Source organism: Chelonoidis abingdonii, chromosome 8, assembly GCF_003597395.2.
Source record: "Chelonoidis abingdonii isolate Lonesome George chromosome 8, CheloAbing_2.0, whole genome shotgun sequence".
Taxonomy (NCBI): domain Eukaryota; kingdom Metazoa; phylum Chordata; order Testudines; family Testudinidae; genus Chelonoidis; species Chelonoidis abingdonii.
Genome location: NC_133776.1, coordinates 31539783 through 31683961, shown reverse-complemented (window position 1 = coordinate 31683961; position 144179 = coordinate 31539783).

The window sequence follows — 144179 nt, the reverse complement described above, 5'->3', positions numbered from 1 at the left end:
CCAGAAGTGGGGCCTTCTGGGCATCTACTGGGGTGGGGCAGCTTTGAAATCCAATTTGTCCTTTACAGAAGTCATGCCTTTAGGAAAATGAGTGGGAGAAGCACTGAGTCAGTGGGTCTTCAGGCCTGCTTGGTTCCATCTAGAGTTGTGGAAGAAAGAATTTTGCCAACTTGTGAAATTTTTTTATTAGATTTCACCGTTTTCGTGTTCTATATCTGGACACAACTAAGACCTTTCAACATTTTGATTTTGGCCACACACAAAAAAGAGACCCACCCCAGAATAGGTAGTTGGTTAGGGCACACACACAAGATATGGGAGATGGAATTGCAACTCCTTGCTCTTCCTGATTTGGAGCAATGACTTGAACCCAGATCTCCATATCCTAGATGAATCCTTTAACTACCAGGCTATTGTGAGGTGAGGCCCTTTCTGTTGAAGCTATTCTACTTTGCATCAGTAATTATTCATTGGGGTAGAGACTTGAACCTAGGTCTCCCATTCCGAGGTGAATCCCAGAACCACTGGACTATGGAGTCAGACTCTGCCTGCCCTAATGAATATTTAATTACTTATGCAAATTGGAACAGCTCCAGCTTGACAAAGAGAGTGAGACTGACTCTGACATTCCAGATGAATGCCCTAACCACTAGGCTGCCTGTCCATCTCTGTTTTTGACCAGAAATTCCATTATGGATCTGAGAAATAGTCCCAAAAGTTGACCTGTTCCCACAAAAGTTTGTTTCAGCAAATTGGCATTTTACAATGAAAAAACATGTGTCAGAAAATTACTGTCCAGCTCTGTCCTGTCTTGGATTGTTCCTGCCTACATTTGGAGTGCATAGGTTGCCTTCTGGCCCCTCGTAGAGGAGAGATTGCAAATGGCTTGTCTCATTTCATTGAGCTTCTGTTCCAGGAGGATATTCTGCTGTTGTACCAGTGGAGTGAATCTGTCTCAGATATTTCAATTACTTTCTAAGAGGCAGTTACTGAATCTCACTTGCTTGCTTTTTACAACACCACTGAGCCATCTAATAAATTCCTTATCTTATTTTACAGCCAGAATAAAGGCTCTGTTGTCCAAAATATCTTCTCTTGTCTTCAGCAAATTGATTGTGGAGTGGACTGTTTGTCTATATAATATATTCTTCATGTCCCAGATTCACAATATAAAAATTTTAAAAAGTTTAAAAAATGCTGTTTGCAAGCTCTAAGTAGCATGCTATGAGCTAAAAATAGAGCTGAGGGGGTATTGAAAGGCTTGCCTGCAGGTGCAGCTAATAGCTGAATTATTCAAGAGTAGCCTGAATACAAGAGGGATGGAGGGCCAAAGTCTGTGAACATTGCTGGAAGTACAGTTTCAGGGATCTGCATTTTGTAAATCATCGTGTGCATGTTTGTGACTGCACCATGAAATTGACATCTTTCTAACGGAGTGTTCTCAGATTGCCAAGTTAGTGATACCTAAATTAGATTGGTTTCAGAGTGGTAGCCATGTTAGTCTGTATCAGCAAAAACAAGGAGGAGTCCTTGTGGCACCTTAGGGTATGGCTACACTTGAAATTTCAAAGCGCTGCCGCGGCAGCGCTGTGAAGTGTGAGTGCGGTCGGAGTGCCAGCGCTGGGAGAGAACTCTCCCAGTGCTGCACGTAAACCACATCCTCTATTGGTGTAGCTTGCAGCACTGGGAGCCGTGCTCCCAGCGCTGCAGCACTGATTACACTGAGGCTTTACAGCGCTGTATCTTGCAGCGCTCAGGGAGGTGTTTTTTCACACCCCTGAGTGCGAAAGTTGCAGCGCTGTAAAATGCCAGTGTAGCCATATCCTTAGAGACTAACAAATGTATTTTGGCATAAGCTTTTATTGGCTAAAACCCACTTCATCAGATGCATGGAGTGAAAAATACAGAGGCAGGTATAAATACACAGCCCATGAAAAGATGGAAGTTGCCTTACCAAGTAGGGGGTCAGTGCTAATGAGCCAATTCAATTAAGGTGGAAGTGGGCTATTGTCAACAGTTGACAAGAAGGGAGGAAGCTTATGCCCAAATAAATTTGTTAGTCTCTAAGGTACCACAAGGACTCCTCATTGTTTTTGCAAAATTAGATTGGTAAAAGCAGTTGACGGGGCTTGCTAACTGTTGATCTTACACATGGAATTTAATGTTTTATTCGAGTTGGGTTTGAACCATCCAACCCCCCCTCCCCCCCCGAAAAACATAAATCCAGATCACAGATGGGCCATCTTGGTATTACAATGAAGCAAATCCCTGTGTCTCATTACCTCTGGGTTTTGGGGAAATACGTGTCTAAATCCTTTGAAGTCAGTGCTGTTACACCATGGATTTATATTGCCCTTTTATTATTTAGTGAGAGACTGCTGGAACAAAGTAGTGATATCCTAGGAATGCTTTTTTTTTGCAATAGTTACATAATGCTAGAAAACACTTCAAATGTCAATGTGCATCAACAGACCTCAATGGGGTTGTACATATATAACAGAGAGAAGAATTTGGCCAACAGTATTTCTGAACATCTTACTTGAACTTTATCTTGTGCCTGTTGTGATTGATGTTTAAAAAAATCTATGCAGTAAGAGATGGAGAAGTGAAACAAATGACTGAAGAAAGCCATTAACAGTTTATCTGGGAATATTCAAATGATCAAGTATTTAATTCAACTCTGCATTGATGGTAGTACTTTCAACTACTACATTCATTTTAGTGTTTATGGTCATGGATGGTAGCCAGTTTGAAAATAGATCTGACAACACAGATTGCACCTTCCTATAGTTAAAGGAATTTTTTGTTTCTTTAGTGGATAATATCAGAGTTTTAATAATGGGATCTTCAGATGTCATAAGGCACAATTCTATTCTCAGTTACTTTGGTGTAAATCTGGAGTAACTGTGAATACAGACCACCAATGTTAAGAGATACAGAACTGGTGACACAGTGATTAGCGTTAGGACTTGTTCATTACTGGCATTCTCCTCAGTATTCAGAAAAAAGTAAATAAAATCTTCAGTGCTTTAGTTACTCTGTTAAGGTTCAGCAAAGTCTCAAATGAGTTGTAGCAGGAAAACCATTTACTGAAACATCAGCTGCAGAAGGAAGCAGCTATCTTCATTGCCTCTCTCCTTACAAGCTGAAATGATTTATATAAGGAGAGATGCCTGTCAATATGGGACAAGTATGTTGTCAAGTAAGAGAAATGTGTATCTCATTTGGAAATAAGGAAAGGAGAGCAAGGTACTGTAAAAAGTTATTGGCAGAGGCACTGACCCCCGAGTTTTCTAAACTGACTCCAGAACTAATTAAATATTGGAAAGAGAGGAATATATATTGAGCAATGCCCATCTACATTTCTGGAGTGGCGATCAGGACACTAATGATAGTGATTAGTGCTAGTCTTCAATTTGCAGATTTTTTGGATCCGACTGGAGTCTGAGCTCTGGGACACTCCCACCTTGCAGGGCTGCGACGGCAAGAGTGCACAGAAGTGAAACAGCCCCTCAGCCTGAGCCCTGTGAACCTGAATCAGCTGGCACGGGCCAGCTGTGAGTTTGTCTTTACTGTGTAGAGGTTCCCTAAGAGTCTGCGTATAACCTTAGCAGGCTCCATGCACTGTCAAATGCAGTTTTCTGACTTACTTTTCAGCATCACCAACCCACATGTTTGAGGATCCACCTAGATGCAAAGAGCACTGGCCTCTTTGTTTCCTCAGTGATGGATAACATCAGGGTTCTCTCCCCTTCTTACAATCCAATAAATCTTTGCCATGTATTCTTTTGAATTGTATCCCCAGAAGTTCACTTCCCCTGCTACGTGTGTGCTGATGCCACGCGGTCCTCTTCATCCTTCTCCCAATTTACTTTTTCTGTTGACTCAGATGTAAATGTAACTTTCAGTGTCTCTGGCTTTGGGCAGATAGGTAAATGAACATTGCTTTGTGTAGGACAAACTTGATGATCAACTTAAAACATATTTTAGGAACATAGTTCTGGCACACATACGTTACTCTTTACACACCATCCTCTGTGTACCACACAATGATATTACTGACTTCTGTCTCACCAGCTTTCCTTTGATACTTCACATGACACTCTTTACAGATAAATACAATGTCGGTAATGTATTAGGTATAGTAAGCATGCCAGGCCTGATGAGAGTCTACAGAACTGTAGGTCCATTGGCTTTGAGGGGCACTTATGGTCACAGTCATGTATGACCTAAAGAGAAATTCTCATGGTTCTTGTAGCAACAGCCACTGGAATCAGTTGATACTGACTCATGGCAAGAGTATGAAGATCTGGTTTAAACAAAACTGAACACAATGAAACAAAACCAAAACCACTCCTGGAATTTTAAAAAAATTTACCTGTCTTCAAAATGTCATCAATTGTTTGCTGAAAATTTGACCATCTTTATAGTTGTCATCCTAAAATCGTCCTCTCTTTTTTTTTCCCTGTGAAATTTATTTTTTGGCAATTTTTGTCCAAGCTCATAATGTGGAAAACTTTGATCAGATCTGATATTAAGCTTTTATAAACTTGACCCATAAATTTGTGAGTGGGACCAATAATTAAATCTCAGTCACATACCTGCACTCCTGAGAGTCATACCTTTATCACACTATTATATTTGGCAAAACCAACTAAATATTTGGCAAAAACAAATCAAATGAAGCCCCTGAAATCCCTCAGTCCAAGAGGGGAGCTGACAGAAAAGTGGAGGAGCTGATTGCAATGCTCCCAGCTTTTCCTGCAAGCCAGGGGTATTGAAGAGAAAGCTGAAACGGTGAAGTGCTCTACAAGGCTACTTACGTTAGGCGCAGAGGCAGTGCAGACCTACAGGACATTCCAATGGGAACACCACAGGGATTCCTGAATGCTAGACAAAGTAATTTAACAATTACTTGATGTATGCCACTTGGGTACTTTGCAAGAAATCGGATGCCATGAATACCCTAAGGGCGAGTGAACGATCAGTGTTTAAAGGCAATGAAGAGGATGATAGCTGATGAATGGAACTAAATTGCCATCCCCAAGTTTTCAATGCATTCAGCACTAAGCAATCACTAATCAGAGCCCCTGAAAGCATGAGGTTTTCAAAATCAGTGTTGGGTTCTGCTTATTTGCCTTCACCTTTAGGAGTCACATTTTTAAGCTTCCCACCATAATTTAGGAGGGCTAGAAACCCCCCTTTATTTTTCCTGGAATGAAAGCTTATATTCTCACAGAATCACCTGACTCCAGGAGCTGGAGCTTTAAGAAGGACCAAATATTGCAAAACTGGCAATAAAATCACAAGAGCTGGCAACTCAAAGGAAGGAGAATTGATTTGGGAATAAGGAAGGGATTGGAAATGAAAAGAGGAAAAGAAGTAGTCCAGTATCAGCAATGTGGCTCTCTGGGCAAGGGTTATCTCTGAGGATGGGGACAGCAACAGAGGCTGTCAGCAGGGGAAAGCTGGGCCTCGGAGACTGAGGAAGTGTAGTGAGTGGGAGAAGAAAGGTCATGAACTGCAGTGAGGACAGAAGGGACAAGGCAAATAATGAGGATATGCTATGAGGCAGAAAAAGGAGAACACAGAGGTAGGTTGGAAGTGCCTGTGTATGTAGATGTGGTTTAATCTGGGGCATATGTTGCCAGAAGTGAGGAAGAAGAAAGGAATGGAGGTAAAATGAGAATTAGATTCAGGAAAGGAACTGCTGTTGAGCTGGTTAAGAGAGCAGAAGGGAACGTTCATAGGTGAAACATATCTGCAAAACATTAGTCAAATATGATGTATTTTAAAACAAGATCTTGACAGCTAGTTCTGGGAGCATATTTCAAAACTCCCATAAATACATCACAATGATATACAGAGCCATATAAAAGGAAATCTATTATTGGGCATTGCATTGAAAATATATCGTAAATATGTTTTTAGTTAGAATATATTTCCTTAGTTTCTTAGTGCACATAATTCTCACAATGCAATAGAATAAAACTTTTGTTTTACAGCATGTCAGGCACTAGATGGAAGGTACTTTTTTTTTGCATTCAGTCTGGCCTTGAAATAAAGAGAGGGTCATTTAATATTGGCTTACATTTTCAAACTGTCTTTAAAAATTATGGTTCCTCTTTCTCTTCTACACATACACTATTTTCACTTAACTTTCATTCTATTCAAGACCTCCTCTCTCCCAAATAAACATACTGCTCCTCAGGGCATGCATGTAGCCATTTGGTCTCCTGGAAGACTGGCTATTTCCTTATTTCTCTGGAACAAATATGTTGCAAGGGAAATAGAATGGAAGTGAGTACATGCTTTGTTTTGTTTTTAAATAATGCATATCCAAGTGAAACACATCGGAAGAAAAGATTAATCATTTTTGTCTGCCAGTGTCTCAGTTCACTGTACATGAAGAGAAGATCCATAATATTAAATAAACCTCTTTGTACAAAAAATATTTTATTCTTTGAGCTAGATCGTGCAAAGTGTTGGGCACTCTCATCTCCCCAGCAAGATACTTAAGCATAGGCTTAACTGTAAGCACGATTAATCCTATTGACTGGAATGCAGCTGCACAGGTGTTTAAAGTTAAATGTTTTGCTGGATAGGAACCAGATTGCTCAGCACCTTTCAGGATCAACCCCTAAATGTATAAACGTGTGGCACTATTAGGCCAGGATGGTTCTGGCGTGTGCCTGGGCTGCCTTAAGCGTAAGTCCAACCAGCTATGCTACGTGTTTGTGCCTGCATACGTTCAGTATGGCTGACTAGCTGTGTTTCCTAATAATTCCACACAATTGTAGCTAACAATTTTGGGGCAGAGTGGTTCACAGAGATGCAGTTTCAGATTATTTTTTACAGTTCCAGATAAGTCTTTTCTGTCTAGGTGAACTACTTTTTTCTAATGTAGCATCAGATATGTTAGAAACTGCAGAATGCTGGTGGAAATAGGGAAGGCACTGATCCTTTATGACTAAGTACCACAGTAGTGCTTATGTATTGTAAGTGTTGTTTAAATGCCAAGATACCGTTCTGTATATGTAGATATAATAAAAATATTATACACTTTAATACAGATGTGTTTTTTAATTTTCCTACAGTGCATACTGTAAACATGTAATTTTGATACACCTTAAAGACATCCAGTAAAAATGAGATTTTTCCATACTTCATTTCTTTGAAGTTGGTGATTCTCTGCCTGTCATTGAGCTGATGGCATAAACACACAATATACATAAGCCAAATAATCACTTCATTCAGAGGATCACTGCCAAGTGTAAATTCTCCCAGGTAAAGTTAGCAAATTTTAAACTGTGAAACAATTAGTGAGTGATAGTCACTGGGGAATTGGAGAGCTGTAAAGAGAAAATGTTTATAATCAATACATTTGTATTGACTTTAGCAAGCTTTGGATCAAGCCCCTAACATCTTCCTCTTTGCTTTTTAATCTTTTGTAATCTGAAATATCACTGCTTTGTTCTTTGAACTTCAGCAAAAGGATGCTTCTCCATAAATCTGAGCTTCAATAACTTTAGTGTCAAGCAATGTTATCCTCAAATTATTCCAAATATTGAAAAAAGTGACAGTCTTTTTAATCATCTTGTACCAGGCCTAAAGGCTAATTGTTTGCACATTAGACACACAAATGTCTGCTGATGTTATTTTACAGATCCTGTAATTAAGTTCTTTGTGAAAAAGCTAATTACAGTCTATGAAAGTAGTGAAGTACATGTGAACGTCATATCCGATTCTTTTGATGGAATACTTTTAGATGCTTTTATGAGTTTTCCATATGACTTAAAACATGGTTTATTTCTAGAGTTTGTAACTTAATAATTTGACTTTAGTTAATATGTCACATGGAAGTAGAAAAATATGTATTACAATACATGTAAATGTAAATCTTCTGCCCTGAATATAAGTAAAAGGTGTTTTCATAAAACCAGTTTTCACTGTGGCTCATCGGATTTAACGTGCCAAGGATGATGTATTATAGCATGCTGTGTCCTCGGCCAGCAATTTCCTCTTCCTACTAGTCCTGCTTACTGCACTGTGGATTCTGCGCTAAAAGAAAATAAAATCCACTTGGTGTAAGAGCTGAAAATGTTCAGGCTATAAGAGTTGTAATTTTATCTGAAAACTAAGGGTTTTCAACTGAACTTTATATTTCTGTCATTGAGATGTAGGCCATTTGCTGAACAATGCCGTTTCCTGTACCTGAATGTTAGAGAACGTAAATTGCTATTCATTCTGCCTTGATATTTAATATCATCTGAATGATCAAAACAATAATATTGTTTCAACAACTACATGCAGTTTCAGTGAGTCTGATTTACATCTGTTGTTTACTATATCATTTAGACTTACGCAAATGCTAAATAAGTCCCCATCCATATACTCTTGGTGGCCTTGTCATAACTCAAAAATACAATACAAGAATATCTTAAACATGTAGCAGTACAAGTCATATAACCAGCAAGTCGGGCAACTTGAAAAGCTAATATCGCTATGCAACATGATGGGTGCAGAGCAGAAATATCTGAGAACTTCTCCAGTGCAGGATTGATGAAAGGACCTAGATTCTGTGAGGCAGAGGACTAGGCAGAATGATCATGTTGGGACACCAGCATCCATTGTTAGCCAATCCTAGCCCTATGGGCTGCTTTCATTCTGACTCTTCTCATGATTGACCTTTGCGTTGGCTGGCTGTATGCTCCCTTAATTCCGACTGCAATTTTTGGAAAATATTTCTCTAAACTAGACTCTTCTGAATGAGAACTTTGGCCTGTAAAAGAGAGAAAAGAAGCAGAGTGGAAACTTATGACCTGAGGGTGAAGTTGCATGGAATGTCAACATGTGACACAAGAAATAATACTGGCATGCCTACTCTCCCACTCACTTGTTTTCAAGATTTTTTCCTCTTCAAGACAAGTGGGTATGGGAAATATTCAGATATGGTATGATGCTTCCTTGCCCACATCTTCAGTGCACATAATATATTCCAGTATCAAGAGATTTCAAATATGGTAGGGTTTAATTCATGGGTTTTTTTGGTGGGTTTTTTTTTTCACATTTGTAATTTTTAAAATGTTGACAGTCCATCAAAATATTTCAACTGAAAAAATGCAAAGAACCTGAAAAAATCACAATTTTAACTAAAAATGTCATCAAACTCAAAATTCAGGAATTTTTGACTAATTCTACATCTGAGTCTCCAACTACTATTTGTGGACACTAACAATATCAAGGCATGTTCCATTGTCAATGGTCAACCGATGCTGCCTGTGGTGTATCATTCCAATTTTGTTCTATTCTCCACCCAAGAAATGGTGACACTTCACTGTGGTTCTGTGTGTATATAGTGTAGTTGTTAGGTCCTTTGATGCTATTGTATAATCTCAAGCATCTTTCATGTGGATGTTGTAAACTGGATTGTAATTGGCAATTGAGAGTTCTGGTCGTAAGATAAATGACAACATAATTTAGTGCTATGTCTTAGTCATTATTACATAATACTGTAGTATACAATATTATACTAATATTGTACAGAGACCAAGGAATAGCCTTTGAGCACCCATGAAATGTGACATGCAGTGTCTTCAGTTAGAGAGATGCATGAATACAGTCTTTCAGCTGAATATCACTTTGATTTGTGCTGTACCTTGACCCACTCTTCCTATTAAATCAGCTTAAGCAGTCTGGTGGAAAAATTAAAGTTTAAATACTTAAAAGGGATTTGAACTTTCAGAAAGTGAGCACACTGACTAGTCAATCATATGTTTTCTACTGTTAGGGTTTGTTTGTTTGTTTCTCAACACTGCATTTAAAACAACACTGAACAATTAAACCCTTTTCCCAATGATGGATAACCTGTTCAAGGAAGTGATCCAATGTCTTCTCCAAAACTATTTCCTCATCGTTCTTATTCTTCTGTGCTTCTCATAAGAATGCACAATGCAGTGATATTAAAAAGCCTGGAGGTACAGAAACAGTTCTGAAACCATTTCAATAAATACTGTGACAGACTCTCTAAAAAAGGGAGAAGACATCTAACGGTCTTATTCTACCACCCATGGTCACTCTGACTACTAACTCTGGAAGAAGTCCTGTTGAGTTTAATGGGACTACTCATGTGAATATATGCCACCTAGCATAGGTAGACTCAGTACAAGCAGGAAGAAGTGTCACTGAGAGTCATGGGATAACAATCCTATGTCCATGAAAATGCCCAGATGGTATGATGAGTGCCTCGGAAATAATAATAAATATATCAAGTATTATATGTCCGCTGCAAATTCCATTTCTACTGCAAATATCCCTTCAGTCTGTACTTAATATCTCTAATGCATGTTCCATGTGTGTGACATTGCATCCCATAATGCTTTATGGGAATATGCTTATGAATGTATATATAACATAACTGGAATATGTTTTATGCCACATATGCCATGTAACATATCTCTGTATCTTATGATCTACTGAATATATTCATCCTATTTGTATGCATGCATGATTTTTGTATTCAAAGTTATGAATATTGGCTATGTACTTGTTTCATTTTAAGTAGCCTCAGTGAAGCAGTTGTTCAGCTTCCTGAGAAAAGACTTCCTCAGTAAGTGCCCAGTCAAGAAACACTTAAGCTAACAATGAACTTGGAGACACCCATACACATCTGAGCTTTCCCAGGAATGTGGCCTGGCTAGTAAGGAACTGAGTCATGCAAGGACATGTGACTTGTCCATGTGACTCCAAAACTCCATCTTGGAGCTGCATTCTGGATAGGAGAGAGGAGGGGGTCTCCACCCACAAGAAAGAGGCTATTTAAGCCCCTAGGAGACACCTCCACTTTGTCTTCAGGTGGCTCAAGAGAGAGCCTCTCCACTCCCAAAGGATACCTGAAAGAAACTGGAACAAAGGACAGTAACCGCAGGGGTGTGAGTGATTGCTGGACTCAGACTAGAAGGAGTCTAGTCTGTAAAAGAAGCTTACTGGAACATCACTGAAGATGAGATTGCATCTGTAATCACTTTCTTACTGTATTAGGTTTAGAATTGCATGTTTTGTTTTATGTTGCTTGGTAATTCACTTTTGTTTTGTCTGTTATTATCTGGAACCACTTAAATCCTACTTTTTGTATTTAATAAAATCACTTTTTACTTATTAATTATGTATGTATTAATACCTGGGGGTGCAAACAGCTGTGCATATCTCTCTATTAGTGTTATAGAGGGTGAACAATTTATGAGTTTACCCTGTATAAGAGTATACAGGGTAAAGTGGATTTATTTGGGGTTTGGACCCCACTGGGAGCTGGGCATCTGGGTGTTCGAAACAGGAACACTTCTTAAGCTGTTTTCAATTAAGCCTGCAGCTTTTAGGGGACGTAGTTCAGACCTGGGTCTGTGTTTGTGGCAGGCAAGCGTGTCTGGCTCAAACCAGCAGGGCACTGAAGTCCTAAGCTGGCAGGGAAAACAGACTCAGAGGTAGTGAAAGCACATCAGGTGTCAGTCCCAAAGGGGGTTTCTGTGATCCAACCCATCACAATGTGCATTCCACATTCAGAGCTCCAGCTGATAGTGATGCAAGTTATGCATGGGGCACCTGAACAGAATATGCAATGGATTTCAGTATTAGAGATTTGAATGAAAGGCTTTATCCTTTTTGAAGGCACCTTTCTTCTACAAGTAGCTTCTGAGATACTCAGAACCATAAAAAAGATGAAAGTTAATGTGGATAGTGAAGTGGCATGAGATGGGAGAAGACTGAGCATTTATCATTAGTAACGGAAGTGAGCATTGTAGGGGGTATTTAAATGGACTTGAGTGCCCTTTAAGAGGCTAGTAAGTCTCTCTAACACTAGGCTGGCTGATTTAATCTCTGAGCTACTTATAAAAAGTGTCCATGGTGGTATCAGCAAAAGTCTTACAAAAGGATTGCATAATGGATTCTTTGATTCTTTCTCAAGAAACCCAATACATTTAATTAGATTGTGTGGTTTTCATTAAAAGACCTAGTTCTTTGACATTTAATAAAGTGTAAGAGTTGTCATTTCTCAAGAGGGTCATGGGTTCTCTTTTTCTAAAAATGTGGTGCTTGGTTTTGTATTACAATCTTATGATAAAAAATGAGCAGATGAAACCTGAGTGGCATAATCCCAGCCCAAATGAATAAGTATTAATCATTTACCATAGCTCACATCTTTAGTCCTGTAATATTGCTGTCAGGGTTTCCCAGGTTAGTTCTTTTTCTATTGTACAGTTAATTATTTTTGTGGAGGGAAATGACTTCTCTTGTTGAATTTTAAAGAAAAGGCACTGTGGGAGAGTACAAATGCCACATCAGGAGGCAAGAGCTGCAGCTGTGGGCTCAGGCAGTCCTGTCTGCTGCATCTGCAAAGCATGCCGGTCTTGAAGGAGGAGCCTTTAAAAGGGAGAAGCTCAGTTTTAAAAGCCCCAGACAGGAGGTGGACAAACCTCTCCTCCTCAGCTCCCGGAGACGAGCATAGCAGAGAGCCTGTTATCTTGGGTTGCCTGTGAATACGGAGGAATCAGACAGGCAGCTGGAGGATCTCTGAGTAGGACCAAGAAGCTGGAGCTGCTCTTTATTTCTGTTAAATAAATTCATTTTCATGTTACCTTGAAGACTGAGACTAGGGCGTGTCCCCAGGGAAGATCCCTGATGAGAATGAGCCCTGTAAGGAGAAGATGGATGCATTGTAGGAAGTAGCAAGAGGTCTGACCAATCAGACTTTAAGCACTTACCACAAGGGTTCCTGGGCTGGAACACAGGATAGAGGGAGCAGCTGGGAGGAGTAGCCAGAAGACCCCAGACACAAGGCCAGAAGAGCTGTTGGGCCTGGGACTATTGGGAGAAGTAGTGGTCAAGAGTCAACATTTAAAAACATTCCATTGATCAGTTACTACAAATACCACATTATATTTCTATTCTTAGAGTAAGAAAACACAGCAGTATCTCATGTCCATGGTCTGGTAGCTATTGGTAAAAGCTGGTTTTTAATTATGCTTTCTAAGCTCCTGATTCAGTAAAGCATTGTTAGCCATGTGCTTAAGTCACATTGAATCCCATGGGTCTTACGCACAGCCTTTGCGGAATCAAGGTCTAAAAGAAAGATGCAAATATTAAGAAATCCTCTTTCACTGAGTTTTGCTATTGACTTCAATAGGACCAGGATTTCACCCCAAATTTCTCTATTGTGGAAACATAACTTTCTGGCAGAGCATATTTACCATACCATATACCTACCAAGATAAAGGAGTGCTTACTGCAGTGATTGACAGAGACAGAGGCAGCTCCAGGCACTAGCGCAGCAAGCGCGTGCCTGGGGCGGCAAGCTGGGTGGAGGGGTGTGTGCCACTTGTCATGAGGGTGGCAGTCAGGGAGCCTTCGGCGGCATTTCTGCAGGAGGTCCGCTGGTCCCACGACTTCAGCGCCAATTAGGCAGCAGGTACACCGAAGGTGTGGGACCAGCAGATCATCTGCAGAACTGCCGCTGAATCTGTGTGACTGGCGGACCTCCTGCAGAAACGCCGCCAAAGGCTCCCCGACTGCTGTGCTTGGGGTGGCAAAAAACATAGAGCTACCCCTGGAAAGAGAACATGACTGCAGTATGGAGGGGATGTTGACTGTTATGGTTATGGCACTGGCCTACTTAAAACCAGTTATTTAGCTAGTTAAAACCAGAATTATATCAAAATATCACTTAGATGAAACCACTGCTTGTTTTGCTCAGCTTAAAAATCTGAACTGAAGGCCCGAATCAGTAAGATTCTGTGCATCATCATCTCCAGTTCATTTTGGAGGACCTCACAGAATTGGACTCTAAAATGTTCAAAGTGTAACTTGCATTTCTTATCATAAAAACCCAGGGAGGTTTAGTCTAAAGTAAAGTTTGAAACTGGTCTTTTTAATTCTATGCTACTGGCAGCATATTGCTAAATTGTGACATCATTAGTGACAGTGTCTACTCTACGTGAACTTCCACATAATTTCCAAAGTGCGGTAATGCTGGTTTAACGACCAGAAGGAAAATGGTAATAGTGAATAATTAAAAAGTCTATTTAATTATTAACCATTTAATTTATTTTGATTGTTAAGGTAGTTAAAAGAAGGAAGCAGTCCTTCATTACAGTCATTGTCTCACATCACACTAAGCAAACTCACAGAAAAATGCTTGTACTGTTTGTTTACATTTTTAATGAATTTGCCTCAGTGAAGTTTGCACCTTTAGTATTCTTTCTGTGTTCCTTTGAGCAACTGAAGTCTACCAGTTAAATGTCTGCATTGATTGAATTTTAGCCTCATAATTTCACATACTCATGGAAAAAAAAAATAATATTAAGGCCCCATTCCTGTAAGCTAATCCATGTGGCTGAATTCTTAAGTCCAAGCAGAGGTCAATAGGCTCAATGTGGGCAGAAGAAGCCCTATGATAAGATTTGCTTTCAGAAGCAAGACCTTGATGTACTTTCAGGAAGCATGTACAGAGATGTGGATTACAGTTTTGTGGGACCCGGGACCAGAGCAAGTGGGGGGCTCCTCCCCACCCCTGCTTCCTGCAGACCCTCCCACCTGGGGCTCCTGCAAGGGAGTGGGGTTGGTGCACAGGGGGGCTTGTCCTGCCTGCAGTCCCTGTGGACTGGCATGAGCCCTGAACCTGCTCCCCAACAGGAGTGCTGGGGGGCCGGGCCAAGTGGGGGCACAGGGATGCCCATTTTTCTGAGACCCTTCAATTGGCCAGGGTCCCTGGGCATGGGTCCCAGTGGCTAATCCACCACTACATGTACACCAGAAACATCATAAGAGTTGTGCTCTTTCAGTCAAGCAATAGGACCAACATAATGTAACTGAGAATTTAGAACCAACATTCCAGTCTTAAATCTTAAATCCCTGAAAGTCTGGTGGATTTGCTAATCTGCAGAATCATAACATCCAAGGGAAATTGCACAGGTTGTCCCTTTGCTAATTCTCTTTATATGGATTTTGTGGAAGCCTGTTTTTCTGGTTTTGGTTGTATGGTTTATTCAAAGTTCTTTTAATGCCACATCACTTATATTTTAAAGTTTTAAAATATAAATGGATTGTCATGATGAGTCCATTCAAAAAGCAGCTAGTAGCACCATCAAGCATAAAGAACTTCCATAAATCTTTCAGTAATTCTACATTGCAATTCCTGTACTCTTCTGCTTTACACATTGTGTTCAGCTTCTGACCTATAGCTTTGAATTGCAGTATGATAGGATTATGGGATGTTATAAAGTATCTATGAAACCTTTTTGAGCTATTTTAGAAATAGGCCAATCAGGGGCAGCTCTAGACATTTTGTCCCCCCAAGCACGGCGTCATGCTGCGGGGGGCGCTCTGCCGCTTGCCGGTCCCGCGTCTCCGATGGACCTCCTGCAGGCGTGCCTGTGGAGGGTTCGCTGGTCCCGCGGCTCCACCGAAGGAGGTCCACTGGAGCTGTGGGACCAGCGGACCCTCCGCAGGCACGCCGCCGAAGGCACCCTGCCTGCCGCCCTCCTGAAGACTGCCGGATCGCCCCCTCGGCATGCCGCCCCAAGCACGCGCTTGGCGTGCTGGGGCCTGGAGCTGCTCCGAGGCCAATTACTGTAAATATGAAATTAAAAGAACCCAATCAGGTGCAATGTCTTTCAGACATTTAAAACAATATATCTGAAAAAAATGCACAAAGGAATTCTGTTACAGTCAAGTTTTGTTTCTCCAAGCTGTAAAAATAACACTCTCAGTCTCATTGTTTGTTCAACTAAAGGAGTATCACTAGAGAAATCTGGTTTATATAATTATGAAAACAGTTACCACAAGAAGCAGATGTTCTGAGAAACCTGAAGAAACTAAGAATAAGTTTTAATGAGAACTGTTGCAGGTGTTGAATAATAATACATACCTACAGCTAGATACATTTTTACATGTAGAAATTCTACAAGTCTCTCATTCCACGATAGATACTATTAAAAGGATCATTTAGTAACAGTGCTAGAAAAGTAAGATCTTCAAGTATCTTCCCTGAAGCAAGAAACTATTCACTATTGTTCTTTAAGAGCTACATTTTGAAAGAGTAGGGTTTTTTTAAAAAAAAAAAAAAAAAAAAAAAGTCCAACAACCTGAATTTGAGAAATTCCAAAAGTTAGAAGGAGAGGATGGATAGTCTCTGGTAAAGAAGGAAAACTCACAGATCTAAGCATTTCACAGTATTGCAAAACAAATTATATGTTACACACAAACTATGTTAAAAGAACATTAAGGTTACAAAGTCAAGCATTCAAAAGTTAGGAAAGCCTTGAGTTAAAGCTGCCTGTGCAACCTTAGTGCAGATTTTAATTACATGATCACTTACTTTTTTTTTTTCCACAGTATTCCTGCTTCTTTCCACACATAGGATGGATCTGCTCTGTGGATGAATCAGAGTTGTGCAGTGAAAAAGACTATTGTCTTCAGGATGCCTGCTCCATTAGTTGCAGAAATTGTGCAGTGAATGAGGCAGTGGACTCCAAGAAGACAAAGTAGGGTCTCACAGCTAAGGCAATTGAATGTTGCCCTGGGAAATGTCTGCCTCAGCCACAAAGTTCCTATGTGAGGCTAGTCGAGTTCCTTTCAAATCCAGTTTTTCACAAGAGATGCTTTAACTCAGACTGTCAGTGAGATTATGGCTCCTGACAGACTAAATTGTTTTTGAAAATGAGATTTAGGTTCTTAAATCAGTTAGATACAGCAGTGCCTAAATACCTTTAAAAATCTGGGCCAGAGAGATTAAGATGAAAAGTATCCATTAATTTTGAATGCCCAGTTTGAAAGGACCAGGACCTGATTATTTTCAGAGTTCTTAGCATTTTTCTGTAGCTCTTTTGAATCAAAGCACAGCACCTGCTGACTTTGGTTGTAGCTGTGAGTGATCAATATTCCAAAAATATTCGGTTTAAGGCAGACACCTAGAATTTCAGCCCAAATGGTTAAAATTCAGCAAAGTTACAATCAACTGAAAGCAGCATGGGAAGTGTCAGGCAACCTTAACAGGCTGTGCTACCAGCCGTGCCTAGAATAGGCAGTCCAGCCAATGACTTATATTTAATCAATTATCTCCTCACAGTGCTCTCTGATATGACTTGCATAAATATAAGCATTCAGGGCCGACCAGAGGAAAGAGGGAAAAGGGGCAGATTTTCCTTGACCTCCTGCATGTGAGGGTCCCCAAACAAAGTGTTGGTGTGATCGGCACACAGGACTGTGGTGTCACACAAATTTTGGCCTGGCTGCCCCTCCAAATGGCACTGTGATCTTGTGTGCCAGGTGGCAATGCCATGAGTAGGTAGCCATGCCCAGCTGCATGGGTCAGGAGCTGCTGCTGTGGGCTGCGTGCAGGGGAGGCTCATTTGCGAGACTTCCCTTAGTGTTTTTGCACTTGTGCTGGGGTCCTGAATTTCAGATTTTGCCCCAGACCCCTGAAACTTTTGGCCTTACAAGGGACACTGCCTGAGTTTACCATGTTTTTACTGAATGTAACCTGTTGAATGGGATTTGTGGCTGGAACCTGCTGCCAACTTGTAATTACGTAAAAGGAAGTAAAACGCACCATGAAATATTATTTCAACATCCTTCTTTGAATGTAGGAGACATGTCACTGCTCTCCAGTGTATCTTATTACCTATGTCTGTCTTTTGTCTGTCTGCATGCCATATACCTTTCAATCCTAGATAAGGCTATGATTTAGTCACCAATATTTTTAGTAAAAGTCATGAACAGGTTATGGACAATAAAAAAAATTCATGGCCTATGACTTGTACCATATACCCCTGACTAAATCTTAGTTGGGGTTGGGGGCAGTGTCAATAGGGAGGGCTGGGGGGCCAGCAGCACTAGCTGTGGGGGCCACCAAGCAACAGCTGCTCCCTCTGTCCCTGGGACCACTACTCAGGCAGTCCCCAGAGCCAACTGCACAGGTGGTGTCTTAGGCAGGATACCTAGGCTGGGCCAGGGGATGCTCCAGCAGTGGCATGTGTGGCTGGCTGCAGAGCCACTCTAGCAGCAGCCGGTGTGGCTGTGCTTGGGCCAGCTGCTTGGGTGGCCCTGGGGTCAGCCACACCGGCCACTGCAGAAGTTACAGAGGTCATGGAAAGTCACAGAATCCATGACTTCTGTGACAGACTCAGAGCCCTACTCATAGATTGAGAAAACTTAATGCAAATGAGTTGCCATTGTTTGTACCTGTCTAAGAAATGACAGTGATCATTTAGTAATAATTAATACCTAATGCTTTTCATCAGTAGATCTCAAAGTAGATCAGTTTTGTTTCCCCCATTTCACTGATGAGGAAAGTGAAGTACAGATATACAGCAGGCAAATGGAGAAAATACACCTTTATTTTCTGATAAAGCAAAGCAGTTCTTCAGAGACAGTGCTAGTTTCTCTAGCATTTCACAGATTTTCATTAATAATGAAAGTAATAGGATCAACACCCCTGAACTCTGAAGAAAGAAGGAAATAGCTAGGCATAAACAAGGCTAGTGCCGTATTCTTCTTAAGGGTTGGCAGAATATTTTCACTTAATGCTCATGAATTTTGATGTATAACTACCATAGGGCATGCATCATAACATGCTTATGGTAACACTTCCATGAAACGTTTTACTGGGTTGCTAAGCTGTTTATGTCTGGAACAGTGTGGTTGTGGACGCTGTCAGTTTTTTAGAGGCCTAAGTGAGTGTAGGCACCTGACTCCGATTCACCATCAGTGGCAGCTAGGTGTCCAATAATTTGCTTAAACCTTTTGAAAATCCCACCCTCCATATATGCCTCTACCCTGATATAATGCAGTCCTCGGGAGACAAAAAATCTCACCGTGTTATAGGTGAGACCGTGTTATCGAACTTGCTTTGCCCCCACCCTGTTCCTTGTTCCCTGACCACCCTCTCCAGAGACCCCCATCCCTAATCACCTCCAGGACCCCACCCTACCCAGCCCCCCTGTCCCCTGACTGAGCCGACCCCTATCCACCCCCTGACAGACACTCACTGGCAGCAGTGGGAAGTGGAGCAGCCCGGCACTCTTAACACGCTGCTCAGAGCAGCATGTCAGAGCTTTACGATGTTGTGTGCGAACCCGCGTTATATCAGGTCGCATTATATGGGGTAGAGGTGTATTTCCTGTGATCTGGTTACTGCAAAAACTTTCTGTTCCCAATGTGGGTGTGACAAAGTGGGAATGTTTTTAATGTTTTCTCTGAATACTGTGTGGGTGCCTCAGTTTCCCCTATGCATTTCTCAAGTATCTAGGTGGTGGGATTAGGGTGTGTGATTGTTGCAGAGTCTGAGAGGGCCAATGTGATGCTGTCTACACAGAGAATAGCCGACACCCTGTCTCCTGGCCTGGGCCTGTCCCCTGCAAAGTTGCCAACTGAAGATGTTGGAGAACAAAGAGATCAGGTGGCCTCCTGGCCCAGGAAAGAGACAAAGGCCTGGGGAGGGGCTGGAGAGTTTCAGTTTGGAGCTGACTGGGGACATAGAGGGAGCCCCAGGGCTGAGGTCTAAGCTCCCTGCCCCCCAAGATGGACCTGACTGAGGGAGTCCTGTTGTCTGTACCTGAAAGACCTGTTTTGGACTGTGTTCCTGTCATCTAAATAAACCTTCTGTTTTACTGGCTGGCTGAGAGTCACAGTGAATTGCAGGAAGCGAGGGGTGCAGGGCCTTGCCTCCCACACACTTTGCGACAGTGGGTACCTATTTGGGGATAATTACCCAGGTTGAAAGTGACTTAAGCTGGTCGGATGACAGTTTGCATCCAAGGCATTTAATAAAGACTAATGAGAGGTTGTTCAAGTTGTTTCCCTCTACTCTTCTAGACCTACTAGTTACTCCTAGAAGACACCAGGGTCAAGAAATCCAGCAGTAATTTATGGTCATGGAGTGACCTCAAGAGGGGCAGCCATCTGAGGGAAGGCAGTGGTTCAGGGTGTGCGAAGTAGGATGCTGCAGCTTCTGAGTTTTCTGGTGAAATAGGTGGAACCAAGGAGATGCAGGGGAAGCTGAAAGGGCTAAGGAGATGTAACCATGGCTTCAGGGCATACAGTCAAGATTGCTTCAGTCATATTAGTGATTGAAGTGGGATGTGACTGAACAGGCAGATCCCCTGAACAGCAGGAAAGGACCCTGTCTCCAGTGGAAGACCCAGTCCCATGGAGGGCAAGGAGTTATTTGTTGTCTAACAGCTATGCTCATGGAACCTGGAGTTACATAATCAATCATGAAAACTTTGCATTAATTACTAGTTTTCCAGGTGGGGTTTTTTGTTGTTTTTTTTTTAAGAGCACATCACAATTTGTGTGTTTTAAATTATTTGTAGCACTCTATGCCTTGGTCTTACTACTCTGACTGGCAATTACTACAGTGAAAATTGAGCCATCAGTCTAATCTTTTGACTTTAAAGGTTACAGGTGCAGTGAGAGCTGAAGGTCTGAGCTGCACCACAGTCCATAATTTCTGAGTACATATCAAAAATGAAGGATCCACAATATGACGGATGAAGCTCATCGAAAGGAAAATGAGAGAGGAAGAGATTTCTCAGTCATCAATACTTATGACAAAGCTTGGTAATGCAATTATTTTGTCTGGTGGTAATGTTAAAGATATTTGAGTGTGTGATTAAAAACTGAGGCGAAAAATCTAAGCACCCTTTTCGCTTGCATAATTTTGTTTTCAATATAAACAAATATTTGCATACCTAACTTTATTGTAATATTATTTTTTAACTTATCTTAAAACATTCCAAAAAATAATAAACCACATTCAAACTGAAATGAAAATCTCAACCTAAGCCTTTACCTCTCCTACTCTCTTTTAGATGCCAGATATTCATTTATTTAGGAGAAGTTACTCCCTCACAAACAGTGGGAAGTCCAAGTAAAATCCTACAATAAGACAGGCTTAGTACAAACATGCCCAACTACAAGTTGGTAATAAATTAGAAGCTTTTCAAAAGAGCAGCACCAGCTTTATACATCACGTCTCAATTTGGTCTATAATCTATAAAAAGCCCCCAAATGTTCTCATAAGAATTCTCATAAGAATTTCTCATAGAAAGCCATTTAGGACAGGAGTCCATATCATTTCTCCTTAGTCAGAGGATCATTGTGTTTCCAAAGTCTTAATGTGGATCTCAGTTGCACCTGAATAGAGCTGTGTACAAGTTTCAGTTCACAGGTTAGGGCACCAGACTAACCAATGTTAGTTTATGTGGAGAGGATATAGAACCTCTCAGCTCTCTCTCTGTTTTGCTCAGTACACCTCAAAACTGGGACCCCTTTTTACCATTAAATGTATTACAGGACTGGGCCTACCCTAATATTGGGAAAGGGTCCTGCAACCTTTCTCAAGGTATTCTAGTGAGACCTTGAAGAGGCAGTGGCTCTTCCAGTCCTTTAGAGGGCAGGGGCAGGAGATGCCAACCATCCATAGATCTTAGTAGTTCTCTAGAGAATGTGGGTTCTGTCTACCCCTTCTCAGTTCCTGTGTAACAGTTCTAGAGTTGAAGGAGTACAGAGGGGATGTCTTCTGCTCCTACTGCCTTCTTCATGTAAAGAACTATATGCCTGGAGCCATTTGAAGGACACATAGTAACTTTATTGCTCATTATTATTAGTATTGTATTATGGTTGCATCACGGGACCAAAGTCACAGACCAACACTCAGCTGTGCTAGGCACTGTCGAATACATAAAATGTTTGTTCCTGTCTTAAAACACTGACAATCCTGGTATATCCTAGAGCAGTGGTTCTCAAACTAGAGCTGCCGCTTGTTCAAGGAAAGCCCCTGGTGGGCCGGGATAGTTTGTTTACCTGCCGCGTCCGCAAGTTTGGCTAATCACAGCTCCCACTGGCCGCGGTTCACCGCTCCAGACCAATGGAGGCTGCAGGAAGGGCAGCCAGCACTTCCCTGAGCCCGCGCTGCTTCCTGCAGCCCCCATTGGCCTGGAGCGGCGAGCCACAGACAGCGGGAGCTGTAATCAGCAGAACCTGTGGATGCGACAGGTAAATAAACCGGCCTGGCCCGCCAGGGGCTTTCCCTGAACAAGCGGCAGCCTTAGTTTGACAACCATTGCCCTAGAGTACCTGCAGTGATAGAATGGCCTCCCAGAATTCTTCTGTAACTTCTTGCACTCCTGAGGCCCACAGGAGAGATATTGAACCTGATTTTTTTCTTGTAGGAATTTTATGGGTAAAGAGGGGAATTCAATGAAGCAGGAACTTGAACCTGGGTTTCCACATCTGAGGCAAGTGTCCTGATCACTGTGCTTTTGGCTATTCTGGGATAGGTCTTGGTGTCTCTCTTATCTTGACCAGAAATTTCCTCCTGTATTTGAGAAACTTTCCTGATGGAATTTTTGTTGAAAGCTGTATGCTTCCATGAAACTCTTCATCTAAGCAAAAGACATTTTTTATTAGGAAAAGTTTTGTCAGCTTTTTCAACTAGTTCTACATAAAATATCCCTAGCCCTCACAAAGTTATGTGCAAGAACAGTTAATGTATTTTTTTTTAAAGCTGCTTGTGGTTAACCTTAGTTATAAACAACATGACTGTTGGCACTCATACTAAGGGCAAAATAATGTTACACATTCAGTTAGCACATCCCAGGAGGAAGTACTAATGGGCTACACGCCAGTATATACATTCAGATAATAGATATAAATTTATTAATTAAATGTAGAAGTAAAGCTTGCTTGTTGAAGAAAGCGAATACTGGATGTACAACAGACATTAGTCTCCTCGAAACTCCCCTCCGCATCCCAGTTGAGAAGGGCATAAAGCAAGGAGATAACAATTTCACCAAAACTATTTACCGCCTGCCTTGAAATGGTTATGAACAAGATCAGTTGGAGTAGTGGTGTTAATATAAATGGAGAATGATTATCGCATCTCAGATTTGTGGATAGCATCGTACTAATTGCTGAAAGCACCAACCAACTGCAGAGCATGCTACGAAGACTCGACAAGAAAAGCAGTCAGTTTGATCTGAAAATGAACCGTTGCAAAACAAAACATGTGATCAGACGTCTTAAGAAAAGCCTGAATAATAGTTACAGGAGAAGAAATTGAAGAAGTGGAATAGTACGTATATTTGGACCAAGAAGTTAATACGCACCAAGACATGAACGGAGAACTCTTGCAAAGGATTCGGGCAGGATGGTGTGTATTTAATTCCATCAAGGACGTCCTCAAAGGAAAAATCGACAAGACCACACATACAAATATCTTCAATTCAACAGTGCTGCCAGCCATGCTGTATGGCAGTGAAACCTGAGCACTGATGAAGAGAGAAGAACAGCGACTGTCAGTAGCTGAAAGGGCAATGGAACGAGCTATGTTGGGAATTTCCCTTCTGGACTGTATCCCAAATGAACTGATTAGAGAATGCAGAGTTGTGAAACATATTGTCCTGGAAAGCAGATATAAGAAGATACAATGAGCGGGCCACATAGTACGGTTCACGGACAATAGGTGGACCGCAATCATTACTGAGTGGTACCCGCGAGACTAGAAAAGACTACCTCGTCGGCCTCCAAGAAGATGGGAAAGATGACATTGTTAAACGTTTCGGACAAATGTGGAGAAGAAAGGCAAGAATGCGAGAAGAATGGCGGACGTGGTGTGATCAGCACAGTCTTAATGACAGCTGAAGACCTATCGATCCAGATGACCCAGGTGAAAGCTTGCTAGTTAGTTTTATGGGTTACACATAAGAATGCCAAAGCCACTAAACAGTCCCCTCCACAGATCTCTCTAACTATTTATAGAACTGAGGTTTATTTGAATCATGATTTATCCTTCCCACATTAAATGTAGCTCTCTCTAGCATGCCTGTAGCACATCTGTTCATCCATGCTGTCTTGCAAGTAAACCAAAGAGGAGATGCTACTGATTTTTGGCACTTTTATTTTTATGGCTGCAATCTCTTCCTGCATTTGGCAATGTTTTAACTACTGTGTTATACAATACATGTGCAGGGTGGGAATAGGAGGACAGGACCCTAACAGTTTAAAATGTTTTAAAATCAGTAGAAAATTCTAAAGTTGGATTGTCAACATAACCTTTTCCATTTTAATGCCACTTTGTATATTGACATTAATATTTAATGGAGGCATTTTATTTTAATGGCGTGAAAGTCATTGGTGATGTCAGCTGGCTTTATTTTCAGTGATGTGGCAGGAGCTGCTGGCTGCACTGTACTCTGCAAAAGGCCATATGAATCTTGCTTTGCTGGAAATAAAAAGTGAAATTGCTCCTGAGGGGTAAAAGTAAATAAAAGCAATTCAAATATTTCTACTTAGTTCTTTGGCTGTAGTTTATTTGTATTCTGAAAAATTAAGGAAAAAAAGCTTTGTTTATTAATTTATACTGTTAAAGATTTGGAATTTTATTAGCCTGTGAGTATGTTTCATAAAGTAAATAATTTTACTGAAATATCACACAAATGTAGTTTTTGCTTACTCAAGGAAGTCTGTCATCAGCTCAGAGAATACGGTCTTGCTGCTATGCATCTTCAATTAAAGATAAATGAAGCTATTTTGAGTATGTGTAGCCTTGTGATGCAAGAAGAGCCTGTATCTATTAAGATATCAACTTAAATGTCCTTTAATCATAATTGTCATGTTCTTAGGGAAGCAAATTCCTAATTACTGTGTTACCATCATATCAGAGGTAAGAGGCTAATGAAAAGGATCTCACAGTTCTGCATAAAGAAGGGTTAAGATGTTTGCCAGTGGCAGTACTAATGCATTTTTGCATTAGTGTTTGGTATTGACAAATCCCTTTTAAAGGACCCATGAGATAATGAAATTGTTTCCCATATACATAATGCCTGGATGAAGCTAATAGCACTGCATAGTCTTCCCCTATTGCCCTTATATTTTTACATTCATATTTTGGGTTTTTTTCTTATCCCTAGGGACAGCTACATAGACCGACCATGGTCAGATGTGAGATAATTAGGAGACGCAAGTAGTCAAGGAAGGTTTTTATCATTTTGGCGTCTCAAGATATCGTGTTCTTGTGCTGAAGTCAAAATCCGAATAGTCTCCAGAATGGCCTGTGAATGCTTTCATCTATGCCAGACCATAGTGCACTGTATACTTTTGTTGGCCAAAAAACAGCCTGCAGCTAGTTTCCGTTGTGGCTGTGATTATGATGGAACTTGAGGAAGGACAGAATTGCCTGCCTGCTGCCTACACAAACTATCTGCCTGTTAGAATAAGATTTAATCTAAGACTTTTAGAGCCCATTAAAGTTGGTGGCAAAATTTCCATTGACTTAAATGAAGACAGAGGTAAGCCCTTTGTTTCAACATTCAGAGTTCTTAGCGGGCTAGAGTCTATGGGTTTAATTCTTCTGTCTACTGAAGTCAAACTTCAACGTAAAACTGGTTCACACAGGATGAGAATAAGGTCCTGTTTGTATCATTTTACCCTGTTATCTGGTGTGACCTTGCTTTTGGGCTTCCATGTTAGCATTCTTGGGTTTCAATAGCAATCCCATCTGTTTTAGGAGCTATTTCGCACTTCAAATGCAAATAAGTAGAGCTGGTTAGGAATTTTTCAACAAAACATTTTTAGCAGGGGAAAATGCCAACATGCTGAAACTGAAACTTTTTGCAGAAACCAGGTTTAATATAAACTTCTGTTGGGAAGACTTGTCATTCCCAGGATGGAATTTCTGGACAGAGAGATCTGCCCAACCCACAATAACCATATCTTGCAAAATGTAGTTTTTGTTCAGCCAGCCCTACAAATGAGGTTGATTCTCTTCTGTATGTGGTACAGTGAGATTTTAGCAAATGGAAAAATATAAATATAAACATTACTTCTTGCTGTATTACAATTTGGTCACATGTATAGATAGGGCTATTGATTTATCACAGTTAACTCACACAGTTAACTCAAAAAAATTAATCATACTTTTAATCACACTGTTAAACAATAGAATACCAATTGAAATTTATTATATTTTTGGATGTTTTTCTGCATTTTCAAATATTGATTTCAATTACAATACAAAATACAAAGTGTACAGTGCTCACTTTATATTTTTATCACAAATATTTCCACTGTAAAACGATAAACAAAGAAATCGTATTTTTTCAATTCACCTTAGACAAGTACTGTAGTGGATCTCTTTATCGTGAAAGTGTAACTTACAATTGTAAATTTTTTTTTGTTACATAACTGCACTCAAAAACAAAACAATGTAAAAACTTTAGCGCCTACAAGTCCACTCAGTCCTACTTCTTGTTCAGCCAATTGCTAAGACAAACAAGTTTGTTTATATTTATGGGACATAATGCTGCACGCTTCTTATTTACAATGTCACCTGAAAGTGAGAACAAGCATTTGCATAGCACTTTTGTAGCTGGCATTGCAAGATATTTATGTGCCAGATATGCTAAACATTCGTATGCCTCTTCATGCTTCAGCCACCATTCCAGAGGAAAGAACAACCATAACATTTTGTTCAAAAGTTACAAACAACCTCCGAGGTATTTGTAACTGAGTGAGGTTCTACTGTAGTTATGTACAGCAGTGGTTCTCAAAGCCAGTCTGCCACTTGTTCAGCGAAAGCCCCTGGCAGGCCGGGCTAGTTTGTTTACTGCCGTGTCCACAGGTTCGGCTGATAGCGGCTCCCACTGGCCGTGGTTCGCTGTTCCAGGCCAATGGAGGCTGCAGAAAGTGGCGCGGGCCTAGGGACATGCTGGCTTCCCTTCCCGCAGCTGCATTGGTCTGGAGTGGCAAACCATGGCCCGTGGGAGCTGTGATAGGCTGAACCTTCGAACGCAGCAGGTAAACAAACCAGCCTGGCCTACCAGGGGCTTTCCCTGAACAACCTGCGGACCAGCTTTGAGAACCACTGATGTATCGTACAGGATTGCTTAACTCATTATTTAAATTCTGCCTCCCTGGGAAGGAATGTGGTGAAAATCAAACCACATAGAGCACTAAAGAGCAAGTCAGGGCAGAATTTGATTTAATTGCAATTGTAGAGCATATTTCAGTAGGTGGAATATAATTACGAGATTGAAATATTGCCAAGAAATACAGATAAAACCTAGAGCTAGGCAGAATCTAACCCTGGTTTGCCAAAAGCTGTGGCAAAGTTTGTGAACCTGTGCTCATTTATGGACTTTTAAGATCATGACAGCAGTGTGAAACTAATGGCTTGTCTACACAGCACCAGCAAAGTGCCCTAGAGGGGTGTTTTGCATTCTAAAAGATATCTAATTTACATTAATGTAGTCCACAGGAAACGTTAGGTACATCTTAGAGTGCTCCAGCAAGGACTACATGGAGTAGTTAAAGCATAGCCCATTAGTGACTTCTGTAGATACAGTTCTGCTGCTATAGTTGTGGCAGCAAAGCCCCCTAATGGAGACACAGCATATGTCAGCAAAAAGAGTTCTGGCATTGCTACACAACTTCCCCCAGTGACTCTGTTATGGTGGGAAAAAAGCACTCTTCTGTTGGTATAGGCACATCTATCCAGAGTTTTTGCGAGCACAGCTGTGTCAGCTACGGGGTGTGGACCTTTTTCATACTGCTAGCCAATGTAACTCTGCCAGCAAGACTTTGTAGTGTAGGCCAAGCCTAAGTTAAACTTGATGGTTTTGTTTGAGTCTTACTTTGAAGTCTTTGATTTGTTCAAAGCGAGCAAAGGAAAGACACATACCCATGAATCAGAAAAAAGTAGATGTGCATGAACCCTTGCAAACCCAAATTGCTTTGTTTCTCACAGTTCTAGATAATGCCTCTCTTGCTAACAGCATTGTGGGATTTTTCAACAACACAAGTGGTCAGTTCTTCATCCAGAAGTTGCCATCTTTCACAGAATTGTGATCCCACACAACCTCCTGTGGCATTGGTTTAGTACTGACTCAGAGGAATGCACCTGCTAAATCAACAAGGCTAAATCCTGCAGCAGGCAGGTATTTCTAGGAGGTCTCTCTGCCACATACTAACAAGTCCTGGCACTGCTTTGTTTTATGAGATCTGATGAGATAACAGCATGAGCTGATATGGTTGCTGTGTGTAGATGACACTGTATATTAATCAAACTGAAGTTTACAATTCTTGATTTGTGCATTTAAAACAAAACAAAACAAAACAAAACCCTGTCTTACAAAAATGCGATCTGTCTCTAGAATTCAGTTATACTAAATCCGGTAAGTTTATACCTTTATAGAATGTGTCAATTAAGCCATGACATTCATCATTGCAGAAATGCTGCTACAGACATCACAGATGACATTTTCTTTAGAGCTCCACCACAGCTGAAAAAGCACCTATACCTATTCGGAGACTGATTTAGAGTTAACAGGGGGACAATTTTACTACACTACAGTACATAAACATTCTGTACTGTCAACATTTTATAACTGGTCACAACACTTGTAAATAGATTTTACTGAATCTGTGTGTAATGCTGTTAAATGCAGATAAACGCAGGAGAAGCTCAGCATTATTTTGGTTCTGTTTATTTTGTCATTTTAAAGTGATTTGGGATAAGCCTGTTAGGCTATTAAGAACCAAGAGTTATAATTAGCTTTCAGTTACAGTGATGTAAATTGCAGTTCAGTGTCTTTGGTAGAGTTTTATTGCACACTTGTTCTACGATTGCCAGCAGGCCTGATTCTGATCATGATTGCGCTCCAGAGTAAGTCCATCCTGCAGATCTGAATGAATTTGTTTAAAACAATGTGTTTTATTTAGTAGTTGGAACAAAGCACTGGAGGAAAAAAGGATTTTGAAAACTGCCTATGCACGTATTTCTTATTTTTGACTACAAGCTAAGCTATAATTTTGCCTTAAATTATAGGAACACAACTGCCCCAATTTACAGTCTCCTAGTACAGCCTAGATTCCTGCTGTGGCTACATGACTCTCAATCTGGTTCTCAGGTTATGTCTACGCATAAAATGCTATAGTGGTGCAGCTGCACTGCTGTAGTGCTTCAGTGGACATTGCTGATGGAGGAGTTCTCCCATTGGCATAGGTAATTCACTTCCCCAAGAGATGGTTGCTAAGCTGACAGAAGAATTCTTCCTAGCACAGTCTACACAGTGGGAATTAGGTTGGTATCTCTGTTTTTCAGGGGTGCTGAAGGACTTAGATATGCCATTGTACGTTTCCAGGGCAGAGCAGTCCTCAGTCTGATCTACCCTTTTAAACTGGTTTTGGTGATCCCCCAAAAAGCATGGGCTAGAGCCACTAAGGTTACTTCCCCTGGCATTGTCCCTTAACAATTCTTATTTTTAAACTATTAGACAACTAATAGGCCTACTCCCTCTCTGAAAGTTTTACTTTCCAGTGTAGCTGCAGGAACTCCTGGATCATTATTTCAGATCTGCCTGTTATGTGTCCCTGCATCAGCAATGCATCCTCTACTAAGGTATGTCTTTGTTGTCGTTAACTGGGATGATCGATACCTGGGTTCAGCTGAGCCTAAGTGTGAGCAAACACTCTGTAAAGCCAATTTTTCCCCTCTGGTGCTGCACTCATCTGTGTGCGTTGCTAGAACTTCTAGGGGCGCATCCCATGGATCAGGTTTGGAGCAGGGTAAAACTCAAAGCTGAGAGTAGCAGAGAAGTTCACAGTCAAGTTCCAGGCTGGGGTCGGTACCAAGGATCAGAGTCTGCCTCCTGACCCACTCCTGAAATTTGACTCCATGTCCAAATTAAGCCAAGAATGAAGCCTGGAGTATTAGCAGGAATGGTTATGGCAGCTACAGGAGATCCACATTCTTGCCTAGACACTTTTTTGCGTTTAAATATGGTGGGGATCCAATCAGGACCCTTGAGGCTGGACTTCCTGTAGTCTGTCCACAAAGAGTCATGGATAGTGGAGTGTGAGCTGCATACAGCTGCCACTGGGTGGAGTCATGGAGAGGTTTGATGCCTGGCAGCTCTGCAGGCCTGGGTTTGAAACCTGTTGGATCTTGCATAATGGTTCTTAGTGCTGTAGTAAGTTGAGTTGCTCTATGATTTTTCCCTAGTGATTTGTGAGAGAACTTGTCTGTCTGGGCTCACAGAGGGAATAGTGAGAAGGCATTGGAGATCTATAAGTACTTGAGTGATTTATTCTGACTGTAAAGTGGGTAGGGCACCAGTCTGAGTGAAAGCAGTACTCTATCTTTAGCCTAGTGCCCCAGCCAGGCTGGCTAGTTCAGGTTAAAAGCACCACCATGCTCAGGTCAGTTCTTTGTGAACAGAAGGAAGGTTACAGCCCAGATCAACTGTGCAGTGAAGACATGTCGTTAGACTTACAAACCAACAGGAACACAGGGGCCAGGGCCAAATCCAAATCATGTGGAAGATAGCTTCTGCCTATTTATGGAGTTCACTGATTGTTATTTCTACTTCTCCAGTGGATAATGTGTGTGTGCTCTTTCTGACACTAATGTATATTCCATGTCATAGTGGGAGAAAGGCATGGCTCATCAACTCCTACAGTATTACTCTTAGGAGGAGGGTTTCTTTGCACAGACTGTATCAAAATCAAGGGAGTGTAGTTAATGTCACTGTTGCTAATTTTGCCACTTACTGCGTCTACTGTTTATGTACTGGTACCTGTTGCCATTAGCCCTTCAGCCATCTTCTTTTACTGATACCGAAAAAGCCAGTGGTATCTGCTCTTGTTTTTTATTGCCTTCCATGCCTTTCTTAAAATTCTATAAACCTGTTCTAGCTTCTTCATTTTGTTTGAGTGCTTTTGTAGAATTCTTCATAAAGAACAAGTCCTCACATCCAGACTATATCTAAATCTTGCTGATTCTTTCAGCCTAGCAGCTCTAAGATATGTCCTTTTCTATCCATGCAAACAACTAAAACTCTCATCCAAGCTCTCATCATCCAGTGTCTTGATTTACTGCAACATCCTTCTCTCTGGCCTTGACAAATACAATCTTGCCTCCCTCACTCATTCAGAATGCTGCTGCGAAAATCCTTTACCTAGACATTGCTTTGACCCTGTCACCCTTTTTTCTTTGAATCCCTCCACTGACTACCCCTTCTCTATGACATCTGCCATAAGCTGCTTGTATTCACTTTCAAGGTCCTTCATAGCCTGTCTCCATTCTGCCAAGCTGTCTGCTTACCCGCAATCGGACCATGATACCAGCATCCAGTGCCCAATTGTTAAATCTTTACACAAAATTTGTGCTTTCTCAGAGTTGTCCCACACCTTAAACATCCACAAAGCTACCTCATCATCCCTCAGATCCCTCTTCAAAACTCCTTTGCCATGATGCCTACAAAAAATGACATTTACTGTTAGTGTGCTAAGACCCCTGCCTATCATGCCTATCACTGTCTCATTGTTTACTTTTACACCCCTGTTTGTCTCTTACGATCTGTTGCCTCTTGTCTTCTGCTTGGACTGTAAGCTCCCTGGGGCATGGCCCATCTTTGTTCTGTGTTTGTACAACATGTAGCACAATGTGTCCTGTTCCATGACTCTGGTTCTAGGCACAATGGTAATATAAATAGCAGCAGATGATAAAGCTCTGAGTGCCGGAGTCCTTTCTTTATCATTTGAACAGGTGCGTTGTCTTACAAATCTTTGCTTAACAAAATTCTTTTTCTCCCCTCCTTGTGTGGAATAAATATACTTTGCAATCTTCCTTTGATCAGTTATGTTTGAGGTGTGATACACCTATTCCTAAGTGTGGCATTTGAGCATCTGTGTGAAATTATTTATTATTTTAAGGTCCTTTCCAGACAGTAACTTAAGAAAATGTGCCCTACAAACCAGACACCATATCACCGAAACATTCCTTTAAACAGTGTCGATATTTCACTGCTGGACTTTCTAACACCAAAAAGACTGTTACACTGGATGGCTAATGATGCAATAAATTCAGCCAGGAGCTTGTTACAGTTAATAAGCTGTAAAGGGTAAAGGTATTTGGGCAATGTACATTAAATTATACCTGTATCAATTACTGACTGTGTAAGTTATTTCTTCTATTGTCCTTTGTAGAAATGTCATTTTCCTGAAGAAATAGAGGTAATTCTATTTACTACATGTTTAATTTTTACAGCCACTGGCTTCTTTGTGAATAAATAACAGGCCTAGTTCAGAAGACAAGCATCAACTCAGAACAATTATCAAAGACATTAGGAGACAATGCTAATGTATTTCATGCTTCAAAAGCTACAGCTGCCAGAAATTCACAGCAATCAATCAACACTCTTTTCTGCTGTTTTTTATATATTAACACACTGGGGGTAATAATTACGAGCCTGAATTTCTTCCCGACCTCCACTGAAGATAAAATTATTGGGTATATTAAGTGAATGTTCCTTGGAGACCATTTGACATATAAGTAACATTCCTAAAGACAAACAGTGTGTTATTCCTTTTTTTTTGTATAATGCTTGAAAAACAAAAAACAAAACAAACCCTATTTCAGACAATTAACACATTTAATTGCATTTGAATAGAATTCCCTTTTCCTGCCATTGTAATCTGCAACTCTTGGTTAGAAAACTGCACAGTCAAATTGAAATGGATAAAGCCTTTGCCTTTCACAGCCTGTCAGGTCTTCCCTGGATTCTTGCATAAAATAAGTTTGGTCGCAGTGCAGTCTCTTGTGGAAAATAGTCCATACTAGGAAACCATCTCAATTTACTGGAATAAATGGCTTTATGGTCTGGGTCAGAAAAGGCTTCAGTAAAGTCTAGCATATAGAGTGAATTATTTCTAAAGCCCCAAAGCCAGGTCAAGGTTTATACCACAGAGGGGGACATTTGTATTGTAACATTTTGCAATGTATGCTGTCTTCATTTAAAAGACTAGTCTCCAATCATATCTTTTCCTTGACCTTCACTGAGAATAGACTAATAAAAACTATTTTTATAAGCAACATAAAGCTTGTACAGGCATAGATGCTGCAACCATAACAACAAAAGATTACCTGTGAATTTATGAAGAGGGGATGCTGCTTCTTATAGTAATGAATCTCTGTTCTGTTAATAAGCGATATTAGCTGTGCCCTGGGAATGCAGAGGCAATGTTATTGTTATGCTCTCAGCAAGAGCTAATTATACACTTTGTCACTGAGTTCTGTTTTCTGTGGGGTTGTTCTTTTATCTGCTCCAAAAAGGAGCCTGTCTAAAACTACAAATGAAATTACAATGTATTTTTGTACTTTTTCTTGCCTTGTTCTTCCTCCCATAAAATATTGTACTTTCAGGTTCCTTGAGCTCACTTCAGAATGAGACACTCAGCTTCTGGTAGAAAGGAAAACCCTCATCTTGTGTCCTAGAAGAAAACAAAAGTGACCATGAGCAGTTAGCCTAAAACCATTACCCTCTAAGGTATTTGCTCCAATATAATTAGCTGTACAAGGCCCCCTCTTGCTTCTCCCCTTATTTTGGGCTGAGAGAAGTCCCATTCCCATCCATTTGCATGGAGATTAAGGCAGGAATAGAGGAAGATCAGGCAGGGCTAATCTGACACCTCTCTCATGCCGGCATGGGAAATGGCAGATACCTAACAATGAGCTGAAGTGGACCTGAGACATCAGTCATCCGGAGAGACTGATAGCTTAGAGCAGAACTTCACTATGAAAAGTGATATTGTAAATATGGCAGAGAGGAGTCCATGGTTATTGTCTCATTGATTTTTTCCAGGGGAAAAGATCCAGACTTTTATTTGGTAGTGTGTGACCTACCAACTTACTTGTGGCATATGGCAGAATTGCCCCTGAGAGATGCACATGCAGAAATAAAAAGGTGTTTTCTTCCCTGAGAAGGGAGGACTCTGTATAGTTATGGACAATACCAGTTCTATGTTAAAAGGTAAAGGAAGTAAGAGAGACGTTATAAGAGCTATACTAAAACAAAGCTAACTGCAGCAAAGACAGATCAGCCTGAAGATAAAGCTAATGAAGATGAAAGAGCTCCTGACTCCCGTTTCATAATCACTTTGAAGGTCACTCTGTTACAGGTATGTAAACAACTGCACCTATTAATCTTCATACAGCTGGGTGTCAGGGAGAAGGAGGGTGAAAGGAAAGAAAATGCCGGGAGGAGGGTTGTCATGACTAAAAGAAAAGGGAACAGAGCACTGTGTTAAGGAGATTGCCCAAGTGTAACTGGATTCAGATCTTGGCCCATTGTCTAGAGGAATGATAAAGAATTGGCTCTTTCCCCACGCATATTTGGATGAAACAGCAGTAAACTTAATTACTTAATCTTCGCTCTTGAGCAAGCAGGAATCTTTGGATTCCAGACAGAGTGGGTTATTTCCTTTTTTGGAGGGAGAAATGCATGGACTCTGGGGGCCAGATCCTCAGCTTGTGCAAATCAGCATGCTTCCACTGAAGTTAGTGAAGTGATAATGTCAATGTTCACCACCCTTGGGGATCTGGTGCATTCAGCTGCTGAAGCATCAGTGTATTTATACCATAGATCTGGTCAGAGTGGTAGTGTCACACTTTTTGTGTGTATAGCTTCTTATTGCAAATTTATGTCGGGTGAGCCTTCTTCTGCATCAAAACTAAAGTTGAGTAAATAGTTTTAAAAAATCCACCAACATCTATTCAGTTTCTCAAACATTCATGTCACCTGTATTCACACTTCTCTTGTATTTGCTCTTTGTAAATATTCATCCTCAAAGCATCAGACTGAGGTAGATACTCAGTAGGATGTATAATGGCTGAAAAGATAGTCAATGTTTGGAAAGTTTTTTTGATTCACTCATCCCTGCAAGGTATCATAAGATCTAGAGAAGAAGTTACCTGAAAGCAAATAATGATATTTGCTATTCTATATCAATTGCTATTTACATTCCGTGTGCCTAATTCTGGTTCCATGGAAGTCAATGTAAAGATTTCCACTGACTTCAGTGGGTGTAGGACTGATGCTTGTAAGTGTGAAATGATCTGATAACTTGGAGTAGCTGATCTAGATTTTGTCTCCTGAGTGTTTGCAGGAAGTGAACTGTGTTAGGAATTCCTTCTTTCCTAGTCTAAGTTTGAAATCTAGAGAATAGAGTCTGCCAGAGGAGCTTAAAAAACTGATGGCTAGTGATGCTTTATAGGAGTGAAGACTGAGTTACAGTAATGAGGACTACAAAAACAAAGGCATTTGGAATAGAAGATGTCACAATCCTAATAGTCTATTTTTTAAGATGGCATCTTAATTCTGGCAGACATTTTTCTTAACTAGTTTTTTCTTAACATTATTGAAACTGTTTAACCTCTGCATCAAAGCTTTTTTTTTTTATTCTTTGCTTCCTGTTCTCTTTGTCTGTCTTCTGCCTTTGATAGACTTTGTTTTTACTGGCTGGAATGTAGTTGAATGAAGTTAAAAGGGGACAGAAGAAGTGAGAATGGGAGGAAAGTGGAAGAGATAGTTCAGTCATGAAAGTGAATAAAAAATTGAGGGCCAGCTAATAAAAATAGACTCTCAAAAATGAGAGGCAATGCAAACTGGGGGTAAAGACCAAAAGGAACATGGAAATATAGTCAAATGCAGAAGGTGCTGTTTTGTAACTTGTTCATTTGTTTTTCCCCGTATGGAAACACTGAAGAAATCCATTCCCTTAAGTAAAAAGCACATTCTGGTTTCAGTTTAGGCATTCTGTGTTACTTGATGATAAATAAACTTTTAGCTAAAAAAGCACAAATGACTGGATTATAATCTCATAGTCTGCCAAGTGAGAAGGACTGCATAGCTGTACTGCCCCAGCAGCACAGCAGGAATTGAATTAAGAGCGCCATGCTACAGTCCCCTCTTCCCCCTTGCTCCATGGGAAAAGTAATCTATGCCAGTCCTTCTCCTGGCTCAGTTTTTCTTCCTCTGCATGGGCTCAGCTGTACTGGCCAACATGTGTGGAAAGGGGTAAGGAGCACAAACCTGTGCAGGAGGCAAAGTAGTTGCCTGGCAGCAGTGGCTGCCTCTCTGTTTCCCTCTCCTTCCCACCTGTAGCCCCAGCTACTACTTAGGCAATATGTCTCTGAAGTCATTGTCATTACTCACATGCTGAAATATCTGTATTGCCTGAAGCTCCTTGTTGAATGGGGGTCTGTGGGAAGCAAGCACAAGAGAGTGGCTCACATCTCTGCTTGAGTGCACACGCTGTAAGGGTTACAATCTAGCCCAAAATGATTTCAAAATATATCTCAAAATATGAGCTTAGTGAAGTCCAACTTGTCCAGTACTTCTGAGCTAATTTTTTGAACACTTGATCTGGGCAGCTCAATAGATGCTGTATATGGTGAACACCAGAGAGATGCATCTTCAGATGGAAAAAAAAGCTTGTAGTAAGTTAGAAATGAAAGGAAGCTTCCATACATAGTTCTCCACAAATCCCTCACCTAAATAAATAAATAGAAGTCCCTAAGAAGCACCGTGCCATTCATATATTCTACTGTTAGTGTTTCAGTTTGGGAGCATTCTTTTGAATGTGCTTCTGAGTACATTTTGACACAACTATAGGTCTAAACAAACTCAAAATAATTGAATAGCTGTCATACTTAAAAAGTATCACTTAAGTTCTTACTGCATTTTGAGTCCTGCATTGACACCTTACCAGTGCTAACATTGGGTTTTCATTAAAAACTGAAGAAAAGTTCGATTTGGAGAAGGTGTTTCATAAAATTTTCAGAGCATTAGCTGCTGAGCTACTTTTTCCCCCCAAACTATATCTATGAAGAGACACTGTTTTTTCCCTCAGTGACAGCCACCTGATTTTAACTTCATAATCTTTCATCCAGTGCAGATTTCCTCCTTTGCTCTGTTGCACCCATGGGTGCATGACACAAATATTTCATTTGTTGTAGAAAGTCTCTAATCTTCATAACGATTCTGAGTAGACTAAATTTAGATGATATGTTTCTCATTTTCGTCCCACTATACCCCATAATTTCCTTTCTATTGTGTCATAGCTAATATTTAGAGAGGAAGCTCTCTTCAGATAGACTGTGTCTTTCTGTTTTTTTTAATAAAGAACCTGGAATATTTTTGGATGCCATCAAATAATGTTCAAGACTAGAACACAAATGCGGAATATGACATTACCTTAGTTATATGTAAACAAGGATGGATGAACAACACATTCTCCTCCATAGCTGCTGAATTCTGCGAAGGTTGATTTGACTTTTCTCTGTTGTTGAACTACCCATACAACCAGTCATAGAATCATAGAATATCAGGGTTGGAAGGGACCTCAGGAGGTCATCGAGTCCAACCTCCTGCTCAAAGCAGGATCAATCCCCAACTAAATCATCCCAGCCAGGGCTTTGTCAAGTCTGACTTAAAAACCTCTAAGGAAGGAAATTCCACCACCTCCCTACCTAACCCATTCCAGTGCTCCTCCTAGTGAAAAAGTTTTTCCTAATATCCAACCTAAACCTCCCCCACTGCAACTTGAGACCATTACTTCTTGTTCTGTCATCGGGTACCACTGAGAACAGTCTAGATCCATCCTCTTTGGAACCCCCCTTTCAGGTAGTTGAAAGCAGCTATCAAATCTCCCCCCTCATTCTTCTCTTCTGCAGACTAAATAATCCCAGTTCCCTCAGCCTCTCTTCATAAGTCTTGTGCTCCAGTCCCCTATTCATTTTTGTTGCCCTCCGCTGGACTCTTTCCAATTTTTCCACATCCTTCTTGTAGTGTGGGGCCCAAAACTGGATACAGTACTCCAGATGAGGCCTCACCAGTGCCGAATAGAGTGGCATGATCGTCCCTCAATCTGCTGGCAATGCTCCTACTTATACAGCCCAAAATGCCATTATCCTTCTTGGCAGCAAGGGCACACTAACTCATATCCAGCTTCTAGTCCACTGTAACCCCTAGGTCCTTTTCTGCAGAACTGCTGCCTAGCTGAAGGCATCTTTGGTAGGCATCTTTGATAAAAATAGTGTTATGTATAACATTACTAGAAAAATGCAACCTTAGATCTAAGTAATTTCCTTTGCAAGGCATAACAAATTAGTATAAAATATATGTTTGAAATACATATGGTCATACACATTAATTGTGCTCTTGTGTCAAAACCATGAATCTCACAATGCAGACAGGAAAAGTGGGAAATCAATTTAATAAAATAGCAGTAATTAATTCAATATTGCTCCAACTTCAGTTTAAATTTAAAAATTGCACTAATCTGCAAAATATTAAAAACAAAAACTATCTATGCTGCATTTGTCATAACATATTTTCTAATTTCTAGCACAATTGCTTATTTTATATGCCCTCCAAGGGTCCCCTCTGTGTTTATATGCTTGTAATTCATACTAATCTATATGTTTGGGATTCATCAATATAAGAAGAACCCAACAAATGAATACCTATTAGATTTAAGATCTGTAGCCTGGGGACAATTGTAATCATAAATTTTAATACCCACTCTTTACTATAATAAAGTAATGAGCATACAGTGTTTTGTCACTCATTACAGAGAATTTCTTTAAAGCTGTAAAAAAAAAAAAGAAAAAAAGTGACTAAATTTGAATTGATCCACCTGTCTGAGATCCAATATTTTCCTTTCCTAATCAGACTCCTAGTACCAGTGGGTAGCATCCCTTTGCTCAGATCTGGCTATGAAAATAATCCTACTTTTTCCATTCATTTTAATGTCTTGATCCTTTGCCATAAGGTCTTGTGAACCAAAGGGGAACAAATGACTAAAGAATTTTATACTATTTTTATTTTCTCTCTTTTTTTTTTTTTTTACAAATTTTAACTATACCATTATAGTAAATACCAAATATTAACTTCATTATCAAATCACCAACTGAGAATCCCAGACAATTGTATACTTAAGATAATGGGTGACCATCAAATGTTTAGGCAACCAACTCTAGTTGGGATTCAGTGGGATTTTGTTGCCTAACTCCCCTCTTTGAAAATCTCAGCCACAGTTTTCTAGCCATCTTGTGAAAATGTAAGCGATGTCCAAATAGTACCCATTTCTTTTCTTTGAAATGATTTACTGTCCTGGCATAGAGGTTTCAGTGCAGACAGACAGAACCTTCAAGTGCTAACTTACGTGCCTGGTTCTGCATTCCTTACTCAGGCTGCAGAATTGGGCCCCAAGGATTGTATAAATATACATGCTGGCACAGCATTCATTAAATATACACATTATATAGACACATGGAGGTCAGTATTGTCAAACTTCGGTGCCTAATTGAGTCTTTGATGTTTTCAGAGGTGCTGAAGTGAGTTGGAGTTCTGGATGTTCAGTCCTCTGGAAATCTGCCCACTTACTGTGTACCTAACTTTAGACTCCCAAGTTTCACAATTTCTACCGTATCTTATTGTGTGTGTGACCGTGGAAATTTAAGATAAATAATTTTATATTCAAGTCTGTTGACTGTAACATCAAAACCATATATTTTTGTATGTATTTTATAATACAGATGATCAGTCCTTTATTTTAAATATGATGTGTCATAATAACCTTCAAGCAACAGCTATGAATATATTGACATATACAAGGAAAACTAAAATGGCTGGAATTGTATAGTGAGAGAGAGCACAAAAAGCACTAATAGGCCTGGTTCAAATTAAAAAAAAATTAATATTTTATTATAAAAATTAAATTACATGTATAATGTGTTGGGCCCTACCAAATGCATGGTCATGAAAAACACATCATGGAATTTGGTCTCCCCCCATGAAATCTGGTCTTTTGTGTGCTTTTATCCTATACTATATAGGTTACAGGGGGAGAGACCAGTGTTTCTCAAATTGGGGATCCTAAAAGGGAGTTGCAGGGAGGTCACAAGATAATTTTTCTGTGGGAGCACTCTTACTTCTGTACTGCCGTTAGAGCTGGATGGCCAGAGAGTGGTGGCTACTGACCAAGGGTCCAGCTCTGAAGGCAGCAGAACTGAAGTAAGGGTGGTAATACCACACCATACCATCATTATTTCTGCACTGGTGCTGGCAGCAGCTCTGTCGTCAGAGCTGAGCTCCCAGCCAGCAGCCACTGATCTCTGGCTGCCCAGCTCTGAAGGCAGCGCCTCTGCCAGCAGCAGTGCAGAAGTAAGGGTAGCAATACCGCAACCCCCCCTACAATAATCTTTGACCCCTCCCACAAGTCCTTTTTGGGTCAGGACCTCTACAATGACAGCATCTGAAATTTCACATTTAAATAGCTGAAATCATGACATTTACAATTTTTAGAATCCTATGACTGTGAAATTGACCCAAATGCATTGGGAATTTGGTCGGGCCCTAATAAAGTGTGATGTAACACAGGCTTGAAAATTTAAACTATTGGCTAAAATTATTTGCTCAGAGACATGAACACCACTTTTAATATATTTTACAAACATTCAGAATTTAGTTTCACCTCCTACTTTGTCTTTTGCCTCTTTGAAGGAATACAATAAACCTTATTAGATTTAGAGGAGGTCCAGTATCGCTTTTTGAACCCAAAAAGGGATAATTCCCTCTGTCATATAAATAAGCATCTGTCTGTGGAAGTGGGACTATCAAGGAAATACACTAATCATTGTAATCATATCACAGACCTCTGCATCCTTGAAAAGGTTGGCTTTGACTCTCATCAGATAATAGCATTTACTGTCTTCTTTCAGACAAATCTAGCTTTGACTGTTATTGGAATACTTCACAGTAAAAACTGTTTAGAGTGCTTTGAGGAACAAGTAAAGGCCAAAGGGAAAGAGTGCAGAAAAGAAAACTCTTTAACTGTATAGGTTTTTCAGCCAAAGTTAACTTTCCTTGATGTCCATTCATTAACTTTACATTAGCACCATCTACAGAAGAGGAAGACACAAAGCATGTTGTTCTGCTCGTGTTCTTAACCCTGCGGTCCTTCAGACAATTATTTCTCTTTGAAACAAGTACTTTGCGTGAATACAGATATGCATCATGTTACAGCTGAATTGTCCTTCTCATTCATAGAATGTAATTTTTTATTATTATTATTTTTATCTCTGTATTTGCTCTGACCTTGATCTTCCCATTTAATTCCTGAATACAAAATCAGGGACAAAGCTTTGTATCATCTTGGCATTGCCATCAGTCATTGTCACAGGTTTTCCTTAATGTGTTTCATCAATGATTGATCATATTTAACAATGAACAAACTGTCAGTCTCACACCAATGTGTAGACTGTTCAGGGTCCTAGCTGAAGAGAAGAGAGAACATTACACCACATGAGGCATATTGTGCTTATACTGCTCCTAAGCTTCCATTTACAGTTGTTTTAAACACGCTGTCTTGTCGCATCTCAGATTCTGACAAGCATGTATATTTGCTAACCCGTCTGTGCTGTACTTCTCTCAGTACCGATTGATACATTCCTTCCTGGTCACTTGCTGCTGTCTGTTTTTTGTCACAAGTTTTGCAAGCAGCAGCTTATATTCTTCTTGGCTTATAATTTTACTGTTGATCCCTTTCTGTAGAATCCATGCCTGTATCTGAACTACCAGCATTCCCTGATTGGGTCTTATTCCTTCCTTTAGTGGTTTAACTTTCTGCAGAAGCAAAATGGTAATCAAACTCCACATATAAAATATGTTGATCCTTGTTCATTGATTAACTTCCAGGAGTGAAACAAACTTTCATAACAATAACCTTTTTGTGAATGATAAGGTCCATTAGTTTAACATCCATAATTATTCAAGTTAATAACGGAGATGATTCATTACTATTACATAGGTCACATTGCTTTCTATATTTAAAATCTAGTTAGCAAAATATCAAATGACTGGCACAACATCCCCAAAGGATATCAAATGATCAGATATGTAAATATGAAGTTTTTTTATAAGATTTACCAAAACATGACAAGACACTGCACAACAGTTTGTTCTTTCCTCTTGCTCTCTCTGCCCAGTGAGGGCTACAGAAAGACATTACATCTAGGCTATGGATCGTCTGCTTCCTTTAATTTCCTGACAAGCTTTTACTTTATCAGCTTCAGTTTTAAGTCCTAATTCAACAACTTCATTGGGAGATATCCTCAGTCATTCATGCATATGCATACTTAGGTAGTACTTAGAAAAGTATATGGCATCATGATGTAATTCCCTTTGCATTTCATTTTTAGTTTTGTGTAGTATTGTAGATAGCTCTGTGGAGCTGGGCAGAAAACAGCTTTCCAGTCCCATGACAGGAAATAATAGCCTTCAGGCAACAGCTGTGAATTGTAGTTTAACGGACTGATCACAAGGCTGGAAGTTAAGACCTGGGTTCTATTCTCAACTTTGATGCTGACTGTGTAACCTTGTGTTAGCTATTCAGCCTCTATCTTACTATCTCCATCTGTAAAAATGGCAAACAATGGTACTTAGTTTTTGTAAAGCACTTTGACGGCTATTAATGAAAAGTGCCATGTAAATGCAAAATATTATAGTAATTTATTGTATTCAAATTTAAAGTGCTTTTACTGGTAAACATCTCACTTCAAGTATTTATCGACATGGGGTGGTTTAGTTTGTTCTAACTCAAGCTAGTGTGCACTGGAAGAGCCCACATGCAGATGAAGCAAACTCCTGAAGACCACTAAAACTCATTTGCTGTGAATTCTTTAATCCATTTTCAAAGTGGAGTAAGTTCACTGTGAATTGAGTTAGTGTGGACTATTGTTTGTGTGCACATAATGCTTTTATGCATTGCTTTGTCAGTCCTCCAACTGCTATCTCACACTGCTTTGCGGATGTCTGTGACCAACTTATCTCCATACCTGGAGTTTATCCACGCTGCTGTGGGGTTAAGTTGACCAGCTGTCCTCTCCCCCATTTAAAAACTGGCACAGGGCTATGATCAGCCCATTTGCTCCTGGGTTTGAATATACTGGCATTACAGTGATACTACTCCATTAGCCTTGCAACTTGCTGGAATAGGTTATCACTGGAGGGTGTTAAGAGCAGATTGGACGAACAGTTGTCAGGGACGAGCTAGGTTTACTTGGTCCTGCCTCAGCACAGGGGGATGGCATAGATGACGTTGCAAGGTCCTACATTTTTATGATTCTATGCCTTGTGCAGCCATCCGGAGCTGTGGTGAGATTCTTGATCTGCTCATCATCTGGTGAAAAGCAACAATGCAGAAAGTCCTTGCAACCAACCTCCGCAATAAGAAACTTTTTGAGACCATCGGTAAGCAGATGACGACTGAAAAAGGTCACAGTCAGGATGCTGACTAGAAGGGAGTCCAGAAACAAGTCTGGTGGTGCCCAGGTGGCCTCCTTGAGGAGGATCTGGACAGGATTTTTTAGTGACACGCCACTACAGATGCCACTCTCTTGCCACTGAGGTTGACCATGGATCTTTGGAGGAGGAGGAAGACAGTGGAGAGATCTCCCCGTACAGCCAGATCTCTTAAGAACTCAGGACCCTGAGGGTGGCCATGTAGGAAGCCAGCCTCATTCCCAGCTTTAAACTCAGCCCAGACAGGAAGAGGATCCTTTTGAGGGTACATTGGCATGTAAGTATGTTTCTGTCTTTATAATTTATTAGGCTATACAGCTGTGCTAACTTCAGTTCCAAGTGCCCAATGACCATTAGTGTTTTGAGAGGATGTGAGCTAGCAGCCTCTTCAACTCCCCATCTCCCTCCCTTTCTCTCCCAATTATGCTCCCCCAAGCACATTTTCAAAATGGTGTCTGGGCCAGGTAATTGGCTTCTATCTTGACTAACCATTGACTATCTACAAACCCATGCCACAGAATGCTCATACCCATGCTCTCCACCCCCTGGCAACCCCATTTGCCTGCTCAAAATGTTGGCCTCATGGTGCGGCTACAGCCTCTGCTTCTCCCTTCCCCTTGCACAGCAGATTAAAATAATGAAACTATGCAGCTATGTAAAATTCAGAAGTTTATTGAAACAGTCGTTACAGGGGGCAAAAGGAGGGTTGGTTATTTTTCACAGTTTATATGCATGGGCATTGCTTGCCTATACCGATGATAAGGCCAGTGGTCCCAGATGAAGTGAATCCGTAACAGCATTGCAAACAGGGATTCATACATGAAAAGACTAGGTTAGGAGTAGTATAGCCATACAGCTATTAAGACAATTGGCTGATGTTCATCATTGTTGCAATCAAGCGAACAAAGGTGGAGTATGATTCACAGCCTTCCATATTTCATAGAACCAGGCTGGGGTCCATTAAAGTTTCAGACAATCAGTGCAGAACCTCATCAGTTTTTCCCTACAATTTCTGCATGTCTGCACGGATGATGAAGCAGGAACTAAAAGTGAGAAATTACTCAATTTTAGTACGGACATGCAGTAGCATGGCAGCATAATCTTTGCCCAGGTATAGTCTGTGACTCCTTTCCACTCCTGCAGCACTTCTGGGGATAGGGGAGAGGACTATCTTAATATTTAGTATCACAGCATATCTCATTGGTCTGCCCTTTTGGCTTTTTGAAAAAGCCCCTTCTCTGCCTCCTAGCCGCCTGTCTTGCTGTAATCATTGAGAGTCAGGACCAGCCTAGAGGAGATTGCTCTTCAACCTTCCTCTCCCCCACCCCAAACTAAAAACATCCTTCATCCATATCGTCCAAAGTATAGTATAAACTGCAACCCCCAAACTGGGAACATAAATCCATGGCCCCTATGCACCCACCATTTACCATCTCTGAGGTCTCCCAATACCTGGGATGAATTTCAGTGAATAGTATTCAGAAATAGAGGATAACAAAAATTGCTGCAATTTGTTCTGTGGAATCAGTACTAATTTGAGCAGTAACTGCTTGGGTTTTTTTTTTCTATTTTCCTAGCCATGATACCTGCAGTGATAAGACTTTGAAGGACAGGACCTTTATCAATGGCAAAGCATCAACCTGAGGTCCAAAGAAGAATCAGAGGTCCAAAGAAGAGATATTTGGAGCCATCCTTACAGAATCAAGGAAAAACTACTGAGAACTGGAGAGTATTTTTGGATGTCTGAGGGAGAGAGGCTGCTATCTAGAGACAACACTGAGCTGGCCCAAGACAAGACAAGAGCTGCCATGACCAAAGGCACCTTAGAGAAAGACAGAGACATGTAGAAGCAGCTCCTGGAGGCAATGAATAGGCAGAAGATTTTGCTGGAGGGCATACTGCTAATAGGCCAGCAGACAATGCAGTATGTCCAGCCAAGACCCAGCTGTGCTCTGCAGCTAGTGGAGTATACAGGATACTGGGAACACTAGCAGATGTTCCTGTTATAGCTCCACAGCCTTGCTCCTGAAGTCCATTTCCTTCACCAGTTCCAGCAAAGGGCAGCAAGAACACTACCACATGGGAGCCCACCATTTTTGAGCTATCCAATTTACCTTGCAGTTCTGAGCCCTGACACTCAATCCCAGAAGGCAGAAGGAGCAATGGCAAAATGTAAGGCTGCTTATGAACATGAGTCTTCTCTCCTCTCCCTTAATTGTATGTATGCTGCCCTTTCCAATGCACTATATGTGAATGTCACACTTGTTCAGTCTTTAGCGGTGTCTCATGCTGTTTACAATCTTTACTCACAATGAGTAAATGTTTTTTCAAAGTTTTATTTTTGATAGTTATTTACTGGCATAATTTGTGCAATAAAAACCATGTAAGAAGTCAAAGCATCTACAATGAATGATACATGGAAACCCACCAATCTTCAATTTAGCAGTGTTGAAAGTTTTTTTTAGAAAAGCATACACGCAGCATAAAATAAAGAGTAACATAACATGCCATTTCTAGAGCCCATAAAATCAACTCCAGTGCTCAAAATCCTACCTCACTCCCCACTCTGGGATGACAGCTGCACATTTTCAGGTTACAGCCTCCAAGTAAGAACAAAAGGTGACCCTTACAGTATTGCACTGGTGGTTTATACTTTGTAGTTGATCCATTGCTGGCTGCTTATACCACTGGCCAAGTCTCTGCACCTCAGCCTCCCGCCCATCATTAAGGCTTTCTTCCTTATTCTTACAAATATTGTGCAAAATACAACATCAGCAGACCATGGGGTACCCTCCCAGAATGCTGCACACTTAGTGCAAACCAAGCCCCCACCATGTGTACACAGTGATTCAAACTGAAACAGGGCACAGCTGTCCCATGTGCCCATTACTACTGAAATTTAGTACCATACACCAACTAATGCATGTCAACCCAGTGTGCGGTAAACCTTCCTTCTGGAGAGCCCCTAATACCATGTTGAGTATATTGTGTTACACTTTCATAGACCTAGCCACTCACTGTAAAACCTCTACTTGAGTCTACTGTTTCCTGAAATCACTTTTGACATTGTAACTCCTAGTTTAATTTTTCAGATATGAACCTCCAAACCAGGCCCCGTAGAAGCTAGTGGTAACATCCAGTTGTCTCCATTAAACAGCAAGAGTATTCATAGCACAAAACTTTAGGTTGAACAGGAACATTCCTAGTAACTAACTTCTCTGCTTGGTTCCTATTTGCATATTTCAACCCTTTAATTTCTCCACACGGCAGCTGCCTCTCTAGGCAAAGCAGTGGAGGTCAAGTGTTGTATTACGACTGTCCCTGACCAAGTACTGGGAGAAGGCTCAAGGAGCTCCATCACTTCGGCCTCTACACCCACTCCTAAGGCAGACAAGTGAATAACTAGTGTTGCCAACAGAGCTGTACAACGCAAAGTAGCTCTATCTGCACGGATGGGGGCATGTCCAGGCCCTGCTTACCCTATATGCTCTATGGCACCAAAAAGTCAGCACACAAGGAGTGAGGGGAGGGGAACATCTAAGTTCTGAGCATGTCCTCTCTCTTTTGCTCTGCCCACTACTTTTCAGGTACTACCTGCTTCCTAGCACATTACTGGCTTTGAGAGGTGCATAGGAGCCTTCTATTAGGAATCATTTTGAGTCTTTTTCCAGTTTTGTTTTGTGTTGTGTTCTGTATGGGGAGGATTGTTGTGCAGGAAGAGACAGTGGGCTTGGCTACACTCGAAACTCCAAAGCGCTGCTGCGGGAGCACTCCCGCAGCAATGCTTTGAAGTGTGAGTGCGGTCGCAGCACCAGGGCTGGGAGAGAGCTCTCCCAGCGCTGCACGTACTCCACCTCCCCGTGGGGATTAGCTTGCTCCAGCACTGGGGCACTGTTTACACTGGTGCTTTGCAGCGCTGTAACTTGCTGTGCTCGGGGTGTTTTTTCACACCCCTGAGCGAAAAAGTTGCAGCGCTGTAAAGCGCCAGTGTAGCCAACTCCAGTGTGTGAGGATGGGGAAAAATTTAGACTTCAGTGGGATTACTCACAGGCTTGAAGTTAAGCACATGCTGAAGTACCTCACTGGTTTGAGGCCTGAGTTGCAAACCAGGCTATATCCTCTGTGCCAAACGGCCATTCCCTTTCCCAAGCAAAGTGCAACAGGGCAAATGCTTGGCAATATAGATGAATTTCATTTTAACAGCCTGTCATCTATTTCTAGAGATACCGCTCACTCAGTCTTTCCTTTAGCTATTGTTGTATGTCACTACAGTGATGATCATTGTGGTCTTCTGCAAGGTTTTTACACTGTTATATTTGGATTAGAATGTATAACCTTCAGTACAAAAACACAGTGAAAAGCACCATTTTTATATGCTGACTCTACATTATTTTATGCAGCCACGTATTTCCCTCTGATGGCAGCTTTAAATGGGCTTTTACTTGAATTCACCCTTTGTGACCACTTATAATACTAGTGAAAACCTTGCTACTAATACAGCTGCTTTGGAATGGAAATATTTCCAAATCAGGTTTAGCTAAATACAAATATCACCCACTTTGCATGGAAGAATTCACTTTTATAATTTACCCTTCTTTAAAAGAAAAATCTCCATGGCCACAGATTGCTCTCTACTGCTCTGTCAAGTCATGAAGCTTGCCTCCAACTTCCTAGCTAAATAGCATTCTTTCATCATTGTTTCAGAATCAGTGAACCGTAAGCTTTTCTGATATTTCTGGGGTATTATGTCGCAATCATCAAGTGGGCCAAGGAAATCAGTAGATATGACTAGGTTGCAGTCTTTTTCAATGCAAAGCAGAAAGATTTGATAGGTGAATATGAATTTGAGAATGAAGAGACTGTTACCCAACCGTGGATGTTCTGATGGTGATGTACTATATTTCATGTATGCCAGAGCCTCAACTAATGTAAATCAGCGTAGGTCCCAGTGAAGTTAGTGAAGCTATGTTAATTTATACCAGCTGAAGAATTGGCTCACAGGTTTTATCTAACTTCTTACTAGTTACAGTAAAACTGCCAAGAGAAACATATTAATAAAAATGGTCTCTTGTAAGAGGCAGTCTCTTTTCAAAGGTGGTGATCCGTGGCCTCTGCAAATAGTCGCTCATGATAGGTGGTCCCTCTTCAGAGGTGATCTCTAAGGCAGGCTTTACTGTACTATAGAAACCATTATTTTGTTCTCTCCCACTCCTAAAATACTGCAACAGGGATATTGCCTGATATGTTCCTCAAAGTTGGACTGAGTATAAAAAAGACAAGCAGGAACTTGTTTCAAATTTGAAATGATCATGAAGTACTTGAAAATTAGACTTCAAGATAGTTTATTTTGAATCAGACTTCGTCACTTACATTATAAAACTCTGTATATTGTGTAAATTAAAAGCTTTTGCTGCCTAGAATTGGGACCAAGCCTTAATGTTCTGATTGGATTCTGGATTCATATTTTCCCAAATTTTGATAATGATCAGATCAGGAGGTTTAGTTCAGAAAAAATATATATTAATCATGTAACACATAGGGAAGTGAAGGGGCAGGGAGTAGAGATTTAATCTGCAGAAGTTCAGTGTCTACAAAGCCTGATGGTGCCTTCATTATGTTGACAAACTTGATCACATGGTTTAACAAGCTAGCAGTTTTGGTAAAATTGTTGGTTTGTTTGAACCCTCAAATTCAGTGCAAGACCTGGAAAAACTGCAAATTTGTTCAGATTTGTTACAGTAATGTTTTAGCTTTTCTATTTTTTTGTGTGGTATTTTTGGGGATGTCTATTCCACTGATATTGTATGAAGTTACGTTTTTGATCAATATATAAAAAGTTGCATTATAATCATAACATTCTAATCAGGTAAAAACCACTGTAATTTGCAAGAGGATCAATACAAGCTCTTAATGATAATCTGCAACCATGTGTTTAACAGTAAAACTGTCACTTTTTTTAAAATTCATTCAATAGCAGTGTACCATAATTGGTTCATGCACCTGTCAACTAGCCTTGGTAGCCTTAATAACAGTCTGACTCAATCAAAAAAATTGGATAAAGGGATACTGGAAAAAAGATGACTCCAAATTAGCAGAGCAGTAAGTTGGCCAGTTTTCCTTGGCAAATTCAAACATTTGAAATGAAGAGTAAGCTCTGTGATGTTTCCATTTTTGCGATGTGTAAACACATCGCAAAATTAATCATTATCAAGCAGCTAAAAACAAAACAACCCAACATTTAAACTGTCTGGACATTTTGGTAACTGAACCTCTGGCCACTAGTGAGTGCAAAGACCTTTAACAAATAGTATAGTCCTTAAAGATAAGTTCATTGATGTAAATGCTTTTGTGGGATACAACCTGAGTCATATACCTGCTACAACTATTCAGTGGTATCCTGAAAATCTCAAGTACTTCATATGTTTTATGCCCCCACCTTTTTTCTCCCTATCATAACTTTCAGATATTATGTTTTATATAGTCTCTTCTCTCTAGTACTTTGGTATCATTTTCTTTAACCATAAGGACTTTTCATTGATTGCTGTGATTTTACGGAAAATAAACAGCACCTGACTTATCTATCTGCATCACGTTAATTGTATGCTATTTTGTATTCTGTCAGTGCTAGCAACCATCATCTGATTTTCTAATACTTTTGCTGGTACTTACCGAACAATCATGTACCATTCTTAAGTAGCTCCAGAGATAAGAGTTTTATCATACGCAGACAGGGATATGGTCCATAGACTTGCTGTACTCTGAGACTGTTCGCCTGTGTAGCCAGGTGTCCCATCTGTGCTTTAGCCAATATCTGATTTTTGGTAAAAAACATGTAAGCTATGCCTGCTTGTTGTGGCACTCTGTCCCCCTAGTGCTGGCTAAGCCAACTGGAGATTGATAAGCCTGCTACACTCTTGGCTAAAAGAGATGGGTGTCTGAACCTAGGGAATAGAGGCTCATAGTTTACATTCCCAACATCTCAGCTTCAGTCCCTGCTCCAGATGACCCACCTGGGGTATTAGCTTTACAATGGGAAAAATCTCTTCTTAACCTTGTGTGGAGTTTGGAATGTGATCACCCTTGTCATGATCCCAACTGGCATAGCTACTTGCTACTCATGATCATAACATTATCCAGTGCTTTTTGAAAATACATCTTCAGTATTTTTCTCAATGACCTCCAGTATCAAGTTACTCTAGCCAACAAACAGGCTTGATGGTAAGCAGGGCATAAAGATGCAGTCTTTGGGTTACTGGGTCTATTTTATCAACTGGACGAACTTCCTCAAAGATTCCTAATTGGTTACAGAGGCATTATTGTTTCTTATAGAAGCTGTTCTAATTTGAGCCAATTAGGATATAATCACACTATTTTATGCTTAATTGGACTCTTAAGTAGCTTCCCCAGGCTAAAGTTAGTCTTATGCCTCTCTAATTCCTAGGATTTTTCTTGGCGCCTTTGGAGAACATAAGTAAAAGAGGAGACTCTCTACATTTGGGAAGAATTGCTTTTTAAGGTTTCATTGCATAGCCTCTCAGAAACTCTGCTCTTGCATAGTTCATTTCTTTCAGAACATCTGAATGAAAACCATATGGTGGTGATTTACTGCACTTATATTTCTCAAGTTGCTCCATTATTTCCTTCATAGAGCGTTCAATCTCTGTTAAAGCCACACTGTGAATTCCCATGAAAAGTGTCCTTGGAATAGAAATTTGCTCATTATTTTCTATGGTAAAGACTGATATATGTGATTCAGAGAACATGCCACACTAGACTATAAACATTTCAGAATGGGTCACATTTGGAGGTTATAAGCATGGTGTTCCACATAATAGTTCAAAGCTAAGTGAATGCACATCTTTTATCAGAGCTTGACACTACAGATTATCTTGCTTGAGGGGAGCTGTATCTTGCAGAGGGAACACATGGAAGTTTTATTTAATCAATACAACCTACATTATTTCCTAGTTTCTCAGCTAGCATTTTGACCATACTGACCTACTTTCATTGGAAGAAATATTCACAGAACAAATCCCCCAGGACACCAGCGATGTTGAACATGCTCTGTGCCCATGTGAGTACCAGCCTGCTGGCCTGTAGGTTGGACTTAGCTGTGGCTGATCTCCAGTTGTTTGCAATTATTCATTGTTTCCATTATCCAATAGCCTCTGACCTCCAAAATTCAAGTTTGGGTCTCTTGTGATTACACTAAACCCTGAGACTGGGACAAAGTGTAGCCTCAGAGAGGCATGATTCTTTCCTGCTCCCGCCTTGCCCTCAGACTAGTAAAATTGGCTCATGCCAGTAACAGATCACTATTTTCCCTCATTGGCAGCAATGCCAGTGCTCTTCTCATTTCCCACACCTCCATGCCACCATCTATTAACCTGCTCAGGTGTAGAGAAAGTAATGGATGCACCACTGCTTCTCTCTGAACCTGCAATGGAGACACAAGGTGGTGTGCAGGGGCATGGTAGGGAATGATTCCATGTTATGGCTCTGCATAGCCCTGGCCGTGATCTGGCCCTTAGTGTTTGGAAGAGGGAAGGGATCTTCCACTTCATAATGACAAATGTGCAAGTCAGGTACTGCTATTGCCATACAGTATTTGTGCATCTGAAAAATTCACATCAGCTGAGAGGATCAGGCATGTCCTTTCTTACTGGCACTTTGTACTGGAGGGGAAATGCACCACAGTTTTAAACGTTATGTCCTGCATCATTAATTGAATTTCACATTTAGGTGTACAGAGATGTATTTAAAGGTGGGTCACATGCATTTGAAGGGCTGATGCATAAGCTCCCTAGAATTTGCAAGACCTCTGGATTGCAAGTGCTTTTGTTACATTTGTCACCCTAACCACAGTACAGCAAGTCTCAGATACCTGTCAGCATACCATTCTCTGATACACCTCTTCCCTGCCAAATAATGCAATGTGTGATTTCACCTGTTATGAATCCATTGTTTGTGAGCTTATATCCGCTGCAGGTGGTAGAAGGAAGCTGTACCACTGCACACTTTCAGAAATCCACACAGAGCTCTGTAAGCTTATCGTCTAGCAGCTGTTGTTAGAGGCTAATGGCACCCAGCTATTCAGATACCATCCTTTCACATTTTTTAATTCAGTGATGTTAGCTGCAGAGAATACTGATCTATCTGCCTTATGCTTTGAAACCTTGAAACTTACTCATCATAGTTGCAATCTTTGAACTAATCAGCAGCACTAGAAATTCATATGAAGCCTTTCAATAAAAAGGACTTAACCTTCTGTACTTGTTCCCTTATCTTGGAAGCTAGCATGCTGGAATCAGAGGAAAAGTTTTTGTAACAAATGGTAGAAGGAAGACTATAAGAACCCATTTCTGTAAAGTGTGAATATTATTAGGGCCAGAATCTGCCTCCACTACTCATATACCTTACTCAATGAACAATCTCCAAATTGAAAGTTACACCCCTACCCCGATATAATGCTGTCCTCAGGAATCAAAAAATTTTACCTCGTTATAGATGAAACAGCGTTATATTGAATTTGCTTTGATCTGCTGGAGTGCGCAGCCCCTCCTCCCTTCCCGGAGCACTGCTTTACCGCGTTATATCCAAATTCGTGTTATATCGGGTCATGTTATATTGGGGTAGAGGTGTATTTATACAGCACCCCAAAGTAGTTCTAATGCTTAGTCTGGGCAATGGGGAGGAATTTTGTTAACTTCTATTAGAGAGGCTTGTATCTTGCATAATCAGAACAAATAGCTTCACCCTCTACATCTACTCTGTCTCTTTTCTTTGATAATTCACATTAGAGATTCAGTTCGCCAAAGTACTCAGAGGTAGCTAATGTTCTTTCGTCACAATCATCTGACATGTCTGTGTAATGTCACCAATAAAGCCATAATTCTGCTTTTGACAAAAGCAGCTGTTTTTACCTGCAGCCTCTGAACTTCCGTTAAAGTATTACGTTGCTTTTATCCCATTTTAGTTGTCCCAAAGCAGGAAGATATAAGGGATTTCAAAGGAATTCTTAACAAGTGAATGAGCCAATTAGTCTATAGTGTTTGAATTAGGAAACAGCAGCTTTAGAGGAGCAAAAGCAAATATATCCGGGTATTGTTTTATTAAGTGCAGAGCAGTTAACAAAATGTTAATAAAAATTATTAAAAACTTATAACTAGATGCTAGTATCAGATGCTAGAAATGAGGAAAGCACATTGTTTTTCACATTATACAAGGGAGCTGAATATGAAAATAAAACACAGCAGAGGGGGGAAATTTGTCAGTATCTTCTAATTATTTTACAACAGCTAAGTGCCTCATTTGCCATGAGTTTTAAGGAATACGTAGTCTGTTTTATTTGCTGATCATTTTTTACTACAGTACAATAAAAACACAGAAACTTCAAAGAATACAATCTATAGTTCTGTATAAATCAGAACCTAATCAAACATGGATGTCTTTGGACTATGTGCTTTGTTTTATTTTGTTTTTATATGTATTCCAGGTGGTCTTGATAAATGTGAGAGAACAAAAGAGATCTTTCTTTGGCTTTACTGTGCCTCATCAGGTCTCTTAATTTCAGCCACACACCATGTGTAGATTTTGTGCCAGTTAACAATTCCATTTGTGTTCCTTTCAAATGAGAACAAAATGTATGTAATATTTAATTTTAGCCCTCTCTTTCTTATTGAAAGAGTCTCCATTTGATGTTTATTAGCAATGTGTTCATCTGAGATATTTCAGAAGGATCATGCATTTTAATTGTGGTGCTTACATAAGGATTTTTTAGTGTTAGATATATTTATATGTACTAATTAGTGATAGATTTGTGTTCAGAACTGAAGGTGGAGATTTATTGTAGTAACTATAATATGTTTTTTTAATGATTTGATTGATTGATATTCTTTAGTGAAACAGACAGGTAAATGGGTAGTATATAAGGAGAAGCAGCTATGGGAATTCAGGGAGAGTGGTTCAGAGGAATAAAGAATCAAAGGGATTATTTTTCTTGACAAAATGGCTGATTGCTGTCCATGGATGTGTCTTTCTGATTTTCTTTCTTTTGAATATTTCTATTTAAGGAAGTCTGTTGTTGAGGAATAGAATTCTTATTGGGTTTATTTCTCCAAATTAAAAAAGAGCATTTTGTGTCATACGGCTGCTTCAGTTTTCCTTCTTAAAAAAAGTAAAATGTTTCCAGAATGGAAGGTGGGGATCTGAGTACTAAGCATGGATTATAAAAATGTAAGTGCTACATGAGCTCTTGAGAGTTTTATATTAGGAAATCAAACAGTGATTTGGAAATGAACAGGGTTGACCCTTTAATAAAGGATGCCAGCCAACCAGCTCTGGACTGTGGGACAGAGACAAGCAGGTGAACCTGCTCGTAGGGTGGTACTTTAGCACCCACTGGCCAGTGCAGGGTCGCCCAGAGGGGAGGGTAAGTGGGGCAATTTGCCCTAGGCCCCGGGCTCTGCAGGTGCCCCCAAGAGAACGGCTGAGGCTGCCGGCCCAACCCTGCCCCTCTCCCGGAGCCTCAGCACATCCAGGAGCTTCCCTGAATAGCTGCAGCATGTTTCCAGCGGGGCCTGAGCTCTGCTCTGTTCAGAGCCCCATGGTAAGGGGGCAGGGCTGCGAGCTCAGGCCCTGCTGGAGGCAATCTGCGCCACTTTTCAGGGACACTCCTGGATGTGATGTGCTGAGGCTCCGGGTGAAGGGGGGAGCCGGGGGTAAGAGGCTGGGGCCGGGGCCAGGGGGGTTGATAGGCAGGAGTCCGGGAAGGGAGGGATAGGTTGGGGGAGTCAAGGGAGGAATGGGGTGGGTTGGATTGTGGGCTTACCGGGGTTGTCAGGTAATCAGTAGCGCGTGATGACTGGTCGGAACAGTCAGGAGCAGGATGAGTCCGGGTGGGGTGGGCTTAAGGGATGAGGGGAAGGCATGGGTGGCAGATTTAGGGGGTCAGTGCGGCAGGAAGTAAGTGGGTCAGATAGGAGCAGGCCAGGCTGTTTTGGAGGCACAGCCTTTACCCTAAAGCTTCATTCACATTTGAGGCTTGAGAAGAGCAAGCTATTAGCTTTTCCATTAGGCTCACACCTTTCACTTCATCAATGCCAATTATGTCTATATTTAATTCAGTGCCGATAGGGAGATCATGTACGGGGGGTAGTTCATTTAAAATAGCCACTGGGGGAGGAATCACATGAGAAGAGCATATCCTACACACCTACCTCTTCCCCAAACCGATCAAAGAGCTCCCCTTCCTGCATTCCCTGAGGCTCCAAGGGTTAATTCAGTGTTCTAAACTTTGCTGGTGACCCTTTCACATAGCAAACTTGAGTCTGACACGCCCCACCCCCTTATAATGAAAACACTTTTTTTATATTTAACACTGTTAAATGCTGGAGGAAAGCAGGGTGTGTGAGGGAGGCTGACGGCTCACGACCCCACTAATAATCTTGTGACCCCTTCAGGGTTCATCCCAGTTGAGAACCTGGCTTAATTTAATTTTAGACCTCGTGTCCATTCACATGCATGTGCTATTTTGAGATTTCAGTTTCACAACATAGGCTACCAAATTCTGGAAAAGTCAAATGCTCAGTTCGTGGAGTATGTACATAAGCTATACTAAAGACAAACCACAGTATCTCCATGTGAGGGGCCATGGACATCTCTAGGAAACAATAAATGCATGGAGATTAAGTCATGAATGGTATTAGCCAGGAATGGGGTAGGAATGGTGTCCCTAGCCTTTGTTGTCAGAGGATGAGATGGATGGAGGAGAGATCACTTGATCATTACCTGTTAGGTTACTTCCTCGGAGCACTTGGCATTGACCACTGTTAGGCAGGAATGGCTGCTGGACTTGGTTTGACCCAGTATGGCTGTTCTTTATGTTCTAAAGCTAAATGAACAAATTATGGAGACATTATGAGTCAAGGCAGAGCACGTATAGAACTTGGAGAAATTCGATTTTGCTGATGGGTCAGGCTGGTGCGTAAAAGCTGTAAGGTGTCAAGTTTTGCTTTTTTAAGCCGAATATTTTTGATTGTCTTTAACATTCAAATACAGCAAGCAGCAAATATTTGGCCACATGCTTCTGAAACCCCAAACTATATTCAGGTTTTGGCAAACTAATTTCAGTTTTCAATTAAAAAAAAACACAACAAATTTTGAAGGAAAGCAGACATTGTCCATGATTTTTTTCTGCTTTTAAAAAACCCCTAGTTTTCGATCCAAAAAAAGTTTTGATGGAAAATATTTGTCCAACCCTTTTAATGAGATTTAGTGCCTTTTTGCACTAGCTGATGCTGAGAACCAGTGATACCTTGTAAAGAAGTTTTCTTAAAACTGGGTTTGTGCCGAGATGCGGAAGGTTTATTTTTCCCAGGGCCACCCGTAGCGAGGGAGCAAGTGGGGCAATTTGCCTGGGCCCTGCAGGGGTTCTCACGAGAATATAGTATTGAATATAGTGACATCCCTTTGCATCCCTAAGGGGTTTCCATTGCTCCATCCCAGGGCCTTTTAAAAGGAGCTGGAATTGGCCTGTGAGTGACAGAGTGTAGCTAGGTTTCAGAGTAGCAGCTGTGTTAGTCTCTATCCACAAAAAGAACAGGAATACTTGTGGCACCTTAGAGACTAACAAGTTTATTTGAGCATAAGCTTTCATGAGCTACAGCCCACTTCATTGGATGCATGCAGTGGAAAATACAGTAGGAAGATATATATATATATATACACACAGTTAACATGAAACAATGGGTGTTACCATACACTCTAAGGAGAGTTATCAGTTAGGGTGAGCTATTACCAGCAGGAGAGAAAAAAACTTTTTGTAGTGGTAATCAAAATGGTCCATTTGCAGCAATTGACAAGAAGTTGTGAGGAACAGTGTGTGTGGGTGGGGGGAGGGGAAATAAGCATGAGGAAATAGTTTTACTTTGTGTAATGACCCATCCACTACCAGTCTTTATTCAAGCCTAATTTAATGGTGTCCATTTTGCAAATTAATTCCGATTCATCAGTCTCTCACTGGAGTCTGTTCTTGAAGTTTTTTTTTGTTGTAATATTGTGACTTTTAGGTCTGTAATTGAGTGACCAGGGAGATTGACGTGTTTTCCGACTAATTTTTTGAATGTTATAATTCTTGACATCTGATTTATGTCCATTTATTCTTTTACGTAGAGACTGTCCGGTTTGGCCAATGTACATGGCAGAGGGACATTGCTGGCACATCATGGCATATATCACATTGGTAGATGTGCAGGTGAATGAGCCTCTGTAGCTAGTACTGTCTAAAAGTGGAGTTTCTTCCTGCTCTGCTCACTGCCATAATTATCTCACTCTCAGTTCCGTATAGGCAAATTATTATATAGGTAGTATGAGGGGGTGGTATGTCACTGCATGTCAGGGAACCAGGGAATTTTGTGATTCATTGAGTTGACTGGATGCTTTTTGGACTTTGAAGCAACTATGTAGGTCTTGTTGCAGCGGCACAAGCTAACTGATGCAGTTGAACTAAATATGGCTGTTTCACTCTCGCTGTGAAAGAAAGTGAATGGTTTGTCCTGGAGAAGGAGTAAGGTTCCAATTGGTGGACTTAGAATTATTGATGGGTGACAACTGAGTCTGTCATTCACACACACAGACTGGGGAAGAAGTAATGCCCTGTCCTGTACATTAAATTCCATTCCCTATTATTTTTGCCAGTGTATTTGTTGTTCATAAGTATTTTCCAACAATATCTAAATTGACAAAGTCAAAATTGTTCACAAAATGTTCACTTTGTCCATTTGTCATTTGTTGTGTTTTCAGTGGCCAAGTCACAGGATGATGTTACATCTGCTCCCTGATTGGATGATGGAAAGTTTTTCACCAGACTGAGAAATAATAAACAATGGACTTTTGTAATGCAATTTTGGACAAATAATCAGCATGATAAATTAAATGAATAGTCAGTGATCCTCACAAAGAAATACTCTCAGATAAAAAAAATACTTTCACCCCATGAATTGTAACAAATCAAATGCAATGCTTTTATTTGCAAAAATATTTGAGCACCATTTTTGTTTCTACCTAGATCCAATTTAAACGATCGCATGCCATCAGTACTCGTTGAATCAATGTAGCCCGGCTATACCTTAATTAAATGCAACTAGGCCTCTATCCTTTGAAATGAAGAGCGTGCATGTTCCCAGAACACTTTTCCATTTTATGCTGTCCTCATTATATCAGATTCAAAATCTGAAGTCAGGCTCTGTCACTTTTCAGTGGATGAACATAACAAAGGATAGTGTGGTTTATAATAAGAAAGGATAATCAGCTGCACAAGTACTGAACTCTGCGTGATACCTGCTTCTGGCCTGGAACCCAATGTGCTAATTAGTTAAGTAAATTCAGGTGAAGGGTTCAGTATGCAAAGCAAGTGTACTGAAAGTACACTGGGGTGCTGGCAAAGGGGGATAAATGGAATGTTGATGAAACCAAACGATTGATTCTGACTAACGTTACTGCTGATCTACACTGATGTAGCTGAGATCAGAATTGGGCCCAAACTTCTGATTAGTGATATTAGTGTCTGGTTTGATTTTCATAATCTTCTTGGCATGCTTAAAATTATTGTTCACTGATCAGCAAGGAGGTTACGCAATTTCCATTCCCACCTTCCTGAGCACAATGTGCTGCCAGCAGACAATTATTTACAAACTGTTCAGTACATCTTGGCCAGAAAGGTATTGGATATTAAATGACATTAAGTTGCAACAGGATGCAAATTAGTTTTTTTTTCCTCTCTAGTGATTTTACAAGGCTTTCATTATATGTGACTTATGAAAATTAAGCTTCATTTGAGGTTGGGGAAACTACATGTTAATCCATTAACAGCAAGAAGAGTTTTCAAGGTCAACATGTGTTTGGAATTACTTTTTTAGATAGTGCTGTGATCGTGAATTCTCCCTTATTTCTAAGGGACTAGCAGCTTTGAACATTAGCTCCTTATCTCTGCCTTGCTGGGGGTCAGTTTATGTTGCTCTTAAATTTGTTTCTTTTTGTGTTAGTTCACCTAGAATATAGAAATGGCCTTCAATGTAAATACTTAACCTACAAGTCTGCTAGCAGCTGTATAGTAATCTCAATAGATTATTGTAACCTGTGGGTCCACTAAATACTAGTGAGATGCCATAGTTCACTGCTAGAACAGGAGGCTTTCAGGGTACTAAGCCTGAACAGTGCTTTGTGTTGTCAGTGAGATGAGATGGCACTCAGGATCTGGCATGAAGCTCTCAGGAAAACTGAGAATGTAATAAGGGAAATACAGATTATTTCTGCTTTACCTACTTATATTATTTCTATTGGAGTTGTGATGGGGTGTTTAACCCTCGCCCCACCCCTGAAATGGTTAGTGTAGGCTAATTAACCAGCCTGGGTGCACCTGGCAGGTTTGCTAGGCCTAAGTAGAACACACAGCTAGAGGCTTCCCCCTCCCCAAAGAGCTCGGTGAACCCAGATGGAGAGGGGATGGAGAGGAGGTGCAGTGTTCCTGCTGTCTGGGAAGCAGCCTGAAAAACAGAGCAGGCAAGATTCTCTGGGGTGAGCTGGAAGCTGGACTGGAGACAGGGGCCCTGATGAGCAGCCTAACACCGAGTGAGGAGAGGAAGGTGCCAGCCCCTGGATTGTGGGGTTAATCAAGGCACAGAAGCCTGTGGGTAGGCAGGACAGTCTAAAGCAGTACAGGCACACCTGTGACAGGGTGGCTGCCATATGAGCCTACCTGGGCTGAAGGCTTAGTTTTTGTTTTCATTTCTGTTGGACTTTTGTAAAGGACCCTGTGGCCCCAGAAGGGGCAGGACTCTGCAAAGTGGTCTAGCTAGAGGACGAGAATTCTCTTATAGCTGGAGTTGGCCAACACACAGTGGGGGAAACTGAGGCAAGAGTGGTGCAATGTGTTGGGATTCCCTCCAAGACCTTTTCCACTTTCTGGGAGAACTCTTGATTCTGGGATCCAAAACTCAGGTCAACTCTAGATTTCATCACTCAGGTTCCTTTATTTGGCACAGAGCAAATCAGACTAGTATACAGGGTGAGTATAAGCTGTACCACGGGTCCAAAGTTACACTGAAAAACTCTTCCTTTATATACATCTACACATTACTTTCTTAACTATACTTTGCATGAGATGCTTCATGACTGATGTGGCTACTTTTCAGGAACCAGTCTCTATACAGCATGCTCTGTCCATGTGCTGTTCATGTAGAATCTGATCTTTACATTGCACATTTTTCTTGTCCATTGTCCCTTGCATGAGGATGTTCCTGCTTATCTTAGGGTATGTCTACACTACGGGATTATTCTGATTTTACATAAACCGGTTTTGTAAAAAGATTGTATAAAGTCGAGTGCACATGGCCACACTAAGCACATTAATTCGGCGGTGTGCGTCCATGTACCGAGGCTAGCGTCGATTTCTGGAGCGTTGCACTGTGGGCAGCTATCCCGTAGCTATCCCATAGTTCCTGCAGTCTCCCCCGCACATTGGAATTCTGGGTTGAGCTCCCCAATGCCAAAAACAGGCTGTCCGGCACGGTGATTCGTGTGAATGTCCATCACTTCATGTCCTCTCCTCCATGACAGCCAATGGATGTAGACAATCTTTTGCAGCCCTTTCCTGGATTGCCCTGGCGAACCATAGCATGGCACCAGATTGGAACCGGTTTTTGGCCTGTGTCGATATCACTGTTCTGAGGTTTGAGGTGGTGGCTTGTACTGATGGCATGCTGACATGACAACGAGTACTGCAGTGGCTACCCACAGCGCATTCATTTTGCCTTGCAGGGTGCAGAGAGGGTTACCTTCCCTATTGTACCGTCTGCCAATGCCATCGCTTTAAAGAAATTGCGAATAAGGATGACGTATTCAGTCGTGGTTTCTTCCTCTTCTGCTGTCTGGAGTGCTCCTGGCTGGCCTCGCTCGAGGTCAGCCGATACGCGGCGGGCACTGGAAAATGGATATCCCTGGGTCATTCCCTTCTTTTTATGTGGCTTTGTCAAAAATAAGTCTCTGTCCAGATAGGGCATGTGTCTTGAAGACCTGAGGCACATGTCGCTCCTGTCAGCTTAGTGAGTGAATATTGATTTTAGTGTGCATTGCTCTATAGGGCCCTGCAACATCCCATCTGTTGCTTCCCTCCTCCCCTCTGGTCGTGGCTAATGCCCTGTGTGTTGAGTAATTAAGAAGCTTTGAGGTAGCATATTTTATGGATAATAAAATCTGTATAGCTGTGATGTGAAAGCCTCTCAGCTGTATCCTCTATGATATCTTGCAGGACATACCGTCCATGCGCGCATCGCGGGTCCCTTCTACCGTGCATGGCACTCCTTCCTATCCTCGGTTGAACTGAATGGGGTGTTGTTGATCTGAGCTCAGGGGCTTGGGGTTGGTCCCTCTTCAAGGTTTGCGTGATATGGAGGACTGAGGCGAGCTGCATCCTTTTCACTGTCCAGGCAAGTTTACGCACACTCCAGAGGGAACAATTTTCAGTGGGGCTTTTTCAGTTCCTTTGAGTCCACTTAAGATCTTACACACGACAATATGTCCGCAGCAGACTGCTCTCCCAAACAAAATAGACACCAGGTGCCATTAAGCGGCACTTGAGGTTTGGCACCAGAGAGGTGATCCTGGAGATTTTACTTTGGCCTGATTTTTGCGGTAGAACCCTTGTTACGAGGGAAGGTTTCTGTTCCTTAAAACAGTGAAGCTGATTAAATAAGGATTTTTTTGTGTTACTGCCCACAAGGCCTAACTCACACAACTACATTACCACACAGAAGCAAGTGGATTATTTATGAAGTCTCATCTCATTGCTTCAGCAATTAAAAAGGATTAAGATCGGCTGGGTCTATTCCCCCACTTTACATCCTTCGATGGAAAAGTTGTTTTATGTTCAAGGACAATTATAGCACAGGCACTGCCTCCCAATGGATCTGCTGGCAAAAGAAGAATCTGATCTATGTATCAGGAGTAATGTGCACCCAGAGCACAAATCTATGGACACATACCTTGAAGAATCAGTTTTACCATTTTAGATACTTTGAGTTAATTTTGCACAACTAAGGCTGATTATATAAGGTATACCTTTTGAGTTATCCGGTCCCCTTGGTTGACGAAGAACTTTAGGCGAGGAGCACTGGCATCATCTAAAAGTAATGCTCTTTAACGATTAATAAGTCTGATAGCAGGCGCGGAGTTAGCAGCAACAGCCTGTGCTAGAATGTCTAGCACCAGACCATTCCCTGGACATTGAACTAACATTTTTGGAAGAGCACATGATGTCACAGGGACTGTGATATTGTACCAACACCAAAAAGAAATTGGACTAAGAAGTTGTCTCTGTCTCCTGCGCAAAGTACATCATACCAGCGCTCAAGGTCCATATGATATCTACTGCAGCTCTGGATTCTCAGATGCAGCCGGGTCATCCCTCTACAGCTAAGCCGCCGGAAGCTACAATCTTCTTTGCTTCTCTCTACCAAATCTTCAACAGCACACAGTCAAGTCCATGTGATGTTTGTTCTCTTCACCTCCCAATTTAGCTTAATGCCAGTGCTCTGTGTATGTGTGGTATAAATTTCAACACCTCCCAGATCTTCCCTTCACAATGACTATAGTACCAGTTGCAGAGATGACCTCAAAAACTGACAGTAAAACTAAGTGCTAAAACTGCAATGCTCGTCTTGTCAGAGCTTTGGAACTAATAGTCTCTGTACTAGCATTGATATGCCCTATTCATCTCACAGAATGGGAAGTTAGTGCGATGCCGAGTTTTTGATATTTAATAGTATTCCCTCATTGAGAATTTAGCGGGGGCATGTAAATTTGACACAAAGCCCAGATCCCCTGAGCCAATGGCTCCTCAGGCTTGATGCAGATATTCAATCATGCTATAGGTTTCTTGATCTCTCTCAATGGCATCAGATAGCCATTACTGAAGCCAGAGTGAACTGGAAGGCAGGCTTTCCCAGTAGAGGTTAAGTGATGACAAAACCCATGACTTTCAGGACTACCAGGATTTGAGTTGAGCCCATAATCACTCAGCATGCAGAGTTGGAGAAAGCAGACCCCTCCGCCTAATATGGCTGCTGCTTAATGCCTTGAAATATGCTTGAACTACTTATGTCGCATCAGAAAGCCTGAATTGCCTGCTTCCTGAGTAGGGGGCAGGCCCATGACTGCATAATCTACATTGCATATTAATTGTTCTGGAAAGTTAATGAAAAACAATAGAGGTACTGGGGTCTTATATCTAAGACTGACTGGCCCCATTACCTCCTTCCACCGCATACACGTAATAGCTTGGAGGCTCATCTGCCTGTCTTGTTTAACATTTGCCATAATAGATGGCAGTGATCTGAGCTGGCAAGTTCTCTCTCTGCAGAAACAAAGGCTGGATTAGGCTCTACTCCAAATTGCAGAAGCTGCCCATGTTTTAGACGAGTGCACCATTGTGGCTTATTAGAGTTTGTGTGTGCTAGCTGCTACTGCTTTAAAGGTAAAACTGTTATTAAATCGGTCAGCCATTCAAAAAAAAATCATAAGCAATTTTATTTCAAGTACAAATCTCTAGCTGATTTGTTGCACTCTAGCTTGGGCATAGGAATATATTCTTCTCTCTCAGTTCTAATTGTCAGGTGCGTGTATGTTCTCCCTCTTTTCATTGTCTCTCTCTCTCGGCATAATAGTTTCAAAGCACCAAAAATAAAAGTTGGCTGCCGTGCGCCACCACTTTCTTGCAGTTAATGTCTCCAGTAAGGGATTAGTGGAAAAGGGGGGTTTACTAATTCAAGGTGCAGCTTCCTAAATACATCAGAGCTACAATGAAGTTTTATTGAATAATCAGTAACATGTAGTTCATAAGCTTTGACTCCAACCCTTGTGAATTTGCCACATTTCTGGGTAATGTTGTATGAATCTGTCCGTCTCAGGAGCATTAGAGACCAGTTGGCTTTACTTGGACCAGACTTCTGTTGATGTATCTATCTGTTGAGACTTTCAAAAAACAACAAAAACAAAAAAAAAACAAAAAAAAAAAAACCAAAACTTATGCAGGCTGTGGTCTCTTACCTGTTCTCCAATAAAAGATCTCCTTGTCTCCATGACTTCACTGAGGCGCCTGCTCGCGCCCCTTCTATTAATCTCTCGACTTGCTGCCAATTCCATCAGATATTGGCTCTACTCTCGGATGTTTACCTTGCTGAGTGTGCTTCCCATTGTAACTTACAATACTATTCCTTTCAATACAGCACGGTGACATGCATTTGGGCTCGATGATGCGTGTCCATCGAGATGTGGCATTAAGAACGGGGGTTTATACCAATGTTTGATAAAACGGGAGGCAGTCATAGTAGCCAGATCAATAATTGTGACTCAGTTTTGTGCACTTTACCTATGTACTTGCATTCACAGCGTGCGAAGGTGTCGATATTAAACAGGTCAGTCATCTTTCCCACCCAGGTAAGCTTACACATGCTGCTGTGCCCCTCAGCCGCCTCAATGCACGACGATGTGTAATTATATGTTCCTCCGCATTACAACGCAGTATTAATCTGCATTCCTCCAGATCAGACGACCATTAATTTCAGTGCTTTCCCTGTGTCCGCTGATTCAGGAATCACTGAGAACTCTACTTCATCTCCGCCTTGCGTCTACCACCATTCTGAAACTTCTTTCAATTTGAAAAGAGCTTTTTGCTGTCACCCCTTTAGTTTAATGAATCCAAACTGAAAACAGCAGATTGCCAATGTGTTGAACATCTCATGTATAAATAATATGCATTCAATACCGATTTCAGTGCTACTCCTCTGGTCGGGGAGGAGTACAGAAATCAATTTAAAGAGCCCTTTATATCTATATAAAGGGCCTCGTTGTGTGGATGGGTGCAGGGTTAAATCAGTTTAATGCTGCTAAATTTGGTTTAAATGCGTAGTGTAGACCAGGCCTTAGCTAGCACAGACATCCTGACTCCTGTGTACTGCTCATTCAGCCCCTTGTTTGCAACTTGAGCTTCCATTCACCTTTCCAGTCACGGCCATTAAGGAATGGGGCAAGTTACTTATGTGAATTCAGGTCTACACAATGGCAGATCCAGCTAGGAGGGGTGTGTTGGGGTGGCAACTTTGCCACAGGAGTCTTTTCCTCTAGTTGATATGTCAATATAATTCATTGATATTATTGAAAGGGAGATCCCTAGGTTAGGTTGAATCAGTTTTGTGAGTTGTTACTACCTTGCCACAGTAATTGGATCAATATCAGACTTCCAGACTCTGGTGCCTGGAATACAAAGCCATTTAAAAGAATTGTGTGGCACAATGAAAGTACACACTCTAGCTTATCATGTAAACAGCTCTTGTTTGTGACACTGGTTTTAGTGCATATTTCCATAATTAACTCTAAGTAGAGCAGATTAATTAAGCTAATGCACTTCTGCTGCCTATACAGAAGCAAATCAGGTCACTCAGATTAAAAAAAGTGTACTTAGTAACTCGTAAACTATACTGGCCCAGCCCTGAACATTTCCCCTCAGGTCTCCATATGGAGGGCCCCTCCATTCCATGATATCCCCCTCTGCATACTGAACAGTGGCATTGTGTGCCTCTGTGGTACCATTTCCCATCCGCAGACCTGATGGAGCCCTCCACATGTGGTCCAGGGTCTGCAGAGAGTCTGGAGTCAGGATGGGCCAGGGCATTAGAGGGGGTAGTTTGGTGGCAGAGCCAGGTATGGGGGATGCACACTGTCCCTCTTCTAACCTCATGGACCTCACAAGGAAGAGTTACTGTAGTCTGAGATTGGAAGCTCTTATGCGGATGCAGGGGAAGCCATGGCTAGAGAGGCTGACTCCAGGGTACAGTCATTGGAAGTACATTGTGGGACCTTTGGAGGAAGCCTCTGGACTGCAGAACAGCTATGAGGTCTCCACACAGATGGCCTTGGCTTCCCATGGATCATGGCAGGGAGGCTGATTTTCTGTAGGTGCGTAAATCACACTGTCCTAATGGAATGAGGGAATTTCCATGAGGAAAACTCCATGATTATTTCCAGACACTTGCTTGTAAAATGTCCCCTGTCTCAGCTTTCCATGTGAGAGGAGGCTGTTTGATCCCCTGAACTTGGTAATTATGTCATAGCCGAGATTTATAGGGTAAAATCTAGGCCCCATTGAAGTCCATGGGAGTTTTGCCATTCAGTGAGCCAGGATTTCACCCGTAATGATTTATTTTAACATTATGACAACTGAGCAGAAAAAAAATATTTCAATCATAAATGATCAATTGATGTTGTTCTGTGGGAAAACTGCAAGATTCCCACTCCTCCTTCTGAAGCTTCTGGTATAGGCTAGTGTTAGACAGGATACTGGACTAGATGGACATTGGATCTGATCCACTATGGCAGTTCCTATGTTCCAATAGCATGGCCCTGAACAAGAGGAATAATCTTGTGCAGAAAGGAATGCTGTTGCTTGAGGAACCTGCTTGTTCCCTGGGTGCAATCAGGCATATCTATGAAGACTTCACAGCATCCAACTATAAAAAAACTATTTAGACTATTTTATGTTAGGTAAATCTATTTGCACTGAAAATACCATATGATGTGTTTCCAATATATTATCTGTGTGTTCAGATTGGAGAATTGTTTCTAAGTACAAAAAATCCTTTAATTTTTTCTTTGACATGATTGTCTTCACTGCCAGATAAAATGCTGGGTCACATCACTCTGCAGCTTTGCTTTAAGTTAGAGCATGTGCCCCAGGTGTAAGTACAGACCCAACATCACTGGAATCATGTGGCACTGAAAGAGTTAGTGTTTGTCATGAATGACAATATTAAACAGCATATTGACTGAGCAATAAAATAAATCAATTTGCATAAGTCAGGACTGTTTAACGAATTGTGGCACAATAGGATCTTTAGAACTGTTTCCTCAACTGAGGGCTAAAATGATGTAAGATTATTACAGTGGTTTTGTTTCCATGACAATAAAGAATCTGCTACTGTAGATTAAAGAGAGTGTAAAAAGGCAAAATAGAGAGGACTCCCCGACCCTCACACCCAGGATGGGGTGAAGGGAGAAGACATCTGAGAGGTTTTCCACATGGAAATGTGCCCCACAGGTTCATTCAGGTGACAGGCTTGCATGTTTCTCCTTCATCCTCCATTCTGTGGCTGACCCACAACCCACTCAGATCGTTGTGGAACTTGGGAGGCCAGTGGAAGGACAATGACAGGTGTATAGAGGCCCTATGATTCTGGACCAACTCTAGTCCAACAGCATCCTCTCACAACAGCTCTCTGGCAGTGTGGCTTCAATACAGCTCTACTAACAAGCACACCCACTGAGCTTCAGCTGCCCCCATAATCCCCTTAAAGGGCAGTCCTCAGTCTGTGGATTGCAGGGGACTCAAAATTAATATCACCAGAGAGGAACTTCACCAGACACATTTGGGGACAATGTGTGGCTTAGAGAATAGAGTACTGGCCTGGGACTGAGTTCTCAGCTCTTTCACTGGCCTACTGGGTGACCATGGGCAAGTCACTTCACATCCTTGTGCCCATTTCCCCATCTGTAAACTGGGGATAACGACACTGATCTCTGAGTTCTGCTGAGGAAAAAAGTGCTATATAAGAGCTAGGTGGTGGTGGTGTTGCTATTTATTTATGTACCCTTTCATCTCCCTGCCCATCCCCAGGAAATGCCCACTGTGGGGATACTGACACAAAGACAGCTGAACATTTCTCACATAGGTCAGATCAGTTTTGTATGTGGAGGGGACCCACTGCATATGGCTGTTGTCTGGGCTTCCACAATTTCTGATCCTTTTTTTCCTAGTGCTATTTTTGTTTTTAATGTAACGCAGACAGAAGAGAAAGCACAGGAGTGACTAACCTTCCAATTAAACATTAGAACAAATTACCAACAGCACATGATGGATTCTCCGTCACTTGAATCTCTATATCCAGCCTAGATGTCTTTCTAAAAGATATGCTCTCACTCAACCGCAAGTTGTTAGGTTTGATGCAGGAGTCAGTGGGGAAATTCTATGGCCTGTGGTACACAACAAATCAGACTAGATCATAATGGTCCCCTCCTGCCTTTGAAATCTATACCTCTGACTCCATCAGTGCAGTTTTTACATATAACCATGTGAAACCGCTTGCAGAATATGTATTTTAATTTTTTTCTTGCCAGTTTAATCCTTATTACTTACTTTTCAGGAGGATCCTGACCCTGAGGACTGTAGTAATTGTATAGCATATACACTATGGATGAGATTAATGAGATGATGATATTTTTACTCATATTGAATAGGACCTTGCATCATGAGTAGTCCAAGTAAATCAATGGGAATACTTCTGTAGTAAGGTAGTCCTCATTACTAGCAAGAATATCATAATTTAGCCCTATGTAAATACATACATATGTCATGCATATGACAAAAATGCGCGTGTCTACACACAGCTTTAGGTTTGCAATAAATTGGTAGCAATAAATAGGTCCTTGTAAATCTCTGTACACTTATGTTTTTAAATAACACTGACTAGTGATATTTTAAGAAGAGCTGCTAATTTGTGTCAGCTAACAGGTGCTGAAACAAAATCTGCTATATTTTTCTCCTTTCTCTCAGTTTTATATAGAAAGGAGTCAGAAGACCATTACATATAGGAACAGTCAGGCTGATCATTCCAGGAAAAAAAGAGAAAATTTAAATTCTAATATAAGCCAGTGGAAATGGCTGTAAAAGAATGGCTCACTCAATTATTTTGATTATATATCTCCTAGGAGTAGGAATTATAATCACACTAAAGATTGCAAATCTTCTTATATAAAATATCCAGCTGGTAAAAATCACTGTTGCAGGTGTTGTATGAAATATTTTATCTTTTTTATCAATCCCAAGAAGGAGCAACCATTTGAGAACTTCTCTCCCATCATATGAACTTGAGCTGTGCTTGGATTGACAAAGAAAACTAAACATTTTTCCAAATTTGGAAAATATTGTAACTGACATTCGTAGACTAGGGTAATCTCTCATTCCTGAACAGTTGTTTTCCAATATTATGTTATGAATAGAAGAAATAATGCAAATATCTGGGAATTTGAAACATACTTTTGGTTAGAAAAGAATTCAAACCAAATAAGTCTGCTGGGCTGGCCTTAAGGAAAATAGTACCTAGGCAAACTTGTATTTGGCACCATGGCCCCTGCTTCTTTCCTGGGCTCCAAACCCCCTCATTGCCTCCGGGCCCCACTGCCACCTCTCCCTCCCTTGCCCTGAGCTCTCTTCCATGGCCTTGTATCTCCCGCTTGCCCCACCCCTTGCCTCTTGACTACAGTGACCGCCACCAACATGGCAACCCTGGCCATCCCCCATATCGCCCACCCATAAGACCAGCCCTGTAGGTCTGTATACTACTACTAATAATAAATTTTAATTCTATTAAGGTCTGTTTGAAGGACGGTTGATACCTCCTATAAGAGAAGAGGAACATTAGTAAAGTAAGATATGGATACAACAGTGTGGCAATTCCTTGGGAAGGTACTAACGAAGGAATGTGAACACAATATTAAACACCAAGCACGTTTTTAGTCTCCAGTCAAAGATGCTAAGGAAGCTGTTTATTCTGTGGTCTGCCAGGACCCACACTCTTAGCAGACAAGTCCAAAGGGGTACAGGAGGCTGCTCAGTCATAAGGAGTGGAATCCATGACTCTGCTCGACCAACTCCTAAGTAGAGAGACATCAGCTTGACATCTCAGCACAGAAATAGTGGGCCAGTTCCACATGGGGGAAGGAGCAAGTAAGTTCCCGCTGTTTGTTTTCTGGGGATATACTCAGTGGGGATACCTCACCCCACAGACAGAGTTCCTGAAAAATACCACAGCTCTGCCAGGATCATTTAATACCCACTCCCAGCAATTATGAGGTAAATGAGGAAGTCTCTGATCTTTGTCTCATCTCTACCCTTTGCAATAGCTACACAGGAGTTACTGTTGCGACCCCTAGTTAGAGGCAAGTGAGGAGGATCTGCATAGAACTTCTACATAAGTGGGGTAGCCATATGCCTGTTTTTCTCCCACATCAGCACTCACAGCAGTTGCCCAAGGAATTGGTCTGAGTACCCTCCTACCCTTCTAAACTAGATTGACCATCGTTAGGATCAGCCAACCTTGATGCACAGAAAATTTGACTATATGTGACCATCTGCGGTTGCTATGGCCTGTAATACTATGTAAACTAAGCCCAGCATCCACTTCTGTGAAAGCAGAGCTTGAGTGGTTTGTATATATTGACAGCACTGCAAGTTAAGAATTCAGCCATATAATATGTTCTTTATGGATGTATTCATAGTTTAATAAAGTAACAGTTCCCTCCGCGCATATCTAATTTCAGATTTAAAGGTGGGATTTTAGAAGTACCCTGTGCTACCTTAGCTCTGTTCCTATTGACTTTAATAGGGGCAGAGGGGCAGAAGAGCAGAGTTAGGCCAATAAGAAACTCTTTTCAAAATAGTACCCTAAATGCTTTAGGTCAACAATCCTTTTCTGTTTTCCCAAGGTGCTGTTAAAAATAAAGTTAGCCATTAGGAGTTTATCATTGTAATCGTTGTTGTTTGTTTAGCATCTTTGACACAGCCAAGGCTTGGATTTAACACATTACTACCAAATGTCTTAATAGGCAGTAGAGTAATTTAAGATATAAGAAAGAAATTGCTGGTTCCAGCACAATTTTATTTTATGTTGAAACCAAACCAGGAATGGAAGTGTAGTGTCATATTGAGGATGATAGAGCCATTCTTGGGGCAACAGTTCTAGTATCAGAATTTGATTTCAAGAAAACTGAGAGTAGTCAAGTCTTCAGAAAAAAAAAATCAAGTTATATCACACCAAGTGTCACTAAAGGTTTAACAAATGTTTCCATCAGGGTTGTTCCTTATTGCCATTTTCTTTTTCATGAATTTTAATGTTTATGAATGTAAAGGATGGAAAGCAAAATTCAACTGTTACACTAATACACTCCTACTGATGTGCTGGTATAAACGAGGCTAAAATTTGGCTTTGTTAAAATCGTCTAGAGACGTTCATAGTGCAAGATAAATTATATATGCTTTCAAACAATGCTGCCAGTGCTCTCCTTTATCTTACAAAACCTCTGCTGTTGCAACATGAAACAGAGCCTATTCTCTAATGATTTAATGCTGACAAACATTCACTAGAAATATTGGTTGGTAGCACCATATTCATTAAATTTTTTTTTTAAGTCAGGTTTGATGCTAAATGTCTAGTGGCTAAAGGATAACAGCTTCTGACAGAGCAAAACATCTGACATCTGGTACATTGTTAAAACTGTAGGAAACTTTCTATGGATCCAGCTTGGTAATGAATATAGTTTAATGAGCCATAACATACAGTATTTTATGTTATTAAAATTAATCTGTTTACCTTTTATTTTATTATATTGCATCTGTTTCAGCCTATCCTGCTGAAGCATAAAACTGTTTGTAAAACTGTTTTCAGAGAAGCAAACAAGTGGTCAAAGATAGAGAATAGTGAGGTTATTTTCTATAGTTCCTCAATGCAATAAATCCTTTATGCAATTTATGAGCCTCCAGATATTAACATCTACTACATCATCCAGGATACCAATTAGATTTATAATGAACCCTGTACCAATAGAACTTACAGTACTCAGTGGGCACATGCAGAGTGCCATGGAGTTAAAGAGATTTAGAATAAGAATGTATTAAATTCTGTAATAGTTGTTTGTTAAAGTTAGGGTGACCAGATGTCCCGATTTTATAGGGACAGTCCTGATTTTTGGGGCTTTTTCTTATATAGGCACCTATTACCTCCACCTCCTGTTCCGATTTTTCATACTTGCTCATCCTAGTTAAAGTTTATTTAAAAAAAAACTTGCTTTAGACTCAAAAAACTTTCATTAAAGTAACAATAGTGTGAATGTGAACCTACGAAAGCAAGGAAATACAGTAGAAATGTATCAGATGTCCCACCAATTCCTTATCAACTTAACCACCATGAAACATATAATGAGAGCTGACTATTTAAATTTCAACACTTTTGGCCTATATATTGGATGACATAGTACATTTCTTTCTCTGGCCAACATTTTCTTGTATTTGTCAGTATAAGTCAAAATCTTGATAATGTTTTAATCTGAGTTGGTTGAATAGTCGGAAAAAATCCTAAAATATTAACACATATATACATGTATATACTGTATAATGTATTTGACTAATATTGTTTCACCATCTGTATATCTGGCAAATGGTTGGGAAAAATGCGCAAATAATTGACAGGAACAGTCAAACTTCATGAATATTAATCAATAACATCTAATTTTAATGTTTATTTTATATATGAGTTTATTTTAAGTTTGTATTAGGGGATCACATGCCTTAGAATAAATAATGCAGGTGATTTTTGCTCAAATATTGTACCTCATTTAATTCAAGCTGATCTAATCACAAATGTAAGTAAACATACTTTTATCAGCATATTATTAATTTAGCTTTTCAACATGGCTAAAATATAAGAATTTTTAGAAAGAGATTCTCTACCTTCCTGTTGTCCTTTATTTCTTCTATATGCTGGCCCAGTATCTTCAAATCCAAACCCCAGTGAACCTAACGATGTTACTTTTCAGTTTGGCTGTACTTCCAATTTGGAATCATAAGCAAGTTTTGTGATTCTGCATTTACATTCTCATCTAAACCATTTTGGCTCTCTACAACCTCAGTATTAAATTGCATTGTGATCTGATCTGTTTATTCCACAGGTCCAGATGCTGTGGAATTCTGATGCATCTGGGATTCCCCACTGAGGTCTTATTCCTATCTACTACCCACTAAAGCATCTGGAAGATTAAGCAGTAAGTAAATGCATCCAATCCCCTCATTTTGTGAAACAAAGAATGGAATCATGTTGTTCCATCTCATTTTTTTCCCAAGGGATACGTGATATAGCTATTTATTTATTTATTTATTTATTTATTTGTATTAAAGAGCTAAATACTGCTCTTACCATAAAATCAGGAAGGGCTGCATTAACCTCTTATCACCTACAATCAGGCTCCACAGTAGCCCAGCTGTTTGGAATTGGTCACGTCTGGGGAAAAAGCAGGGAAGTAGCCTTGCTTAGCTGCTTCAGGACAGGGTGTCCCTATGTATCCCGGGGGACATCATTGTGGAACCATGTGACAAACTGCAGTTGTTATGCAACTCTGATGGTGAATCCATCTCTGCTGGGTTTAAGCAGATTTCAAGCACTGAACAGGTTTAATTTTGTGGGGTGGGTTGTTTTTGTTTTTTTAACAACCTGTAGAAATAGTTTCTCCTCTCTCCTTCCCCTGTCCCTGGTATGAGACACGTTACACTGGTCTGAGCTGCAAGATAGACAATGAAGAATGGTCCAGGAGTTAGGGCACTAGTGTAGGACTTGGAAGACCTGCGTTTGCTTTCCTTCTCCAGCACAGACTTTCTGTGTGACCTTGATCTAGTCACATAGTCTTTCCATGCCTCAACTTCCCATCTGGAAAAATAAAGAAACTTCCCTAACTCATGGGATTGTTATGAGGATAAACACATTAAAAATTGTGAAGAGCTTTGGATTTACTGATGAAAAATGTTATGTGAGAGGTAGATGGCACCATTATTCAGTCACAGGTGATAACATCATCAAAGGGCATGTCTGCACTACAGACTCCTTACAGCAGCATGTAGAGTATGTATGCTGCATGCCCCCCTTGTATGGATATAAATAGCAGTGTAAATGGTGAGGCACAGCTTGGGGGAATAGAGTAAAGACATGCCTGAAATATGGAGATACGCCTATCTCATACAGCTGGAAGGGACCTTGAAAGGTCATTGAGTCCAGCCCCCTGCCTTCAGTAGCAGGACCAAGTGCTTATTTTTCCCCACATGGCCCTCTCAAGGACTGTACTCACAACCCTGGGTTTAGCAGGCCAAGGCTCAAATCACAGAGCTATCCCTCCCCCCGACCCTGTAGTGTACATGGCTCTCTACACACCCAAGACAATACAACTATTTTTTGCAGTGTAGTACACCACTGCCTCCCCCATGCCTGAGCCTTTCACTGTTGCATGTAGCTACATACCACAGTGTGGATGCATACCCTGTACATTGCTGCCAGTATGTACTTATACCTTAACAGTGAACTTGGCCTTCAAGAGTGGCTAATTTCCTTCCAGATCAGGGGATTGTAGGCCTGAGACAAAGGCAACCTATTCTTTCCTTAACAGGGAAGAAGCTGGATCTGTGTCAGGGTGGCTGCAATAAGGAGGTATTTTAATGTTAGCTCCAGCAGCAACAGCTTGCCAGTGGAATCCTCCAGGGAGAAGCTGAAGTCTATAGGAAGTCTGGATAAAGGCCTAAAAGAGAGGCAGGCCAAGAAGTATGACCAGTTTCTCTAATGAAGTAACTCAGCACATGTGGAAGGTCAGAGCTTATGGTTGATTCATAACTAATAAAATTCAAAACTCTGTATGAAAGAGATTTCTGAAATAGTTTTTCTATAAAATATGTAGCATATATAAAATTCATGATGGTGTACTGCTATATTGACCCTTGTGAATAATGCTGCCATTCCAAACCCAGGCTAATAAAATGTTTATACCACACCATCATGTATTTCAAGTGTGCTACTCACACCTCCATACATAGATTCGTTAATAGTCCTGATCTGTTATCATTTATAACCTCCTAAGTACTTTTGTTTTTATGTTTGCTTTGTGGCACATGATTTTCTGGAGTGATTCCAGGTCACATGGTAAAACCACTATTTCTCTTGCTAGGCATTTTGCTTTTTCCTCCTTGCTGACATCTGATCTTTGCCTGCTTCACCTGTGGTCAGATTAGATGCAAGAGACTAAGACTAAGATTTTAATTTACAGTAACAGCATGACTGGCAGATGGGTCTGGTGGAGGGCTAACAGGTGTGTGGATGCCTCTTGTTTTTGAAAACTAACCATTGCAGTTTGTCAGTGGAACACTGTCACATCCCAGGGATATTATTTGGAGGAGTGGATTTTTCATAACACCAGAACCGTATGCTTACAGATAAGGAAGAAAAGCTGTGCTGATCAACACATTGATCAAGTAAACTAAAATGCAGTAATATGTAATAAGGGAACAAAGCACATAATGCTGTATAGAAAAGACTATTCAACTGATCCTTCCACCTCATTTAAATATCTAGTATGTGTAGCCAGGGCCATATATTCTCCTGCTAGGGTTGCCAGGTGTCTGGTTTTCGACTGGAATGTCCAGCTGAAAAGGGACCTTGGTGGCTCCAGTCAGCACTGGTGGCTCCAGGCCATTAAAAGTCCAGTCAGTAGCACAGCAGGCCTAAGGCAGGGTTCCTGCCTGCTGTGACCCCGTGTGGCTCCTGGAAGCAGTGGCATGTCCCCCCTCAGACTCCTATGCATAGGAGTACCCAGGGGGCTCTGCACACTGTGCCTGCCCCAAGCACTAGCTCTGCAGCTCCCATTGGCCAAGAACTATGGCCATTGGGAGCTGCGGGTGTGGTGCCTGCAGACGGGGCAGCGTGAAGAGCTGCCTGGCTGTGCCTCCGCATAGGAGCCAGAGGGAGGAACATGCCCCTGCTTCTGGGAGCTGCTTGAGGTAAGTGCCATACAGAGCCTACACCCCATCCCCCTCCCACACCTCACCCCCTGCCCCAGTCCTAATCCCCCTCCCGCCCTCCAAACCCTTTGATCCCTGCCCAGAACACCCTCCTGCACACCAAACCCCTCATCCTCAGCCCCACCCCCGAGTTTGCACCCCCAGCCGGAGCCCTTACCCCCCCATGCTCCAACCCCCTGCCCCAGCCCTGATCCCCCCTCCCACCATCTGAACCCATCGGTCTCAGCTTGGAGCAGCCTCCTGCACCTCAAATCTCTCATCCCTGGCTGTCAGACAGAGCCCTCACCCCTGCCCCAACCCATATCTGGTACAGAAGAACATGACATGGTGTCAGAGGTTAACTAAGAACAGGAATGCTTTTGGGATAGGGGGAATCTATACAGGAAGGATGGGCTCCGCCTAAACCAAAGTGGATCCAGACTGCTGGCACTTAACATTAAAAAGCTTGCAGAGCAGTTTTAAACTAAGAGTTGGGGGAAAGCCAATTGCTGCAGAGAAGACTTCTCTTCAAGGAGAGTCTATTGACAGAGAATCTTTAGGTTTTAGTCAGGAGGAGAGGATGGAAGAGGATAAAATATGGGCCAGATCAGAAAAGAAACATTCACATAAAAAGAATCTGACACATCAGAAAAGGGCAGACATATAAACAGTGACAAGTTTTTAAAGTGCTTGTACACAAATGCTAAGATATTAATATAAATGGTGAACGAGAGTGCCTCATGTTAAGGAGGAAACTTGATAAAGCAGCAAGAAATGTGGCAACATCATCCAGTAAAAAATATATCAAAAGCAGAAGGGTTGATGTGTTGTGCGGGGGAGGAGGTACCTCACTAATGTGAAAGAAACGTGGAGAATCAAATGAATAAAAATCTTAAAATATCAACGATTCAGAGAACTCTGGATGTAAGAGTAATTCATATAAGACTAACAGTAGATCTATTATTGAACCACCTGACCAGGACAGTGAAGTGACGATGAAATGCAAGGGAGATTTAAGAGAGGCTAATCAAAATAAGAACTCAATAAGACTAGTGGAGGATGTATCAATATCCGCCATATTGACATGTACAACACCTCAGGAGCAAAATGGCAGAAAAACAAAGTTTATCGCTCGATTAATGAACGCTTCTTGGAGAGGCTGGTACAGAAACCAAAGGGGAGAGGCAGTCTCGAGATTTAGTCTGAAGTGGGTAGGCAAGATCGTCTCAGGTAACTGTAACAGGAGCATGCTGAGAAATAGTGAGCACAATAAGGTAATAATAACATTAATATTCCTGTGAGTGGGAGGAACCTCAACATGCCAAAATGCCTGGGCATTATTTCAATAAAGGGGAACCTGCAAAAAGGAGAGTTAGTGTAAAACAAAAATTAAAAGGCAGTGATTAGGTAGAAATCCAACCTGCAAGCGATGGAACTTTTAAAAGACACCATAAATGAGGCCACAACAATAAATTATGATACCCAAATTAAATCAATAACACAGTAAAAGCACAAAACAGAAAGAGACGTAAAGGACCACCAAGGTAAACAACGCTGATAAAAGAACAATAGAGAGATAAAAAGAGATACCTTTTAAAAAGGAGGAGTCAAAATCCTAGGATGACAGTAAAATAGAAACGAACAATAAATCACCGCCAAATTAAGGTGAGCAATAGAAAGTACTAAAAAACTTGTAAAGCGGCATAAAATGTATAAGAAAAGCACAAAAAAGAGTATTGAGACAAGACTAGCCAAAACTCAAAAGTAATGAGAAAATGTTTTGTTTACTACAATCAGAAGCAGAGCCTGCTAAACAACCATGTGGGAGACCTGGATCCACTCAAATACAAAAGGAACACTTAAAGAATGATAAATTCATGGAGAAACTAAAATAATTATCTTTAGCTTACAGTCTTCATGCATGAGAGTGATTAGGAGTCGACCAAGCACTGAGCAGTCCTTTGTAAGGTGACAAATCTAAGGATATGTGCACAGATTAGAATGTCATTAGATAATTTGAATTAATGATAAACTTAAAGTAACAAGTCCACGGACAGAGCGAATTCAACAAAGAGTTCTGAAAGATGTCAAATGTGAAATGGGAGAACTATTACTAAGATATTGTAACACACCTTAAATAGCTCTAGTGAGACAGTGATGGAAGTTTAAGCTTAAGTAATGCCAAATATACAAGGGCTCTAAGGGTGATCCTGCAAATACATGAGATATTCAATATACAGTAGGGACAATTAGTGGAAACAATAGTAAAGAAATAAAAATGTCAGACACAATAGAAAAACATAAAATTGTTGGACAAGAAGTCAACATGGTTTCGAGTAAAGGAAATATTCTAACTAACACCATAGTGACAAGGGGATCCGATGGAACATAGTGTACTTAGTATCCAGAAAGCCTTTGAGACAAGTCTCATGCAGAGACTACTTACATAAATTAATTGTATGGAGATAAAGAAGGGAAAATCCTTCATGGATGCAGAATGGTATAAACGACAGGAGAACAGGGTAGGAAAAAATGGTAAATTATCAAATGGGGAGAGGTAACTGGTGTCCCAAGGTAGTCCGAGCAATCTATAACTTCTCATAATGCATCTGAAAGGGTAAATGGGAGGTGCAAAGTGGCAAATGATACTAAACTGCTCAAGATAGTTAAGACCAAAGCAGACTATGAAGAACTGCAAAAAGATCTCACAAAACTAAGTGATTGGGCAACAAAATGGCAAATGAAATATAATGCAGATAAATATAAAGTAATGCACATTGGAAAAAATAACCCCAACTATATATACAATATGATGAGGGCTAATTTAGCTACAGCTAATCAGGAACGAGACCTTGGAGTCATCATGGATAGTTCTCTGAAGACATCCATGCAGTGTGCAGCAGAAGTCAAAAACGCAAACAGGATGTTAGGAATAATTAAAAAAGGGATAAAGAATACGACGGAGAATATCTTATTGCCCTTATATAAATCTATGGTACACCCACATCTTAAATACTACATACAGATGTGGTCTCCTCGTCTCAAAAAAAAAGATATACTGGCATTAGAAAAGGTTCAGAGAAGGGCAACTAAAATGATCAGGAGGTTGGAATGGGTCCCATATGAGGAGCTCCTTGCCTCACCAAAGCAGTCAGAGAGTTGACTCATATTATATACAATTAAGAGCCGTTGTTCTGGCATTTATCCTTGTGATTACACAGAACCTGCCTGGAAAGTGAAACTAAATATTCGTGGTAAGATTTTTGACTTTAAACTTCACTCAGGAGCTGACGTCACAGTCATCTCAGAAGGGACTTAAAATCACCTTGAACCCCCCTCAGAATGGAAATCACCTGACACAGCTCTGACTAGCCCTGGAGGTATTCTGAACTGCACTGGCCAGTTCACCACAGAAACCACTTACAAAGACCAAAGCTATGTATTCAGAGAGCATGTGATCCAAGATCAACTGTGTTCCCAGCCGCAGTGTGGCAGCCATGATGGGCCCAGTGAGAAAGGTGGAAGACCTCCATGGAGGATTTGATAATATTGGACTTTCAAAAGGAGATCCATTACAAATCAACTTGAGACAATGCTGAATTATGGAGTGTGCAAACATCTCTAGCTAACAGACTTGCAAATTCAGAGGACGACTTTGCTTGGTAACAGTGGACTATTTACCAGGTATATAGAAATAAGGTACTTGAAAGACATAAGATGTTGTGGTGTTATTGAGAAACTGATGTGTAATTTTGCTAATTTTAGAATTCCAGAACAGCTGGTACAGAAGGGATGGCACATGCTTCTTCTTAAGCCAGACCAACACGAACCACTCCATCTGGACTGTGGAAAATGGTATGCTCCCTCATTAGGCCCTGAAATGTTAACTTTTCATCTGCCATTTGTCTCCTACTTTGTAGAGCCATGGACCAAGGACATTATGGCTAATTGAATAACGTTTGTCCAACTCTTTATTCAAAGAATTGTGACACTGATTGAATAAATGATAACATCTATTGACAAAATATTCAGCCATCTCTCAAGATGGCAAATTTCTTCTGAGTAACTTACACTCATTTGGCCGGTAAGGTTTACTTATTGGCTTTCCCCAGTATTTTGTACAATCCAGCAAAAGGGCTCAAGATTTTGAACCTAAAGAAACCCATGTCCTATGGTCTGATGTTGGGGAGGCGGGGACCATGTTTCAGCCCTGGCCAAACATATGGTGGATATGATTTGGGGATAGGGGGAAGAGGATAGCAGGAGGAAAGAGAAAAGAAAAAAAAAAGATGAGAGAGGGGAAAAGAATCTGCTTTTTCTCCTCTCAACATGGGATGGGAAATTAGCTGCATTTATGTAAAACATCTCGTAAAAGATTCTTTTTAGAAAGCCAAAGTCAGGACTGGGCTTAGAGATATGCCTTTCCAAAGGGCATAGAAGGTGATTAGTGTATTCCCGGGGAGACATTCTGGCTGCCATGTCACATTTTTGGGTTCTTTGGGTTCTCATCCTATTCCTGATCCGCACAGTTAGTTCACCTTATTTCCCAGGTCAGTGAAATGAAAATATAGACTTGCCAGCCCACATGAAAGGAGAGTTAATTACAAATTGTACCAGCCATATAACTTTTTTAAAAGGTGTGCATATATCAGTTATATAATTCAATATTTAAGCAAGTGGGGTAATTAGATTGATGCATATGCAAATGTAATTAAGAAGGACATATATGCAAATAAGACTCATCTTGATAAATATTGCACTAATTCCATAACAAGGATGACATTTATCAAGAAGCGATTGCTTAGAGGTGTTTTTAATTGAAAAAAAGTTGTTCTTGCCACAGATATTTGAAGAATATGCATGGTAGCATATAATTTCTGTTTCTAAAAAAACCCAAAATGGTCCAACTCTAAGATTCAGCTGTTTGAAACACTGAGGGACAGACTGTGGCTCTAAGAACCTCCACAGTGCATCACCTGGTACCCAGGTATTCACTATGCTAAGGGATAGATTGTGACCAAGACCAGCATGAGTGCAGTGGCTCTAGGGTAATCAAGAAGTCTCTCTAACCTCCCCAAGATGGGTGTGTAGAAGTTGCACACAACAGCAGTCCATCCAGGATCTGGAGAAGGAGGCAGCAGTTGAAACAAACAGCAAAAAGCAGTTGGTCATTGTTTCCATCGACCCCCGTACCACCTGTTGGAGTGAGGCCAGCATGCTGACAAGGAGAAACTGCTCCAACCTCAGAAAAGGAATAGATTGCACACTCTTCTTCAGCCTTCATGCACAAGGAGAATAAACCTTGAGAAATGTCCTTACAGTTGCATGATCTCGCTAGTGTTCCTCTTCATTCTACTCAGGGCTGTGGATTAAAAACCACAATCAAACCCCAAGGATTTGGCCTGCTATATCTTCCATATACTTCTAGCTAAAGTAGTTTTACTCTACAAAACAAAGAAATTAATTCTACATCCCTCTAGTTACTCTACTGGGACAGCTACATCAGCTAATAGTAAAGTAACTCCCATAACTGGACAATTTTTATTTATAGGTCTATATATTGTCTACTACCATGTTTAAAGTAGTGGACATGCTGGACAGAGCAAGCCTAAAGCCAGAAGCGAGCCTAATTATGACAGCATGGCATTATTATAATTATAAACCTAATTAGATTAAACATAAACAAGGCGAGGGTTCACTTGGTTAATTTTCTCAATATTGCCGTGTTCTACCAGGAGATAAAATTTCCAGACAGATGACATTTAGTAAATGTAAATTCTTGTTCTGCAAAGGCCTTGGATAGTTTAATCATAATAGACCTGTATTAAGAAAATCTCACGCACGCGCACACACACACAAAGGAATGTACTGTAATCAGTATATACAGTTTATATGGTCCAGTGAAAAATGTAAGCCAAATATATTTTGGCTGAAAACCGAAAAATTTTGTTTTGACAACACTGATTATAGCTCAGCTGCCTTATTCTCCCACTCCCTATAGGCCAGATTCCCTGGTCATATGACATTTCTCATTAAGTGCCATGGTCTCTCTCAATTGTAAAGGGAGACAGTTGCATCATGGGAGATGTAGTCTGTCTGGGAAGCCCAGTCTATTGAAGAGAATGGGGATGAGGTGACTGAACTACAACTCCCATAAGGAGCTATGATAGTACTTCAGAATCATATTTCAATTTTGGGGTAAGTCTCTTTTTTATGAAAAATCAAACTGGAGAAAGCAGACACTTGTAGAGAAAAAATATATATTTTACATTTTTGTCAAAAAACAATTTTGATGGAAAATGTATGACTAGCTTTAATACAAGTCTAAACTTCCAAAGCACAAATCCCACTAAGAAGACAGGCAAGACATTGATGCACTTCAAATAATAGGATGTGGTTTCAAGTAAGGTGGAAAAAATCAGGTCAGAACTAAAATACTAACATCCTTGCTTTCTGGATTTGTTTGATGTGCAAGGAGGAGAACTGAAATGTGTGATATTGTAGAAGGGCAGTAGCTGATTATGTGCCAAATTCCTGTGTAGGAAAGCACAATCTCTGGTATTAGTATGGTACAGAAATGAATTCTGAGAACAGAATGGTTCAGTGTGTATGAAATAAAAGTACTGCCATGGAAATACAAGAATGTTAGAATTAGTACTGACTTTCTAATCATTGCTTGCAGACTGTTTGTCAACCAAAGAGAAATGACTAGGGATTAGATTTGAGCAAGTGTCTTAAATCTCAGAGAATGATTGATTAATATTAGTAATTGTGTGGCCTTTCTAGTGTAGGAAACATAGGCCATATTTGAATTTAGGCCTGAGGTACTTTGGTTGGCCAAATATTTGTTAGCATTACAAAAAAATTCTTGAAGCAGCTTTCTGCAACAGAATATTTCAGTACCGTGAATGGGAATTTACAATTAATTTAATAACTCCAGTAAAAATTAACAATGTGATAGAAAAGGCTCCTGAGTTTAAGCCATGTCTTTTTATTAATTTGTATCAACAATTTTATTAATGTAAATGTCACGAAAATGATTTTTGATGTATGAAAATTACCATCCAGTGCTCTGTATACTCTACCATCATTATCAAATATTATGTGAAAGGGACCGCAACATCCACTGAAACCAACTGCTTCCCAAACCTTAGTCAATACACTCAGCCTGCCCAAAATTAACTTGGGAAAAAATGACTTTTGTAACTTGACTTGAAGGTCACCAAATCCAGGAACTGGTGGACCACATGATGAGAGAGAAGAGTGTTCCAGAGTTAGATCCAATCACCAAGAATATCCTGCCCCCAGAAGATGCACAACAGCCTGAATCTGAGGCCTTGGCTACACTGACGCTTTACAGCGCTGCAAATTTCTCACTCAGGGGTGTGAAAAAAACACCCCTCTGAGTGCAGCAAGTTACAGCACTGCAAAGCGCCAGTGTAAACAGTGCCCCAGCACTAGGAGCGAGGCTCCCAGAGCTGCAAGCTAATCCCCATGGGGTGGAGCACCTGCAGCACTGGGAGAGCTCTCTCCAGCACTGGCGCTGCGACCACACTCACACTTCAAAGCGCTGCTGCGGGAGCGCTGCCGCGGCAGCGCTCCTGCGGCAACGCTTTGGAGTTTTGAGTGTGTGGCCAAGCCCTGAATCTTTCCTGGGCTGTCAGACATTGCTTAGAACACAAACAAGGCTTGTCATTCCAGTCTATGGTGGGCTGCTCTTTGCAGGTCCTCTTTAAGTCCCATATGTTTCCCCCTCTTGGCAGGAATGGCGCCAGGTTTTCTGGTGTCCTAGGCAGAACTCGGGGGGGGGGGGGGGGTTGCATTTTGTGCGCTCCCCACAGGGCGCGCGGGAGCTTCTGGTTCCACTCCCATCATGCCACTAAAGACGGACCCGCTGTCGAAATGCCTTAGGCAACAGCGGCAGTCATTGAGCTGCTCAATTGCCTGCCGCTGTTTTCCGCGACATGTTGTCAGAAGGTCCTTCTTCGGTGGCACGATGGGAGCGGAACTGGAAGCTTCTGTGCGCCCCGTGGAGAACGCATAAAATGCCGCCTCCCCGAATCCTGGCACCCTAGGCAATCGCCTAGGGTCACCTAATGGAAGCACCGGCCCTGCCTCTGTGTGCCTTTCATCAGAGGGATTCTTTCGGTCATACCCTTTCATATGTTCCTCCAGCTACCCAATGGCACGCCTGCTATGGCAGACATATCAGCTTTGTTCTTAACACATTTCCCTGTTATTTCCATCGTCTTTTCTGATTAACCCTGAGGCTAAGATGTTGTTTAACTGACATTATATACTTCTGGGTAGCCCCATTGGCTATTCCATCATTTTTGTGATACTACAGGCTACAGAGGCAATCAGTCATGTTCTGATCTCAGACCAGTGTAAATTAAATTTGGTGTAATTCTGATCAAAATGTAATTGACTGTATGAAAAATAAAAAGGAAGAAATTAATCAAACTATCAAACATAAGGGCTGTATAATTCAAACAAATCTTGTCCTCTAATTTGTATTAAGATATGCTCCTTTATTCTAATTAAGTTTTAGGCAGCTTTTCAAGTATTCCATTTTAAGAAGGATTTTTCCATTGTGATTTAACAGCATTTAAAACCACCCTCCTTCAAATCATGATATTTTGACAGCCTGTATAATGTTCAGTCTTTCACAGAAGGTAACATAACGCAGTGAATTGGCTGTCTTTGTGTACTGCCTGCTACTGAATGGAATCAGAACTTGCACCTCTGTGTGTTTCATAGGCCTGGATACTGGAAGAGTTTGTAACTGCAAAGTTAACTTGGGCTTTTACCTGGGTTTTATCCTTAACTCCTCTGTCATCCACACAGAAATCTAAATGGCTCAGATTTCTAACATGACTTTGCACTGTGATCAGGGATGGGAGTCATTTTTGCCTCTACATAGGTGGCATCTTTTCTCCAAGCTACAAAGGGATCATCAGTGCTGGCAGGCATGGGGTTTATTGTTATTTTTCAGAATAATTAATTCCTCAAAGTATCCAGTGTTTTCAGCCAAAAGAATCAGATTTAATCATAATAATTTGAGTCTGAAAGCACTCATTAAATTAGAGTTCAGATTAAATTATAGTCTTCCAAGGCTGTCTCATTTCTTTAAAGAAAAACAGTTTTTTTTTCTCAACAGTACATCAGAGATAACAGAAATCTTTTGCTACTTTGCAGTGTTATATAGCAAATCAACGTAATTTCCATTACAATACATTCTACAGCAATAGGGAGATTGCGAACATCTGTAAGGCCTCTTCCTGCCAAGCAGGATCCATGTGAGTTTAAACCACAAGTCTGTTAATAACAATCTGCAAATACATTTGAAACATATGGATGCTGAAGTATGAGACCGTGAGCCATCTGGTCATCATATGTTTTGCTCTGCATGCTTGAATTGGTTTGTCAAGGGTTTCAAACTCTTTCTGAAGGATTATTAAACGAGATGGAAACAGAAGAGTGCAGCAAGCTAATAAAAAGTCTGAGCCCTCTTTTGGATTGGTCTCCTTAGGCATTAGCTGCAGTGCTATGAACTGGCTGTATATATGTATTGCCTTCTACTGAATGGAAGGAATCAGAATGACACTTCTTTATAGTCCCTCTTATAGTAGGGTATGTCTACACTCCATAGTTAAACCAGGCTGTTACCCCTAGGTTAGCTTTAACCCCCCTACCACGTGCACAGAAATAACCTCTGAAATTAAGCCCAGGCTAGTTTACTCGGGAGTGTGTAGAGGAAAATATTAGAAATCTGGTTGCAACCTACCCATTCTTTAGTGAGGATGGACACAGGCAAAATCACTTGAGTTCTGTAAGTGGACAATGCCTTCCTGCAATTCCCAGTGAAGGACAGATAACTTCTCCCACAATTGACACAAGTGACTAGGAAAGAATCCTAGAGACAAAGAATCATGGGACATACCTTTGGAAACACACAGACGAGTGCAGTAAAAATGAGGACAGAGTAACACAGATAGTGAGCTGCAGTTTAGATGCTCACACCCAGGCTAGTATAACCTCAGTGCTGTGATCTGGGTTAACTGTTCAATGCAGGCATAGCACTAGAACTAAGGAGATTTTCTTCAAGTTTGAGCAGTAGGGTCATTGCTTTTGGAGCACGAGGGTTTATCCCCACTTTCACCATGAAATTATGAGTGCCGATTGGGTGAAATATAATGACAATGGCAAAATTCCTAAATAGCTATAACTGTGCTACAGAAAAAAAAGGATCATGGTAGAAGAAAAGGGAATAAGTAATAAGACATCATAGACTACTGCACCAAGATTCTAAACAGTTGGTCTAATTTCTCAAATGAACTCTAGACTGTCCAACAACTTGGGTAAGGGAAGAGAGAGGAATTGACATGATCGAAGTGTGACATCACATCATGTTCAAATATTTTGTTTCTGGTGTGAATCACTCTTCTATTTTTCCAGACAGTACAGGACATGACTAAGTATCTATATAGCTATCCCAGAGCTGGTCGTAAAATTTCCATAACTTTTGACAGAAAAAATGGAGGGAATGAAAATTTGTGCTAAAAATCTCTCCCTTTTCCCGTCTCCCCTTCACCATTCCCCCATGTTTTTGACCATCTCGGCTTTCTAGGTTCTTCTACAACTCCCATCATACTGACACCTCAGCACCTCTCGGAATTAAAGTGTACACACAAGGATTTCTCTTTCTCTTTCACCTCCTCTCAAGTCTTCTGGGATAAAACTTATCTGTTTATTTTAAAGAAAGAGAGAGAGATCTGAACTCCTGAGTTGATAGCATTTGGGTGTGGAGCATTAATAGACCTAGCATGAGGGCCTCATTTGTTGATGAAAGGCTTTGTCAAGGAGGAGGCCAAAGAAAGACAAGTATCAGGGGGCAGGGCTAAGATGCACATCTCAAATCTCAGCCAAGATTACAAAGCAGGAGCTCCAGTGTCTGAATGCCAGATCTAATACCGACCCTGTCTATGTGGCCTGATACACATGACTCAAACCTTTGTGTGCCTCAGCTTCCATGTATGGAAAACAGGAAAGATGATCCTTGCCTACCTCACAAGGCAGTGGTGAAGATGACTATGAGTCAGACAGTAGCAGGGAAAAGTGTAAGGAGCCTTCCCCACATACTATAGCTCTGTATGAGGGCCAGTCACAGTGAACTATCTATTTTCAGTCATTAGTTGCTTTTAAGAAGGGGGGGAATCATACTACAGGAAAAAAAAAAAACAGTATTATACTATCATGAACTGCTCTCAGTGCAAGTCACACCAAACAATGGAGAAGAACAGGGACATGTCCTGCCTTAACATCACCATGCAGTGGTTTAGAGCACTGGCTGGCTATGAAGGGGAGTGCAAACTGCACCCTCTGTGCACTTGAGAGCTCTGGGAAATATTATGCCCCCCAGTCAGGGGATGTCATGTTTTGAGGAGCTCCCCTTGTGTTAGAGTGGTGCCACACAGCCAAGAACACAGCCATCTTAGTGGCACAGCAAGTCCTTTGCTATGTATTTTGAAGATAAACTGTTTGGCCCCCAGTCTCTCTCTTGCCCTCCACAGTCTGCGTATTATTAGTGAGTCACTTGGAAGTGCTAGCTGCCAAAGGAGGAGAAAGAGGTATTAATAGTTGAGGCTCTGGAATGGTCAGTCAGTGGCACCTAAAAGTAGATGCTGTATGTTGATTGCGAAGTACAGAGATATTTCCATTTTAGTCCTGATGCACCAGCAGAGTGCCTTGTTAAGAACAGCTCAGATCAAAAGGTTACCATTTTAGCTCCATGTTGCTACATTCTTTCCTGAGAGAACTGTCTATACTCCTTCAGTCCCTCCCCCATTCTTTCCCATATTGGCTGTCACACAGTGGAAACTGCAGCTGTTAATCTGTGTTCAGGTGTAATGGATCAATTGATTAATTCATCTCTGTTACTATGTACCTTCATTCCCCAGGGAGGAAGTTCCATTAGGGAGGTATTCCTTGACTGCCTACAAAATTGGAGGGCACTTAATTTAGTACAGATTATTCAGGATTGGGAATAAATTGTGTAGGCAGTTAAAGCCTAATCCAAAAAGTTAGAAGGGAAAAATAATCCAAATGTAGATGCTTTTGGGGGGCTAGGCTTGCATGTCTGGACATTTTGAGTAAGATTTTTAAAACCTGGTCTCCTTTGTTATGCTCACAATTTTCAGCTAAATTTTGTTCCCATAAATATTTGTGGATGAGACTATCATTTGGGCACAGTCTAAAACAGGCTATTAATTTTTCTTTTTGCAGTCATTTTTTTTCAGTTTGTTCCAGAGTTATTCCTTTAAAGAAGGAAGGTTTGATTCAATAGATGCTGTAAAGCAAATCCCTCTTAGAATAATATTTTTTTCCACACTTGACTGAGTATCTTAGAGCTATAAGTATAACCAGTTGCACATGGTGCTATGGATACTTGCTGTCTTTATGAAGAATACTCTCTTGAAATAACTCAAGACATATGCCTGTCAAGATCCTTGTAATCATCCAGGTTTTATGGTCTTTATTGGACTGGAAATTTTTCAATTAAACAGGCAATTGCTGTTGGGAACAGTACTGAGAACAGTGGAAAATGCTGCATTCACATGAAAAGGGTCTTAAACATTCTCTGTCAGAAGCTCCATTACAGGTATGCGGGCAGTGATGTATAATCAAACTGGAAAATAATTTATGTAGTCAGAGTAATATTGGAATATTCTGATGTGTGTGTCACTAATACAACTGTGCCTTTTTTATTTGATTAGCGGATAAAATGTTGCTGAGAAACATGTAAATCATCGCTGCATATTGCTGCTGAGTGTTTTATGTAACTTCATTTTTTTAAACAGTTTTTTTTTTTAATGCATTGGTGTGTCTGATGCATGGGGTGAAAAAAAATGCTTTGGGTAATGTTGGCCGTGGTGCAGTCCACAAATCCAGTCATGTGTAAATTAGGGATGGGTGAACTATTTGAGAGTGATGAGAATATGAGAATTGCCTCAAGCCAAGCCTAATCCAAAATTGTTTTTTTTTCTAGTTTGAAATAGCCTTTGTTAAATGTTTATGTATATCTGTGCTGCTTAGCAACTGAAAAGTTCAGAAGAGGAAACATTTTGAATGTAACCATGGGCCTAATTGTGTTCTCACTTACGCTGATTTTGATTGTGTGTGATTTTTTTCCATAGATTTCAATGTTGTTACTCCTGGGTATATGGATGTAAGGGAATCAGGCTGTTTTATCCTATTTTGTTGTTACAGCAAATAGTATTGAGAATATTCCAAGAAAGCTCATTTTTTCTCACCAGGTTTCCTGATCAGTTCTAAAGAGGCTTGGAAAAATTTGGGCTAATCATGATGGGCCACTAATGTTTGGTTACATTGATGATGTAAATCCCAAGTTGCTAGATTCATGTAATAGAGGGCAAGAATCTGCCCCCAAATGTCTGAATACTAAATTCAACTAATCAACCTTGTGAGGTTCTCCATCACTAAGTGTAAATGAGGTAGTGTTATATGGAGGGAAATGTAATCACTGAATAGCATGTAACATACAGAAATATGAGGAAGATACTATATACATATATTAGGCCAAATTTTGCCTCTGTGACAGTGAAAGTCTTGTCTTACATCAGTTGTTCCTCAGATGGTATAGAGAACTGTGGCATCATCCTGGGAATTAGCTCTTCCAGCCTGGAGCACCCTCTGCAGGCCGATATCTCGCTTGCCGCTGGCCCCCATGTCCCTCCTGCACCCCAGTGCCTTTTTACATCAGGGTTCTGCCCCCAGTGGTAACCCACAATCTGGGTCTCCCCACCCAGGGAAACCCCCAACCCTCTATCCCCACCTTGCCTCAGTGGCTACTGCCAGTCACCATCTAGCCTCAGCTCACTGGGGTGGACTGCAGTCTGTAAACCACTCATCATCTGCAAGGGGGATTAGGACCTGCTGCCTTTGCCTATCTCTGGGCTGCCCCTCTGCAGTCCCAGTACCTATTTGGCCCTTTTTTCAAGGCCTGCAACCTGGGGCTTTTCCTGGCTAGAGCTCCCAGATCCCTCTGCCCTTCCCCAGTACTGCTCCACCTCAGGTACCCTTCTGAGCTCCTGGACAGCCAGGCCCTTCTTCTTCAAGAAGCTAAAGAGAGAGTGTGTGTTAGCTTCTGGCACACTCCCCTTTTATAAGGGCCAGCTGGGCCCTGATTAAGCTGGCCACAGCTGTGGCTGCTTTCCCCATCAGCCTACCCTTTCCCCCACCCCAGCCCTCTTCCAGGGCTGTTTTAAGCCCTTCAGGGCATGAGGGGGTGACCACCTCGCTGCAAGAACCGTCTACCTTATGCAGTCATATAGACATGTGGACACAGGGTTTAAAACTTTGCCATCCTAATCTGCAAGGGTTTATATCCACTTTCTATTCACTGTATGCAGGCATCAATGACTGCATAAGGTGCAAGGCAATGGAATCTCAGTCCCATTGTGTTTGGTTCAATGTGACAGAAATAGTGGAAATATTAATATTGCACCAAGTTCTACTCTCCAGATTATGATATTTAAAGTTCATCTACACTGCAATTGGAGTGTGTGATTCCAGCATATGTGAATGTGTCTGAGATAACTTTAATCTAGCTAGCTGAATTACTGATAGCTGTGAAGCCATGGTAGCTTGGGCTTCAGCACAGAACGCTGGGTACTTACTTGGGCAGCTAACCCGTGTGCCTGTGGTGTCACTGCTTCAGTACCTGTACTAGCTAGATTAAAGCTAGTTCAGATATGCCTAAGTGAGCTGCATGGTTGCAGTGTAGATGTACTCTTAGGGTATGTCTACACTATGAAATTAGGTCGATTTTATATAGTTGATTGAGTATGTCCACGCTAAGCGCATTAAATCGGCAGAGTGCATCCTCACTACTGTGGCTAGCATCGACTTACAGAGCAGTGTACTGTGGGTAGCTATCCCACAGTTCCCACAGTCACCACTGCCCATTGGAATTCAGGGTTAAGCTCCTAATGCCTGATGGGGCAAAAACATTGTCACGGGTGGTTTTGGGTACATGTCGTCAGTCATCCCTCCCTCCATGAAAGCAACGGCAGACAATTGTTTCGTGCCAGACACCAGGGCAATTAGAAGAGCACAGCAAGGCATGCTGCACATCAGAGAGGCTTTGAAAACCTGTTTCATGACTGGCTAGGCTTTGGTGTGTCAGTTGTGTGTGTTTCTGCTTGATGCAAACCCACCCCCTTTGTTGATTTTAATTTCTTGTAATCCAACCACCCTCCCGCCTTCAAAATAAAGTAACTATTGTTTTGAAACCATGTATTCTTTCTTTATTAATTAAAAAAATGAGATAACGGACAAAGCAGCCCGAGTGGGGTGGGGGAGGAGGGAAGGACAAGGCCACATTGCTTATTGTAGCCACACAAAAATGAAACTGTTTGAATGAGAGCCTTCTGTTGCTCGGGCCAGCCTCTGAAGTAGAGTGGCTGGGAGCCTGGAGCCTCCCACTCCGTGTTCTTGGGCACCTGGGTGAGGAGGCTATGCAACATGAGGAGGAGGGTAGGTGGTTATACAGTGGATGCGGTGGGGATCTGTACTCTTGTTGGCCTTCCTGCAGCTCCAATAGACGCTTCATCATATCCTATTGCTCTTCCATTAGCTTCAGCATTGCATCCTGTCTTTGCTCTTCGTGCTCATTTAATTCTTTCCTGGCCTCTGCCAGTGAACGCCTCCATGCATTAAGCTGTCCCCTATCAGTGCAGCAGGACTACATGAGCTTGGAAAACATGTCATCGCAAATGCAATTTTTTTACTTTCTAATATGCGATAACGTCAGGGACGAAGATGATATGGGGAGCATAGAAACATTCTACACTCTACAATTCTGGGGGGACTGCACAGTCACCTGTGCTGCTCAGTTTGCCACGCTGACCAAACAAGAAATAAAATTCAAAAGTTCCCAGGGATTTTCCTGTGTACCTGGCAAGTGCATCAGAGTTCAAAGTGCTGTCCAGAGTGGTCACAATAGAGCACTGTGGGATAGCTCCCGGAGGCCAATACCATCAATTTGCATCTGCACTACCCCAAATTCGACCCAGCAAAGTTGATTTTAGCGCTACTCCCCTCACCGGGGAGGAGTACATAAGTCGATTTTAAGAGCCCTTTAGGTCAACGGAACGGGGTTGGTTATGTAGATGCATTCATTTTTAAATCAACCTAACACGACTAAATTCGACCTAACCCCATAGTGTAGACTAGGCCTTGGATACCCCTGTGACAGAATAGATGGAATGGACACACATTGTGGAAATACCAGCACAACAGCTCCAAGAAGGCACTCTCTTTCTAGACTATTTTTTTTTGTTTGTTTATTTTCACTGCTAGGTTTAACTGCTTTTAATTAATACCGGTGTATTGTTGACCTGGTAAGACTCTAAAGGACAAGTCTATCAGGACAAATCCTGTGCCATGGGTACTGGTATATAATATCCTGAATGTTGTGCAGCCTTTTTGAGGTTGAGGACCATTATGCATCACCTATATACCGCTGATAGACTTTTAACTGTGCTGCAGGGATTTGATCAAACTATGCACCATCTGCATAGCTTGTGAGTCTTCTCCTCCCCCTCTTTCTCTCTGAACCTGACTTTGGCCACAATGTGATCTAGAAGTGTGTTGCTGCTAAGTGCCTTTTTGGCTTAGGGTTCTTTGTGTCTCGTGGCTGGTTTGAGAGTTACTCTAGGTTCTTTGGTGCCCCGGCAGGATCTTTATGAGGTGCTGGCGGTAACCCAGGTGGGTTGTTACTGATGATGGGAACTGTTGTGAGCGACTCTCTAAGGACAAGAAAGTGGGTCAGTGGAACAGACTCCATCCTACAGCTCCAGAGCCCATAGGCTGCCTGCTGCAAGTCACTCTCCTGAAGAATGTTTCTGCCACATTCATTCCTGATCACCTCATAGTTTGTCATGATTTATTTAGCATAAATATTTGTGCTATTTGGAGAACATCAGAGCTGTTCATGAAGTTTGTGCAGGGAACTATGAAACTGACATTGAAACAAAAAGCATCATATGCTGATTATGTGGTGACTAATAATGAAAGGAAAACAAGCTTGCATCCTTATCTCTGAGTGTATTTATACGCATTCAAATGGGAAATAGACAATTTAATTTTGATCACTAACTGTTCATTCATATTCAGACTATTTTGCTCCAACAACTTGTTATTTTTCTCTGATAGCTTAGAAGTCTTCATTCATTTAGATAATGAAGAAAGATGTTCCCTATTATGGTGCCAATATAAAATGTATAGATGGCAGTACATAAATGTTGATCTGTTGTACTCACTTGCTCTCATAGTTGAATCTAATTACTTCACGTCTGTATCTGTGAACTAATATGAAGAATTCTGTGCTCATTTGATGATTTCTTCAACAGAAGAGAGAAAAAGTTTAATTGTTTTTACTTTGCAAAATATTGTAGCCTCAAGGTATTTGAAAGAAGGAGGCAAGACTACATTACCTTAAAGAATCCAACAGACTTGAAAATAGCCCTATGATGGAGTTTGCAAATCCCACACTGAGCAGAAAAGGGATAACACAGGTGCTGTAGGCTCAATCAGCCACACCCTCCATCACCTGCAAGAGCTGTCAGGCTTGGAGGATATGGTTAAAAGGAGAGAGCCAGCTCTCTTGAGAGGAGGCTGAGGAAGAGCAGAATTCTTACACTAACTCCCTAAAGGAATGTCTGACTGGAGCCAGACCACAGGGTGCTAGAGGCTCCCTGAGGGAAGGTAGGCCTGGTGTTGGAGTATTGCATTTTCTGTTGTACCTGGAACCTGCTTACGGTCTGAGTGGCACTCCTTCAGATCACACGTGTGCTTCCACCTCCAAGGTGGTGATCATCTTCAATAAGCATTTGTTGGTTTACTCCGTATCAGAGTACATGTCATGATTTGTTATGAGCCCCAAAACAACATGGTCACAAGCCTTCATGCTGCAGGACCTACTCTACTCAAGTTGAGAACAAGTGGTGCCACTCACCAAAAGAGCACTGTGTTAATTTTTGTGTTCCTGCAGCCTCTCTCTTAAACCACCTGCAGTCCAGTCACTGGGGAACAGGGAGTCCATTACAGCATAACTGTTCAGTCCTGCAGATACAAAATCATTTAATTTAAAAGAGAAGTCTCATGGCTACTAAAAAAAAGGGATAGGAGCTACCTCTTTTACAGAACTTAGCAACAGGCCTTGATCCTTCTAGTGCTATTCTAATATAAATGAATAGTAATAGAAAATTCCACTCAATTCCTTACAATAAAAATGAGGTGGATAGAAGTTCCTTTATAGTACCATTCCTGGATACTACTGTGTTAGGAGCATTGTAAATGCATAGGCTAACAATCACATATTCAACAATCATATTGTGATCTGACTAAACAAAAGAAAACTGATTCTAATAGTGCAGGAATTTCGCATGGGAAATAACCTTTGCTTTGATCTCCTTTTCTCCTCAAAAATGTCTTGTCAGACTATAAAGGGGTTTTTTGATGGTTAAAAGTGAATTCAAATGTGCGTTAAATACAAAACCCTATTTGTACTATTTAAGGATCCAATCCCGAAGCCTTTATTATCTTGAGCAATCCTATTAAAATCAGTGTTAGTGCTCATGAGAGTAAGGGCTGCAGGATACAGCCCATACTTGTTAACTGAATCATAGAAACATAGGACTGGAAGAGACCTTGAGAGGTCATCTAGTCCAGTCCCCTACACTCAGAGCAGGGCTAAGTATTATCTGGATCATCCCTGACAGTTGTTTGTCTAACTTGCTCTTAAAAACCTCCAATGATGGAGATTCCACAACCTCCCTAGGCAATTTATTCCAGTGCCTAACCACACTGATAGTTAAGAAGTTTTTTCTGAATGTCAAACCTAAACTACCCATGCTGCAATTTAAGTCCATTGCTTCTTGTCCTAACCTCAAAGGTTAAGGAGAACAATTTTTCTCCTTTCTCCTTGTAAGAACCTATGTACTTGAAATCTGTTATCATGTGTTCTCCTCAGTCTTTTCTTCTCCAGACTAAACAAACCCATTTTTTTAAATCATCCCTTAGTGATCATGTTTTCTAGACATTTAATCATTTTTATTGCTCTTCTCTGGGCTTTCTCCAGTTTGTCCACATCTTTCCTGAATATGGGGGTAGATTTACAAATGATACATTTTAATATAGACTATTTGAATACTGTTTTTTTCCTTGTTCATGAAAAGGTACGTGAACCTCAGTTCATGTTAGGTACTTCTTTTTTAAGTATGTGATAGGAATAACATGGGGAGTTTACATTTGATTGGTTGGTGAAATCGAAGTATAGAACTTGCCACCAGTTTGGGGTTTGTACCCTGTTTCTTAACAGTCTGCCCTGAGGCTGGTACTCATGCTCTTCAGCCACTTCAGAACAGCTTGACAGGGTCCCCTTTACTGTTACTGGTTTTTTGGATGGGGCATGGCCTAGCAGTCTTGTAATCTTCCAACCTATCTGGAGTTCCCAAAGGGCAGCTAGCTGGCCTGCTCCCCATCCTGTCACTTCTGGGGAAAAGGGATGCCTGTTCTCCTCCCTGGCAACATACACCAATCCAGGAAATGGTGTAAGGATTTTCTGGGAGGGGGCTTGGGAAGGCAGATATCCTGCCTACCTTTTCCTACAACATTCTTCCCATTCTTGTCATTAGATCTTTAATACCTAACAACCACTTCCTTTCTCAGGCCATAGGGTTCTTTGTCTGAGATGCCCCAGAATGCACAAGGCTAATGTATAGTGCTAATGGATGGAATTTTCATAGTCCTGCTGCTGCTTCCTACTACCCAGAAGATGTGGAGAAAACCAGCTAACACTCCTGAAAATGTTTATGTGTGGTGGGGGAGCAGAGGGAGGGGAGAGGAGGAGGGAGATTTCAGATTACTAACTGCTCTCTTCTCCAATGAGAATGCACTAAATGGTAAAGAGGGAGCTGGGGCCTGTTGAGTGACATGTAAAAGAGGGGGCATTTGACAGAGCTAAATCTTACTTGGGGTCTGCACTCACACAACAACTGGTATCGTGTTGGAAAAAACAGCCTTGCTAAGTATTAGACTATTTTTTAAGTGAGATAATGGGATTTTGGGGCCAAAATAATAAAAAGATATTAAAGTTCCATTAGCAATATTTACTCAGGTACACTGCAAAGCCTGTGACTCTCTGTAAATAAATATGTCACAAAAGCATAAATAGAAATAAATGTACTATATTAAACCAACCCATTTAAGCAGAAAATGAAGGCTATAGACCAGCATCATCTTAAGTGCTTTAAGTAATTAAAAATAAAATATATATTTTTAAAAATCTTACAGTAGGTAGAGACATTTATTAGGGCATTTCCTATCCCCCACAGGCAAAATCTTCCCTACTCCAAATGTTAAGCCCAAGAAATGTTGCTCAAAGATAATGAAGAAAGAAGCTGTTTAAAGGCCATGTAATGCATATGCTCATCCTGTTTCTTCACTAATATAACTTCATCTCAAGGTGAAAACTCCTTCTTTGACATGAGAACTCTTCTGTTTTTAAGAATTGGTGACTATAGCCCTGTGGTTTCATGAACAGAACATAATAAGGGGGTTTAATGCATATCCTGGCAAATCAATAGATCACTTAAAGTGATACTGTTCTTAAGACACTGAAAATAAATGGGTTCACTTTACAGTAGCTTTTTCAATTGTTTTGTACCACATGAGATTCATTTTTAATTAGAGGTCATGTGTTATGGCTCCATTTATTAATGCATTAGCGTTTGTGTGTGGAAATCAGTTTCAAATTAGCAATTGAAAAGGCTAAAATTTTCTTCAGTTTAATAATTTCTGTGGTTCTATTTCTAGAGCTCTATCAATCCTATGTGATTAACAGGTATCTTTCACTAGTTTATAAGGTGACAAGATGTCCCAATTTTATAGGGAGAGTCCCGATATTTGTGGGTTTGTCTTATATAGGTGCCTATTACCCCTCCACCTCCTGTCCCTATTTTTCACAGTTGCTGTCTGGTCACTCTACTAGTTTAGGCCCTGATCTTTCAAAGAGAATCATGCAGACCGACTTCTGCATGGAACACGGTGGCTTTTGTGGGGCTCTGTGTGGGTTATTCATTCTGCCAATGTGCTGCTGCTTGCAGGATCGGGACTTTAGCGTTCAGAAATCTTTTAAGTGTTCTTTTCCTCCTAGATACAAAACGTGTGGGGTGCAGTGGGAAGTAGAGTTAACCATTCAAAACTTGCAGCAGATGTAAAGATTCAGAGCATGACCCACCAGCTTTGTAGCCCCTAAATGAATCTACTCATCCAAGAAATATGTGTTTCCAACTCCAGGAGTTACGTCACGTGTCATTTAAAATGTCCTGTGAGGAATGGTAGACATGAAAACTTGTGTTCTGGTGGAAAATCTGCTGCAGCTATTAACTATTTAACCTACTTTAAAACTATTATGCTGTATTCAAGTACGGAATTTCCTCCAGCTATTATTTAGGTGTGTAATGATGCTGAAGCTAGGCTATTCCATGAATCCCAAACATAAGCTTTCTCGGCGCTTTTCTCTACTAATTCCATTTTACTTCATTGGCCACAATGTAATAATTCAATGTTGGCTTCTATTACAGAATTATTTTCAAATCCTCTTTTGTGATTGGTGCGATGGCTCTGAAAATGAATTCTCTATCACAGTCTGATATGTGGGCATTAGAAAAATTCATCGCCACAGACGCTGCTTGGAAGGGAAGGAGGCATTTAAAGGCAGCTAAGTCCATCTGTAGGTTTCTCCCTGGTATCTAGACTGGTAAGTAACAACAAAGGGGAGACTTCAACACTCAAATTTAGATGCTTTTTAGTTCTAAATCTAAAGTCTACTTTGATGGAATATTGATGGACAAAGAAGAATATTTGCTAATTGTCATTTACTTCTATTTTAAAAGTCAGAGTAATCTGTTCAGGGAGAAGAAGCAATGTGACTTTGGTGACCAATCAGTCAACACACATTGGGATGAGGGATTTAGTTTTTGTGGGATTATCTATTCACTGGAAAACCTGTTTGGGGGGAGGGATGCTGAACTAAAGCATTTATAATTTTTACAACTTTAATTACATATCTTTAAATTTGGGGAGGTATTTAGAACTCTGCATAGGTACCAAAGTGTGGTGAGGGGGGAAAGGGGGGAGGGAATGAAACAGCAAATAGTCAAAGTGAATTCCCTGTAGACTAAACTTTGTTTGCATAAACTATTTGAGATAACTTTATGGATCACTAGATACTTTATTTGCAATTAATAATTTGACCAGCTTTAATAGAAACATAATACAGCTAACCCATTTTCTATTTTAAGTTCCTGATCTTGCAAATAGTTATGCACAAGCTAGAGGTAGATACATGAATAATTCCTTGAAAAATAGGGACTGAATTAAGAAATTCCTAGAACTCTAAAAATCAAAATCTTAAAACACAATTTCTCTTTTATTGAGAAACAAAACACTTTCTGCCAGTCCAGGGGATTTGGGCTTATAAACAATATTTGGGCTTTTTCCTGAGTTAGTGGTTGATTGAAGGACTTTTTTTTTTCCTTTTCTTTTTGAGTCTCATTAACACTGAGTCAGTTTGATGGGTGATTCCGGCATTTATAGCAAAGGGAAACTAAATGCAAATGTAGCAAAAATACATTCTCTTCATTTATTACAACACACCTTAGCTTGACAAGATATGAGATGTTTGAAACAAATTATAGGAACAGTAATAGCTGATTCTGCTGCATACTGAAATATTATAAGGTACTTTTCTAGTGTACTATACAAGAAAATACAAAATTACTACTCACATAATTGGGCATATAATTTTCTAATACTACACCATATAAATACTGCTTTAAGTACTATTAAAGTTTTCCAACTATGTAAAAGTTTAATAATGACCAATAAGACACCAAGGTAAGGATCAAAACCATGCATGTCTATACATTTTATTAATGACTATATCAATGATATATAAGAAGTCAAATAACAGAATCATAGAATATTAGGGTTGGAAGGGACCTCAGGAGGTCCAACCCCCTGCTCAAAGCAGGACCAATCCCCATCTAAATCATCCCAGCCAGGACTTTGTCAAGCCTGACCTTAAAAGCCTCTAAGGAAGGAGATTCCACCACCTCCCCAGGTAACACATTCCAGTGCTTCACCACCCTCCTAGTGAAAAAGTTTTTCCCAATATACAACCTAACCCTCCCCCTCTGCAGCTTGAGACCATTACTTCTTGTTCTGTCATCTGGTACGACTGAGAACAGTCTAGATCCATCCTCTTTGGAACCCCCTTTCAGATAGTTGAAAGCAGCATCAAATCCCCCCTCGTTCTTCTTTTCTGCAGACTAAACAGAATCAAACATAGTGGCCCATGTTCACCTGCTGTTAAAGAGCCTATATCTGCATATCACTTAACCAACCAGATAATTTGGTTATGGAATATCACCGATCCATTTACAATGAGAGTCTGGCACACATGAATGCTGCCAAGAAATTGAACTTTATTTCTTGGCCTAGTCACATCACTTGGGTTAATGTTATGAAATGAAATATCCCTGTTACCCTAGTAAGAGTTAATATCTTCAGATTTCAGGGGCTACCGTTATGTCCAGACACATTTTAAGATAGCGTTGAAGAGAATAATTCTCTCTCTCTTATAGGACTCTGTATGGTTGCCCATCACTGTAGAATCCGAGAACTTTCTAGCTTAACAAACTGCCTTAGTGGACTTCATGAAGTCTTCAGCATGTATCTTTCTTAGTTATAGGAAGCTTTATTTGGGTTAGGAGTTGTTCTTTTGGAGGGGAGGAGGGAGAGAGTGGGATGTGGGAGAGTTGCCATAGCAGCTGTAAATGTCATTCTGCAATGTAAATGTAAATACGCATCCTGTAATTCAAGATTTTAGTCAGACATTCAAGTATAGTGTCCATGAGAATCACAAACTGTCACATATTATGTATTTAACTGTGTATAGTATATCACTTGTGCAATGAGAGTGATATTGTTTTTAACTAACTGACTGAAGACAAAAGCATGAAAGTACACAAACGGTTGGCAGTATTAAGTGCATGAATACCTTTGGAAAACCCAACATGTCTTTCAACCTCAGCTTGATTTGCTGTTGCTGCTTTTTACTTGTCAAGCCTATGAAGTAAGAGCCAAGAAATCAGTGCAAGTGTCAGTTGTTCTGTGATACTGTAAAAAAAATTCTTTTCAGAGTAGACACCTACTGGTACTAGGAACTTGCTAGATGCCTGTGGCATATAAAGATATTAATTATTGTAATGATATACATAGGCAGCATAAGGGCTCTTTGTAGGCTGAACATAGAAAAGTTCTCATGTTTGAGCTATTTCACTGTTTATGGCAGTTTCCTCTGTAAATAGGTTCCTGCTGTGGAGCAGTACTCACAAATGGAAATTCTCTCTTATAGCCAATCTTCTCTGCTTGTTTCAATCCAAGAAATTGGAATCCATTTGGAAATGATAGAACTCATAATTTCATGGTTTGTGCTATGGATCTTACTGGATATTTTACATAATGTGCTGTTCTTCTGGAGCTCTATAGTTGGGATATACGTTCATAAACTGAGAATGTATTCAGAGAACCAAGGTTAGGTTAACTCATCAAAGAAGATATGGTAGATTAATTTCCCCAACTGTTGCCTGATCTAGCAGAAGCACTATGCCAGAGACAAAATTAATAGTGCAGTCTGTCCACCTTGTCCCTCTCAAAATCTTAACTGCAAAAAACTTGTAAATAAACAAACATCCATTAATTAGAAGCAAAATTATTAGAATGCTGGATTTATAAAAGCAAACACCTTTTAAAAGTGAGGAAAGCACAGTTAGGATTTTGCAGTTTTGCACTCCTACTCCTCCCACTCCACCCTGTCCCCTCAATCCCAACTAATGGGGATACCTCTTGTAGAGGTCTTGGAAATTATAAATTGCAATAAAAAGTAATACATTCTACGGACATATCAAGTCCTTTGTCTACTCCACAGTAAATAGGTGATGTGTATTTTTCTCTTGTTCTAGACTGATTTGATGAACAGGCTCCTCTGAGGTCTTTGACTTTACTAGAGAGGATTGGGTAAAAGTGAATATATGGACTGTGTCTAGATATTCCAACTCAGGTGAATATGAAATATATAGTGGAGTTCCCAATCTGTATAGGGAGGAGGATGGGCTATGCTGAGCTCTCTGGATCACGGTGGAATGGTCAAGCATGTTGTTTCAGGACTCATTTGGAAAGTAAGATGAAATGTGTTGTGTTCTCTTGGCCAGTGTGTGAAATTCAGATGCTGGAGTTCAGCCATCTGATCTGCAAACTTTATCAGCGATTAAAGACTTTTCTAAGTTGAGCATAGGAGTATACAAGATCTGTGAAATTCTGGCAAACTTATCAGAAAATGCCTCAACAGAGAGTACAATATTATTTAAAGTTTCCTTATGGCTCCTCAGTAACAAGACAGACAATAGCATCCAGTGAAGTCCTCTCATAGAAACAGGTTGCAGGATTTCTGGACTATGTAACTATTGGCTGAAGCCAGCAATGTGTACCTTAGATAGATTATAGAAATTAGTATATTCAGGATGATGGTTGGAAAAACTGGGGCATTATAGATCCGTTCTGTAATGTAAGATATTTGTATTCACTTGGATTGCGGAAATTCTTCTGAGTCTTGGCTAGATTGATGCAGCTTCTTCTTTTTGTACTACGGCTCAGTGCTCCCATGCTGACAGTTCTCATATTTCAGCACCTGGACAGATCGCCTGCACATTGTCTTTCATTGCATCCTCTGCTTCAGAATAAGGATAAGAATCTGGACAGCTCCTTCCATATAGAGCTTCTTTGGGTAGAGCAAATCTGGGCTCAGGATATTGTTACATGGAATCATACACATTGGTGCTGGCATATGAGTTCTGTATTTAACTTCAGATGTTGAGAAGACTTCAGAGTACCTCCCTTCCTCCCAAGTGAAAATTTAGCAAGGAAACTCCTTCCTCTGCCCCATGAGCTGAGGGGGGAAAATCCTTATTTTTAAAAGGCTTTTGATGAAAATTGGAAGGTTCTGAGGTTTGGGAATGGGGTTAAAACAAATGTTTTGCTATGAGATCTCTAGTTCAAATCTGGCCCAGCTCAACAGTAACTAAAGTTTGCTACTATTTGACAATTGTTCAGAGTTCTATATATAATGTCTGGTTTCCATTCAGTACCCACTGTAATTTCATATTACAAAATTCAGTAAATAATCACTAATTAGCCTTATTTCTGGTAATGTCAGCAAAGAGTCTGAGGACTGAATAGATTCTGGAGGCTGACTTCATTATTCTTTCAGACGTCCTCCAAGGTATAGGGTGCAGCACACTGGTGCTAGTCAAAGTGTTTGCGTGAGATCAAAGTTTGCACTCTTACTGCTCATGATGTACCTGATCTCTAGATACAGAGTTCAATATCTGTGACCCAACACATTTCACAAGCACTGTATAAATATGTGTTAGTTTAAAAAAACATTCTCGTTTTAAAGGGTTGTGCTGTAAGATGGTGTGAGAGGACCGTCTTCTCATTTAGATCACTTGATGTGTAGTCTTCACCCAGATACAGCCCAGAGCTATTGCTCTGCAGGCAATAAAACTAGGCCAGAGACCTGAGTGGGAAAAGCCAAGGAGGGAGCCATGCCTGATGGTTCACAAGAAATGAAGCTGCTTCCTCCCCAACTTTATTCTTGAGTATCTGCTGCCACTACCACTACCCAGATCCTTTTCAGTCTGACCCTCCTCCATCCCTGCTGAGCTCTGTAGGATTATGCTCAGGGAATGGAAATTTCCTTACTCCCCTCATGCCCCCTGCTGCAACCAAGCACCCCTGAATTCAGGAGAGCAGGTCCTTCTATTGCCCCCACTCCCCATGACTGTTGAGATCCACAGCACCAGCTTAGAGCAGAAGCTCCTTCTTTTCTTCTCCTGCCCTAACAGTTCCTACAGCTCCTGAGCAGGCCCAAGATCAGGGGAGTGTCTCCTCTTCTGGCCCCTTCTGCTGCCTCTGCCACATGAGATGGAAAAAAAATGTCCCCAGTGTGTGTGGGAAGAGTAGGGGGCATAGAAAATAGGAAAGGGGGTTGTGTGTGTCAGGAGGAATGCCTGACTGCACTATGTGCTTATTTGGTTAAGCATGGAAGGGGTCGGAACATCATCTCCCTGGAAACGGCTTCAGATGCAGAGCAGAGTGACTTAATAAACAGAAAACAATAAAGGCCTTTCCATTGCCGTTAGTTAGACTCTGGATTTTTAAGGCCTTTTTGATGATACTGCAATTTCACCCATCTCTTGTATCAATTTAGGATCCAGTTGTGTCTTGTAGGCAGGGGAAGGAGGGGCGGCTCCAGGCACCAGCACGCCAAGCGCGTGCCTGGGGCAGCAAGCCACAGGAGGGACGCTCTGCCGGTCGCCACGAGGGCGGCAGGCAGGTTGCCTTCGGCAGCATGCCTGCGGAGGGTCCGCTGGTCCCGCGACTTCGGTGGACCTCCCGCAGGCATGCCGCCGAATCCGCGGGACCAGGGACCTCCTGCAGGCAAGCTACCAAAGGCACGCCTGCAGGAGGTCCACCAAAGCCGCGGGACCAGCAGACCCTCCGCAGGCATGCCGCCGAAGGCAACCTGCCTGCCACCCTCGCCGCGATCGGCAGAGCATGCGCCAAAGGCAACCTGCCTGCTGTGGTTGGGGTGGCAAAATATCTAGAGTCATCCCTGAGGGGAAAGGGAGGAGTTCAGAGCCAAATCACACCCGGAAATGTTTCCTGGAGCTCCCAGATGCATAGAGGTTGCATACTCACTGCCAGCTCCTTTAATGACTGATTGGTAGACGAAGCGGGGCAGGGCTTAGCTATCTCCCTACCACCTCTCCACTCCTGGATACCTCAAAGAAGCAGAGTGAATCAGAAGCAGTCTCTGAACTTCTATGAACTCAGGGAAGTGAGTGAGTTCAGTGACAGGAAACCTGCCTTGCCTTTCTGAGGTGCACAAGAGGAAGAAGCCTTCTTGTGCCTCACCTCCTCATTTCTCTCCAAACACGTTGCATAAAAGTCAGGCAGAATCTATCTGTAGTGAGTCCTTGTAATGGCTAATAAGGGATTCTCACGTTACTGTTTCTCATGGTAAGAATCTATAGAGTTGGAAGCTGATCATAGCAGGGAAATGCCCAAAGCTGTTGCTGAATATATATCTGTGACAATTTAAGCTTTATTTTATTTCGTTGCTTGTATTTTACTCCTATTTTTTTGAATGTAATGTTGTGACTATTATTGTAACACTTAGATTTTCTCATGGAATAAATTGTGAAAACTGCATCAACTATCTTATAAATCAAAGGCTGATGCAAACATTTTGTTAACAATATACCTTGTTTCAGACAAAGCTTTATGGTTTAAATAGTAAATAGAGTGAACAATGATGGCTTTATTCACTCAGGTGGTTGTTATCCTAATAAATTAGCAATATAATTTGAACAATAGTTGAATGGACTAAAGATAAGCAGATGAACACACACTAAAAGGCAACTAAACATTTGTCCTGTTAGAATATAAGTGAGAGAAGGAAAAATAGTCTTTTGGGGGAAAAAATAGTCTAAACTTACTACTAGATGCAACCTGTTAACTCTCCTCATGCAGCATTTATTTTCAATATATGGATGGCCTGGTGTGAAACGTAGTACTCAATTCTACCCTCAAGCAAATTCCTCCCACCCCATTGAAGTCAATAGGCCAATCACACAGGAGTAACTCAACTGAAATGGATTAAAGCTGGTGGATTTACAGAGATGTAATTGAGAATAACTTTGGCTCATGCCTTTTTATTTCAGTTTAGAATTGTGATATTACCAGGCCTATGTAATTCATAGGAGTGATGCCAAACCAGGACTTGTGAGAATTTTAGAATGTTTGTCCTCAATACCAAGATACTGAGTTGTACAAAGGAGCATAAGTATAGAGGAAGGCAAGTGACTGCTGAATTTGCACTTCTGGATAGTCTGTGGTTACCTTTACAAAAGAAATGAATATTCAAGTACCATAACATGAAACAAAGCTGTGTCAGTTGTTCTTTCTTCCTGACTTGTATTCAGTGGCAGAGTCAGGCAGTACACCAGACTCACTGTATTGGATTAATGTAATATATTACAGGCATAACATGACTAACTTTTCTAATATATTACAGGTATAACATGACTAATTTTTAATTCCTAAAAGGATAAAGCATGGGCTTATTGTTCAAAAAATCCACACTAGCATGAGGGGGAGGAGAAGGTATAGGGCGACTGCTGCATAAGTGCATTCAACCCAGAGTAGGGCAAATGGGGTTTCACCACCTCCCTGTTTACACAGGGCAGGTGAGCTCAGCTGGTGTCTGGAGCTCCATAGGAAGGCTACTGGAGGAGAATGTTCTGGCTACACTTACTTTCTAAGATGCACTGGATGGGCACTGTGGCAGAGTGAGATCCACAAGTACCTTATGCTGCTGCAACTTCTCTACCAGGTACTTGTTGCTTCCAGAGACTACACTAGGGTCCACAGAAAATGGGGCAGATCCAAGTAGGAATTAAGTCCCATTGTTGAAGGTGAGAATTCTGGGTTCTAGTTCCCTTCTGCTACACACTTGCTATGACTTCAGTTAAGCACAAATTTTCAAAAAGTGTCTACCAATTGGGGATCCTTCAGTACCCTATTTGAGTCACCTAGGTTTCTCAAAGGCGTACCAAAGTTATTGGACTCTAGAAAATGTTGTCTTTAATCTCAATTCTTCACTTTCCCGATCTGTAAAATGAGGTATATCTACCTATGATATTAGTGCTTAGATACCTCGATAATAGTTGTCTTAGAACTTCAATATAGGATAGGTAAAGAACACCTCACAAGGATGTTTTGAGACATAATGTTCATAAAAAGGATTGAGATCTAGGATGGAAGATAATTCAGCAGGAAACAAATAATTGTTTAAAGATTTATTTCAAGGGGAAACTGTATAAATTGTAAGTTAAATCAAAGTCCTTGCTGTTGATCACTGTCTGGAAAAAGATGAACCAGGACCATCTGGCATTTGGGAGTTTATTTTTGCACTTCACTCACTTGTATAAACAATATAAAGATTAATGTTAACTAAAGTTTTCGCATCCTAGGTACTTTTTTCCAGATTAAATCAACATATTTGCATTTATACGGGTAAGTGTCAATGAAGTGATAAATGGAACAGAAAGATATTACTGTTTTTCCGGCTTTTACCATACAATATCTCCTGTAATGTCATCAATAATAACTTGTCAGAATTATTGTTCCTGGGCATTGTTTGACTAAAAGTACATGAAAACGATTGACAGTATTTCACAAACTTGTCAGATGCAAAGAGGGATTTAGGCACTAAGTATTCAAGACCCATTTAAAAATATTTTTTCACGCAACCTTGTACATGGTCGTGCTGATAGAATATAAATGGTCTAGGTAAATTGCATGTTTCCTATAGATTAACTACATTACCTGATCATTTGACGGAGCATGGTTATACGGACCACTCCGAACAGACCCAAGAATAGCAGGACTAGAGAGGTGCTCCACCACTTCTCTTTTCCTTGGTCATATTCTCTATACCAGAGACTGCAAGGTGGAACATTCATTACATCAGTGACATTCTTCAATAACTGTCTGCCCATTTTGCACCAGAGATCAGACTCCATGAGTCTAATTGACACCACCTTACACATTTTCTCTGTCTGGTCCCAAGCCATGTTCATTTATTTTAATGAAGTATACTTGAAAGACAAATAGAAACCAGAACTCCCTGTAAAACTTCAGCCTGCAGATCACTGAGTGAATTAGAGCTTGGGTATGTCCTCTTTCCAAAATGATGGACCTTTTGGACCTTCATAGCCACCTCTCACATGCTTCTAGATTAATGTTAGCTATGCAGCACAAGTGGTGGATCTTGAAAAGGAAAAAAGGGTGGTAGAAGGAGGGAGAGAGAGGACACTGAGGATAAGTGACTTGCTTTTTACTTCATTCCTTCTTTTAAACTTTTTCTAATTTGTGCTATATGCTGACTTGGTGTTCCAAAAATGCTTTATAAGGTACAGTATTGCCACCTCCATGATATTTCTCCTTAAAGCCCCAGTTCCTGGAGTCATGGGATTACATAAAAATCTCACTTTAGAAAAAATTCCTCATGGTTACAGTGAAATATTTAGAAATATGACCCAAATGTACCCTAACATTTCAGAAACCAGAAGAGAAATAACATGAACCCAATATTTTACTGTGGCTTAAAATTGAGATTTTTAAAAAAATAAATCTTATTATTTTTGTGATGTGACTCATGATTTATGAACATTTAGGGCTGGCAATATTGTGTCATATGTCACAGGCTCTCAATGGGGCTGTGATAATCCTCCCTTTTATGTATGGCTAAATGGAAAGGTTTTCTATTGTAACATGGAATCAGAGCATGGAAAAGGTTAAGAACCACTTTTTATATCTCATGTAACTGGATGTAACTGACTACCTACTAGTGTTTATTCTTTTAGAAGAGTTGAAAATGAGTACTTTCAGTCTCTGAGAATTATTTCCCCTTGCTGAGTAACCTTTTTTCATCCATTTAATTTTCTCTTGTGAAGGTATTCAAATGAGTTGTTTTTTCTTGGTATAGAGAGGAACTCTGATAGGTGCATGTTTGAGTTCAAAATATAGTTTGTCTTCAGAGTGCTTGGCCAAACATTAGTCACGTCTCCAGAAGTCCAGGACAGTAGGAATATATGTGCAAAGATACTTAAAGCACAAAACATGTCACTAGTCCCAGTTTGCTCATTTTCTCTGATTCAATGAGATTCAAAATCTTAGTTTGTAAATTGTAAACTGGTTTTTCCAGGAGCTTTTTAATCTGAGCCTGTGTACACAGCCCTATAGTTTGAATTACAGGGGGTGTGAATTGCAGCACGCACTAGCGTGTTGCACTTAACTCCCCCATGTGGATGCTGAGGGTGTGAAGTGAAAGTTTATGTTAGCTTTAGTTCTCTTAGTGCATGCTGCAACTCGTATCCCTGTAGTCCAAACTGTGAGGCCATATAGACAAGCCCTAATAATATGTAGTAAATCATGCTGCTCATTTTTTTCTGAAGAGGAATTTAAATCCAGACTTGCTGTTCCTTTTAACATGTGCTTTGTGTGGGTCTCTGGGACATCATAATTGCTATTGTATTCTGGGATGAGGGTGATTTTGTGTGGTGCATGTTGAAAAATGCAGACCAGCTTGCACAGGTTTTCCTAGAAGAGCTAGAGATTGCACGGGTAAGTTAAGGTTTCATTAGCAGCAGCTTGTACTGTCATCGTGGGGAAGAAGTTAATGTCCATAATGGACTTAACTCTTTCACCTTCAGCCTCACTCAACTAATATTGATTTAAATCAATGTAATGACTCTAACGAAAGAGCAAGAATTGAGCCTGGTCAATGAAGAGAGATTCAATGACAAAGAATAAATAAAAGAGAAGATTGCTTATCAAACCGTGGTTTGGGTTTTTCTTTTTGTGTTGAATTTCTAGCAATATGGGTTTTGTCACTCAAAATTACTGGTCTTTCATATGTCGTTTTTCTGCTGGTAGGGTGCATACCTGTGCTTTCTCAAATTTGCCTCACCTTAGTATGAAAAATGAAGAGTAAAATACATGCTGAAAGCAAACAAATGCTTCTACAGATTCAGATGATAATTCTGACAGTGATAATGATAACTCATGTTTTGACAGCTGAGAAGTGAGCACAAAGCTGGAGAGAGCTTTCAGATTCATTCTGCCTGACACTCTATTATTTTACTGAGTTGATTTCAATGATGGGGATGTAGCTGAATGAAATATAATAGGCACTGTAGCTCACATATAACATGGCAGTTTGGTAAAAGAATTCATATTTTTGCTGACTGTAAGTTGATAGTACTCTCTGATTACCACTGGCTATCTGGATGCATGAATTTAAGCTTTTTTTAAAGTAAATTATTTATTTATGATAGGCTTATCTGAAGAGAAGTGAGAAAATTTTGCTCAGAAGTGAACCTTACAAAAAAAGAAATTGGATGATAACATACTTATACAGCGTTCTCCTCTGTAGCAGCAGACAGATTCCAATCTAAATTTTATCCCAGCTCAATTTCCTTTCCACTAATATCCCTGTTCACAAAACACACATTCAGACTACATTGGTAGCAAATGAGCTCTTTGCAGAACCAGAGGTACATCTAAGAGTTAGGCAAAGCATTCACAATAAACCACAGTAGCTACTCACACAGGGCCTGGGATTTAGGGACCATTGTGTTAGAACCTCAGATGATGATCATAAACCTAGTTTGAGCTTTCTCAGGTTTGTTCTCAAATGGCCCTGTAACAGGATAGCCTGCCCCTAAAAGAGCCAGGTGTCTTGGACCAGTCAGTCTGGTTCATTGATCAGACTCAGCTGGAAAGCAGTCAGGTGTTTTCTATAAAGAGTTAAGAGAGCTCAGTTCAAGGGGACATGCATGGGATATAGGGGAAGGGATTGGCTCCTACAGTTAGCTCTAAAGCAGAGAGAGGAAGGGGGAAAAGAGAGAGAAAGCAAAAGCAGGGCATAGTTTCTTTTCAGCCCTGAGAGAGGCAAGAGGAAGGGCTTCTGGGAGTTGTAGCCCAGGGTAAGTGATGGAATTGTTTTTTGTTTTGCTTATGTTTTATGGTTGAAGAAGAAAACTGTATGAGAAAGAGGCTTGGGTGTGGCAGTAGGAAGGTCAGGAAATCCAACCTGAATAAAGAGAAAGTAAGGACAGTGCAGCTACAGTCCCTGAAGACCTATCCCTTCTGAAATCTTTACCCATGCTAGAAATTGTTAGTGCTTGTCAAGAGTCATTCCATACCTTACATGCAGCAGCTACCAGTATCCCTAACAGTTACCTGTGCTTTAAGTTTTGACTGATCTCAAAACCATTCTATAAATCATGTTATAAAAATAACTATGGGCAAGGAATGACTTTACAAGAACAAAGCTCTCTGCTCATGCCATTCTGACACGCATGTTTGTGTTTCCTTTACAGAAGAGACAACTTCTTCTCTAACTGTTTGGTATTTTCATTAATCTTATCAATAAATCGCTCTGAATGGTGAAACACAATACTCTGGGTGGGGGGGAATATAAACTTTAGGCTATTATTTACCACTTGGAAATAGGAAAGGGCCCTCATTCTGTATCAGGAGAGGGCCCACTTGGTCAGGATGACTAACAGTGCTTATTAGGTGACTACATTAGAGTTATTCTAGCTTTGTCCACTGTAAGAGAGTAGAATCAGATCCATCATGTATTACTAGAGCAGCTACACAGTATTCTCTAGGGAACTCTTATCTCATCGCCCTGCTCATGGACCCCATGTTTTCCACTCATGTGGGCAAAAGCTGAACCCTGATTTTCCCTTCCTCCCAGTGATTAAGAGAAAATCATAGAACCAAGGGGCAGCTACTTTTTTCTTCCTTGGAATTACAATAATATTTGCATTAGGATTATGATAGGTCAGAAAGAGTAGTCATGTGTTCAAATTAACTGTTAATCTTGATTTTAGTTCTTTAAGAGCTATCAAGTGGAAGGCAAGATTTAATTTGGTAGATACTATATTTAACTAAAAATGCAGTACTGGTGGGAATTGATCTCTTCATGCGTTCTGACACCAATGGGATTGATTGGAAATAAATTAGTAGATAAGAAAGCAAAGCCATCTTATCCAGTGAAATGAAAGATATCTTCAGTGCCTTGTCGTTCTCTCCGTGTCCCACAGCATGTTGCAGAACCACCTTTATGATTGTTGAATCACAAATTGATTTCCTCTGCCCAGTCTGCCGGAGCAATCTTTGCATGCCAGAGAAAGGCAGTTCCCAATTTCTAGGAGGCTGAAACCTGGGTAAAACCTCACCTGGGTTAGCCTGCTTGTTGAAGTGGTTTATCAGGGTGTAGCTACTGTCATATGCAAACAGCTACTTGGAGCCATGGGTGAGAGCTGTAGGTGGTGACCAAAGCAGATGAACTACTCCCTAAAGAGCATGATACGTTCCTCCAACAGAGGTACTACCCCTCCTTAGTATCCCCCGTCCACCCCTCATGTTTGTCAAATGCTTATAGATAACATCTAATCATAATTTATTTAATCCTTTGTCAGTGGAAAGTTAACATACAGGATAACCCATCTATATATGTACCCACATTTATTTGATTAGTTTACTTCATGTGGCTCTTTCAGAACTGAGGTCCTGTCTGCTTTTACATGGACATTAAAGATAACCTGGTACTTCTGGTAACAATAGCAGTTAGTTCAGGTATTCTTGACCAAAGTTACTTCAGCTGTTGTGGGGTGTGCTATGTATTGGCTGACTCAACCCCTTTGCCCCAGAGATGGCTCTATTTCAGTAGTCTTGTCTGTATATAGCTTGAAAACTCCCTCTGGGTTGAAAGGCATTATACAAGTATAAAGTATTATTTCTTCAGCATCAACAAAAGTTTACAGAAGAGTCTTTCTTTAAAAGGCTGAGCTGATAATATTTATGGCCCCATTTACTGTACAATAAAAAAAATTCTGGCAGCCAATGTAAAGCTCCATGACAACTTGCTTTATGAAAACAAAAGGGGTATATCCCTGGATGTATTTGAACCAGTTATTAGGGCAAGGAGAACTTGGCAATAGTTTTGCCTTATTGCAGTTTTCTAGGAAAATAAAATGTTTGAAGGTCACATTGTGATGTCTGATCGTTTTTTGAATGTGTTGCCTAATGGTTCTGTAAGACAATGGTAATAATAAAATCCCTGCTACTGGAGCCTGTGATTGTAAAAGTCTTGACAGTTATTAAAAAGTGAATGAAACTTATGACTCAAGCTGATATCAGCCTAAAGAATGTCATAAAATAAATCCATCTGCCATCAAGATGGCATACGTGGTGAGAAGATTTCTTTGCTTACTGAAGAAATCTCGCATGTGCCTGTAGATCTAAATACTCTGTCACTTCTTTGAGACAAATAGTTTGGAGATATGCTTCATGATATAATTTAATGTTCATATGTGGTAGGAAAAACATTCCTGAGTTTGGTAATTTACAAAATAGGAATATTAAGGCCTGGAACTTTGGCATCTTGAGGAGTAAGGGACACTGAAGTCACTTTCTCTCTGTGCCACCATTGTGATAACTGATCCTTGGGTTAATGTGTGCAAGGCCAGTCTGCTATGGCAAGTTACAGTATCTGGAAGGAAGAATTAAACAGTTCTAGTACCTAGTCCTTTGCTTTGGTCAACATATTTTAGATGCAACTTTTTTCTGTCAAAACTGAAAATTTTCATGGAAACCTATCTTTTTTGACAAAAAATATTTCTTTGGCCTAAGATTTGTGGGGTGGGGGTAGGGCACAGAAGACACACATACACGCCACACACACACATGTTAGGAGGCTCACCTGGGATGTGGTAGTCCCAGCTTCTAGTTCCTAGTCTGCCTGATTCAAAGCAGTGACTTGAACCTGAGACTCCTGCATTCCCAGGTGTGTGCCCCAACCACCAGTGTTAGTCTCTCTCTCACCTGGTCATTAAATTATGTCTTAAAATTAAAATATATGCTTTTCATGTCAAGGATGTTGTCTGACTATATGTATGGACAGCACTTATTCCTAATTAGACTCTTTGAACACTATTGAAATACAATAGTCTTGCTATATACTGGTGCAACTTACTCCAGCTCTCATCTGCGGAGTTACACCAGTGCAATCAGAATGGGGCTATACACTGTGTATTTATCCTGTTGCCTATGTCTTTGGATGTCGTATTCTCCTCCTCCTTCAGGACTGTATCACCCTCTTTTCTTGTAGTGTCAAGAAATTAACAATGCCAGTTAATAACAAAATACCTAGGAAATTTCTTCAGAGATAATTCTCTAGGTATTCCATAATCGTACTGTTTTTTCTTCACAAGCTCCAAGTGATTTTATTTATCTAAATGGAATGGAAAAAATGTTTAGAAGTCTCTTCATTATGAGTTACATTAGAGTACAAGAAATGTCAGATTAGGAAAACAAACAAACAAAAATTTTGCTTCATACATCTAATCCTTCAGCTGTTATATAAGAAATATCTATCATCCCATTCACAGAGTGAGTCACCATATGCGTTAAGTGACATAAAAACAATAGATTTTCAGAACCAGTTTAACACACACAAAATACTTATGCTGTTGTAATGGGATTTGAAATTAGCCAATACATTAGTACCTTCTTAACTAGCTAGGTGCAGTTTAATGCCAAACTTTTGAGTAGAGCATTTAAATTTAAATGTAATCCATGAAGCAATAAATACATCACTAATTAGCATTAATGTAACATGATTGCAAAATAAACATTTGATTAGTATATTTAAATTTCAATGTAATAAGTAACCGCTGAACTAATTAGTAAATAAAGTGCCTTTAATGTAAACCTTCAGCTGAGGTGATTACATGTTTGGTAGAGAGAAAATGGTTGTGTGGGGGATAGGGTTTTTTCTGCATTTTAATGGGGAGGAGAGATATAAAAAACTTAATAAATAAGTAAAACCTTGTGAATTAATGATGCAACCCTGACTTGGGGGATTTCTTTAGACCATTGTGTGTTTTTGTAAGTCTTATAGAAAGGTACTTTGCAAGCCTCAGCACATGAGGAATTAATCAGACCTCAGCCTGTTGGATGGATGACTGCGTATGGAGAGAAATACAATCAAGGTAGAGGGGAATTGGCTGTAGTGGTTCTGGGTACCTGTCCTCCCTCCACAGCTGGCTAAGTAGCAGGGAAGGTCTCTGGAAACTGGGACCTGCTGTGATGTGTGTGTGTTTTGGAATCCTTTGTTTTTGAATGACTAAACAAAAGACTTGAGGAAAAGGATTCAAACTCCGCTGCTGTTGAGACCATTATTCATCTTCCCAGCTGGTGGTTCTGCCCATCTGCCTGTGAATACCTTGATGGGAAAGAAACAATCAAAAGAATGGAAGGCTTAACTGAGCTGGGTGTTTTAGGGCCCTGGAATTTTTATAAATCTCTCGAGAGAGTTAGTCATCCAGTTCCCACTGAAAATCAATGGAAATTGGGTGGGTGCATAACTCCTTTAGGAATTTCTGAAAATCCAACCCATTAAGGTTTTCACTCATAGGCTCAGCAGTTTAAATTATGCCCAGTTTAGTGGGGACAAAAGGTTTTCACCTTCTTATGACCCTTTATTGGTCTAAGGTAAACCGGATGAAGTTCAATAAAGACAAATGCAAAATGCTCCACTTAGGAAGGAACAATCAGTTTCACACATACAGAATGAGAAGAGACTGTCTAGGAAGGAGTATGGCAGAAAGAGATCTAGGGGTCATAGTGGACCATAAGCTAAATATGAGTCAACAGTGTGATACTATTGCAAAAAAAGCAAACGTGATTCTGGGATTCTTTAACAGGTGTGTTGTAAACAAGACACGAGAAGTCATTCTTCCACTCTACTCGCACTGGTTAGGCCTCAACTGGAGTATTGTGTGCAGTTCTGGCACCGCATTTCAAGAAAGATGTGGAGAAATTGGAGAGGGTCCAGAGAAGAGCAACAAAATGATTAAAGGTCTTGAGAACTGACCTATGAAGGAAGGCTGAAAGAACTGGGTTTATTTAGTTGGGAAAGAGAGACTGAGAGGGGACATGATAGCAGTTTTCAGGTATCTAAAAGGGTGTCATCAGGAGGAGGGAGAAAACTTGTTCACTTAGTCCCTAATGATAGAACAAGAAGCAATAGCTTAAACTGCAGCAAGGGAGATTTAGGCTGGACATCAGGAAAAAGTTCCTAACTGTCAGGGACAATAAATTTGCCTAGGGAGGTTGTGGAATCTCCATCTCTGGAGATATTTAAGAGTAGGTTAGATAAATGTCTATCAGGGATGGTCTAGACAGTATTTGGTCCTGCCATGAGGGCAGAGGACTGGACTCGCTGACCTCTCGAGGTCCCTTCCAGTCCTAGAGTCTATAAGTGGGCAGCTGTCTTCTTTGCAAAATCAGAAGTTTGTTAGCAGATTACTGAAAAGGCCAAGGATTGAATGGACATTGAACCTGAATTATCATTCTGCCTCATACAGCTGGTCCATGCAGCTCATGACTGAGGCCCATTGATGGGGGCACTGTTGGAAAACTTGCACTGCCACTGCTCATGCAGTGCCTGTGCATTTTAGTCTCCATCTCTGTGGCATCTTCCACAAGCCCCAAACTAACATGATAAAATACCAGTGAAAAGAATGATAGAAGGGGCAACAGACAGATCTAATGACAGAACATTAAGCAGGTATCCCAGCCCAGTCTGGTTCCTGGTTTGCTGGGTTGGAGTATCCCTACAGGACAGAATGGTTTGCTATTCTGGAGAAAATGTGACCTCATCTGACCAAACTTGGAGCAATATTGACAAGCTCTGGAGTGAGCTGTATGTAGACACTTACGTACAAGGGATGGGTTGGTCTGGGGCAGGGACTCTAATGCAGGAGTGACCAAACTCAGCCTCAGAAGGAGCCAGAATTTACCTATGTAAATTTCCAAAGAGCTATAGTAATATGTCAGAACCCTCCTGCCCCGGCTCCCAGTGCTTCCAACCCACCGGCAGCCCTGCTGATCAGCGCCTCTCTCTCCCTTCCCATATGTCCCAATCAGCTGTTTTGTGGCATGCAGGAGGCTCTGTGGGGGGAGGAGTGAGGGCATGGCAGGCTCAGGGGAGGAAGTGGGAAGGGGTAGAGTGGGGGCAAGGCCTGTGGCAGAACCAGGGGTTGAGCAGTGAGCACTCCCTGGCACACTGGAAAGTTGGCATCTGTAACTCTAGCCCCGGAGTCAGTGCCTATACAAGGAGCTACATATTAACTTCTGAAGAGCCGCATGTGGCTCCGAAGCCACGGGCTGGCCACCCCTGCTCTAACGTGTGTGTGTGTGTGTGTGTGTGTGTGTGAGAGAGAGAGAGAGAGAAAGATATGGAAAATGAGAATAATAGAGAGAAATTTTTAAGAAGCCCCACATACCCAGAGATAAGAAAACTCTATAGGATAAATCAATAATATGGATAGCTTTCTGGGTATTTGCAAATTCAGTCCAGAAGAATGTACAAGATTGGTTTCTAAGGGCTCAATCATGAATGTATTTTTTCATGCTGGTGAATAATATGTAACTAATGGTTTTTGTTTTAAATTGTCAGTCACACTGGTACTTTTTTATGACACCTTTTAGCATGTTTTCCTTCAAAGCTACTCTGGCAACTTTTAGTGGTGAAATAATAAGCCCCTCAAGAGTTTTCAAAAAGGGAGTTAAAACCAATATAAACTATTTCAAGGGCCAAACTCAGTCCTGTGTTACATTAGTACATAGCCATCTGAGTCACTAGGTATTTACTCAGAGTGACTAGCCCCTTCTGCAGCTCCCACTACTGCAGTTACACTCTATTTTAGCATTTTAGCTCAATCAGAGTGTGGGTACGTCGTCTTGAGCTGGGAATTACACCTCCAGGTCAAAGTGTAGACATACTTTTACATCTGGAATAACTCCTGGAGTGAGGAGTAAAGGGGTGTAATGTAAAGCCACTTCTGCCAGATCCTGCACTGAGTGCAGTTCAGACAAATCCAAGGTCAAGACACTACCTCTTTCAGTAACTAATAACAGATGTTGTCAGAGATTCTTATAGAAAGTTTATTTCATTGCTGTAGTAATTATTTTCTCACTAGCTCATAGCACAGAATGTGTTTGGATTCACTTTTATAAGACAAAGATATCTGACTTTTAGTTCCACAGTGAAATTTTCATCAGTTGACTGAGGCAGCTCCTGTAGCACAGTTAGAAAGCAATCCTTCCAAACTGCTTTTCTAGGCTTCCAGGGTCATTTGCTGTGTAGAAGTGCATATAGAGTTAGATAAATGCTTTTTTAATGGCAAATCAGTCCAAAAGGTAATCTTCTTTCATCCCTCTCTTCCTTATTTTACAAAGTTGGATATATCTATCTATCTATCTATAGATATAGATATATCTGTTACTTAAAAATTGTTATAAGAAATATATAATTAGCTTATATCGCTAATATTTTACAGCAAAATTATACTTAGATTCACAGGGCCTTCTTGCACAGATCAGTTTATTTACATCATACAATTATACACTAACAAACAACAATGTAATCTCAATGCCAGATGAGCATTTATGTCAGTAAGAAAATCTGCCAATGATGCATAATCATTAGTGCATACAATAAGTTGCAATGGTCTCCATGTGTTTTTAAAAATGCACTTATAATCATACAGAGTAAACTACAATGATGTTAGAGCCACAGCTAATATTTCCATCTTCTAATGCAACGACAGCTGACTCTATACTCAGAATGTCTTCATTGGTACTTAATATGCATCAGTTGTCAAGTGTTAATGTTGTTTAGCTAACTTAAAGAGTGACCTATAGACATAGGATTCTCATCAGCCCCTATTATATAGAACACTTGCTTGAATTCCCTGTTTTACCTACCCCAGAACAGGCTTATGGGTATTTTTCTTACTTAGTGCTATACATTATCTTATTCAAGTAACAGCAAAATTGAGTATATGCTTCAAACCCTTACTCATCTGAATAGTTCCATAAACTAATGGGACTACTGTCATGAGTAAGAACTTTAGGCCTGGATTCACAAAGGTGTTTATGCACTCATATTCCAGTCTTAGGTGCCTAAACCCGATATTTAGGTACCTAGGTCCAAGTTTCAAGCTCCAAAGTAGTCTGTAAAACTTCTGCTGAACCCTGTAAGCCCCTAAACTCACTTAGCAATTAAATTTCCCTAAGTGCCTCAGTTTTTTGCCTGTGAGTTGCACCTCTGCCTCATTATGTGCATCCAGACATCCTACCTAAGTCCCAGAGTTATCCCCAAACTGGGGAAGACAGGTGGTCTTCTGCCTATCTTTGCATGTGAAGCCCAATAGGGTAGGCATGCTCAGAAGCCGCCTACTTCCAAAATCTGTCAGGAGGTGGTGCCTACCTTTTGCCCAGTGGCTAGAGCACCTACCTGGGATGTGGAAAACCCAGGTTAATTTTCCTCCTCTTCTTGAAGCTGTTCCCCTGTATATACACTGGGCATGCACACATGTAAGAGGGAGACTGACTGTATCCTGCTGCTTAGGGCACCCACCTGGGAGCAGGGAGACCCAGGGACCAGTCCTCCTGCTCCAATGACTCTTTAAGTATTTATAAGCTGTGCAACAGCTTCAATAGAAGGAAGTGATGGAGTCCCATATCAAATTATCCCCTAGCTCAGAGGGGGACTTGGAGAGGTCTCCCACCTTTCTCTCTCTTAGGCAGAGAAGCAAATTGAACCTGGCCTCCTGCATACCATGTGGGTGCTCTAGCCACTTGGCAAAGGTGGGCAGCACATCCCTTCTTCTCCCATAGCTGTTTTGTGTGGAATCAGGTAGGTGCCTGCCAAATTATCACAGAAACTGATGTAGATTCTTAACCTGTGTGACTCCATGAGAGGTGTTCCTAGCTGTGAATTGCTAGCAGAGACAGGTGCATCCCTGCAGCCTATCTCCAGGAGAGATGTTGGACTTAGGACACCTCACTCTCCTTCCATTATTATAGAATTGCAGGACATATGTCCTGTAATCTTCTGAGTATAAAATATATCTCTATGCTACGTTCATTTGTGCTTGGGTTATGCCATTGAGGTCCAGTGCGTGTAACTGAGAGAAATATAATATACATGGGCATGTAATATACACTGCTTATGAAAGAACAGTTTGGGTAATCCAGAAACAAGATAAAATATGGGAAACACTCACTAGAAAGGGTAACTTTCTAAATGATAGTAAGCTAGCCAGATTCTGGTCTATGTGAAGACCTGTTTGTAGAGCAAAGAGACCTTTAAAGAAGCATTAAACGGACAGCTGAGGATTCCCCTGGCATGGAGAAATTCTCCTCTTGTATAAAGCCATTGTTGCCAGACCCCTCTCTATGATCTCCTCCTTCCCTGGTATAGAAGCATGATGAAAGTGGGGCTGGAGGGCACTGTACTCATCAATCCTCTCTAGCATAATGGCCTTCACGAGGCTGTAGTAGCTGGAACAAAGTGAAGCAGCCTAAAAGATGCTCTAATTTGCCTCTGGAGCTGGTTGGGCCACCAGCCTACCTCAGTTTATAGCACTCTTTGCCATCCTGCATCTCAGCCACACCAACCCCTGCTCCAAAGTAGCTGGGGATTTAATCCAGTAGTTAGAAATTAGGACACTGATTAGGAAGTCTATAAATGGGCAAAATTCCCATTGAAGTCAACAGTGTATCATCTTTGTAAGGACTGAAGATATAGGTACCAAATAAGTGAATAATAATTAAATAACTTAAAGAAACTAGATCTTTTCTATATCTTAATATTAAGCAAGGATTGTTATCTTTTTACAAAGTTCTCTGAGGAAGTCAAATGAAGGAAAAACATTTGCTCTTCCTGTGCAGTCTTCCCATGCAATTTACATTTTTCATTAAGGATTTTTTTTTCCAATATTTGAGGGGTTTTATTTTAATATTGCCAGGAGGAGAAAAATATCTTCTGTACCCAAAACAGATTTTGATTGGCATTGGTTAAGAGATTGCATTCATTCAGAGTTTGTATTGCAATGGTTGGAAATACAGTTTTATCTAGAGGAACTACTTCAATTGAATTTGAATTTGCATTTTAAACTCTGGATCCTTTGTTATGCAAAAAACTATTAAAGAACTGTGAGGAAAGAGATGTGGTGGAATAAATATATAGCAGAATTTTACTAATTTATATTCACAGTTTGAGACTTCTCATTCTGGTTCCAACTTTCTGAAAAACATGCATATGTTCATTATTTTAATACTGAAAATGTTTAGTATCCTTTTTAGTGGTATGCTTATAATATACATTTTTAAAACAGCTTTATGGGTTCAGGAAAATGCATATTGCATGCCATCTAAAAATATAAAATGGTGAGACTCTGATTAATTATAAAGCTGTATTTCATCTATGGAGTACAGATGCCTTGACAGCTTAGTACCATGTGGTTTTATTCAAAAATCAGGTACCAAAAAATGCAGCAACATGTACAGAAAACATATAACAGGGAACCAAATGGAGGATTACTAGTAACTTTGCATTTACATTTGTAAAGCAGAAAAAGAAAAGAGGCTATTGTCAATTATCTAAGTAGGGGAAGTAATATAAAATACTTGTAGTTTTACACAGAGATCCATGCATTATTGTGAACACATTTTGTCAAGCAAGTTAAATAAAGAATATATTACAAAAATATTTTCTTATGTATTCAACAGTTTCACTGCATGTCTTTTGATAGTGAAATTTTTCTACATTCTTAAGAGAAGCCATTTATATATCTGCTTAAAAAGCCTAGGATTTCACCTAAAGGATTGCAATCCCTCAGGTATATCTTCCATTTTTTATTATAATGGAGATATACCCATCTGCTAGAACTGGAAGGGACCCTAAAGGGTCATTGAGTCCAGCCCCCTGCCTTCACTAGCAGGACCAAGTACTGATTTTTGCCCCAGATCACTAAGTGGCCCCCTCAATGACTGAGCTCACAACCCTGTGTTTAGCAGGCCAATGCTCAAACCATTGAGCTATCCCTGCCCCACTCTTCATGATTAACAAATGATTAACAGATAGCATGACCTGCCAGGAAGCACAGATGGTTTTCTCATGTTTGTTTAAGCTTATGTTACTCAGATATCATTCCAATATATTGATGTAGGATCAAATCCTGAAATCCTGGATCAGTTTGTCTTCAGGTAACTAATGTAAGTGAAGGATTGAGTAACACAGAAAACCTAGTTAGTAGGAAAAATTCATAGATGGCTACCCTGGCTGCCTAAGGATTCCAGTGAACTTCTTTGTCAGGAGTCTTCCCCCAATTCCCGTGGATGGAGTGAGGCAGAGCTACCTTCTGCCTTTGGTAAAGGAGCAGGGGTACAGCCCCCAAGCCATGCAGCTCTCCAGTGATCCAGGGAGATCTCCACTTTCTGAACAGTGCCAAAGCTTCCCCCTTCTTCCCAGTACAGGATCCCACTTTAAGGAAGGCTTCCCCTGTGTATGTACAGGGGGCAGAGGGCAAGCAAGACATCTTAATATAGCCTGAAACGTTTATTTTTGGTGACTAATCCCCGGGGGGGCAAAAGTGTCTCCAACTAGCTCCATTCTTCACCCTGCCCATCCTGCCCTTAGTTTGCTGCCTCGCCACTGCAGATCCCTGCAGAGATCACTCCATTTGCCTGACAACAGGGGGAATGGATGGTGCAAATGTCTTGCCTTCCCCCCTTTCTATGTGTTCAGAGCAATATCATGTGAGGAACTCCTTGTATAGATCTATGGGGTCTGAACGGAACCTGAATAAGTACCTCAGGATTAGCAATGATACAGCAGCACAAAACTGTAGAGTTAGATTTTGGTTGCTTTTGATTTTTTTTTTCTTTTTCATATTTGAGATGGGGTGTAAGCCCCCTCCCACTCACACAAGTGATGAAAGAGTTAAGTGGAGCTGAAAAGTAAGGTAGTTGCACCTGGGGGGTGGACCAGGCCCAATTAAAGATGAGTCACATCTGGAGGAGGATCTGGGTGGTTAGTATAAAGAGAGGAAGCTAGAGTAGGAAGAGGGCTATAGGAAGAAACACAGTGGTTCTTCTCTTGATACTAGACTCTACTGTTCTTTCTAGTCTCAAGTAGAAAGTCCAGAGAGAGAGCTGGTCCTGGAACTCACTCTCTTGTACAGAGAAGTCTGGCAACTGGCCAGGGAGAAAACTGCTCTCAGGGTAGAGCAAGCTCTGGTAGTGTATCCTGATAAAAGGGCAGGGTCTAGATTTCTTGAGAAGTGTTCAGCTGAGGAGCAGGGGAAACTAACATGTGATGAAAGATCAAGACAGAGGAGGGCAGAATTTGTTCTGTTAGTACTTTTGGTTTAGTAATTATTAGGGGATTCTAGGGGAAAGTCTTGTGAGCCCTGGCTATGAAAGAAGGGTGAACCTGTAGCGGCTGTGGGAGGGGCCTAGCAATAGGCTGAGATAAGAAGCAGCCTAGGGGGATTTAGCAGGCATTGGGTCTAAAGAGACAGATCTTGCCTGCTCAATACAGAATCCCTGGGCTAGAACCCAGGGGAGTAGGAAGGCCTGGGTTCTCCTACCAACCCCCAAGGAAGAGTATGTGAAGTCATCCCCTGATATAAGGGAATAAGGACTTTTGAAAGCCTTAAGATGTGGGGATATAAGAACCACAGGGGCCAGACTTGGGGCCAAAGATTTTTTTTCTTTGTAAGGATGTTGGACTTCTATTTGTTGGACACAGCTACCCTGGAAGGGGATTAAGGGACCAGAGGATTGAATCACAAGAACAGGCAAACCACCACAGGGCTCGAGTGATTATTAGCAGAGGTTACTAGATAATCAGAGCCTGTGCCCAGCCATAAGGGAGCTGCCAGCAGTCAGTCTGCTATTCTACGGTGGCTTTCCATTGTGTTAATTACATGCTTGTTTGACTCCCTAAGAAGTTTTTGGCAGTAACTTAACTATTCTTATGTACAGGATAGCAAGATATGTTCTGAAAAAAGAAACACACAAAAAAGGTTCAAACATTACAGTAAAAAAAACAAGCAAATGGGATAATAAACTTTGAACCCTATAATGATATTGGCTTTTATACAAGTACTTCTGGGGGCAGAATTGATGGCACTGAACTCCTATATGAGAATACATATCAAGTAAAAGAAATGCAGCATACACATTTTGGGAGGGGCCTACTCAAAGAACCGAAAGCAAATAGAGAATTATAGGTGCAGGAGCTGCTAGGATTTTAGTAACATGGTGCAGAAAATCCCTCTGAGTCTCTGCCCCACCCTAAATGTGGAAGCTTTCTTGAGTGAGAATAGAGTGAAAACAGAGGATTTGGAGAGAGTATAAAAGAACCAGTTTGGTTGGTAAGCTACTCTCCTTTGAATATTTATTTATCCTGAATTAGCTGAATACCTTGAATCCCATCCATCCTGCTGAGTCTGCTGCATGTATGAGGTAAATGATCAAAGCTGAGGAGAAGTTTGCAGTATTGCTTTGGTACATTCTGGGTGAGGGCAAGTCCTTACATATATTTTAAGGAGTTGTAAAAAATGGGAGTATTTGGGTAATAGGAATGATCTTCTGTTTTAAAATCAATTGGGTTTGTTTGGAGTGGGGAGGGACTACTATCTGTCTTAGAAACAGAAAAAATTAAATTCTCTTTTAAAAAAATCAAGTACATTAGTGATTGGCAGCACAGAGCTTGATTCATTATTTGCAGGTGTAGAGGGAGAAATCCTGACCCCCATTTATGTCACTGGAAAAGCTCAGCTGACTTCAATGGGGCCGTGATTTCATTCATTATGTATGCTATCCATGAGTACTCAGACACTGACCTAGTATTCCTTTCAATTTTTCCAATAGCATGCATTGCAAGTGAGAAGTGAGCAAGGCTTCCTGCACTCTTACAACATTAGAAGGCCTGCAGCTACCATGTATTAGATGCAGTTCATGACAAAAAGTATTGGGGCTGACTGTTGCTCAAGTACATAACACAGTTAGGTCTTATCATGTAGGCTATCCATTTCTAATTTATCCAATTTATCTGTTGCTGATCCTGCAGTGTCAAATCATTTTGAAAATATATTAAATTCATATCTACCCTTGCTACGGTAGTTCAGATGTTTCCTTCTTAAGACAGTCTCTTAGTGTCTCAGTAGACTTTCAAAAGCTCTCCCCTTGGGTGGAATCTTTTATATTAAAACCATTGCATTTATTAATTTACATATTAGCTTCCAGGCTGATGTTTTAGATTGCTTGTCCTTTGTCATATTTAAAGTAGTCACCGCTAAATATAATGTCCACTGGAGCTGACAAGTTAAGGACAAAGACCAAGATTGGCAGTTGGTTATATCCTCAGTGAAAGGCCACTAGTTTGTACTGTATATTTGCCATGATGCTTGGTGAAATGTATTTAATCAGACAGGCTGTAAGAAGGTTCTTGCATGTGCCAAATCCTTGTATGAAAATGTTTGAGACTGTGTAACATTCTCTGCTCTCTAGTGATGAGGCTTAATGCATTACTCAAAGCTCTTATAAAACATGAGAGCCTTCCTAACTTGTTTTCGGAGTCAAATATTGGTAATAAAACTAAGTTCTAGAGTTGTGCAAAACCACTGGATTGCACTAAAAAAAGTTTTTTTTCATATTTTAGGAAATCAAAAACATACTCAGATCTGAAAATTCATCATAACTTCATTTTACTGAAATTTCATAAATTTGTATCTGTGGGGATGTGTACATCTTCCTTTTAATCTGTAGCAGGAGGTGAGCAGGAGGGGTAGAGTAATGCTGAAAGCAGAAGTTGTACAATAAAGCTCAGAGATTGAATAGTTTTAAAAATAATTTTCCTTATAAAGTTCTTTGTTCAGTGCTAGAAAAAAGTGATTTGTACTGGTCTGTTCTATTGTCACATGACAGTATCTGCACTGCTTATGCAATTTAAGCTCAGAGTTGTTTTTATATTGGACATGAAGAAATACAACTTATTTTGTATAGTATCCTTCTTGACAATTGTTGCCAAATATTTCATTGTGATAAATGGAATATTGGAGGTGTTTTATATAGCTTGCTGCAGTGAATTTATGCAGATAGAAGAAATGTACAAAGATGGACTGCGCTACAGAAAAGAGCTAAATTTTAAGACAGTGATTCAAATATTCTTGAAGTGAAGATAATGAAAATATGGTAAAAGATGGGTTTAGAGTCGATCATACATTAAACTAGCTCAATTTGAAGGGATGTTAGTGTAGTCAGAAAACCCAATAGTGTCTCAGTAAAGCAAAATGTACTATTGAGTGTATGTATCATTGCCCACAGGGAGATGTTAATCCAGTATACAATGCTTTCTATCTAAAGATTCCAAGGTGTTTTTTAAACCTTAGTGAATTAGGCCATCAACACCATGGTGAGGTAGGCAAGTGTTATCTCCATTTTACTGATGAGGAAATTGTTTCCAAGAACACTTAACATCTGAAGTCTCAGAAGCTTGCACAAGTACAAATACCCAGTTTGCTGACCACTAAAAGAGCAAACAGGCCAAGGGATTTTCAAAACTTATGTCTGAGAGTAGTAAAGTTTTTCTAAGCAACCTGCAGCTTGCCTGCTAGGCCTGATGTGTTCTTGCATAAACATGGGCAACCTTTTGTGACCATAACATAGACCACAGCATGGTCCATGCATGAAGAATGTATGTAGCACTGCCTTTCTGATTGTTATTGCCGCTGCTTTATTAAAAGGCAGAGGGACAGTGTGAAGAGTGCTCATGGAGAGTGAGTTATATGGGCAGTCCTTTTTCAACAGGTTGATTGCAGAGGGTGGTAACTGTGGGGTGCATGTGTATGAAGGGGATGTGGGCTTTGGGAAATGGTTCATTGTCTTGGTGGGTTATACATACAATCTTATGAAATGGTTCAGATGCACTTATTTGGTCCTTGGTTCCCTAGCTATGTGGTGTTCAGGTTCTCCACTCCTGTGGTAGAGGGAATTGATCTCAGGATTCTCTCTGATTTTGTGGGGTAAGGTCAGAAGCTCCATCTTGCTGGAAGGATGCTCCTTCCAAGGGAGTGAGACTGGTGACTTTTTGAGCAGCAGGGGAGATCCCTCTAATTGCTTAATTATCCTCTACCATCCCAATGTGGCCCCCAAAGCATAAAGTGGAGTCATGAACTGCACCCGCAGCCTGCTTTTAAACCACCTACCACTGGCTGCACAGTCTCCATTGATATGTTAATTACTAATTAAGATATGTAAATATGCTACTTGGGGTGCTTGCTTCATCCTGAGAGTCCAGGAAGCATGCAGCTGTCTGTGCATTTTGATGATGATGTTCATTGGACTCAAGTACTTCTGACTCCATCCCTCATCACAATGTAGCTTTGCCCAGCCACTGATATGTGCATGCCTGAACGCATAGGACAATAATTGGACACCCCTTTGTTAGTTATTTGCATGAAGCAAATCAGGGAGAATCACCTGTATTTCTGGCATAAATCTTTCCCTTGTTCTTGCTCTGCTGCTATTCAGTAAACCTTATGGCTAGCGAGTAGGGAATGTAGAGGTTCACTGTGCTGATTAAGCATTGAAGCAGCAAAGAACCAAAAGTGGGAGCTGTTCATGTGGACATGGTTAAGGAAACATGCCAGAAAGAGCTGAATGATTAAAAAAATCATACTCTTGTTTCTTTGATCATGGCTCTGATTTTCTCAAATGCATACGTTCTGGGCAGCTGCAGAAAGGTACTGTGTGAAGCTGCCATGGTGACTGATTTGCATGACTCTGCAGACAAAGACAAACCACAGGTGGGGCTGACCCCAAACATCTCCCTTTGAATTGAGCTTGTGTGAACAGAACCATCATCAGTGCTTTGGGCCACTTTACTTCAGCTGAGCCACTGCAGAGTGGCCACAAAAGAGACATAAGCACTGCACACCCAGGGAATACTCCCAGTGTAGGAGGCCTCCCATGTAGGTAAAGAACTGGCTATGTTACATTGTGCCTCTAGCCCCACAAAAGCCCCCATGCATGCCCTACAACGCGAACAATTTTTTAAGTAACAAGGATGGTCTAAAACCTATTTTCTGACAAACTTTGGCTTGGCTGGCCAAACAGTCTGTGGGTGACCCAAAGAGAAGGTCCTCAGAAAATTCACTTTTAAGCTAACTGCCATATGGGAGATCTGTGACAGAGTAAGGAATAGAAGCCTGGTGTGAGGAACTGTACCATTTAACAGGCTCATGTTATGTAAAGCAGACACTGAGTAGTTAGATACTGAATGAAAAGATCTGTCAAGCACCTTGTCTGTATGATTACTGCACACCACACAAGGAATCAGGTGCTGCCTTCATTTGCACCTATGCAATTCCACTGAAGTCAATTAAGGCCTGAACTTGGTCCCAGATATCTTGAGTGATTGTCCCATGCAGTACCACAAGAGCATGCCTGTCTCCTAATGAATCAGCTACTACTTGTGTCTGGAACATTAGAGGGTAATAAGAGTACAGACCACCAGGAGGAGAGGCAATTAAGGAGCCACATGCTGCATGTTTGTATGGCACAGCCCACCATATATGGGCACAGCATGTTCAAAAATATGCAGCTAAAATTAACCCCCCAAAGTTAGTCTCCTTAGCACTCAGGAAACCAAAACATAATATATTGTATGTTGGGACCTCCGGTATTATCCAGGTGCTAATTAGAAGCTTCCCACAAGACAACATTTGTATCTATTGGTGCGAGTAAAATGACTATAACTTCAACTAGCTATTACTGTCTCAAGGTTTGCCTGAAACTGTTTGAAATGAAAGGCCAGAATGGTCCATTTACATTACTTATGGCAGAGAGACACGTTGCAGCACTTACCCCAGCTCAGACAGCAGATTATTAAGAGCTGTTTTATGTTTTTTCAATTAAGTGCTATGGATCATAACTATCCTCCTTGACTGAATCAGAGGTTAGTGAACTGGAGCACTGAACTGAATTTGTTAGGTCTGATGTTAACTGATAAACAGTTTCCTTCTTTACAAACTGTTTCTTCTGCTTCTGCTTGTGAGTTTTCTCGGGAATATATTCCAGCTATCTACACTTTACAATGTATATTTTGCCATTGACACAAATCATTTGTAAATAGGAGCATTCTGTGTTTCTTTGGTATCCAGATTTATATATCACTTGAGTCAAGTATTGATTCTGCCATCTCTTTATTTTCAGAGCTTATGTTTGTGGGAAATGAAACTTTGGATACAACACACAGTTTCTTGTAGTTAAATGCAGACTAAACAGAAGCCCTCAGTGACAGCATTCCTTGGTTTTTAGGAGCAAGTTATGTAATGGAGCATTTAACAGCTCTATTTTGGGGTCTACTTTGATTTTATTTTCCAGTAAATGTGTAAATTTATGTTAATTTTTTCTCACTGTTTGCATAATCTGAATAAAATTATGGCCTTTCTTTAAAGAATTACGTGAGTTTTAATAACTCTGAGGATTTGGTTCATTTACATTGTAAATTCTTCAAAGGTGGAATCATTTAATTAACTTTGGATTTTGGTTGTGTTTCTCAATATATTAAACCATTTGTAAACATAAGCTCCATATTGTGACTTATGCTGCTTATCCTGAGTGGTGGGAAATGAGATTCTTTTTGACATAAATTTAAAAAAGAAGAAATGATGTAAGAAACTTTAAAAACTCATGAATTTGTAGTACATTATCTCCTCTTTGCAAGGAAAAATAGAAAACATTCCCATGCCCTGCATATTTACAAGAAGTTTCAGATCTGTGGTGCTCATGCTGAGAAGCTAACAATAATTTTGCTTCGTGTCGGGCAGCAAATAGAAAATTGAGCCATTTTATAGTAATTTAGAGATGGAGTATTTTTTATAAAATATCAGGCAAAATAAATAGGATTTAAAGTAGAGGATCTTAACAAAGCTTAACTTGGCGACATCTGAAGATGGTAGCCAAATCATCAGTTATTTTTATTCCAAACCTTTCCTTTAACTCTCAGAATCTAGCTTTCATCCTTCATAATTCATCACTTTCCTTGCTATGAGCATCAACTACTCTAATGCAGTTTTGTGGCCTACCCAGCAATCTTTTGGTTTAATATCGCTCCATGCAAGAAGCTAGCAGTTGCTCAGATACTAACAAAAAAAATTAAAAAATTCAAACACATTAATAGCACTATTTCTGTAGCTACCAGTCCATTAAACAATTGATTTTATTTCCTTATTTCTGAGCAAGCCTAAGAGTCTCAAAGGTAGTTCCTGTCAAATCCCAGGTCCTTGTTCCAGAAAGTAAATCATGACAGTCAGTAAAAACAAAAGTTGTGCATCTAATACTGTCTGTCTTACCTTCACATTTTAAATAACAAATTAGAAACCGCTCTTCCATAGCTCTGATTTAAGGATCTCTATTGGCTATTCTGCACCTGTGGGGCCTGCCGAATCTGTCGATGTCAATGGGAGTTCTGCTGTGGGGGCTGAGACTAGAATATTTAATAGAGATGTGCAGTGCAGTGGAAGGGAGAATTTTTGCCCTAACTGCAAAATTGGAAAGAAAGCATAGACAGGAGTACTGATGAAATTGAATGTTCCTGAAAAAATAACCATTCTAGGTAATAGAAGTTAAACAACCCAGCACACCCACGAGGTAAAGCTGACCCAGGGAATGCCTCAAACAGGGTAATACACATAAAATGTAGCAGCAACAAATATGTAGCCTTCATCCAGGGCTTAAAGTAATCAGGAACATGAAGAATGAATCTCCCCATCCTCCCTCACTCCCTGCTTGGGAAACCTCTGCTCCCCTTCTTTTTGCCTAATGAGGACTCTCCAAGGAGAGGGGAAGATGAGGTGGGAATAGCAGTTGGAGCCATCTTCTGGCTGAGGAGTTTTGAAGGCTTCTAGCCGTGCTACCAAGCAGTGGCAGCATCTGACTGGAGAAGAGGTGCCTCAGCCATAAGTTCCCTATTTGCTTCCCTAAAGGAAGATCTATTCTTTCGCTGTTGTCATCTTCCTTCTGTCTCACCGCTTCCCTCCTCCCTTCTTCCAGACAGAACAGGTGAATCATCTACTTTTGTATGTAATCTCTTATTTTTCAAATGTCTTTAATTCTTCAGAATTCCTGTTTAAAAAATTCAAAGCCCAGAAGGGACCATTGTGATCATGTAGGTTGACCTGTATATAACACGCCATAGGACTTCCCAGAATCAATTCCTGTTTGAACTGGAGCATAGCTTTTAGCAAAACATCCAATCTTCATTTTAAAGGTGAAGAATCCACCATAATCCTTGGTTAATTGTTCCAATAGTTAATTGTGCTCACTGTTAAAAATCTGTACGCTGTTTCCAGTTTGAATTTGTCTAGCTTCAACTTCCACCTGTTGGATCTTATTAGGGCATGGCTACACTTACATTTTTGCAGCGCTGGTAGTTACAGCTGTGGTCGTACAGCTGTGTAGGGCCAGCGCTGCAGTGTGTCCACACTGACAGCGACCAGCGCTGCAGTGTGTCCACATTTGCAGCGCTGTTGGGAGTGGTGCATTGTGGGAGCTAGCCCAGCGTTCAGATGGCTGCAACGTGCTTTTCAAAAGAGGGGGGTGGGTGAGGACAGGGGTGCGGGAGACAGGAGAGTGGATTTTTGGAGCAGACACGTGAACAGCCCTGCCTTGCAAATTCTGGCCATTTCCCCACACCCCTCTCCAATCACTCTTAAATGTAAAAGGCTTCAGACCAGATAAGCAGCTTCTCCGACGGACTCCCCTCCCCCCTCCCCGCCGTGCTGTTGTCTCGCTCAAGCAAACAGCTGTGAACATTCCAAAGCCTCGCTTGCTCGCTCGCTGCAGCAAAGAGCAGCTGTGTTTGTTTTTTAGATAAGTAGCTCCGGGGAGTACCTTCTGGTTTGTTGTATACAGGAATTGTGGGATACTCCTAATACCCGGAGGCCAATAACAGCGCTGGTGAGTGTCCACACCTGATGAGCAGCGCTGCATCAGCAGCGCTGGATTCGCTACACCCATAGCGGACCAGGTGTACAGCCAGCGCTGCAGGAAGGGAGTTGCAGTGCTGGCTGAGCTCTGTAAGTGTGGACACCTGGTAAGTTGCAGCGCTGTAACCCCCTCACCAGCGCTGCAACTTGCAAGTGTAGCCAAGCCCTTATACCTTTTTGTCTGCTAGACTGAAGTCAGGTTTTCTATTCCTTTTATCATTCTTGTGGCTCTTCTCTGAATTCTCTTCCAGGTATCAACATCCATCTTGATGGTGGATAGTAGAACTGGACACAGTATTCCAGCCATGGTCGCACTACTGCTAAATGCAGAGGTAATCTAACCACCTACTTTGAGATTCCCTCATTCATACATCCCAGTGTTGATCCTTCTGACCACAGCATTACATTCGGAGCATGGGTTCAGGTAGTCATTCATCTTGATTCTCCCGTCTTTCAGATTCACTGGTTCCCACGATAGCATCCCTCCATCCTGTAAGTAGGGTATACATTCTTTCATCCTAGATGAGACTTACATTTGGCTATGTTGTGTTGCCTACAACCAGCTTACCAAGCTCTGTTGCAGTGACCTGTCATCTTCATTGTTTATCACTCCTCCAATTTTCATGTCATCTGCAAACTTTATCAGTGATGATTTTGTTTTTCTTCCAGGTCAGTGTTAAAAATGTTAAATAGCATAAGACCCAGAACTGATCCCTTCAGGATGCCTCTAGAAGCATGCCCCCTTGATTCCCTGCTCACAATTTTATTTTGAGTCCTATCAGTTAGCTAATTTTTAATCTATTTAATGATGACTTTGAATCATTCTAGTTATATCTGACATCTCAGTTTCTCCTGATCTCCAGTTTTTTGTTTTAACATTCAAAATATTGTGTATATCATGGTACATTTTAAGTGACAGTATTTCCTTGCACAGATCTATGCATTCAATCTCTTCTCTCCATTGTCTTTCTCTTGTAGCATTCGGTCACCACAAGATGATGTAATGCAGCATCAGTAGGAATCGAAGACACAAGATAATAGCCTCCAAAATTGTAGAGACCCCTTCCTATGTTAACATCCATCAACTACTGCCCTCATCCTTGTGAACTTTAACTGGCAGATGCTCCTTTTACGATGTTTTGTGGTGTCAGCAGCAGACATTACAGCACATCATGTTTAAGGATGGGCTAATATTTATTACTGTAAACATTGAACGTTTTTAAAGGTATGCCAATATTCAATTACCTTCTACATTCTCAAATTCTTCCTGCTCTGAACATATTAACCCATAAAAGTTGAATAAAAAAATCACAAAAGCATGAGAAAATTAGGGTGTTTATGTATTTAACATAGATTTAACACAGTAACAATGTCACTGACCACAAAATGAAACTAATTAGAGTAATGTCAAAATATTGAGGCTTCTTTCTGTGAACAACACTCTGGAGACAGTTCCAAAACCCGTATAACAAGAAGACAGTGCGGATACGGGGGAGAGGGGGAAGGGAACAACTGTTTTCCTTAGGAATAAAAGGAGATACTTTGAAAAGTAAAACTATTGCATTACTTGTATCAATTTAATATAATCTAATGTGACTATGTTGGAGTGAACTTATACTATGAAAGATTGAGTCTTAAATGCTTGAGTGTGGGTAGTCAAGGTCTTCAATTAAAGTCATATTAAGTGTTGCTATTCTTCTGTCATTTAGTGGCTCAGATGTTCATCGGTTTGTGTGAAATAAAACTTTTACAGGGAAAAAGATTGTACCTACAGAGATCAAAGTGTCAAGTTCTTTTATTGCTGAATCCCAGTCTGTGGGCGTCATGAGCCCCAATGTCCAAAGCCAGTGCACGAAGGGACTTTTTTAAATTATAACAATGTCATACATACATAGAAAGGAAGTTGTGCAAGAAGGGTCAAGGTGATGGTGAACTCCACACCACTTGTGATCAGTTTGCCTTGTCCTGGGCATTTGATTTAGATTGTCCACTTCCCAAAGCAAATTATGGATTTAAGGCAATTAGTTTTAGATAATTTCTTTTTGCATCCTATTATTGATTAACTTGTCTATTTTATTTTATGTCATTTGGTTGTGTGAAGCACAGTGTATGAACTGTGCTTCACACAACCAAATGACTAATAAAGAACTGAAGGGTTAAATACAATTGATCAGTTTGGAGCAGCAAAGAAAACCTTAGCCTCTGTGCATGTGTGTGTGGGCGTATGCACCTGCATTTTTATTCTCGTTTGCAGTAATGTGTCTTAGTTTTGCTAAAGCTGCCTACGTGCCTGCTGATCGCAGTTCTGAGTATAGACTGGCTCACTGTCCATTTTGATGGCATCCAATAAAGTGAAAGGACCAATAGGAAAGTTCCTATCAACGTGACATTATTAAGGTGGTGGTTTATTTTTAATCTGCCTAAAGAACACAACTTTTTTTTTTTGAGCTGATAATCAGTAGGTTGCCTTTTATTATTTTCTCTTAAGAGTGCGCCAGTTGGGAAAAACTCCCTCTTGTGATTCATTCTACATGGTCAGACCGAGCAGCCTTTTACCTCTGAGACGGTTATTGGTGGCAGTACAAATTATCTGGCTCATGTAATGATCTGTTAGAGTATGAGAAACCAGTGCAAATCAGCAATAAGAAATGCTAAAGCTATATATCTCTGGCAACAAGTTAGGAATAATATCTCTCTGCCTGAAGCAGATTCTGGTGATTCACAGGTAATTTGCTAGAAGCCTTTCAACTTGATTCTTAATTGTGGAGTTAATGGTAGGTTATTTTGCATTGTGATTGAAAGACCTGACAACTTAGCTATTATTTAAGGGTGTTGATTCCCTTCCACGTGGAAACTTACCCCATTTTAAAGCTTTTTTTCCCCCCTCTCATGACAAGAGCATCTTATCTATATTTTAAAATAGTATGCTAATGTAATGAACTGTCTTTGTATATTTGCAATCTTGCCTTCCGGTAGTTGGCCTTCAGAGAGATTAAGGAATCTGCTCTTATTGCTCAGCTAAGGACATCCACCATTAGCACATGTGGTAAATGCCAGTGTTTTGGGAAATGAAGTCTCTGGGTTCTAGCTCTGGATACCCAAGGGTGAATGTGGTTTTATATAGTTATTGTCTAGCATTGCTATAAATAAAGTCTGAGTCTACGTAGGCTGATATACCAAAGGATCATAATCAGGCATTCTTTGGGAGTAGAGAAAATGGAGCTAAACTTCTTCCTTATTCCATGATGACATAATGTGCTAGAAGATCATGCCATTTTGTACCATATCCAGGAGGGAGTGGGGGAAAATGCTCCTGGTTTTCACAGATCTGATCGCCTTACACCATATTGCATTGGTTACAGGAGTCATGGGATCTGATCTGGTTTTTTTGGAGCATGTAATTAAAAATGAGTTTCTCTTATGGCAAGTCCTACAGAATTAAACATAGCCATCTTAGGGAAAGTCCTATGGAATTGTAATAAGTGAGACCAGCATCCTATAAAAATTCTGAAAAAAAACCCTAAAGAATTTAATAGTGAATTGAGATCCTTGATACCATCCTCCAATGCTTATGGCAGGGATATCATTATCTACTTTGATTTTTATAAAATAGCATTATCATTATTTACCCACTATTTTTTTAGGACACTTCTGTAAGAATATATTTTCTCCCTTAACGCTGTCTGATACTTCATCATTGGGTGGGTAGGGGTGATGAGGCACACAAATGCTCCATATCCATGGACAACCTTAGGAGCTGCCAAGTTAAATGTTGGGTTTTATGAGATACTAAGAGGAAACTGAGATTTAATAAACAAAACTGCAGTGACACTCAGGATCACACCAGTGAACTCTGAGAATTTTAATTTCTCCAGTGGATGTGAGTTTTCTTTTCCCCAAAGCTTACAAAAATAAACTGTTCTCTTGCTCTTTTTTTTTTTTTAAGATACTGATTTACAAAGGTCAGTTCTGTTATGCCAGCTGCTACAGTATGTTTCAATTTGTCCATTTTTATCATAGAATAAGCACAGTTCTAATTAATTGCACTACAGTGGCATAATTAAGTTTATTTGGGGGGGGGGCGTTGTAATACCTTACACTTTCTAAAATGTATTTACATGACTTTTGTCCTTTAATATCCTGTTTCAGCTTTGCCTGAGAGAGATTTGCAGGAATTAACTCTTTCTTAAAGGCCATGAAATTATTCATTCTTTTTTTTTAAAAAAAAATGCAAACCTATCATTTGGGGCTAATTGAGACAACCCAGGAATGTCAGATATTAATACTAAAATTCTCTTTCTGATGGTTTTTTTTAAATACACAAAAAAGCTATTAAGATCAATTCTTGTTCTTTGGTGTAGCTCTATTTAAATGGGTATACAAGAATAACCCTATTTAATAGTGTACTATATAACAGAAACCTTTTTGTAATATTGGGCCAAATTCTTCTCTGTTACACTGATGTAATTTCAGAGAAATTTCACTGATTTTAGTGAAGTTTCTTTGGATTTACCCCAGTTTAAGTGGTGGCAGAATTTGCCCCACTGGCTTTTACATCCAGTTAGGTGGCAAATGCCAGGTTTTACCAATCACTCAATACCTTTTTAATCTTTATTTTCATTTGTTTAATCTTGCTAGTGGAGGTGCAACATGTTTTTCACTGTAAAGTGTGGGAAGGCAGAAAGTGCTCTCTTTGAATCATGCAAGCCTAGTACTGCCATTAGGAACAGATATCTGGATTTCAGATGGTATTCTTCCTCTGGAAGGAAGTATATGTGCATTGATGGGAGATATTAATTCATTGTGCTACCTCATCCTGTGGTCCACACTCTTCCACTGCCCTGCACCTTTTGAGTCATTTTCACTATTGTGATATGCATGCATTGTATACCTACTTTGCACTGACTGTGAAAGACACTGGGGAATCTGGCCCCTTTTTTTCTGCGATATTTTTTTTCCTGCTTATTAGAGGGAATCTCTTTCAATCCTTACTCAAGCAAGATTCCTGCTCTCTTCAAGTAGAGGCTTCCCTGAACAGGAGTTGAGGGCTGTTGTCCACATGGGTTGTTCCCATGTAGGTGACAGGAAATTCCATGTTATCCAGTTGAGATGTACTCAGCATATAAACTGCATTGGGGTGGGAAAGGTGGCTTTGAGACACCATCCTGCCTCTTAGAATTGTGGGCCTAACTTCTGGTGTAAGTTACAGCAATCTTAGGGCTGTTCAGCTTGTATAAGGCAGCCTGGACATAGCAATGACTTTTGAGGAGCAATAGTGAGGAAGCAATCGGCTAGGTCTACCCTAGAAACTTCAAGCACTGCCATGGGATTGCTCCCACGGCAGCACTTTGAAGTGAGTGTGGTCACGCACAGGCACTGGGAGAGCTCTTTCCCCGCGCTCCTGCTGTTAATCCACCTCTCAGCACTTGGAGCCTGTCCACACTAGCACTTTACAGCGCTCAAACTTGCTGCGCTTGGAGGTGATTTTTCACTTCCCTGAGCCAATAAGTTAGAGAGCTATAAAATGCAAGTGTAGACAAGCCAATGCCCTCGGGTGTGAAAACACACACACACACACACACACAGAGTAAGTTTCAGCGCTGTAAAGCACCAGTGCTGGGAGCTATTCCCCTCATGGAGGTGTTTTTTGAAGAGTGCTGGGAGAGCGCTATCCCAGTACTACAACCACAGAACGCAGGTTAAAGCGCTGCCAGTGTAGACTAGCCCTCAAGCTCCATTTACATCATGGCCTCTGAATTCTTCTATTGGGGAGGAGATAACCTGAGAGCAGAAAGTGTACAAGCCCTGTGTATCCAGCTGGTCCCTGGTTACCTCTACCTGCTCAGCAGAGTTCTTCACCAGCTCTGTCCCCATAACTCCCTTGAGAAGGATTCCACAATATAGAGGGGAAAAGTAGACAACTTGGTACTGACAGTGAAACAATGAAAAAATCTGATACATTCAAAGAGACTGTATCACTGGTGCACTAACTGCAAACAAAGTGATCATGGCAAAAGACTCCTCAAAACCAAAAGGACTGGGAGGTATTTATGTGCATAATGCCATAGTGCAGGAAGAAGCATTTTACACCCTGTCATTGTGAGAGAGCTCTGCAAGTGTTAAGTAGGGTGACCAGACAGCAAATGTGAAAAATCGGGATTGGGTAGGGGGTAATAAGGGCCAAAAATCAGGACTGTCCCTATAAAATCAGACATCTGGTCACCCTAGTGTTAAGTGGTGGTCCTTTACATTTGGATTTGGATAACTACATTTTTAAAAACAAAAACAGTAAAATTTCCCTCCTTTTTTTAAAAATAGATAAATATTATGTTCAACTCTTTTTTTGTTTCTTTTATAATTTGTTTCTACAGTACAAAATTTCAACAGGGGAAATTAATGCCGCATGCTATGGTTATGCAGGATACAAGCAGAATTATTGAGACTGTTAGATGCTGGTCTGGAACTCAGCTGATCCTGGTTCTAATTATGACTGTCATTAACCTTTTTGTGTGACCTTGTGCAGGTTACTTCACCTCTTATCTCAGCTGGGACCTCAAAGTGCTATTGTAATGCAAATAACAAGATTTTGAAGTATAATGGCTTTAATAAACTTAAAAATAAGTGCAATTAATCATCCATCTCTGCTAAATTAGATACACCCTACAGGTTAAATGGCTGAAATTGTGACAGTTTTATAATATGGAAAAAGGAAAGGTTTGTATGCCTGAGCCTGTCATATGTGACCAGTGATGTTGGTACCTCACATTTTGTGGCAAAGCAGGGCATCAGTGATTGGCTGCTCTCCGTTGGCAGCTGGAATCACTCCAGCATCTTTTAGGTTCCAAACTATCCTTTTGAGGATCTGTATTCCAAAGTGCATGATTTCATCAGATGTCAATGAAAATAAATCTAATCTGAAAAGAAAAGACATTCATTTTTTGTTTCTTAAGTGAACTTGTCTGTGAAAGGTGATGGATCGACAGCCTTGGAGACAGACAAGACAGATATTCTTTTGATTGTCCACAGAATCAGTGTAACACTGTCACACTGCCCCTTCTGTGTGCCTGAACGTTAGCCTGGAAGACCTCTAGATGTAGGGGGTGGGAATGTGATTAATTTCCTGGCTTAATTGTAGGCCTCTACTTCTCCTACAAAAGATACCAGTTAGTGCCATGTGAGTACTAGCTTTCATAATATGAGCAAGTGATGTAAACTCTGAACAGTTATCATACAGTAATAACTTTTTTTGTTCACTACTGACCTGCCCTGGATTCAAGTTGGCATCTGGTGACAGGTTCTGTGCTCCACTAATAAATCCTGAGTATTTCATGTTTTGTAGTCATGAAATTGTAGTACAGGTGTACCTAGTTGTATCAGAGTATGTACAAAAACATTTTTATTATATTTTTCCCTCCCTCCCCAAAGCACACTTTAGAGCGGCAGATTCATACTGTTCCTTTACTTTCTATATATCTTATGACTATATAAAATAATTAATGTCCACTGTTCTTTACTAATTAAAGAAAATACTTGCTGCAGTGCAGCTTACTTTATCCTTAGGTAGTCTCTTTACATGACCCACTTTGTCGATCAGTCTTTGTTTTCATAGTTAAAAATGCTTTACCAGAATCTGATAGTACCAGTCATCTATAAAAGGCTTTGTAGTAAACCGGACTAATCCATGCAGAAAAGTAGAAATGTCAGGAGTTTCAACTTGCAGAGTTTCTTGGGAATTCTCCCCCTGAGATGGTAAGGTTTGCCATCCATTCTCACCCCTTCTGGAAAATGTCCCTAAATTTGGTGGGCCCTGCAAGATCCATGCCATTCTTAGGGAGCCAGTTGAAGCAGTGATCCTACATTTGCCAAGATTTGAACTTGGCTTTCCCATAGTTTGCAGGTAGGAAGGAGACTCAGCAGAGACCAACACCTCAGTGGACGAAGCACGGGGCTCCAAACTGAAAATCTCTATGGCCCTGACTCTGTAATCACTTAAGCAGGTAATTAAAATGAAGCACTTGTATCATCCCACTGTGTGTTCTCTTGTGACTACCCACACTCTCATGTTTGTGAGATGCTTTCCCTCCCCCCCCAGATTAGGGCATCTTTGACAGTTTTGCTGTTAACCTCATGACCAGGATCATAACTTATTATGCCAATGGAACCCTGACTTCTTTCATCCCTTTTTCCTCAAATATTGTTACAAAATTAGCTGATGAAATTGGGTCCTTCTCTTTTATATTCAATATACTTTAAGTTTAAACAAGCAGATCTTTTATCTCACTGAACTACTTTTAAAGGTGCTATTTTATATGATAGCTGTTAGAATGGTACAGTCACTGAAAAGGGGACATGACTAAAGATAGTTGTTAAAACTAAAATGACTTATTTCATAACATTTTGCATTAGCAGGGTTCTAGTTCAGGTACAGCAGCTTTTCAGTGTCTTTCTCCCAATTTGCAGAAATAATTGACAGCTCATTAACAGCTCAGTGGGAGCACAGAAAGCCAAATGAGAAAAACAACTTGAGTACAACAGAGAGAACAAAGTCTCTGCTTGACAATTATGCTGAAAGCTTCCAACTAGATTTAAAATTAGAGGTTAGAAAACAACCTGAGTAATAAATTATATGGGAAGAGAAGATTAAATTCTTTTCAGGGAGATTTAGCAATCTCCAGTCAAGTAGTGTGCGCTCTCCCTCACATGAGGCCATCTTAGCTGAACTGTGTGGACATGGGCCAGCTTCTGTCTTTCCCTGCTTGGACACATTGTGGGCTTCAGTGCCAGTGTAGGCCTAAGCTTGAGTCTTTCCACTCCGTAGATCTATGTTCAGAAATGCAGGGGAAGACTTCTTGATTCCTACGGAGCAGCAGTTTTTATTTTTCACCAACATCTTGTAGCACCAATAATCTTTCTTTATCTTTATCTTATCTTTATAGCCAACGTCCCAAACTTGGTGCTTCATCTTGAGTGCTGCCTCTGATATCAAATGAAGTAGCATTGCACACCTGGAGAATAACCAAGTAACCACATCCAAACCATTTACATAGGATATTACAAGAAGTTACCCTCCCAAATCAAAGGGTAGATCCTCCTTCAGAATGTCCTGGTAACTGTTCCTTTATGCAGGAAGGATGGGGAGTTTTCTTCCCTTTCATAGAAAAGGCCAAGTCCCAAATCCCACAAGATTTCCCACCTACCCACCCAGTTTGTGCAGATTTCAGGGATCCTGTGAAAACAATACTTGATATACTGTCTGCAATGACTGGCATCCAATAGCTTCCCCAATGACCGGGGAACCCTTCCCAGGGATGGGTAGGTCTGTCTGTCTTGGTTTTTATCGTCCTCTTTGTCATGTGCTTAACATACATTTTTAACAGTAGGGTTAATTAACCATTGGAACAACATTCCCAGGATTGTGGTGTATTCTCTATAACTAGCATTTAAAAAAAAATCAACATTGGCTATTTTTCTTAAAGATATGGTCTCATTCAAATAGGAATTAGTTCAGGGAGTCCTATGGCCTTTCTTATAAAGGAGGCCAGACTTGGATGATCACAATGGTCCTTTCTGGCCTTAGCTATGTGCTGTTGTATGAGGTAACATACACACTCTGAATAAATGGACTTAACTATCTTGGACAAAGTTCAGGAAGAGGATATTGTGGTACTTCTAGAAACAAATCTTCAACCTGTGTTGAGATAAAATTAATTCTTCATATCAATGTTCCATGTACTGAAAATGAGGACTTCATGCTTATAAAACAAAACTGGCAGCTCCAGGTGAAGTCAGTGCAGTTTCAGGGAGTTGGCACTTTGAAAACTCAGGCTCCTGGTTCCAAGGGGTGTAGGCTGGTGAGGCAAATGGAAATCTAAAACGATGGTCCTTTCCTTTTGTGAAACTGGCGAAGAGATACATTTTTTAACAGTGCTAGCCAATAATTTGTGCAGTTGCAATATTTCCTTTCCCTGCCATTAAAATCAAGATTGGTCCAGCATGTGTCCATAACTATGGTGATCTAAAAATGTAGTCAAATATTCCATCAATATTTTATTTCTTTGTTTTTTAACGTGTAATATGTGATCCACAAGGCCCCAAGTAAAACCATTCCTTTAAAGTATTTTGATAAATCAAAAAGAAAATGGTGTATGTGGAATGAGGAGAAAATAAAACAACATATTCCCCACTTGTAAATCCTATCTAGAATTGTTTTGTTTTTTTTTGACTAGTATCAAAAGGTTTTTCTCTGCTTAACAGTGACCACATTCTTGCCATCTGTTCATCATCATAGCTTCATACAGTGGTTCATATGTTGTATTCATGAAAACAAGCTATTCAAATTGAAGTTAAATTATTTGGTTTGAGAAAAGGCATCAATACTTGAAACTATTATTTAGGATGAGCTGTGGTTTGAAAGCAAATTAGATCAGAATGCTTTTCTAAACTCTGTGCTAGGATGATAAGGGAGATAATTAAGATACTGTACGTAAAATGATAGTAGTTGTGGGATTTCCAGGCTGGCTGCATTTCTCATGCAACTCATTGATGAATAGAGACTTTTCTTCTCTAGTTCACAGGTTCAAATCCAGCCCAAGCTCTGGTTACCAAAGTTGTTTACCATCTGATAGTAACTAAGTTATATATATGTAACAGTGACAGACCTTGGTCGTCTGTGGGAGGAGGGGATTAAACCTGGGACCTTTGAAGATAAATGTTTGAGCCTTTACTGCATGAGCTAAAAACCACATGGCTCTTAGCTAAGATTGTGGCAGACTCATTAATCTTTAAGTGGTCTCAGTGCCACTAGTGGAAACAAAATACCACACCCAGGAGATGTGTGGGTTACATATCTAAAATGCTGAAGAGCCTTCTGAGGGCAAACAGTTTCTGGTGATCTCAGTTCACTTCCCAAAGAACTGATCTCCACATCATCAAAAGTCAACTCACCACATTTAACACTAAATTCAGAGGCAGCAAAGAAACTAAATGAGCCCAGACACCGAATTATCTTCTTACTTTTATAGGTGGTCCTATGAGGCCAGGGTTGAAGGCACACTGGCAAAGTTGTGTGGAGAGGCTTACACTGCTCTGTACTGTTCCTGATCTGTGGATAAACAGGATTTCAGTCTCCTGGGCTGTCAATTCAGCAGCTTTCATGAGTTCTATGTTCAGACTTTTATAAAAAGAAAATGGATTTCTACAGGATTTGTGTTTAATCGAGAAGTCAGGGTTTGGTTTGGTTTTCTTTACCTCTGTAATTTGAATAGGACCTAAGACTACAACATTCCTCTATTTACTGTTCACTGTGCAAAGGTTTTCACTACTTGCATTATTCACAGATTTCTGCTTTGAATCTCAAAAGGCAGATAAATTCATCAGAGATTCAAATTAACACATAGTTTGAAAGAATATCCAGTGGTCATGAGCAACCAGTGGCAGCTTTCTCAAGATAATACAACATTAGTTATGCACGTAACTACAAGGTATCGTGATTGGGAATTAACATTTTCAATAAAAAGACTGACTTGGAGTCATGATCCTTGTTTCTCACTTTGGGGCCACAAAGAACTCACGTTGCTAAGATGTACATTTTGCTGCTTTAGTTCTTATATAAAGTTGTTGAATGTAATATGATGTGAAGGGAGAGTGGAGGGGAACCTTCCTTCTTCCACTCTTTCTATGTTTTGACATATTGGCAGACTGTGAAATGCCAGAGGAAACATATGGGAATGAGCCAATAAAGAAGAACAAATAATGAAACTCAGCCAGAAGAATGAGGCATAGAAACAGGATCATAAATATTTAAAAGGTCATTTATTCATTCCCCATATCCTATAACCCCTACCTATAACAAAGTGAACTTTATGGAGGTTTTGGCACTCCTTTCTTTGCAGGGTAAATATTCTGTTTTGAGGTACCACTGATTATTTAGATTTCCTGTTTTATTTTTTGTTTTTTTTAATGGTAAACCTTTTTTAAAATATTTTTCTTATACACTTTTTTTTCTAAACAAAATATTTGTTTTTCCAGTTTGAAACTGTCACTTTGAAAATTGTTGTTGAAATGGGACATCATCAAAATTGAAAACCCAACAGTGGAAATTCATTAAAGGAGCCTTTCTTACAAAAAGTTTTGTTTCAACGAATCAGCATTTTCTAATAGAAAAATTCTCAACCAGCTCTATTTGTAATTGTTGCTGAGTTTAAAGCAACCACTCTCTCTGAGCTACCAATGAGAGCCGAGGGGGCCTTTTTCCTCCCTTCTCTTCTCTGCCATGAGTTTTTGGCCTCTGTGTACATGAAAAGTGTAAGTTATTTCCTACTTCCTGCTTATCTGCAATCAGTTTGAACTGCCATTGTGTTGCCCAATTTCTAATAATCTGTGAGTAAAGTTATATGCTGTACAGGTTACTGAAATAATAGATCTATATGAACTGAAGGAAGCAAGAATAAAAGGGCAGCTGACTTTTCAAGATAAAGTCTCCGGTTTGATAGCCTTATCGGTATTCCACCAGATATTAGAATAATCAGGTTCCCTGCAGAAGCAGCTGCTATTTTTGTGGAATTTCTCATTGGTCATCATCAAGGTCTATAGTACTGTGAACTGAATGTAGCATATTGAACTTGTATTAAAATAAGGCATGGATTACAATATAGCCTCCTGCAAGCTTTGACAATCCCTTTAATTGACTTTGATCCACGCAGTTGAGGAATAACATGTAGTGAGCAGTTAATTCCACAAATATTCCGTGTTTTACATTACAAGTAGAGCTGAAAGTTCAGGAAAAGGCTCCCAATAAGACATCAGGCCTTTGACACAAATTAAAATCATAATTATTTATGTAAAGTTCCCTGCAAAATTTATAACCATAAGGGGAGATTAATTAAAATCTTTAGGATAAATTAAAATTGTCAAAATTTAGAGCAATGGGATAATAAATAATATCTAGAAAATCTGAGTCAATGGAAAGGAGAGTCATAAGGAAATAAATGAAAAACATTACTTCTTAGTTGTACCTTTGATTGTTTGAAGTGCATACCTTCAAACATTTCCTTGCCAATACATCAGTGTCTTAATTTACCTGAAAATAAAGCACTGAAGGAATTTCCTACAAGTGAACTAACTTGAAACATGCAAAAGCTTTGTTTTGCTAACAGCATAGCTGCCATTGACAAAAGTCCCACTGGACTCCCCAGTTGTTGTTTTCCGTGTTCTAACCACTAGTTTAGACTGGTTCAAACCATTTTCAACACCATTGCCATAAGCCCAGTAGGGTATGTCTTAATTGAGAGTTAGTCTGGGCAACCCTATCATGGATGGAGCATCCCCACTGCAAGGCCAATCTATGCCACACTTACCAGTCTACCAGTATTAGCGCATCTCCTGGGCTGGGTTTCTAGCGGGATATTGCATGGATTTGACTTTTCACCATAATTGTGATCACCTCTGTTCAGTCCCCTTTGCTGCGAGCTTCTTTGAGATACCAACATAGAATGTTGATTTCAGATACAGTTCCCCAAAGGATGGATCTTAGTGATATCATACCATAGTTCTACCAGAGGGCTGGCCAGCTGAAAGCAC